At 38.6% G+C, this 118,934-nt stretch overlaps 4 protein-coding genes and 1 long non-coding RNA gene across 8 annotated transcripts; 3 read left to right on the plus strand and 2 right to left on the minus strand.

Moving 5' to 3' along the window:
- Positions 1 to 12,876: 12,876 nt before the first annotated feature.
- parvaa (parvin, alpha a) lies at positions 12,877 to 32,451 on the minus strand. Its single transcript, XM_015009029.2, has 13 exons — positions 32,142 to 32,451; positions 25,923 to 26,012; positions 24,749 to 24,819; positions 24,112 to 24,214; positions 23,414 to 23,554; positions 21,440 to 21,555; positions 21,160 to 21,218; positions 19,425 to 19,444; positions 19,264 to 19,325; positions 18,506 to 18,574; positions 18,031 to 18,132; positions 14,777 to 14,849; positions 12,877 to 13,916 (listed from the first exon to the last, which is right to left on the minus strand). The coding sequence occupies exons 1-13, from the start codon at positions 32,275 to 32,277 to the stop codon at positions 13,840 to 13,842; spliced, it is 1,119 nt and encodes a 372-aa protein (XP_014864515.1). The 5' UTR covers positions 32,278 to 32,451; the 3' UTR covers positions 12,877 to 13,839.
- LOC148158702 (uncharacterized) lies at positions 31,214 to 35,850 on the plus strand. Of its 2 annotated transcripts, none has more exons than XR_015763067.1 (3): positions 31,214 to 31,986; positions 35,425 to 35,505; positions 35,604 to 35,850. It is a non-coding gene; the product is annotated as an uncharacterized LOC148158702 (long non-coding RNA). The 2 variants fall into 2 exon arrangements; XR_015763068.1 differs by lacking the exon at positions 31,214 to 31,986 and adding an exon at positions 35,208 to 35,304.
- Positions 33,271 to 77,711, minus strand: mical2b (microtubule associated monooxygenase, calponin and LIM domain containing 2b). Of its 2 annotated transcripts, XM_088006399.1 has the most exons (37): positions 77,590 to 77,711; positions 63,906 to 64,308; positions 61,902 to 62,109; positions 60,571 to 60,687; positions 59,689 to 59,790; positions 58,054 to 58,209; positions 57,869 to 57,969; positions 55,767 to 56,024; positions 55,537 to 55,652; positions 55,081 to 55,207; positions 54,573 to 54,657; positions 52,673 to 52,820; positions 52,101 to 52,300; positions 50,575 to 50,669; positions 50,193 to 50,261; positions 49,956 to 50,084; positions 49,174 to 49,335; positions 48,807 to 49,076; positions 48,596 to 48,718; positions 47,766 to 48,158; positions 47,366 to 47,467; positions 47,152 to 47,244; positions 46,120 to 46,306; positions 45,938 to 46,011; positions 45,563 to 45,638; positions 40,198 to 40,353; positions 39,587 to 39,637; positions 38,642 to 38,742; positions 37,655 to 37,882; positions 37,327 to 37,496; positions 36,850 to 37,229; positions 36,314 to 36,387; positions 36,141 to 36,230; positions 35,379 to 35,469; positions 34,830 to 34,938; positions 34,662 to 34,735; positions 33,271 to 34,576 (listed from the first exon to the last, which is right to left on the minus strand). In XM_088006399.1, the coding sequence occupies exons 2-37, from the start codon at positions 64,167 to 64,169 to the stop codon at positions 34,356 to 34,358; spliced, it is 5,400 nt and encodes a 1,799-aa protein (XP_087862525.1). In that variant the 5' UTR covers positions 64,170 to 64,308; positions 77,590 to 77,711; the 3' UTR covers positions 33,271 to 34,355. The 2 variants fall into 2 exon arrangements, with proteins under 2 accessions (XP_087862525.1, XP_087862526.1); XM_088006400.1 differs by lacking the exon at positions 39,587 to 39,637.
- A 2,623-nt stretch (positions 77,712 to 80,334) lies between these two features.
- On the plus strand, positions 80,335 to 85,070 carry dkk3b (dickkopf WNT signaling pathway inhibitor 3b). The gene is made up of 7 exons (XM_015000700.2): positions 80,335 to 80,557; positions 81,031 to 81,156; positions 81,289 to 81,369; positions 83,459 to 83,551; positions 84,088 to 84,232; positions 84,672 to 84,822; positions 84,911 to 85,070. The coding sequence occupies exons 1-7, from the start codon at positions 80,399 to 80,401 to the stop codon at positions 84,933 to 84,935; spliced, it is 780 nt and encodes a 259-aa protein (XP_014856186.1). The 5' UTR covers positions 80,335 to 80,398; the 3' UTR covers positions 84,936 to 85,070.
- A 2,930-nt stretch (positions 85,071 to 88,000) lies between these two features.
- far1 (fatty acyl CoA reductase 1) lies at positions 88,001 to 114,533 on the plus strand. Of its 2 annotated transcripts, none has more exons than XM_015000698.2 (13): positions 88,001 to 88,131; positions 97,359 to 97,475; positions 98,294 to 98,410; positions 99,986 to 100,161; positions 101,342 to 101,521; positions 102,506 to 102,683; positions 103,320 to 103,364; positions 103,896 to 104,023; positions 104,110 to 104,177; positions 105,509 to 105,680; positions 109,147 to 109,276; positions 111,137 to 111,264; positions 112,333 to 114,533. In XM_015000698.2, exons 2-13 carry the CDS (start codon positions 97,404 to 97,406, stop codon positions 112,490 to 112,492), a joined length of 1,554 nt encoding a protein of 517 aa, XP_014856184.1. In that variant the 5' UTR covers positions 88,001 to 88,131; positions 97,359 to 97,403; the 3' UTR covers positions 112,493 to 114,533. The 2 variants fall into 2 exon arrangements, with proteins under 2 accessions (XP_014856184.1, XP_014856183.1); XM_015000697.2 differs by lacking the exon at positions 105,509 to 105,680 and adding an exon at positions 106,181 to 106,352 and having other exon boundaries at positions 88,007 to 88,131.
- The last annotated feature ends 4,401 nt before the right edge of the window (positions 114,534 to 118,934 follow it).

Below are 118,934 nucleotides of genomic sequence, written 5' to 3' on the forward strand. Positions count from 1 at the left end.
TCCCTTCTAGTACCAAGCCAGTTTCAGAAACAAATGTTCTAATTATTCTACTTGTTTGCTAACTCACAATTTGAAGTTGTTTAGACTTAAAACTGGTCTTACTTCTAAGCAAGTATTGAACACTTTCATTTGTTTAATTCTGGGAAAGAAAATCAAATTTTGACAAATTCCTTTTCAGTTTTCTATGCAACGGGGAAATTGGCATCCCAATACTGTCACCATTATGCTATGCTACGCTTGAGGTAAAGAGTTTGAATTTATATACTTCAGACAAAACCTTCTACTAATTAAGTCTTCTCTAAGCACAGTATTTCATAAGTTGTTTGTTTTTAAGCATTTTTTTTTTTTTTTTGAGTTCCGGCCCTGTGTCCGACCAAAACAACATGTTTTAAAGTATAAAAAGTCAAATGAACAAATGGAGGACAAAAGAAGAAGTGTCTGGCCTACAAATCTGTCTCTAGCAGACAAACAGTGTCTGAAATCTTTGCCTTCAAGAAATTAGGGAAGGAAAAGGAAAAACAACACAGAGCCAACCCAGGACCTGAGACAGTTGATCATTTACAGCAAGTTACCAGTTAATAGTTTCTGCCTGTGAAACTGTGTTACCTTTGGCGTTTCTCATAAGTTCAATTACAGAAAAAGGAACAAAGATTGGAAATTGAGTGAGATAACAAACAAAACTCAACAAAACTTTCCTCTAAAACAGCGAAAGACCTACAGTAGGCCTAAAAAAAAAACCTGTCGATGATCGTAACAAACTCTGACTCGTTGCAAGTAAAACGGAAAAAGACGATGGGTGACTGACTGCGTTGGCGCTGTACTTTAGGCAAAACTCGGCGAGGTGCGTCAGATCTATGATCGAACCCAAAACTAACAAATAAAAGCCTAACACAGTGTTGATATTCCTTCGAGTTGGTTTGTCTTCAGTTCAGACAGAATGAGCCCAGGGTTTAAGTCTGTTCGGAGGAGTCAGACTTTAATTTAACAAACAGTGAGATTAAACTAACAGCGTCAGCTCCCCCACACCCACAGACTGCCCTGAATGCACCCCCCAGGGCTGATGTGCGTGTGTGTGTGTGTGTGTTTTGGTGGGTGGTGGGGTCTTTGTGTCCCTCTCCCTCCCTCAGATCTTTGAATGCAGCAGGCGGCCGCCTCTGCCTCATAAAGGAGTTGTTGTTTACTACTAAGCTCTGCCTATCTCAGGTTTCACCCCCCTCTGGCTGTTCTGGACTGTCATCTCCTCAGAGGGAGGGGCTGTGACTTAAAACAAACACAGATATGCCGGAGTCGCAACCCCGGGAACACCTACCGCAACCCGACACCGCCGCCGAGCCGGGCCTGACGGCAGGAAAAGGCATTCCACACGGCAGCGTGTCAGTGTTTGCATGAGTAAGATGAAATTCTTCCAGACGAACACAAACAGCTGATTCACATGTGGACCGTGCGGTTCTTGGCCGAGGGAGGCGACTCTCAATCTCAGACTTGGAGCAATGCAAACACGGCGCCTGCCAGTAAAGCATTCAGCTCGGCGACCTTGAGGTCAACAGCCTGACCTCAGCTCTGACCTCACCTGGTTTCCTGATGTTTTATTGACGCCAGGGATGCCAGGAATCTGACACTCTCTTCCTGGGAGATCCTTTGCATGCCGAAGCAAAAAGAAAATCCGTCTGACTTTCACAGTTGTGGACGTTTGTCATTGTGAGATTTAAGCGTCGGTGGTTAGTTTGTGTGCTCTGATCTGAACACGTTTAGAGAAACCAGTTAGAAAGTTAACCTTTTAACCTTAGTCTATCATTTTACGTGTTGTTTTCTTTTCTGCTTGCAATTAGAGGGTGAGAATAAAGATTCAGTCTAAATATCTGCAGGAGCCACCTTGTGGTCTGGGTGGGTACAGTGGTGGCTCTTGCATTTATTTTGTCGATAATACCTATTCCACAAAAAATAATAATAATAATTCTGTAACTTATTCCAAGCATTAAGAAGGAGAAAAAATGTACTTGGTATTAATTGATGTAGATGCAGTTGAAAACAAAATACTAACAAACGATAAACAAGTTGACAAGACTCAGATGATGATAAGCTTCTGATACAATATAATATAATAGAACAAGTATCAGAAGCTGAGTTTCCATTTTTTCTGTGATAAAAATGGAGGCACAGCTATAGGTGCATTTAAGGCAGAATCTCAAACAGACTGCTTTTTTAATTTGACATTACTGGAAGTGCGAAGGAAATCAGTCAGAATCCCCATAGGTGCGGTCCTCCACAAGTCTGCTTTGTCCTTCAGAGGGCTTTCCAACTTCAGCATTAGTCACGCTTGGCCTGTGTTTACGTTGTGCAAAACTAGAGGGGGATGCCCAGTCACAATAACTCAGCGGTGTTCAAACTTTTTACAAAACAGAAGGTACCTGTCGGCCACTAAACCTATATAAAACCATTTGTCTATTTATGAAAGCAAAACTAAAAACACCAGTGGTTGGTCAACACAGTATTTGCCAGTAGATGTGTCGGAAACTTTATTGGTAGCACTCTGTGTTTTTCAAACAATACAGACTACATAAAATAAAAGCCGTACAGTGTATGTAGTTAATCGGGAAATTGAATACTTACAACGCAAAATGATTTTAGACACTATATATAAGTATATTATTGGAATGTTTTAACTTTTCGCATGAGCTGAGAGAGTCACAATCCCCATTTTAATGACTGACTTTGCTTGGTGCAGTCTGAAGAAGTCGAGCGTCACTGTGGTTTAAGGCACTTAGAGAAGAATTTTACTACCAGGATGACAAATCCTGAGCAAGCCTCGTCGCTTCCTAACAGGAAGCCCGTTGTGTTTGTTTCTGTTTGTGGGATCTGGAAGACTTATGTGAAATGACGTGCAACTAAAATGTCCCAGCAGTTTTACTTCTGTGTATTTAAGGGATAATATTCTCGGGAAGGAAAAAGTAGATGTTCACCTTGCTTAGTCCGCGTGAGAGTGTCTTTTTAAAAGTTCTGATTTTGTATTTAACGACAGTTTGACCACAGTTTTGGTCATTGCATATCTGACGACTCTGGGTAAGAAAAGGAGCTGTTAGAAAAAAGAATGCTTCATGCAGATTATGTATTAGTTTGCGCTCACTTTGAAGATCTTTACAACCCTTTGATATAAATTAATTGTCCTTAGATTCATTGTCTATGATGATATGTGACTCCAAACAGTCTTAGCTAATTTTTTTTATTTATTTATTTATTAATAGTATTCCAACCAGACTCAAGAAAATTGGATAATAAATAAAGACAGAGCACATGGGTCGGGGAGGGTAACAATGGAAATACTAGAAATGAGAGGAGAAAAAACAGAGCAGGAAATACGCTTTTAAAAACAAAAAAGAATTTATGTAAAGAGAAGCATAAAACGCACAAGATCAAAGAGATTTTTTTTTTTTAAATTGACATAACAGTCACTGTTATTGGACTGTGGCAGGAAGCCAGAGTACCTAGAGAAATCCCACACATGGGCAGATCCTGCAAACTCCATGCAGAAAGACCCCAGGTCAGGATTTGAACCCAGGATATTCTTGTTGCAAAGCAACAGTGCCAACAACTGTGTGACTTTGCAGACCCAGCGCCAACCTGCTGGACCAAAAAAGAAAACAGATTTACACAGATCAAGGTTAGATAAGCAGTACATTTTCCCTTAAAGATTATCATGACGACATCTCTGTGTTTTTCAACCTGTCAGTGATGCACATGAATCAGTTCAGAACAAATAGGGTATACATATATATAAATATATATATATATTAAGTTGTCTTCTACTTAACAGAAGTAGAAGACAACTTCTCCCAGAGTCCCCTCCATCTTCCTCTGTCACACCAACCCTCTGTTTCAATCCTCTTTCTCTACCTTCTCCTTTCCTTCCTGCCTGGCAACTTCATTTTCAGCATCATTTGGTCAGTATAGCCATCACCCCTCCTCTGCATGTGTCCAAACTATCTCAGTCTTGTCTGTCTAGTATCCTCTTTGAACTCTTTGAGCATTCTCAAAGAATATCTGAACCTCTGCCGCTCTACTTCCTGCCTGCTTTCCGCCACCTTTAACCCGTAGCACATCTTCCTACCATGCTGAAACCTTCACTCCAGTCCTGTAGCGATCTTTTACAGATCACCCCTGAGACCCATTTCCATTCTCTCCACCCCTGTGGGCATTTTTTGTCTTCACCCCCTTGCAGCTGCATTGTTCCACCTGTTCCCTTTTCATTGACGCACATGGATTCTGTGTTGCTCCATGGAGCTCGCCTCCACTTCTTCAGACTTCTGCACTGCACAAAGAGGCTGGAATAGAGGAGGACTTCCTCATAGCAAATCTACAGCTACATAATACAATTTGTTGGGTATTGGGCCCAAAAGCAGTGCAAGATTATGCTTAGCTGGATGTTTACTGATCACCTTGAAGAGCACACTTACAGAATAAAGATGACATGGGGGTGAACAACAATGAGGAGCAAAATAAGTCGTCAAAACCTGGACATACTTAGCAATTCCTACAGAGTGGATGAAGCCAACATTCAGCTTTTGGATGACTGTACCCTAAACTCTTTTGAAAAGTTTTGGACTAAGCAAAAACAACAACAAAACTACATATGTCTGAGTCAGGAAATATATGAATTTAAAAGAATTTGGCCAAGTCTGACAAGTCTATTCAGATGGTTTGCCTTCATGGTGAATGTTTGTGGATCTTGGTGCTCATTTGTGCTTTAGTTTTGATCACAATGTGGTCTGGCTTGCTGAATGGATTCATTCCTTTATGTTGATTCATTTCTTGATTATTTCTTATATTCTGTTCTCTGTGTATTTTGAACTTGACTCTTATTTTAGCGTGAAGACCATCACATTCTCTGCAAGATTGGTTCTCAAAATTAGTGTCAGTCTGAGCAGACCTTTTCTCTTGTGCGGCGACTGAGAAACATGAAGTTGGTTGCTGCAGTAAGAAAGACCTTGTGAAGTACGAAGCCTTTGCCAGCAAGAACTTTCTTTCTGCAGCCTCACGTAAACATGAACAGGCTTTCAGTTTTTTTCCCCTCCTTGGTTTGTAAATATTTGTGTTTTGGTTCTGCTCCCTCTGTGCTTCCTGTCTTGATTTTCACTCTTCCTCAGCTGTTCCGCGTTCCCCTAATTTTACTCACCTGTTTTCCATGTTACTAATCATACTTCCTTGGTTCATGCATGAATTTTGATTGTTAGAATCTTCTGCTGCTCTCACTTTCGCTCTTTGATCTCCACTTGTTTCTTAATTCAATCATCCACCACACCACGAGCCTTGCGGTAAACCTTTCGGTGTTTGCGTCCTTCGCAGCTTCAAAAACAGATTTTTGTTTTATTTTTTTTTTTACTAAACAAAAAGGTTTCCCCAACTCTGTTTGACAGCAATGGGAAGAAACTGGCAGTCATTTCCTTTGTGGTTTTCATGGAGACAAAAATCCAGGTGAAAGCAAGTGGAAAATTGTTGTACTTTAACAACATAAGTGTGCCATTAACACAAGCAGGAAAACCAATTAAGAAGGAAAAAAGAAACAAAGTCAAACCTTGACACTTTGCTGCTGGAACTGGATGCCACTGTGAATGGATAATTCACCAGAAATAAAAGTAATACTTGAGCGCAAAAATTAATTAAGTTTTCACCTGATGGAATTCGTTCCCTTGAATGAAACGAGTCTCGGGCATAAAAGTCCTGAAGCACGGCCGCATTCAGCCCCATAGTGACGCGTTTGGCCTTGAGCTGAGTGGCTGGAACTCAGCCGCCCACCTTCACATGTTGGTAATCGCAGACTAGAGAGTGTGTGTAAGTTTCATTTAACCTTCAGTAGAGTGCGCCTTTATGTAAGTTCTGTTTTATGTGGCCTTTTTTTTGTAAAGACCTGGGTGAATACATCCGCAGCACACACAAGGCCTCCGTGTACCTTATAATTACGCAAAGTTATCCAAACACTCTGATCCTTCACTTATGTATCATTTTCTTTAAAATGCTTCCTTCGTCATCCTTGAAGCTGCCTGATTATTCAGAGATACAGGATGATTTCATGTCTTTGTATGAATATCGTTTTACTTAACAGATTCGACCAGCGAATAAAGCTCCTCTTCCTTGAAAACGTCTATATTTCTGAACATTTTGTGTTGCTTTCTCCACGTCTTGGTTTGACATTTCAGGCACACCAATGAGAAGCTGGTTACTTACACAGGGATTCAGATACGCACATAATAAAGACAACGGAGTGCGGAATGCAATATCGGCGTAAACACAAGCTTGCGGGAAGACCAAGTCTCCTGCTTCCTTTGTGTCTTTTTGAAAGACTTCGCTTCAGTCGAACAGGTAGGAAGAACCGGCTCCTATTGAATGTTTGACATTTATCTGACTCGTCTGCACAGACAGACAAGAAGACATGAAAGAAAGCAGCAACGGGACTGAGCGGAAGGGACTCCGTCTCCGTGATTGGCATTGATCCCGCCGCCCGGAGAAGGAGACAGGAAGAATGAACTACTGAAGAGCTTCCGAGCACCTTTACTCCTCTGGAGCCTCCAGAGTAAAAAAAAAAAGAAAAAAAAAATGCTGATCGAATCAGTTTTACCTTTGTGTCATTATGTTGTGTTATCATTATGATTAGTGGTCAGGGACAGCATTTGAATCAGGAACCTGACAGGAGGGTACAGAGCTGGAGAAATGCTCCACAGAGAAAGACCCGAGAGCTGATAAAATGTTTGTTTTTAACATAATCTGTTCTAAATGTGTAAAATGTTGTTTTCCCATAGGAATGGCAGGCGTGGTCAGTACATGACCACTTGTCATTTATAATTATGACAAGTGAAAATGTTTGGACTGTAGGCAGTTTTCTGACAGCTACTTACAGGGTAATTTCAGGAATTCTAAGAAATATTTTTTACACATATATGAAAGTCTACCTAAAGAGTAACCTGGTAATTTTTTGGGCATACATGAAGGACCAACATTTGGATGATTCTGCTTTCTAAATGCAGAGAAGACTTTTCTTGGGCTTCTTTCAAAATGTTGCATCTTTCCCACAGAGCGATATGTGGCGTGCACCACACACAGCTGTCCTGTTGATGGACATGTTACACTTTTCAAGTTTCTAGACATGGAACATTTTCAAAACCATCTATGCTGCTAATTACACTTTAAAATTATGGACTAAATTTGTGCTGGTCCATCACACAAGATGCCAAAACGATAAATGAATTAAAGTTGACAGTTGTATTGTGACATGCACAGCTTGTCAAACAAATCTTTGCATATTCTCAACGCAAACTGAGATTTTGTTTATTTGTGAGTGGGAAGATAGATCTGAAGACATACAGACTCATCCAATACATTCAAATATTGTTGAAAAATTCATTATATTTTAGCAGATCAATTCACTAAGTGAATAACATTATGTACACTGACACCTATTGTTGCTGTTAATTATGATGAATATCCTGTTTATGCCTTACAAAAACACATTTCAGATTAGATTATTACATCGGATCAGTAAAAACATTTCTCAATTCACAAATACATGCTTTAAATGTATTTTATATTTTATTTAACTTTTATTTCAGCAGGATAAAAACCCATTGCATTGCATTTAAAAACAATTTCCACAACGCAGAGAGGGCCAAAAATCCCTCAGTGGCGATAAAGACCAATTACTGATGGCAGCTTCTACCTGCAAGGGCAACACAAGCAGGTAATTAGGTTGAGAGACAATTACTTTGTCACATAGGGCCAGGCTGGTTTAGATATTATTTTTTCCTATTATATGAATGAAACCATCATTTAAAATGGCTTTTGTATTTACTCAGGTTATTATTATCCACTCTTATAATATATTTCATGATCTGAAACAAGAAATCTGTAAGGGGAAAAAAAAAAACTTTATCACAGCAGCACTGTATTTGTCCCATTCTGAAAAACAAGCCTTTGAATTAAATTGTTTCTAAATAGTTAAAGGGACAAAAACACATTTGAGTGGGGAAAAGTGCTGAATCCAGTATTATTGGAAAATGTTTTGGACTCGTGTTAAAGAAAATCCTAAATGTGTTCAGAGTAAGCCAAAGCTACATCAAGACAAAAAAGCTACATTTTGTAAAATCTTCATGAACAAAATATCCTGTTTATTATTATAAAGTATAAAAAGATCCCACCTTCCTCGGCATATCATCCCCCTTTAGACAATATCATTTAGTGTGACCCTCTTGCGTTGTATAATTGTTCATATAATTTTTTTGGTGAACAAAAGCAGCTATTCAATCTGCTGACCTTTATCATGATTTCCAAGAGCTCTCTCGGTAAGAGTCCTTCACTCTAAGAGAAGAGTGAGGATGTGCTGACACACACAGACAGACATAATGGGAGCTACGGAGCTGTAGGAGTCTCATTTGATAATGCCTCTGCCTTCTCCAATCCTGAAGAACATCTCCAGGATTAGAGGACTAATGTCTCAGCAGGATCTAGAGAAACTCATCCATGCGTTTATCTTTAGCCGCATTGATTACTGCAACAGCGTCTTCACAGGTCTGACTAATAAATCAATCAAACAGCTGCAGCTGATCCAGAACGCTGCTGCTCGCGTTCTCACTAAAACCAGGAAGATGGAGCACATAACACCAGTTTTAAAGTCCCTACACTGGCTCCCTGTAGCTCAGAGAATAAACTTTAAAATACTGTTGTTAGTTTATAAATCACTGAACGGTTTAGCACCACAATACCTTAAAGATCTGTTATTGCTGTACCAACCATCTAGACCCCTCAGATCTTCTGGTTCTGCTCTGCATCCCCAGAACCAGAACCAAACGAGGAGAAGCAGCATTCAGCTTCTATGCACCACAGATTTGGAACAAACTTCCAGAAAACTGTAAAACAGCTGAAACACTGGGTGCCTTTAAATCTCAACTTAAAACCCACCTGTTTAGAGTTGCTTACGGCTAAATTAGGGTTAGAGTGCGGGTTTTGATGTCTTCGATGTTTTTAATGTTTTTATCTTTAGTTTTTATCTATTTATTAATTTCTTTTTATTTCTCTTTCTCACTGTTTACGTTTTAATGATGTAAAGCCCCCCAGAAAACGTCCCAGTTAAACGACGTTTAACTAAAGTCCTACTTGGTTTAGAGTCCCAGTTGACGGCGTTCCATCTAAAAACCTAGAGGTTGGAGTCCTTGTCAAACGGCGTTTTTGACTAAAGTCCCAGAGGGTCACAGCCCCAGTTAAACGACAGTTAAATGACATTTAACTGAAGTCCTAAAAGAGGTGCGGGTTTTAATGTTTTTATCTTTTTTTAATCTTTTTCAAAATCTCTTTCTGTTTCTCACTGTTTATTCAATGTCACATGCTGTTTTTATTTTAATTATGTGAAGCACTTTGAAATGCCTTGCTGCTGAAATGTGGTATACAAATAAAATTTGATTGTTTGATTGATTCTTGATTCTCTGTCTCTTCTTGAAACAATGTGATATTGTCAAGCAGCTGTAGACATTCATCCAGAGTGAGCTTTGAACAAGTAAGAGAGAACAAGACAAGTCGGTGCATAAACACACGTCGATGCAACCCATGAAAGCAGTACTTGGCACCAGCAAAACATCCGCAGGTTTTATAGTTGGAGCTTTGATTTAATTTCTACTAAAATATTAACACGATGATTTATCGATCGCATTAATGGCAACGGACTATTTAATTGGGCTCATAAAGAAGTCCGAGGTCAATCTCTGCTTCTGCAGTTTGTTGCTCAGGCATGTTAGTACAGGTTTGATTATCTTCTGCTTTCTACGTTTCTTTTTTTTTTTAAACTAAAGTTTATTTTTGGTTTTATATTTTTTAAAGCAGGGCTCTGTGACTTGGTCATTTGTAGTCTGCATCCTGATCACAGTAGACAAAATATATAGCAAAAGTGTGAAGAAACAGGAGGTAATTCTTATGTAAGATTAAGGAGCTAGTTAGAGTGAACTTCAGACAAATGAAACATGAAACAACATATATCAAACCAGGGCAAATGAATACATAAGCTATTTTATTAATGGGTTTTAAAGCTTTAATTTCAGATGGGTTTTTTTGCTATGGAACCCCTAAAAGAAAAAGGAAAAAACGTATTGGATCCTGAGGATCTGGACCTGTACACTGCGTATTTTGTGACCTAGTTGCGAAATGTGTGCTCTTAGTTTTGGTTTCAATTTTTTTTTCTTTCTTTTACATCAGAACGGTTCAAGTAACTTTTTTTCTTATTTTTTAGGGAAATAGGTTGCGACTCCAGTAAATATTGAGTAAACAGGACTTTTTGGGGGTTTGATCAGGATTGAATTCAATAAAAATATATGGTGTCGTATAAAAACTTAAGAAAACCCCCCCACAATTAATTCAAAATATACGTGTGATTTGAGCCTTATGACTGCTTGTCTTCATGATTTATCAAAAATACTTAATTACCAAGAGAAGTAAAGCCGCAGCAACCAATATTGTACATGTGTTATATTTGTTCAGAACTTTAAAGCATCAATTTTATACTGCATTTCCAAAGTTTCCCTGGTGGTTGATTGAATCAATAGACTTCAGCCAAGATGGATGAAGCAACTTCAGTGCCTCCAACCTTTATTAGAATTTCATATAAATGTGTAAAATGACCAAAAGGTAAAAAAAAAAAAAAAAAGAAAATTGGTTTCGTAAATCCTTTGACTAACAGTTCATTTTATGGTCTTACTTCTCTGTCTCTTCTCTCGAGCTTGGAATGACCGGCAGCAGCTGCCGTGCAATAACACGGAGCAATCAGGCGCAGACAACCAAAAGTGCTTTTATTTGAGACCAAGATTGTCATTGTTGTTCCCTGACAACACTGCAGAGCAGATCTCTATTTAAATCTTACTCTGAGCTCTCATGGGAGCAGAATTTGAATTTAAATAGGCGATTTGAACCAGGCAGAATGAATAAAAAGTAAAAAGAAAAGAAAAAAGAAATGCAACAAAGCAAAGCTTCCCACTGTGAGACTAGCACGGGGAAAAATAAAATAAAAAATGTAACAGCCTTGGATTGGAGCTATCTGAAACTACCTTTGCTGACAGTAGTTACACACATTATTTGTTGTTGCACCAAGAACTTTACAGCTGCATTACAGGAGAAGTCCGTCTTCGTTTCTTGCCATCTTCAATCAGGGGAATGTGGTCGTGTGTCCATGTGACTCCATTGCATAGAGCAACAATGTTAACAATAATGCAATAACAATAATGTAACGGGTAATAACAAGAGGAGCTCAATTGTTCCCTGGGCGAGCCGGAGTGGAGAGGAAGCGATCATAACATGCTTTCAGGGCCTCCAGCAGTAGTTGTGAAATGAAAGCATTCGGAGATGGGACTCACCGCAGGATAATGTTACTTTTAGTATATTCTTCAACGTGCTCAAAGGCTGCACTTGATACACACTCACTCTGACAAATGCTTTCTTTTGTACAAAAACGTATAGAGGTTTGAGGGTGTAATATTGCATTGTCAGAGGTGTGCTGCCAGAAATGTCAATAAAAATAGTGTGCTCCGTTTTTTTTTTTTTTTTTATTCAATTTCAGATTATTTACAATTCTAAAAGTAAAAAATTCGGTTGCCTGTTAGGGCGCCGATTCATTCAGGTCGAAAGGATTTAAAGTGGGATTCTGCGGAGTAGAGATGAGCAGTCAGTATCCTACCATCACTACACAGTTGTCTAGAGAACTCAGTGAGAACATTATAAATTGGAGAATAAACAAGTTTCACTTCTACAAACTTTTATGGGAGGATATCTTTGATCTGTAAGAAATACAAAGAGCTGAATGAATGTTGGGCAATGAAGACAAAGACCAGGACTTCTGGAATGCTACCAAACACGTGGGTGGAAGTGTCATGGGTTTTGGTTGGTCGTTGCGGAACACCGTCACAGAATCTATAATGAACGCTACCTGAGATCAGGGGGTGGTTGAGGAAAATGTGAAACAAGCTGAGAAGTGGATCAAACCTTCCTTAAGTTGATATCAAAGACTGGTAGACGATGTTGGGTATCCCAATATTTTTCTTGGCTATTAAAGTTGTGGGATTAACTTGACCTGCAATGAACATTTCTAAAACTAAAGGGGTGTTCATATTTTTGTCATGACATGTATATGACACTAGCCTGACACATTTACACATCCATCTATATTTTAAAATTTTATTCTGTTCATATTGCCAATTTCATTCAACTTCTCTTAGAACAAAAGTTGAATTTTTGCAGCACAGCGATGCTGAGAAGACACTTCAGCCCTACCTTTAAAAATGAGTTGAAAATGTAATTACTAAAATTACTAACTGCACAATGCAACAGTCCAAAAGCAGTTCTCGCTTTTGTTTTGTTTATTTTTGACTTTTTTTTTTTTTAATGGCTATACAGCGGACACACAATGGACACCAAATTAATTGAAAAGCAACAAAGAATCCAAAAAATCTCAATTCGAATGCCTGTGCAGCTCGCGTGGGCCCGTGCAATGCCACGGCGGCATCATCAATAATACATCAACACACGAGCGTACACACCCAATCCCCCACCGCCCCCTACCTTTTCAAAGGCCATTGTGGAATGTGTGAGGAGAAATGAACCTTTTCATCCATTCAGTGACTCCTCTATCTATTTCGGTCTGCGATGGGGTCAGCTCCAATTCAGAAAGCTTTTACACTGCTTCTCTAACAGTCTGTCTCAATTTAGTGAAAAGAAAATTGTTGTGGAGGTTCACTTGTCGTTCTGTGCTCAGAAAATTTGAAGCATTTTGACCCCAATTTTTTTTTTTTTTTGCTTTGTTTTCGTTGGAGACGCATTCCTCTATTTCTGTTGAGGGCAGAAAAAAATTTAAGCACGTTCAGACACTGAAATGTTTATTGAATGTAGAACATTAGAGCATAAACAGAAACATTACAGAGAGTGTGTTCAAACCATGACATACGGTTGTCTTTAGCTGCTTTAGCAGAAAGCTGTCTTTAACATCTGATGCGTATATATATATATATATATATATATATATATATATATATATATATATATATATACTTATATATATATAATTACATATATAATGTATAAAAGTTTTGTAGATGCTTATGCACCTCAGTTAAAAAAGAAAACAAATTTTATGGGAGTAAAATACAAAAAGGTAAGTAGCTGCTTAGTAAGATCTTTATATTTAATATTTAATCATGCAAGTACAGCAAAGCTTTGGTCAAAAATCTCTAGGGTTCTGCTTTGTCTGCAAAGGAAATCTGGAGCATTAAGACAGCTGGAGCACATTCCTCCCAGCATCAAGCTGATAGTATTCACAGGTTTAAACAAAGGCACTTATGAGGACATAAACAAACCTGGAGGACATTTTCTTACAGCTGGAAAAGGGGTGACAAAATGCACAATAAATATGCATAAACGTTCTTGTCTTTCTTTTGCTTTTATAGATAAAATATAAAGATAATCGGAAACGTGGTCATGATATTTGTTTGGGGGTAACACACCAATGGACTTACCTAAGCTTTGATAATATGTCTGAATGTTTTCCAGCTCTAAATCTGCAAAACTTTCCTGCAATTTTCCACAAAAAGTTTTATTTTATTTTTATTTTATTGTATTATTTATTTATTTATTTTTTTAAAAAGCTGCATGTCTCTGCAGGAGTTGAAGTAGACACAGATTTATGTGATTTCTTATCTAGCAGACTGAATGTGATTCATGCATTTGTTAAAAAATGACACATTAAAAACACACAGAGGATACAAAACACTGATAAGAACGTCGTGGTGGTTGCTGTAACGTGTTCCCACTTGTGAAGTGTGACGCTCACTCCACGTTTCTGTACCTGGAGAAAAGGTTATACAGGACACGCAGAGTTGATTTAAGGTCGCAGTTCACAATGTCTGAGGAAAACGACAAGAGAATTCAAGATTAGGCAAATATGAGCATTTTTTGTTATCTGAAAACCAACCAGGCAAATATTTCCTTTTGCATAAAGAAAAAAAAGAAAAACTTAATGCGAAGCCTGGATGGTTATAACAAATATCATTAACAGAGAAATAATCAAATTAATGCCAGAAACCTATTGAATCATTCATATTCCATCCAGTCCATGTTTTTTGTAATGTGAAAAAATGAATAGAATTTTAAAATATTTCAAAACGTTTTCCATTTTTAATGTGGCAAATGCATAGCTTGCACAAGACAACTGAAAAGCAAGGAACTGTTAGTGAAGAAAAATTAAATAACTAAATGGAAAAATCAGCAAAAACACGGTTTCAGAAGCATGCACAACCTTAAAGCAATACTTTTGATTTCATTTTAAAATGTTTTAAAACATAAGGGTCTGACCACATCTTGACCTGATTTCTGTTTCTGCCCACTTCCCTTTCCATGAGTTCACATTGCAAGAACATCTCTTGTCCACAGAACTCTTCAAGTAGCTGAACAGATTTCCATTCTAATTTAGTTCTGAACTTTGGCTCGGCTGTTCCAAAAATTTTATTTCTTTCTTTTCTAGATTTCCAGAAAAAAAAAAAAAAAATTGCCAGAATGGATGCATGAAAAAGGGAATACATCACTTAAAGAAAGTCTTTTAACATCAAATGTTTTGACCCAATTTAGGCATAAAATATTACTTACAGTTAAGACAAGTACTGTTTCAGTCATTGTTTCCTTTTCAGGACATGGTACAGTTAAAAAAAAAAAAAAAAAAAAAAAAAGCAAATGTGGAAAGCATAAAAGTGACAAACAGGCATCTCACCCTCAGGTCGGGGCTTTGGTCGCTCCAGGCCACCGTCCTGCATCAGCTCAAAGGAGAACGACACGTTGTGAACCTGTGGGGAGAAAGATAATGCCGTCACACTTTCTAGCAAGGGAACACACACACCTCAGGTGGGTTTATTCATGCACAGCTGTTGCTCTGCAAGTACTTTAGCCTTTAAGAGCAGCACGAAAAAAAGCCAGCAGCTTAAATTATTAATGTTCACATGTCCCCATCACCAGCATCAAAAAAGGTCCAAGGTCCAGACACTGATTCCATCTACATAGATCGCTAGGGGAGTCAGTAGCCAGTTATGATGTCACTGGTGAAGAAGCCTATATAATAATCCCTCAACATGAATACTTTCAACACCTTATTTTAGTGGATTTAGCTTAGGGGTCATAATTATTTACTTATTTAAAATAAAAGCATTCAAAATATCATCCTAAAAAAAATACAAAATGTGTCAATCTGCATCAGTTAGATTTGCTGAATTGCCAGTTTTTTGTTACCATTCTTTATTGAGGCCACTCAAAATTATTCACAGCTACTATATGCTAAATGCTGGAGCTCAGCATTTAGCCGGTCTGATACATTTTCCCTCTGAATAAATGTTTGATGATAAGTTGTATAGCTCACTGATTAATGTTGTGCTCGCATGTGTTTAGGTGCAAACTTTGTGCAGCCCACCAAATCTATTTCACTTACTTCCCACTTAGTCATATTTGTGTAGAAAAAGTTATGAAATCTAATGAATTAGATTTAACTGAACTCAAAAATATTAAGCACAGTTTAAAATGCAGTAGTTTGTAAGTAATTGCCTTAATTTCAATACTTATTTACAGGGAGAAATAGAAATTGATTCCTTTGCCTTTAGAGTTGTACTTGCAGCTAAACAGCTGGACCACTCACACTTATTTGCACGTATGTATAAATATATAGATTTCATTTATTGCTGTCAGCGGCTACATCTAATTTACATTTTAAAAGGGAAAATCTTTGTTTACATCGCATTTTTAGAGAAATGCAAAGTTTAACTGTAAAAAAAATATAAAACTTCTGCAGGAAAACTTGTAATTTAGATTAAATGATCAATAGAAAACTTTGTCGTATTTAGCTTCGTTTAATAGTTATTAATCTGCACATAACTAGAGGAAGGTAGGAAGGAAGCAAGGTCACAACAGAGGAAGGAAAGGAGTAAGAAACTGAGGGCACAAAGAAGAAAAGAAGGAAGTACCCAAGGAGGAAAAAGGTCATAACATAAAGCAGAAAACTGAGATAAGAAGACATGACAGAAGTGAATTAGGAAACAAAGATGGAGGGAGAGAACCAGGCCAATAAAGAAACAAGGAGGGAAAGACGTACAAACAGGAGAGAGGGAAGACAAAGGAGAACAGCAAAAAGAGGACAAGAGGAAAGAACATTTACAAAATAGATAAGGAAAACAAATGTGGAAAAACAAATATTTTCAACTTTATTTTTGTCTTTTTCCATTTGCTTCTGGACATGAAAAAACGTTGAAATTAAATTAGCTCCTTTTCCAGATTGACTGGGAAACCCTGTGTGACGTGCAGACAAATTATGTCATAATTATGATGTCTGAAGCATGAGAATGATACTTTCTTTAGTCTGTCATTTTCTAAGGTTTGCTGACAGACCTACAGTGTCGGATGAGCAGAGATCCAGTTGTGTTCAGGAAACCAAGACAAGGACTGCTACAGCAATCTCTAGAGAGTGAAAAAAAACTGTAGGGGAAGAGGAAGACTAATCAGGGAGAAGAGGCTAACAGTTGAAAGATGTTTTCTATTCCCTGCCCATCGTTTGTGTGTGTGTGAGTGTGTGTGTGTGCTCTTAGTATGTGTGTGTGTATATATCCTTCCTGCTGTGAAGTACTAAAAGCTTTGCCCAACAAAGGCTTATTGTGTGAAAAGCGTGACCTAAGCCCATCTAATACAAAAAAGCAGAAAGGAAGAGCCTGAAGAAGAGATCCACTGAGCAGGAGCAGGAGTGATTTCTTGATGCCTTGTGCTACTTTTCAGCCCACCCCTGGTGTATCGTTGATAGGCCTCGAACACACACACACACACGGAAACAGAGCCGAGCCCCTGAGCCACTCCACTGTTTCCCTGTGCAATAGGAGATTACAGATGCTGTGGGGCCGTTGCCTGTTCTTCTGGGCCAGGAAAGGCTGTGTGCATTGTAGCACCGATGCCCATTCTGCTCCGCAGCTTGGCAGGGGCTGCTGGCTAAAACCCAAACAAAAGGCTACTGTGGTGTCCGCAGATTGCCTGTTCAGAATACCATAGTACTACGAAGGCCAGCGGCTGAGCCGAATGGGCTCCGGGGAGAACGAGCGACATTTATCAAGCTATTGAGAGGAGAGTCTTGGCTCCGAGCACAGAAGGCTCCTCCGAAATGGAGTATTGATTTAAGAGTGTTGCTTAAACTGTGGGTCAGGATGAAGATGAGCTCAGAAAGAAAAAAAAACAAACAAACAAACTAGGAGTAACAATGCAGCAGAGTGGACAACAACACTTCACGAAATACAGATGGAGGAAGAAAGTGGTGTTAAGTGTTTTTGGGGGATTTCAAGTTTGTGTCTGGCAGGAGAGATTGGTTGAGAATAGACAGGTTAGCACTCTGCAGTGTAGTGAAAACTGACACTGCATCAGAGTTTAAAGAAACAGGATTTAATCATGTATGTAACTCTACATGTCAAACATATTTTCAGTCATTTAAATCAGATTATGATGGTAAACCAAAAAAAAAAAAAAAAGGAATGCAACAGATATACAGTTCAGCCAAAAAAAAAAAAATTGTAATTCCCTTGGCAGACTTCAGTCTAAAGTACTATAATCGTTTTTTTTTATTGTATTTGACAGTCGACAGCAAAGTGGGTTGTGAAAGAGGGGAAGACATACGGCAAAGTTCAACAGGCCAGGACTCTAACCTGTGACGGCCACATAGAGTACCGAGGCATTTTTACATCCTAACTTCTTAACCTGTTTTCTGGTTATTATCCTCTTATAACTTCTGTTTCCTCTAACTTCATTAAATGATACAACAAACAGCTGAGGTGAGATTCATTTTCCACACTTCCCTACCGAAGACGTGGTCTCCGTTTCAAACGGTTCTCATTCCAAATTGGACGACTCTTTAATTAATAAGATACTTAAAAAAGAAAGAAATCCATTAGATGCCTTCTACTTGCTCATTGGAGGTAATGAAGTAGAAAGACAATCAAGACTTTGCACCTTTTGGTCAAAATTCTCAGGTGTGAGGAAGAAGTTGTAGAGTGGTACGAAGTATCCTTCCAACAGACCCATCAGCAACACCAGATAAACCCCGTCTGCAAACTAAACAAAAACAGATGCACAAAATACATGAAGACAAATTTGATGCAACTGGAAAAAATATATTGTTTAAAGAAGCTGGTCAACAGTTTTGCCATCACAGTAATCAATTGGACAGGTTGAGTTTCATTGGAACAAAGGTTGTAAGAAACTAAAAAAAGCTTTTCATTTCCTGTATGGCATGAGAAAAAGAAAATCCTAATTTGTGTAGTAAAAACTTCCACATAGGTTCCATGTTGATGAGATAAAGAACCCTTTAAATAAAGATGGATGCAAAGCAGCTGGACTGAGCCCAGGTCAACAAGGACAAGGCAACTCCTGAATCTTAAATGACATTTTAGCTGTGAGGTTAAAACAGGTAGAATATGAGACTCACCTGTGTGTCCAGTTCAGACACTTCTAGATTGAGCTTGTTTAGGTGTTTGTTCACAAAAGTGATCAAAGTCTGGAACACAACAAAGAAACGATCATGAATAGAAAACCATCCTATTAAATTGGTTTTTGAAACTATAGAAAATGCATCATCTGGAGACAACAATCCCATGGCCAGTTTCTCTGACTGGCCGGCCTGCAGCTCATATTTCAGTGATAGATCACATGTAAACAACCGCAGACTGTTAAGTAGCTTAAATCTTATAAACAGCAAGAACGAAGAAATTTCTGTCAATGCCGTCCTCGGTTCCCAAACGAAGAAAATGAAAGTAAAATGATCGATAATGTAACAAAAAGTTAATCATGTCTCCTGTCAAACACTTTTGAGAGTTTTGATGGAAGTTAATCTTTAAAAGGTATTATATAGCCTACTCATTTCTCATGTCAATGTTAATACTTCCCTAAAATGACATCCTTAAAGTTATCAGCCATGTCAAATAGACATTAACTTTTTTACAGTGACCAGGATGGATAGATGCTCCAACCTTAAGACAACAGAAAAGTCTAGCAATACCGACGTTTTCAATATTCTAATTTACTATCCCACCTTTATTGAGATACTGAAAATATTAAAAGTTCCATAACGCTCAGGATTGTATGTGAGCACTGGGTTTCTTTGTTTCATTATAAAATGTCACACTTCTGCATGACTGTGTCAGAGATGACAGATAAATCTGCGATGCTGCTGTGAAGCCTCGCTACCTTTTTGACAACATTCAGCTTATCTGGAGCGTGGTCGAACAGGGTGTCAAAAGCATCGCGCTCTGAGGAGGACAAAGAAAATGTATTAATAAATACAAAATAACAAAAGGATGCAAGAAAGGGAAAATGTTAAAATATGTATATTTATATTAAATTCCTACCATGTCTGCCAGAAAAAGCCCTGGAAAAAAAAAAAAAAAAAAGAATCAGAAAGCAGAAGCTGTTTTTTTCATATTGAGAATTTCACACTTGAATGTTCATAATAAACAGGAATGTTTAAGATGCTTCAGGTTCAATCACCGAGGAATGCAACGAATGGAGGGATTATGTTAAACAAATGAGAATACAGTAATAATAAAGCCAGCTCGAAATAATATGATTAACAATGGACACAGATTGTTACCCTAGGTGTTTAAATAACTGGGGATTGTTACAACAGCCACATGTTACAGTACAATGCAATCACCTCAAATACTGCAGGGTATTAAAACAATAAATGAAGACATGTCTGTGCAGAACATCCTGCTTTTCTGTGGGAATGAAGGGCCTCTTGTCTGTTATTATACCGTCCGCACTTTGGAGGAGGCTTTTGTTGGAAAGGCTCAGGTGGTTCTGGAGGGTAGGGATCACTGCAGCATGAGTGTCCCCGAAGGCAAAGATATCGCAGCGGGCAGGCCAGCGAGAAATGGCAGCCGCACAGACAAACAAACACACAGAAATCACACGCACACATGTTCACGGTGTAATCTCTGATGGCAAACGCGGGCAGGTCCGGGCAACGGTCCTGGTGGTGTGGTAATAACCCATTTCCACTGTGACCACCATTGTGTGTGTGTTGTGTGTGTGTGTGTGTGTGTGTGCGTGTGCGTGCGTGTGTATGTTATTAGCAGTCTATCCATCCACCACAACCAAATGTGAGTGTGTGCGAGTGTTGGCCTGCTGTTATCTCCCTCGTCGGTGCTGTCAGGCTGCAGGACTCCCTCACAGGGGAGACAAAAAGTCCGAGAGAGGCTCTGCTTGGTTAAAATTGTCTAATTCTTCAGCTGAGGGTGCCATCACAGTGCTTGTTTAGATACAATGGTCGTCATTTCACCTGTGCACAACATTTGTTCCACTGGCTCAGGGAAAGAGGGGGGGTGCAAGCTTCAAATTCTCAGGAAATTAAATCTATATTTGAACGAGAGAAGAGAATTTTTTAGGTAGCATATTTTAGGTTATTAAGTCCTAAACATAGGTGTTATTTATTTTAAAGCAAGCTAAAACTTCTATAAAACTGATCTGCGTAGTTCCCATGTTCCAGTGTTTTCTTTTCATCAATGTGCACAAATGGAAAAAACATTTACATATGTCATAAATGCAACATATACTATAGCGATATATTTCTATGGTACTATTAAGGTTGTGTTTTTTTCTATTTTGTGTATTAAATCTTTTTTTAATCTCTAGCTGCACCCATCAGAGATTCTTCTGCTGATTTCCCAGGCACACATTAAACTACAAAAACATTCAATTCTGTTTTCAATATTAACAAACAACAAATTCTTAACAGGTACCTTTTTTTCAGACCTGGACGTTTCAGTGTCGGGACAAAACTTAGGCGACACCGCGCCCAAAAAAAATCAGACATTTTGTGTCCGTTAAACCGTTTTATCTCTGGTTGGTTGTTTTGTGTCGACACAACAGTGGTTGGCAGTTCAGAGTTACGTGACCTAATGCCACCCACACATTTGTCTGAAAAGGTACAAAGGCTGAGCTATTTGCGCTTCAAGAGTACAATGTGTTTTGCAAAAAGTTATTATCGGGAGGTTTCTTTGTAGCACCAACTCTAATATCTTTCAGCGGTGCAGAAGTGTGCGGTGAGGTGTAAGAATGGCCAACACAAAGACATGTACTCACTCTGTGTTACCAGTGATTTCTTCTTGGATCTGCCGGGACTGAAGGATGCCCTCTCTCTTCTGAAAGACACAAAGGGACTCATTGTATACATGTTATGTAAGCTGTGCTGCCAAATATGAGAGGAAAAAGTAAAAAGAAGAAGAAAAAAACAAGGTGTTGAAAATTAAGACTAAGTTAAAAAAAAATAATCAAAGAGTATTAACATAAAAAGGCACCAGCTTCAGTAAACATGGTAAAATAGTGCACAATTTAGCAAACACACACAAAAAAAGACACCAACCTGAACCACCACTACTTGAATAGAAACATGGTCTGGCAATCTGATTGGTGCTCTGAAGTGTTGTGACAGCGCCACCAGCAGGTGTAGGATGGCGACTATGCTCTTAGCATGGACCGCTGATATGGGAAGAAGAACCACAGGATTTAAACTTTACCTTTAATAATATAAAGTTAACTAATTTTTAAAGTGCAATCAGTAATACTTTTATAACAAATTTATATCAGTAATGATTTCTTGGTTAATGTCAAGTTGTCATAACAAAGACATTTTGAATAATGTCAACTTTGTATTAAAAGTGTCATAATTTACCGAATGACGCTTTATGACAACAGTCATAAATATTCATGAAGGCTCATTCATGTTCACTACAGGTGTTTATGACAGTGTCATGTCAGTCTTATTCACGCCCCTTCAAATAAAGTGTTACCTTTTTTTCCACATTGGGTCAGGTGAGTTTCCACTTATTAAATGAAATCAACCTTTGAAAAATGCACTTGGCTGACCTTTCCTCTGGTTATCTGTGTCTGCTATTTATTTTTTGGGAGATCTGACGCATAAACCCCCCTCCACCCCCCCACAAAAACAGTAGAAATCCATACGGGATCAAACTCTTTTTCATGGCGTTCTGTGTATAAAATTTAAAAACTGAGTGCACGATTTGCTCCATCACAAACAAACTGTTTAGTTTCATCTCGTGAGGCACAAACAAGCAAGCAAATAGGGTTTATAATCCAGAAAACAATCAAAGAATCAATTAAGAGTCTGAAGCTTCCGATCGAAGTCAGTGGCATTACTGCGTCACAAAGTGAGCGTTAAAAGGGCGTTCTTTACATCGTCCCCGCATGTAAGGGGTCTGAGCAGGCTAATTCAGGAATGAGGGTGTTTCTACAACATCAAATGAGAGATCAGAGGAAAACAAACAAAACAACATTGATTAGGAGAAAGCTCTTCAAATAAAAGGACAGCGAAATCAATTACATTCCATGTTATTGACTGTGCTCCTTTGCATTTCTGAGGACGTCTCACAACAATAGCTTTAAGGACACAGCCTCCAGCAGAAACACAAGTAAGAATGTCAAAGTATTTTTTTTTTATTATGAAAGAAATGCATTTAATACTGTCCTTCTGTGGTGCACTGCTCTCACTTTATCGATTTTTTTCCCTTTTCTTTGTGTTTGCAAGTTTCTTCCTGAAACAGAAAATCGGTTAATCAGTTTTCTTTTTCCCTTTACATTTTCTTTTTTGTGGAGTTAAAAGGCTGTTCTGACCATTGTGGAGTTCATGTGGTAGTATAGGAGCTTAAATCTAAGTCTTTGTACAGATTTTCCATTTGAAAATGAAATAATTTCCATACATTTTCTAGATTTTACCCAAAGATCTTTCAGATATTTGAATTTAAAGCCTTGCATAGTTTTATGTTTTTTGTTTTGTTTTTTTTTTACTAATTATAAAACAACGCGGAAGCTTGCCTACAATTCAGCAGTGTGTTAAAATGTTATTTTCCTGTTTTTCTGTTTCCTGGAAATGCTCAGATCTTTATTATACTCTAATAGATTTGGACAAGGTCATCTTTTTAAAGGTAAATTCATTACAACACCTTCCAAAAATCGAAACCAAAGCTCAATGCAGAACCTTGGGGACGGCTTAAAATACAGAAATAAAAGGATTTACAGGGCAAATAAAAACTGAAAACTCTTTTTGTGGATTTTTAGATAAGTGTGCATTATTTTGAAACTAAAAAAACCCCCCAAAAAAACCTAATTCTAGTGGTGATGTTGCAAGCCAAATATAAATTAAATCCAAATAAGATCAAAATAATTCTGATCTTTATATTTTTTGTGGCGTAATACTTCACACCAGGCAGTCCAAATAAAAACACACTGCTCAGAAATACGTAGAAATTGAGAGAAGACACTGAACAGGCTGAGTGTTAGGTCATGAAAGCACAAATAAAATGTCATGTTTCTTTCTTACAGTCGACATTCCAGCGGATGTTTCTGGTGGACAGCTTGAGCGATTCGTTGATGCGCTCCAAAACGGTCTGCAGCTTCTGCTTCTGGGCGATCTCAGACTGAGTCACCTCTGCGACGTTCAGTTTCTCGCCTTCCAACTTTTCTGTAACACAAATGAATGAGATAACACTCCGCAGGAGAGCTTAAAATGGGCTTAAATGAGTATTCGGTTAGCTTGATTTAGTCTTTTTAATGTCAATGATGTCGGGAGCACTTGAGAAACAAATTGACTCAATATCTTCATTTTTGGTTGTAGAAAGAAATCCACTCTAACACAATACTCCACAGCTTGCAAGAATTTTGTTTTAGTCCTGAAGGAGTCAGATGGCTGCAATCACTGCAATTTAATTTTACAAACAGCCACACTTCCTTCAACCAATTTTGGAGCTTGTCGATGGCAAAACTGAGGAATCTTGCGATTATTTTACAAAGTCCTTCACCAAACTCAACCTCCATTGCCTGCATTTCTTATGCTTTGGGATTGTTGTAGGGTTATTGTTCATCACCGAACAACTCCACAGATTTGTATTAATTTGATTAATCAGAATCTTTAGAGACAGAGAACAAATAAAAAAACAAACTTTAATATAACATGAAAAAATGTGTGATTTGGTATACTAAAGTAGTCCAGCCAGATTCTGTGAGGGTTCAAGCTCTCACCAAATAACTTCTGCAGAACCTGCCCATCATATAGATCTTCAGTCAGGTCCTTCACAATGATCCTCTCGCCCACCAGGACGTCGTTTATCCAGTCGATCAACACCTACATCACAGAGAAACGGGGAAATGTTTGAGCAAATGTCTAAGTGAAAGGTAAATATTTGAAATATATAATTTATGCAAGATATTTTGAAATAACGGGGTTAGTAGTTAGAAAAGCAAGCACAAAGAGAAGTGAAGCTTCCACAAAAGAAAACAGGTTTAGTGATGGTTTAGTTTTTTATGGTTTAGTTTTAATTTCTAAACCATAAAGAAAACACATTTGAGCATATCTGAAAATGACAGAATAGCGTGACATCTGTCTGCATTTGTTTTATTTCCCTGTGCATTAATGCCCAGACACCTGTGCTTGTTTCTTTATCTGTAAAATACATGTAATGCTGTTAAAAAATAAATAAAAATTTCCACAATTGTATCAGAAGAAAAAACAAAAGGTAAAGATGAAATGATCAAAGATAACAAAAAGCGATTGAATATTAATTAAAAATTGAAACATGTTTGGAGTTCCTCTGGGGAAAAAAAAAACTAAAACAAGTACTTTCACAAACAGCTTAATACAGAGCTTAAAAACTCAGACCTTTATGAGCTCCTGCAGTTTGCGATCGTTCTTGGAGTTGGGGTCCACCATGGTGCGCACTTCGTTCTCCTCTGATAAATAAATAAATGTCACAAGCGAAAAAAAGCTCATGAGTTGTTTATTTTCTATCAAGAGTTTCTCACTTTCTTATCAAGCCATTTTATTTGTCAAATCACAGAGCTCCAAGCATTTTATATTTGGAGATGCACCAATCAAACTTTCGAGGTCGATTTCTGATCTTTTGGTTCTTTGACTGTCCAATAACAAATTTTAATAGATTTCTATTTTCCTTTAAGTTCTAAAACAAGTCAAACAATGAGAATATTTGTTCAAGTATTTCTGCTGATAACCTTGGTCACTAACATTAGAGGCATCATGCACAGCTAAAACTTTAAAAGAATGACAAAATACTTACAGAGTTCACATTGGAGACTTAAGCAGCTCATATCAGAATTTAGAACAAGTGTGGACAGCTAATTAACTATAAACAATGCTTCTTTGTGTATTCCCTAGAATAACTCTGAGATAACCGCAAGATTGTCAACATTTCTAAATCTAGCACCATCCGTGAGAGAAAGAGGTTAAAATATTAAAAAGACAATAAAAACAAACTTCTCTGACTTATTGAAAGCGCTTTCACTTTCCTGCGGCATGAAGGAACAGCAGAAATGTCTCCACAGGCTGTAGAAAATACAGCCGCTTTTCAAACTGCTGCGTACGTCTCTTTCTGTTTCTGCAAATGGCTAACTTTGAGTGTTTTCCACTCAGTACCGTCTACCCTTGAAGCTCTAGGGATACTTTTACGCACTGCTGAGAATATCTTGAGCACCACGGGAATGTTGTGTAGTCTGTTGCAAAAATGAGCATTTTCAGGACAAGCTGAAACAAATAAAATACCCTCCCAACAGTGCATGGATGTGCTTAACTGGAGTCATACCATTTGTGAACTCCGAGACAGCAGGCATGCAAAAAATATCAAAATTTGGACATTTTGAAAGCCGGTCAACCGGAACCCTATTCAACTTATTTTAACCTATTAAAAAAACAGCACAGTAACATAAGTAATAAATAATCTACATGCTTAATCTGAATCTGCATCTTCATCTTATATGTGAACCCAAATTATCATCTGTCCACAGGTGTGGATGTGTGTGTGGGTGTGACAGTGGGTTACCCAGCATGGTGTCCTCAGGGTCCAGCTCATAGTGTGAAGGACTGAGAGGAAGATTGATGGCGTTTATCCCCTCCTCCTGAAGTTCGGATACTGTGAAAAAGAGGATATAAAATAAATCAGATTAATGAACCTTGAGCATAAAGTGGTTAATAAGCATGCTATTAAGAGGCTCAACTCACTTTTGTAAAGCTTTCCCTGTATGTGGTTAAATAATTTGGTAAGGTTTGTTTCCTGCTTGTTCGTAGCATTTCACAAGACATTACGTATTTAATTAGACAGTTTAAGAAGAGAAATTAATGAGCGATTTTCTAAGCTGAATCATGTAAAATCAGATGGTTAATGTCTCTTTTGATACTCTTTATTTTGAAAACAAAATGCATTTCAATGTGTTTGTGCCTTATTTGAAGGTTTCGTATTGTCCCAGTGCAACTGCAGTCGCAACGTGGTGAACAAAGCAGGCCCTCCAAATAACAGTGAGGGGACGAACAGAAAATGAAACGTTAAAGTTGATAAACAATGACGACCGATGCATTTATGGGTCATAATCTGATTACATAATGGAATAGCAAAGCGGTTCTGAAAGAATCAATCACATTTCCTAGAGTCATCCCTTCCCCTCTCTCCATTCTCCTTGGCATTAATTCAAGATTGAGCAAATCCCACCGGTTTTCTGAACATTAATGGTATATGTAGGGTTTCATGTTATTCCCAGATCCCAGTGCTGACTTCACAAAACATAGACTAAGAAGCCTCAAGCATTTATTCTCAACTCCATGTCGCCTGCTTTAGTTTCCACTGGGTTTTTGGTACTTACAGAAACAATCGATGCTCAAATCTCCTTTAAGTACCACCAGATATACTTTTTGTCACAGTTTGAGACTAATGAGGATAGGGAGTAAAATATGTTTCCAATCCTTGTTTTGAAAATTACATGTACATCTATGCTTTTCTATACTTTATAGGAATCATAAAATAATCCAGGAGAACTCTTCAAACACATCTTCATCAAAGAAAACCACTCCTTTAGGCGAAAAAAAAAAAAAAAAGAAATTAGTTTTTTTTATTATTATCTCTCAAGTGCTTCAGCAACAGTTTGGACAACTCCCTAAACGTTTCCTCGATTCCATAAACAGCCTTCAGCAGAAGCAGCGCTCCACCAATAGCCACTTGACATCAGACAAACACAGAGAGCCTGCTTCCTGCTTCTCAGCGGGCTCTACAGAAGCCCAGCACGCCTTTCTTCTCAGTGTGTCGGATACCTTAGGAGGTTTGATTGGGGGAGATCTATTTCTGCTGTGTGTGTGTGTGTGTGTGTGTGTGTGTGTGTGTGTGTGTGTGTGTGTGAGACAGAGAGAGAGAAAGAAAGAGAGGGAGAGAGAGAGAGAGCGTTATAGGAGCATGAAGTGAACATCCTGCGAATTTCTCTGCCCTCACTGGAACAACATCCTCCCAATCAACACCACCCACAAGTGGTTGCATGCACCCCGCATATCTGCATGAATACACACACACATCGCATCATACAGAGGAGCGTGTGAATATTCTTGCAGAGTGATATGTGCCTAATCTAGCACCCGACATCACCATGATGACGCTCAACCAGACTGACTACCTGGATATGTTAATATGCAACACACGATCCCATCTATTTCTTGATAACTTTCTGGTTTCTCAAAGCAAAGACAACAGCTGACTGGTCTCAGATACATTTCAGAAAATTTAGATGACGTGGATGTCATACTCTTCTGCGATGCCAAAGGCAAAAAAAATAAAAATAACACGATTTCAGTGTGTAAAAACTGAAATTTTTACACACGAAAGAATGGACGTAAGGACTGAAAAAAGGAAAGAGTCACCGTATGCCGAGTGTCAGTGATGTCACTTTTAAATTTTTAAAACGTGAGGTAGAAATACAGCAAATGCTGTTTCTATAATGTATTAATGTTATTTTAAATAATTCAGTTTCTCAGACTTTCGTTCTTGCTCAGTCACTCACTGTTTTCATACTGCAGCCTATTAGGTAAAGTGGTGATTTAAAAGCTTCTGCTGCTTCTGAAATGGGTCTTCCATTCGGCGTCAATTCATTGGATAACAATAAACTATTTAAAGGCAAGTTACTGAGGAGCAACTTGTGGCCCCTAAAAAGTAACACAGCAGCTCAACAATAATCAATTGGCTGCTTCAAAACCAGATTTCACAGATTCCTTTCAGCTGTGATTTTCTAGCTATTTACCCCCCAGGGTGTCCCGATATCTGCCATTGTTTCACAGTTAAACTTTCTCTTTTTTTTACTTCCTGTGTTCAGTCCCCCAGCAGCTAGCCAGAGAGTAGTAATGAAGAATGAACATAGAAATCAGTATGCCCTATTTTGCCCATCAAAATTTAAATCTTTGACACAGGCATATTAAATATTCTGTTAATGGACGCTCCATGGCCTCGTTGATATCGGAGGTCAGAGAAGAACAGACAGACCGGTTTTGAGATGACAGAAGGGGAGCAAGTAGCTTGAATAACCAGTTGTTATAACTAATGCACGTAGAATAATAACTTTGAATGTTCAATACATTGAACCTTGAAGAACATGAGCTACAGCAGCAGAGGACCACCTGGAGTTGCTCCTGTTGGCCGAGATCAGAAAACTAAGGCGACGTTTCATGCAGGCTCACCATAATAACACAATAACAGATTGGGGGAAAAAATGCCTGCAGCTTCTGGGAAATGGTAGTACAGAAAATATTTTCTTGACACATTTGGGCCCCTGTCAGTACCAGCCAAGTATGCTTTAATCTGGTTGCTGAGGGTCCGTACCTTTCTGACCACAATGCAGCCATGTCTGATGGTTACTTCCAGCAGGATAATGCACAATGTCAGAAAGTTGAAATCATCTTAAACTGGATTGTTTAACATTACTGAGTTCACTGTACCTAAACCCAACAGAGCACATTTTGGATAAAATGGGGAATTCCCATTATGTATGTGCACCCTGAACTCCAAATCAACCGTGTGATGCTATTACATGAATGTGAACCACAATAGATGTTTCCAAATTTTTAAGGAACATTTTAAAAATCTGAAGTATCTCCAGATGCCTCGTTGTTGACAACTTTTATTGCACAGGCCGCACTGGACGTCAGACAGAAATGATCCTCAATCCAACTTCTATTGGTCAGGTGAAAGACATATTTTTTTATAAATAGCTGTAGTTTTAAGAGCTGTATTGAATTGAAATAAAAAAAAGAAAAACTCTTCAACTCTCAGTACATGAAAAAAACAAACAAACAAACAAACAAACATGCTCACTTGGTGTTCTAGTTGCAGTATGACAACACTGTGCCAATTAGCACAATATTATTCACCAGCTGTTACATTAAGCTCGTCCACAACGATCTTTTTAAAATCAGCTCTAGTGCTGCAAAATAAATCTGTCACCTATTTTTAAAAAAAATAAAAAAAAACAACAGGCATATGCATTGTGTAAATTCAATTTCAATCCAGATTGAAAGGAATTGAAATGCACCCAGCGTGTGTTCGCGGCGCATCGCTCCTCCCTCCTTGCTCCAACATAAAACGAAAGGATCCATCAAACTGCTTGAATAAAGATTACAATAACATAAAGCTACCAGTGTCCCCTACAATAGAAAAGACTACAAAATAATGCATGCTGAGTGATGCCGTGTCCTACCTGGAGGGCAGAACGCTCCACAGCCCATGTCTCTGTTTCAAGCATCCTCTCCTGGCCACCAGGACCAGTTTTCTCCCCTGCAGCTCACTGTCCACAGACTGTGCTCTAAAATTGCCTCTGGTTTAACATCTAAACCCAGAAGTAAGTTTGACATTTGCTCAATATTCAATGAGGATTAAGAATTGTGTATTTCTTCTTCAGATTTATGAGCTGTCCTTTCGGTTTGCACCAACGTTCAATGCACAAGGCTGCACTCGTGCTCTGAAAGCCTCCTGACCTTCTCTTCTTTCATATCATCCAGTCCCAGTCGTATAGTTTCCCTCCTGTTTCTCATCCTCTACCTCCGCTCTAACATTTTCCTTTTTCTTTTTTTTTTTCCTGCTTTCATTCAGTCATTACTGCCCGCTGCAGCCGGCGGCCCCTCTCTCCGAGGCACACTCAACCACTGCCATAAACGTCGCATGGACTTAAATTTATTCAATCATCAGCACAAGAGAGACCGGCCCACATTTTCCATCAAATCATTGAAACACTTTGCAGACATCCCACATGCTGCTCTGTGCGTATATACAAGAGAGTATGTGCGTGTGTGTGCATGTGTGTGTGTGTGGAGTGAATATGAACGAGCTGGAATATAATGTGATTGCTTGAATGACCAATGGAAAAAAAAAAAAAGGCAAAATAAATACTGGGCTCAGCTGTGCAACAGAATCCTGACTGACACAAAGTAATCATCCAGCTGATGGAGACCTTTTTTCATAAAGTGATAAAACCTTCAGCCTTCAGCCTTCAGCAGTGACTGACATCTGAACCACAGGCTCTAGTTTCAAAGCAGCACTCCGCAAAAAATATAAATAGCAAAACTAAATGTCTAGAATAGGCTTTTTCAAATATTCTAGCCACATTTTCTATACTTGAAATCCAACACGTTTGGTAACTGTTGCAAATTCAGGTGAAGCAAAGGGAAACATCCACAACCACAAGAGGCTCATCTCCAAGTATATCTCACCACTGACTTACAATGATGCTGTGAAACCACCAAGTGTGCATGATGCACGACTTTAAGAGACTTAACACGTCTCACGTTATCTGCACTGAGTACAATAGTTAAGCAGAGGAAATCTCCTCAGTCTGCAATGCTTTCAACAACAGAAACTTGATGTAAAAATAATCCCCCCCCCCCAACCCAATCCTTATTATTTTTCTACCTCTTAACAGATTCAGTATTCAGCTGAGTCCTTCCTATCAACCCCGACTTGTTTCTCTCTGTCTCTGCTGGTGGTGGCAGCATAACTCCCACAGCATTATGCTGCTTCCACCGTGTTTCACAGTGGCAGCACTGCAGCATGTTTACAGTGATGTGCAAAAATTTCACCGCAGCAATATCAGTGTCTGCAATGCTAGAGTGCAAAAAGTTTTATTTTTGTGGAGTTATGAACTTGCATTCGCAGCTCATGTAATATTCAGCAAGTTGGACAACGTCTCCTGACAGCAGATATTCAGAAAATGCACAAAATGCTAAAGGTCAGAGAGTTATGGAAGCACAGAAAACTGGGAAAAGAAAGCAGCTACACACTACTTTGAGTTAGCTTGTCACATACCAATCCTAAAAAAAAGGGTGCTGTATTTTTTTCTATTTTCTGTGATGGAAATGTGTCTTCTTGCTTTAAAAAAACAAACAAACAAACAGGTCAGAGATATCCAAAAAGATTAGGGTCTCATTCAGGTAACTACATACACATCCTCATTATAAAAGGTAGTTGATAGCAATCTGATATAAGGTTAAACAAATAAAGTCTGTCTCTTAGCTACTTTTTGTCCTTCAAGATGTGAAACATGCCTTCTTTTTGGAAAGCTAAATTGTTTTCCTAAAAGGCAGAGTGTTCATAATAAATAAATAAAAAATCAAAACCCACGTGTGGTAACATGAAGTTTACCGGACATGAACAAATAAATTCAATATCGTGAGGATTTTGAACAGCACACCAAAAATATTTGTAAATATTTTATAGTATAAAAATGTTATGGGATGACTAATAAAGGCAGAGGTGATTATGTACATAAAATATGGATACTTCTGTAAATTGAGTATAAACACCCATTTTTAAAAGAATGCCAAGATGCAGATTTTGGATAACTAAACATATATTTATAAAACTACAAACGGCGTGGTGCTGCTGGCCTCAGCTTGCAGTAGTAAGGAGACGGGCCTGTGTTTACTCATGCCTCATTCCTCACATATTACAGTAATGGAGGATTTACTACCATACATGGGCACAGACATAGCCTGCGGCTATAAAGACAAGCACAAGGAGCTACGGGCTGTATTTTCAGGTGCTCATCGCAGTTGACTCCAAAATCGAGGCGAGTTAAAAGTCTTGGGTAAGCTTTGTAAACTTTGTTGCGTAGTATCCTTTAGTTTGTGAGGGTTTAAACTGCGAGACTCGCCATTTTTTTGTTGCAAAAACGTATACTTTTACAAACTGGGTTGTTAAAACAAGCCGGGTACGTTTTTTTTTTTTTAGCTAAATGTTTACCTTCTTTAGCTTTTTTCCTTCTCGCCAAAGTTCCACCAAGTTTTCCTAGAAACGAGTCATCTTTCTTTCTGGAGGAGGGAGACTTGGGCGTCGGGGACTTTGGAGAAGACGGAGACTTCTGAGGCGAAGAAGCCATCGTCGAGACAAGAGATTAATCCGACACAGTTGACAGAAATCTGTCCGAGTTGACGTGGAAATTAAAGTTGAGCAAAAAGTATGGTCATTAAAAAAAAAAAAAAAAAAAATCACCGTCTCCTCCCTAAAGCGGAAACGGAATCCCAGACTTTTACACCAGAGGTTGGCTGGAGTGGAAGGCCCCTCCTCTCCCGGGGAAGAGGGCTGGAAGCAGGGAGGGGGGAGAGAGGCTGCTCATTGCCGGAGGAGAGCGTCAACACTCCGGCTTCATAGCGGCGGTCTGAGGGGCGCTAGAGGGATATAGGAAGAAGAAATAAGGACATAACAAAAGGCCAGAAAGGGTTAAAAGGTAACTGGGATAAAAACAAAAACTACTGGAAGGCTTTGTTATAACAAATAAAAAAGAGCTAAAATGGTAGCAGCTACCTTATTTTGATTGCATCAATTATTTTACTCGTTTAAACATGCGAGTTGAAATTTTAGAAGAAATGTGAAAATACAATTACGTAGCCTGGTAAAAACCAGCGCCTTGTTCTATGCTAGGAAGGCAATGATTAGGCTTACTATCTGGATTTGTGAGTTACTCGTATAGTTGTTACACAGTTTAAACAATAAAAACTCAACTACCCACTTCTAGTAACTTCACCTTTTGACCAAAAATGCAAAAGATGCCGACACACAGGTCAGTGGTTCTCAATCTTGGTCCTGAGGACAGGCTACTGCACGTTTTAGATGTTATACTCTTGCCACATGAATATGACATGTTCAGGAAAAAACGAAGAGATTCCACACCTCAGACTTTCTAAAAGATCCTTCAAGAAGACCTAAGGTATTTAAGGCTAGACAAAACATACAGTCCGTACCTCGCCTGACACTTTTTGATGGAGAATCGCAGCAGCTCTGCTCTTTGCAAAGGGAATGGTCCAAAAGACAATCAAGAACATACCCCCACTTTACACACCCACAACAAAATTACTTGCACCAACAGACTGAGTCATTTCAACAGTATTCAAACTGTATTTTTATTGAAGAAATGTCACCCATTTGACCCACTCAAAGCAAAAGAACAAGACACACAACTTTAATTAGACATGACATATAGATTATTCTTTTAATTCACAGCGCATGAAAAATATTTCTAAAAAAAAAAAAAAGTGAAATAATGCCAGTGTCATAACTTGTTCCAGGACTAAAAGTGTAAACATATCACTCATATTCCTCTGCGTATATAGACCTGAAGCTCTTTAAGAGTGTGATAAGGCCATTGGCAAACAAGAAGGAGTATCAGTAGAACAAAACGGTAAATTTCACTGCAGATAGAGAAGGGGAAACGGCGAATAAATTTAAGACACAAGAGCGCCTACTGCAAAGTTGGCTGGTGGATTTTGATTTAGAGGATGGCAGGACAGTTTCATCCGGTAGTGCATCTCTTTCACACCCTGAGACTTTACCTCAGACGTTTAGGGAGAAGCCATACCTCTAGTGTCATTGTCAGCGTGCAAATACTATTCTGTTTTTGTTTTTTTTCACAATGTTCAAGCACAAAAGAAATGAACAGGATCATGTTTTCACAAGAAATTACAGTCGGATGCATAGCAGCACACAAAGTGTCCAAAAGTAAATTGTACACAAGGTATTTCTGAAATCAACATATCTATTTTAAACTATTTACACAGTGCAAAGTATGAAAACATCAGTGAAGTGTCAAGTCTTGTGGTCTCCAGTGAAGTTATGCATTTATAGTTGGCCTATTACAGCAAGGCCAACCTTAAGGCTGGAAGCAGCCTGAAGCAGTCATCCAGGCAGCCACTTTGTTAGGAGTTTATTCTGTATCTAGTTATAGATAAACATAAAACAACCTCATTGGTAGAGATGTTTTCAGCTGAATGTTATTCGTTATCAGTCTGATAAATTAAACACACCAACTAACAAATGAAATTAAGTTTTCTTAAGCTGAAAAAGTCCTCAGCTGTCAAAATATGTGCATCTACACCACATCCAGATTTAAACTGCAAAAATCAGGGAGATGCAGACTAGAAAAATTCACACGGTTGGCTCAACATCATCAACAACCAGTAATCATTCAAGCTTCTCCTTCCCCCAGGTGTCGCTCCCTTGAGCCCAGTGAAACTCGTAGCCCCTGGACAGCATCAGGCTTTCCAGGTCCTTGTCCTCCGCCATCTCCTTCAACCTCTGCTCCTCCAATATGGAGACTAGCATGTCCCGTTTCTCCACCGTCCTCATGATTTCAGCCAGGATCTCCATCTCCTTTTGCAGCTCTGAGGCGCTTTTATTTGTATCTAAAAGAACATCAATAAGTACAGAGGAAAAATTAAGTGCGTATTCCTTGTGCCTGACCATAAAACCGTCAGATGAAGGACTTACCTTCAACTGACATTCGGCGTCTTAGATCTTGTTGCAGCCGGCTTTGTGTGTCTTCCAGCGCGAGACTCTGGGCGCTAAGATACAAGAGTTGTGGCTCTTTAATGGCAAGCAATCTTAACTGTACGATATATTTTTTTACATGCAGGTGATCTGTGTGCCGCCACTCACAAGATCATGAGTTCCGACTCGTAGCGCGCCAATCGATTCTTTTCCAGAACGAGCTCGAACCAGGACTGATAGAGCTGGGCTTCGTCACGGTCGTCAGTCTGATGAGAATCTGTGAAGGGAGGAAATTAAGAGGAAAACACAGTACGAAAGGGGGACAACTTGGGAGTTGTGTGAGTGATTCTATGCCATCTCCACAAGGCCATTGCTGGGAGAAATACATCAGACTGACCACTCACAAAGGCAAGTCTTCACTGAAAACTCCACTGAAGCACAAAGCTCTCTACTGTGAAAACATGAATCAGTAATGAAGTCTTGGTGTCTGCTGTGAGTAAAACCATTAACTAACATTGAGGCTTTTAACCAGACAGACGTTACAAGAGAATGCTTCCTTCTAAACGGTCTGAGGACGACTGTGCAGGCGGTGCAATTACAGAGAAGAAAGGCAGAGCTTTGATTGGAATTCCTGTTTTTAAAGGTGGATGGCTTAAAGCTGCCAGGCTTTAAAGGAAGTTAGGAGGGACTGATCTGAATCTGTGCACAAGTAAGTACCTTCTCCTCTGATGATCTTCTCTATTCTCACTCCTTTTTCCTCCAGATCGCGCTGTTTCTCTTCCACCTCCTCCAGCTGCCTCTGGATTATCTGCACAAAAAGAAACGCGTGAGGGTTAGAAACAAGGTAGGTAAATAATGGAGATAGGGTTTTAGTTTTCAGAAAATAACATTTCTACCAGCACTTTTTTTTAAATAGCATTCCCTGTGTCTGTCTGTCTTCAGAATTCAAGAAAATACGAGCAAGAAAGAAAAAGAAACGGACACGACAACATAATGATTTGTTTACGAGCAAAACATAGAAGCAGGAAGAAATGAAATATGCGCACAAATTAGCAAAGAGGCGAGTTAACGGAGTCAATTCATAAGTTTAAAAAAAAACTTAATATGTAAATTTTTCTTTTAATTCTGTCAAGTAATGTCATCTACAAACCATTTTTTTTTATTACCAATACAAATAAAAAAGGTAAAAGTACATTGCCTTTCTTCTTCAAACATTGGTGCTACAAGTGTTCATATACGTGCAAATATGAGAAAATAACTGCAAGTACAACTAAAAATGAAAAGAAAAAAGGAAACATTTCACCTCACTGAAACTCAGTCATCAAAATAAACACTGTGTTAAAAAAATACTCATCCAACACAAAAAGCTCTACAGTCTGACAGATAACAGCCGTATTCACACTTGTATAAGGTCACACTTTAGATGGAGTGTTTTGAAGCAATGCCACAAATATCTCTATAGAGGAAATAAAGGAGCACCTGAGCTCGGTGAAGCCTCTTCAGTTGTTCTCGTTTAGCCTGCTGGGCCGCAGTCTTTTCTTGCTTTTTCTTTAATCTGTCTGAGGACAGCTGGAACATGACCAACAACACCTTTCAATCACAATCCACTGGATTCAGACGTCTGCCTGAATGTAGGAATCATTTGTACAAACCTTGTTGGTGGACGTCAGGCTTTCACTTTCATCACCACTTGAAGACAGTTCTTCCAAACTCTGCTCACTAGAGTCTAGACATATAGTAATAATAATAATAAACAAATTTTAAAAATCAGAAAATGTGTTTTTTTTCTGGAGAGATCTGAAAATGGCTGCACAGACGTCTCCATGTGACCTGATGGAGCTGGAGGAGCACCGCAAAAAAGAACGGGCAAAACTACCTAAAGATGAGCTAAGCTCGTACTATCAGATTCAAAAAGACTTGGGGCTGTAATTGCTGCCGAAGGTGGATTAACAAAATTTTAAGCAAAGGCTGTGAATACTTATGTAAACATGTTTCCTTGGTTTTCTATTTCCAATACATTTGGAAAAATCTCAAACTTTCTCCCATATTGTCACAACGGGGTAACCGTGTGTAGAATTTTGAGGAAAAATATTAAGTTAATACAATTTGGAACAAGGCCGTAATACAAAAAACCCCAAGAAATTGTGAAGCATCGTGAATACTTCCCAGATGCGCAATATAGACTCACCTTTGTTTTTCAGGTTGGACAGAAACGTCCTAATTTCCTTTTGAGTTTCCTGCTCCTTCCCTTCACTCTCCGATTGGCCCCTCTTCCTGAGCCTCAGAGATGAAAACAAATCTACCCTTTTACGGGGCATCGAACGAAGTTCGTCCGGCACGCCTTCAGAGTCTCTTCGACTTTTTAGGGACACCTGCTGTAACAAGGACGGCAGGTCTCGCCCCTCCCCCCACGGATCCGTCCCCACAGAAGCCCACTGGACACCACGCATGCTTGTTCTCCTCTCCGCTGTCGACGACCCCGAGCCTTCACGGCCGAACAGTGAGCTGAAATCAGACGCTCCTTCAGACATGGGCCTCTGTTTACGTGCAACGTTACGTCTGGGTCTCCTATTAAGACAGAAAGGACAGAAATTTCAAATGATGTTCCGGTTAAAAGTTTTTAGGTGTCAAAATAAAGCCAGAAAAAAAAAAATTAAATACAAACATTATAACGGCAGCCTTGGAGCTGCTGGGTTCACTGCTCCCACTAAAGGTCCTCCTGAAGGCATTAGCTATGACCTGGATGGCAGAGGAAGAAGATGCTGGCGTCTGGCACCGACTTGCTGTTCCGATCTGGCTCGAGTTTGACTGAGGCTTATCTGCTTCTGCTTGTACCTGATAAAACATCAGAGGAAAGGGAAAATGTGGGCAACATGATGTGAAATTAATTTCTCTCAAATTTTTAAGTCTGGATCTCTGAAGGATCATATGCGGGGGAAAATACATATTAAAAGCATGAAACAAGTTTAATCTTTATTTTGTGAAATCCTCACCTGATCTTTAAGCTGAGAAGTGTTTGTTGTGCTGCTGTTAATGGGAGTTTCTTCTGGATTCAGACCATCTTCCCAGTTCAGAAGCCTCTCTTTTTCAGGCTGGGATAGTAACAGCCGCCTCCTGTTAGGAGCCGATGTGCTGGAAGCTGATTTTATTGCAGCCAGTGGCTCATCGCTCTTCTTACTTTCCTCAGATGAAGTCTGTGCATCTGCTTTTGGTTTTGGCTCCTAGAAAAAAAAAAAAAAAAAACCCCAAAGGAAATTAGTTAAAAATAAAAGTATGCTCACTTTATGTCATGATCTTGAATGGCTTAAGTTTCTGTTTCCACTTTTGATTATTTCCTTATTTCATTATAAGCTGTTCCTTTAGCTCAGTGTTTTAAGAACTTTCAGGCTAACATTGTAAAGAAGAAAGTCTTCCTAATGTTTTGTCTGGTGAAATAAAAATTTTACTAACTTTCCTTGGTTATTCTTTATTTTTCTTTCAGCTCCTTTCTTGTTCCTTAACCGCCTTTCCTCAGCCTGCCTGCTTGGTCTCCCCTCACAACTGAACTCTCTTCATTTTCATCTTTAATTTTTCATTTAAAGATCAAATTAAAAATGTAAATACTATATGCAGTATAGCTCTAGTCACTGAATCTATACTTTGCGATAAATCCTTTAGATTTTATTACTTGAAAAATATTTCTGATTTGCAAACTTTTTATAGCCCTCAATAGAAATTGCTTCTCATTCTTCATGTGCAAATGCCACAAGCTCAGGGATGTTTGAGGGCTCTTATGTTGCAACAAGTCTTCCTCAAATCCCACCAAAGATTTTAAATCGGATTCAAAGGTGACATTTTTCTTAAGGGTAGGGTTAGGGTTACTAGTAGCTTTGATTGCAACCCTTACGTAGAAAACCAGTGCTTTGTTTCACACGCTGACACTACATTCAAGAACCTGGATGCAAAAAAAAAAAAAAAAGAGCTTTTTCAATGCTACCCACACTGCGTGTCTCAGCTGAGGCGATTTCCTCAATGTCAGAATCAACTTCAGGAACAGTTTCTGGTTTTGAGCGGAAGTGCTTGATGAAGATCAGAGGGAATGCTGTGCACAAAGACAACAGAAAACATAACACTGTCAAAAGTTCAGCAAATAATGAGATGTTTTTGGCTCTACTTCTACAGTGAGCCATTTTAAACAAATCATATAATGTAAAACATATGCACATACACATGCGTGCACAAGAACTCTCAAAGATTGGGAGCAGAGTGGTGCTGTGGTTCCCCCCCAGTGACCAGACACGTTGTGTACTTTATATCAAAGTGACATTTGTGAGAGAAGATGGTGAAGGGCACAAACAATGAAATCAAGTAATAAAGGAAGAAAAAAAAACTGAAATAGGAGCTAAAGTAAGGTTAACCAAATTAATGCTGAAAGGCTAAAAGAAAAGAAAAAAAGTTGAGCTATGGCGACATCTAGAGTTGAATATGTAGCACAACAGTTTTTTTTAGTACTATTGGTTTAATCTTCTTCAATCACTAAAGTGGTTTTTGAAATCATATGCTTACACATCAACATCATCATAATTTGGAATATCATTGAAAATAAGGTTTGAGTAATTCAAATCCAAAATGGTAAACTGGCATTATGTAGATCCATATGATAATTGATCTTTAGGATTTAATAATTTGGATAACTGGGGGGTATAATCTAAGACTAATAAATAAAATAAAATCTGCCAGGACTTGCTGCAGCTTTACAGGCCACATAATACGGCCAGATGTTAATAGAGAAACAAGGAAATACTTTCTATGAACCACAAAGACATCAAGCAAAACAAATACATAAAATAAGATAGAGGTTAGTAACAAACCAGAGGTATCAAAGGTTTAAGCTGCTTAACTTTGCAAGCAAAGAGAAGTAGGGCAGAGTCAATAGAAACACTCACTTGCTCGAATCTTTCGTTTCCATCGATTATTATGTTTTGTGTTAGAGTGACCTGCAGACCAAATGCAATCAAATGACCCGTGAGGAAATGTTAGGATTTCCACCCCCATCAAGAACAGATCAAAAATCCAATAAATAAATATATGAAAACCCAAATTAAAGTCTCACTGTGTGACTGTAGAGCCACTCTTTAATAATGTGTCATTTTCTGAACCACGGTTGATTGAGAAAATCCAAAAAAAGATATTTGCCATTTGCCTTCTACTCAAGCAGTTAGGGTTTTCTAAAGCCAAAGCATTTGTCTTCAATTGGAAACGTATAGATTTAAGGAAATGTGGGACTGTTTTGTCAGAACATTTTTAGCCCAGAGAAGTCAACAATAAACACTTGTTGAAACACCCGATTAGTTCAAAACCCACAGACAAAATGACAGAAAGACACAGGGTTAGGGACGTTGGCACTAAACAGATATGCTGAGAAACTCTCAACACGAACAACTTATAAATATTAAAACCAAGATTCTCCATCAGAGAGGCCAGAAAAATTGGATTTTAAACGGTTTCTTCAGTTTCACAAAGTTAAATGTTGGACCACATTAATGGCTGTACTGACCTTTAAGGCTGTCGTGGCTTCTGGCTGCAGCACCTTCTCCCTTCTTAGGTCCGACGATGCAGGAAGCCTCCAGAGCATCGACACCCATTTCTGTATCCTCGGGGAATCTTTTTAGATCTTTTTTCAGCTGATCTGACTGCATGCTGGTTGCCTCACCTGTAAATCATTACAGAGTGTGGGCACCAAGTTTTCCCGACTCCAAACAAACATTAGTTGTTGCTGGACTGGCAATTGGAGTGAAAGTAAGACAGTACACCCTGTTAATTCGAGAGTCGTATACATCAGGACTACATAAAAACAATCTGGGCCTGTGTTCTGAAAGAATCCCAACACCGACGGCTTATAATGCCATCATTTTAGTAAAATTCTGAGAATTTTAAGATTTTTCTTCGGTCTTAAGAGAGTTCATAACATGACACAATGTTAGAAGTAGTGAGGAGGATTTTTAGTGAACCTAAGAGTGTCATAAGTAGTGACGATTCTAGAGCTGTTCAAAACAGCAGGCGCCGCTTTATAATGTTCTCATGTAAAAACTTAGAATTAAAAGAGGGTGTACTTTCTTCTTGCCATGTATGGCATGCATTTCGACATATATTCACAGTTACTCTAATATATTTAACATTTTTCCACGATTTCACAACTTCTTTCAATCTATGTAATCCACACAACACATGAACATCTTCTCTACAAGTCACACAGGCTTATTAAGCAATTGTAGGTACAGAAAAACAATCTGCAGAGTCTAGTTTACAGAGTCACTTGTTTTGTGTACAAAAAGTTACACATATGTATATACGTATATATGCATATATATGTCATGTGTACTCACAGAGTAATGAAGTCAACAATGTACAGAATCTTTGCAGAGGTGATTCCACTCGGCCACAGCAAAAAAAATGAAAAACACGTTGGCATAAACATTTTCCCGATAGGGATACTAGACAACAAGGCCTTGTTTTGCTAACGAAGAGGTGTTTACCGAGTGTTCTCAATTTGATTAGATTTTGTTTTCCGTTTTATTTATGAAGGGGAAATAAAAAAAACTGAGGAAAGGACAGAAAAGACCCATAAGTAAAGCCCACAAGGAAACCGATAGAAGCATACTGGTGAGATTCACTTCAGTCCTGTTCAGATTGGCTGGGGTCAAACTCTATAGCTGAACACTTTTTTTATATATACTAATTAAGCTTTTGCATGACGGCCACCCTTTTTCTCAGGCTGTTGCATTTAGGAAATCTTCAATTTTGTAACATTTTGTCACAAGATGGACAGGATTATACCCACTTAAGTTGCTGCAAAGCTCAAGCATCTGTGTCCTCTTTAAAAAAATAAATAAATAAAGCACGCGTTAATTGTTAAAGGCTGTGATTGTGAGCATGATTTGTGTGGGTGATGTTAGGTCAACTCAAAGAGCTGAAAGAAGGATTTACATTAAACAGCTTCACAAAATGTGTTGATTTTGCTGGTATCGAGAACAAGTTGTGTGAATGAACCCCATTGTGAATATTTGGTCTTTTGGAAATAATGCAATTTAACTGATGGGTAACAAATAACACTGCAAATGAATATTGCGATCAAATACATTTATTTATCAATAGTTATATACACAGCTTCTAAATGTCATAAATTAAGCAATTTTACAAAATTTGTGTATAATAGGCAACACAAAAATTGATCAACAGGCTGCAACGATACAACTGTGAGAGAGAAATCGTACCGCCAACATGAGTTTTCAGGCAGGATTAGACAAAAAAGAAAAGGAAAAAAAAGCTGCTGTCTAATTATTTCCTGAGCAAAGACTAGGAGGTACATGAGAGAGATCTGGAGAGGGGAGCAGGAGTGGGAAGGTCTCCTTCTGAAACAGAGGGAACCACAGACATGTGGAGACATGTTACTGTCAAATGGGCCGAAGAGAAGGGGATGCTGCTGACACACGAGTGGCAGGGAATATATTCAAAAGCCGTTTGGACGGATGGTCGGAGTAAAGAGGACGTGGACAAGCATGGCACAATGTCAGCGTTAGAAAGGTTGTTCAGGATAACACAACACCAAACGAATTACTGAAAAAGTGCCGACATGTTCATCAACAACTTTGGAAAATGGCCTGATTTTTATAGTGCACTTCTTACATTTTCTGATTAAGCCACATGAGAAGGCCAAAACTGTGAAAGACCTGATGAGAAATCAATTCTGTGTTTCCAAAGCAGAGCTAACTTTTGGATACATAATTTCTCCCAGAGCTTAAATGCAAACTTAAATCATAATCATACCAGGATAGGTAGTTAATCAAAGGCGTAATGGTGCGCTCTCTTTGTCCCCTGAAGTTGGAAATGCAACTAAAACAGCTCCTTAAGTCAGAATCCCTATGAATGTTATAGGAGCTTGAGATGCACACGAGGTATTAAAATTGCCTTCTGTTTATTTTATGAACTAATTTAAATACTGATTTAAGGGACTGGTATTTAATCTAGAACAGATAAGTATCATGGACTATAACAAATCTAAGTTTGTCAAGATGCCAACAAAGAGGACAGAATGCTACTAGGAAATGTGGCATTGTCAAATATTTTTAATGTGTTAAAAACGACAAAAAATTAGGAAAACTGAGTTTGTAAAAGTATGACATTTTGAAATTTAGGAACGCCAACTCTGACTTCTGTAACAAGTCGAACAGCGCGTTACTGTCTATAAACTCATATCAAGAATAAGTATTCTTGTAAATATAACAGTTCCAGAAAGAAGGTTTTGTGGCATTACTACTGATCTTAAACTAAGTTATGTCCAAGCAACATAAGCAAACTGTTTTCAAGGAAATTTTTACACTTTTTTCATTTAAACTGTTCTAAATTACTTTAACTTCAGAAGGGGAATGGTAGTGTAGCAAGTTTATCTATGATAGCACAGCAGCATTTTATTTCGCTTTGGTTTATTAAAGCGATTTGGCAATATTTTAAAAATAATGGCAACTAAATACACTGCTGAAACATTTAGAAATACTGTAGGAAATGGCATCAAGTAGTTTATTCATCAGCTAAGTGATTGCGGCAAATCAACACAGGCACATTATTAGATTTGGTGTTCTATTCAACAGTGCACAATGCTACAAATACGATTTATAGTCTTTAACATGCCAGGCTTGAGGCTCATGATGGTTTGTGATTAGTTATCTTGGTTAGTTAGAAAAAAAAAAAAAAAAAAAGACAAAATCAGATGGAGCTACAAAAGGCAGCCGATGCAAAAGCAGTACAACAAGATCTTATGACCAAATCTGGCCAATCGTCACCTTCACAGCTGGCAGGAATCAGCCAATCAGAATGTGCAGCATTGGAAAGTTGAAACAGACTGAACAAAATGAAGTGAAACAGAAGCTGGAAGACAAATTTTGGATTGGAAAATAAATGAGATGTGGAAAAAGAAGGAAAAAGGCAAACAAAATGTGCAAAGGTTTTGAGAAAAACATTAATAATACTTTAAGATTTAGTACAATAAAACATATAGAACAATAAACCAAACATAAAAGTCGGCATCAGTTACAGTGCGTCACTTGAAAAAAAAGTTAATCACTTAACAAAATAATTACAAAATAGACTTTGCAAATAGGCTTTTTAGCTACATGAGAACATCTGTCTTAAAGATAAGGCTCATTGTTTTGGTTTGCATTAATTATTATTAGGCATTATATGAAATACACTTGAAATTAATATGTACCAATTAAAAAGAAACTTCAAAAAGAAAGCTTAAAAAAATCACAAATTAAATGTTCAATTAAAAATAAAAAGTACCATGTTGTTGCTAATAAATTTGTAAAATTCTAAAAAAACAATTGTTCTAAACAGCCTACCATAAATAATGAGCCTTTAATCTTAAAAAGTATCTTTATAACACATTGTGTAAATACTAGAGCTTTTGATGACTTAAAATGCTTTCACATTTGATAATGGAAAAAAAAATACTGTTTTGGCATTTCCATTGCACAACTCTGGTGGGCAGTGTTAGAAAGCAGACAATTGAAACAAGCAGCTCTCTCACATCATTGCCAGAAGTTTTGAAAATCAAAACAGAAACCACACTCTTTAAAGAATGTTCTTGGTAAGCATTAGGACATGCTCCAGGTTACAATTTCATAATTCAGGAAAACTAAAATTTTAGGCAACTACAAACCCCGACTAAACAAAATTAGGTGAATCTACATCCTGGATCTACATCACCCAAAACTTATGGAATCACACTGGAGTGAAAGTTTTCTGGAGCATGCCCACAAATCAGATATTAATTAAGCAGGGGAGAAAACCCAGGCCAAAGGAGTTATTGTTTGACATGCGGCTAGCAGGTTCTACAATAGCTAAGTTAAGCTAAGCTAGCTCTCAAAAGAGTCGAAGCACTAACTATGTCCAGAGTTTTTAATATAAGTTTTGAAGCACCTGGATAGGTCTCAAGTAGTTAGTATCTTAGCACAGAAGTCAACAGTCTAAACAACCTCAGTTTTTGGAGGTTGAGGAAAAATGTAAATTTGCTACCAAGCTAACATCAGTTAATAAGCTAGCCACTATTTTTTTTTTCTTTAGGAAGGATCAAATATCCCACATCCAAAATAAATACTCAATTTTCAAGCTCTATATTCAACATTGTTCACCTCTTCACTTTTCATATCTGTATATTTAGTCACAATACAATTCTAAATTATAAAAGTAAGTTAGAGAATTTGCTCAAACTAATAGGAAACTTTAGAGAATGGGTCATTTGAGACTTTTGCCATTGTCTCTAGCTCTTAGCAAGACTCCTAAATTTCCAGTTAATTCAAGCTGCAACTGTTGCCGTCTACTGCAGGTAAGATACTGACTGCTCAAAACTATTCAAGAAAGCCACATTTATTATCCACTAAACAGAAGCAGTGTGTCTCAGTAAGGTAGTTTTTTAAGATCACTGCAGTTTACAAAAAGTCTAAATAACTGAGGAGGCTTTAAATGTAGTAAGTGAAGGTAATAATTGGAGCTTTGACTTAAATGAACCTCAACTGATTAGGCTACAAAGAGGTAAATCTCCACCTTTTAGGCCTCTTGCCTCATACAAGTACATCATTAGTTCCTCTCCTAGGCAAGCCATTGGTTGAAGATTTGCTGCTGAGCCAGTTGGGGCTCCTGGTAGATCTGTCCCAACATCTCATGCATCATGCAGAGCAGAGGACAGCCAAGGCTCAGCAGCTCAAACAGGAATATATAGTCCTGTGAGTAGCTCCTGACGTGGGATCCCACAGCTGTGACAGACTCACACACACTTCCCAACAGCTGTTGAGGCAACACACACACAGCCCGACCAGCACGCCTCGGCCAGCTCAGACCGCGCTTAATCAAGGAAACCAGGGTACCTGCGGGTTGGATGGCGCCTGTGGCTGAACAGATCCCGCTGTCCACAGACGAGGGTTTCAGGTGGCTTAGGTTTTCCTGGAAAAATCCAGATAAAAATGCAAATGAGCACACATGCCCCTACTTAAAGTAGTAAAATATTAGTTTTTATTTTTTTCCTTCTCAATTTCCAGTTATGTTTGCAAAATAAGTTTAGTGGAAAGGTCTTTAGTAACTTTGTAAATCTATATAATAAGAATTTTACTTGTTTTGGTTGATCTTCTTAAGAATTTTGCACTTAATTGATAATGTTATATATTTATATTACCAACACCTTATTTTCTGCTCTTAAATCACCATAAAAAATGAAGTAAAAGTTACTTGAAAAGCTGTCTTACCGTTGTTCTTCTGAACCTGCCCCAGCTGGTGCTGTATTGACGCTGGGCATAGTGAATCTTGCAATAAAACTTTTCTGTAATGAAATAAAACCAAAAATTTTTATTAAAAAAAAAAGTCTAGGTTTTTTTTTTTGCAAATACTCCTTATTTTGATATAAGAATCAGCTGTGACTCAGACGTACTCTCCTGTGAATCAAACGTGTGTCCACCCAGACGGAGGGTGCAGTTACAGACGTCGCAGCGGAAACACTCGCGATGGAAGAAGTAGCCTTCAGCGCTGAGCCTCTCCATCACATATACCCGTTTGGAGCAGAAGTGGCAGATGTCGCTGCCACCGAGTCCAGGAGGGAAATCTTTACGCACCACACACTGAGGGGGGAAAAGACCAGGCAAAGGTGAAGAAGTAAGAAAAATGCTCTCCTGAGAAGTTGCTTGGTGTTTTTCTCCAGAAACCTTTAGAAAATGAAAATGAATATTTAAAAACACTGATTCATATGTCAAAAACAAGTGCTATATGGGGGTCAGGGGGAAGAACTTTGAAGGAATTCAATTAGTCAAAAAGGTTAAAATATACATCAGTACTAAGTTAGTAAAGAAGCACAGCACACACACAGCTGATAAAAAAAACAAACAAATACAAAGGCAGAAACAGGTCACTACAAATTCTAAAATTAGTGGCAATTTTAATCTTAACTTTTTAGGTCAGAAGGTATTTTGCAACACTTTGAATACATGGAGACATGTTGAAAGAAAGGTTTAGTGTCAGAAGACTGTATTTGACAAACACACACACAACCAGAGTGAAAGGGTATGAAAAGTCACAATGAAACAGAAAAAAAAAATGCATGAATGTTGAATATCTAGGTAGTAAAACCAGAGTCCAAGGCAGAATTGCACTGTTCTCAACTTCAGATATTTGTAGCTTCTTGAGCTCTCAGCAAAATGGAGATTAACTGCGTCTGTGGTTTATCTTGCAAAATGAAAGTTAAAATTTGGGCTTTGAGGTATGCAAGTAAACATTTGCAATAAATGCTTGCATTTGTTCAGACTGTTAAAACCATGTGTACACTCATGCAACTGGGATGTATTCCTAGCTTTTAAATTCCCTGGTCAGAAAACTAAGGTTGAGAAATATTTGTTAGCACGCCAACTTTTCACAAATCACATTAGTATCAAGTCTGGATTAGTCTTCTAACCATTTACATGCATCTTACCGGTGCGGCATTGGGCCTGTGGTCTGTCTCATAAAGGACGGCCAGTTTCTGAGCTTTAGCATCTATTGCTGATGATACCTTTCCAACTACTCGCTAATATTTACACAAAGAAGAAAGAAAAAAACAAATGGGAGTGGGGAAAAAAACAGTATTTATCGAAGGAAATAATGGTGTGTTGTTGAACTGTGTTTGGACTTAGGTTTAGGACTTGTACCTCTTTACTGTAACTAGGAGCTCCAGAGGGACAGCTCTCAGAGCGAACAATTGATTTTGGATTATTTCTTCTGGTGCGTTCACCATCACAGGCTGCAGTGCACTACATGAACACCACATGGTACAACTTCTGTAAGGCATCATATACTGCATGATCAGAAATGTTGGTAAACTACCAGGATACATATGCAAGTGTGGGGATTCAAAAAAAAAAAACGGGCATTAAAGTGGTTTAAAATTTTGAAGTAAACTGTGTTTTCAAATGTTTTTAAATAGAAATTATTGAATATAAAACTAAAAAGGAACAACACATGGCTGATTTAAGCCAAAACTATTATATTTATCTAATAAATGTTTAGGAAACCAAAGTATTTATGTGAAATAACCAAGAAACCTGGTACCTTAGTGGGATCCTTCTCAGCTAGTTTTAAACCCGATCCATGAACCCTCTGCTGCTCATTTTCCACATTTTTTATCCTCTCGAGATTAGTGAAGGCGTTCTGACTTTTACCGATGCAAGACGAAGAGACAGAAGAACACGTTTCGCTGCTGGATGGGAACGTATCAGGACGAGAAGAAGAGTTTTGCTCAGTTTTCTCAGATTCAGAGCAGGACAGAAGAGAGGAGGTCACTTTAGGTTCAGAGGTGAAACAGGTCTGAGCGACGGGATCAGGAACAGGGTGGACCGCAGGGAACATGGTGGAGCTTTTAGATAGAGACAGAGGAGGAGGGAGAGGAGGAGAAGGAGGAGGAGGAGATGGTGTGGAAGGACAGGAGGAGGTAGATGACTCCACCTACAGAGGCAAAGAAAGATGGATATTACAGACCAAGGAGAACATCAATAACTTGTTAATGTAATGCAACACTTTCAGTCCATCGCTACACTTAAAGGATTTTGGGAAAAAAAATATTTTTTTTTTTATTTGGAGAAAACTTCAAAATGTCTATAAGTTAGAGCACAATCCTGAACTCTATGGAGGAGTAAGCGTATTGAAATTAACTTGTTGTCTGGATTATGTTTTCCTTATTTCCCTGCTTTTGATGCATTTGTCTGCCAAAGCAGTTATTTATTTTGATATTTGTATTTTCCTGCATGTGTTGCTGATAACATTCTCCTCCACAGCCATGCACTTTAATTTTAGAGAGCCTAAAAAAAAAATGCAAAAACAGCCAAAGAAGTCATGCTTTTTTTTGGATTATTTTAATACAAGCATCTGATCTGATACAGAACCTGTGAAACAGATAGAGGAGCAGGTGGTTTGTTGGACCCATGAAACATGGTGGACAGGAGGACGGCTCTCTCTTTTATACTCCTGCGTGAAAATTCTCTAGTCGACAACCTCTGGTTTTTAGTCTACGGGGAAAGTAGGAGGTAATCAAAGCAGGAAGAAATAGAGTGAGAAAGTGCATAATGTGTATTTTAAAGGTGGGACTAAATTCACCTTCTGCTCAGAGGCATCGCATGATGGATCAGAGTCCAAAGCGGACAGATCAGACACACAGGTAGGACGGTTTGGGGAGTCTTCTGTGTTTGGGGTGTATTCTGTGTGACAAAGTTCAGAGCCAGGAACACTTACAGGGATCTGAAAGTGGGAGGGCGATGGGGAACGACTTTGGCTGCTCTGATCAAAATATGAATTATTAGAAGAGAGGAAACTGGTCTGCTGAGAAACAGAACTGGGATTCTCCAGCAACCGAAGGTAGATCGAAGGCTGGAAGCAGGAGGATGAGGAGGAGACAGACAGGAGGACAAAGGATGAGTTCACAGAAGTTAAATACAGGGAGATGGGAGACGTTTGGAGACAATACCTGCCATTTGGGACGAGATGGAGGAAGAGGAGAAAGAGGTTGAATATATTTGGGTTTAGCAAAACGGGGGTTTTCTTCTTCCTCCTCCTCATCATCTGAAGATGGAGAGGTGGTGGAAGGAGACAAAGGAGGAGAAAAAGAAGGACTAGATGGGTCCTTGGACTGTTTCAAGGATAGAAAAGCAATAAAAATGTTATAAAAGGTAGAATAAAGGAAATGAAAGCATTACTAGAGACCAAATCCAACACAAAAAAGAAAATATAGGTGCTAAAGTTAGATGTCATTAACTATACCTGATGAAAATTAGCACAAATTAAACACAGATAGTTAGGAAAATCGTGTTATGTAAAAGCAGAATTACGTGAAAGTGAAAGAAGCCAGTTACCCTTTGCGATTACTGGCTTTGCTCCAAAAGTTCAAATTTATTTTACCTTGTTTATCAATTAAGGCCCATCATTAATTGTTTTACAATTTAGAAAGACTTGGTCTGGTTGCCAACACAACATACAGCAACAAAGATAACACAAACACGCACACACACACACACACACACCCCCACACACACACACACACACACACACACACACAAAAAAAAAAAAAAAAAGACCAAAGCAAATGGTGCCAAAAATCCAGTCTGGAAGTTCACCTACGTATCATACATATTATCACCTTCTATATTTGAGCGTCAGCTAGTTATTTGGCTATAAATGTTTGCCTGGCACTTTTGTTCCAGTTTTGTTGTTTCAAAACTGAATAAACCTGACCTCTAATGTTATTCTCACCTTGGTGTGCAGCTTTGCCGTTGAGGAGTTCTCCTCAAACTTGGCCAGCAGCTGAGTTGCCATGGAGCGGACCTTGTTCTCCCGCAGCTCTCCGTCCTCACCAGCAGGTGGCGCACTATGGCAGGACAACTGAGGCCAGACAGGAGTCGGATTCAGAGCAGAGCTGGCTGATGAGTTGCTTTATTAACCTAAACCCTTCGAGTTTTATTAATGCAAAAGAGTTTTCCAGACGAATACCTCTGTGAGGTAGCCGCTTCCTTTCCGTCTCCGTTTGTTAACAGAATCATCCTCTGCTTTCTTCTCATCCTAGAGGAGCCCACATTACAGGTTAACTCACAGAGGGACTAATACACCTTGTATTTAAATAATCATAAAAAAAGCATGCCACCCATTGACTGGATTACTTCAAAAATAACTTTACTGTCTTTTAGGAAAATGGATGCTAAACTTTAAAAAGAGATTGCACTGAGACTGCATTGCACAACTTCTCTACCTATGGCTTCCCTAATCAAATGCTGAGATTTGAAGGAGTAACTATAGATCTAATGGCAAACTGCTACACTGTTGGGATAAAATATAATGCCTTGCATGCACTTCAAGGAAATGTAAACATTTTTACCCTGGGTATCCTCTTCCTGGGCTGAGGCAAGTTCAGCACTTTGTGGTTGGATTTAGGTGGATATTCGTCACCATTTTCATCTGGCTCCTTGGGGACTGTAGAACGAACAAACAGCAATTATTGGTTATCAGCTTCTGTCCTGACAAAACTGAATAAGCAGTTTGAAATCACAAGATAAAGGAAGCATTAATGTTGCAAGAAAAGATGCGACTAAAGTTAAAGTCCCACAATATATAAAACGTAATACTATGATACGCGTGCATTCAAAGCGTGCGAATGGGTGAATCTAGTGTGAGGTGCGATACCAACACAGGCCATTTACCAGTACTAGTTAATTGCCTGAATTGTTTGTAAAATTGCAAAATGTATTACTAAAATACATAAAGGTGAGACATTATACGTAAAGAAAAATGCAATTAATTGCGCTAAAATCTTTAGCAATTTAAAATCTATATTATTAATTAATCAAAATTAATGCAATACAGTCCCAGCCCCAGTTTTGACAGAATGTTTCCTTTTACTTGATTGACTGCGGTTCAAGTCTCTGGAGTAAAATACTGTCTGATTATGTGGAGAAGGGTGAGACTTTCACTCAGCAACTGCAGACAACTACTGCAAGACGGTTTAGTATAATTTGGTGACTTTATAATAGGTACTTGTATGAAGAAATGGGATAGCTGAAGTCAGCACAGGTATTTTCAAAAGAACAGATAGCAATATTGCTGAAGTAGCAGTTTTTAGAGGCGGCGTCTGAATTCTTACTGAACATTAGAGAGTAAACTAAACATTTACAGTGGAAATTATTTGAAAATAATCTTTTAAAAAAAAAGAAAACACGCAAACCTCATTCATGTCCTAATATACCCAACCAACCACCTCAATAATCTGGGAGTAACATCCTACCAAACGGACTGTGGGAATGCTCATTTACAGTCTGTAATTTTTCCTGGCTTTCACAGGTTTGAATTACAGGGGCGACTCAGAAGTCTGCTGAACATTTAGAGCTACATATGAAAACTGAAGCCGGGGCAGTCGCCAGCAGTGGTGGAGCGAGCAGAGAGGAAGGCTTCTGGAGTTACACGGATGTGACCGGATAGGCTTCCGCAGACATAGCGTGCATACCAGTATGGTTTCTGGCAGGGACCAACCTGACCACAGTTGTGTAACATGCAACTGAAGCCTGTGTGGCAGATAGAAAGGAAAACGTGCTCGCAGTCCTTCAGGCCCTAAAGTGTTTCCGATAAGGTGCTGAATTTGTCATTTTGCGCCGGCTAGATAGGAACGTCTACTGTTCAACAGGAAAAAAAGAGAACAAGCCGGAGCAAATTTGTCTCTGTTAAGTCAACAGGAGTTGATTTCCTCCTCAGACACAAGACTTAAAAATTAAACGAGTGTTGGAAAACAAGTTGAAATCTTTTGTAAATAGTTTGCCTTAGTAAAATTTGCCGCAAACATTTCAAGACGATTGTCCTAAAGTCTCTGGAAAAACTTCCATGAATCAGCACACAACTGTTACAAAGACAGACCATTGTTGTTCAGCGATGACTTCCTGAAGGCCTCAAAGAATTTGGAGAGGTAGAGGACCATCAGCAGCTTGTCTGGTTCAGCTCTGGCAGCCATCTCCTTTCCTGTAGTCACTGGCTGGATGCCGAACTCGCGCTCAGCCACGTCAAACGCCAGCTGGTTGTTCCTCGCCACATCCTCCTCGTTCAGGGAGTCAAAGTCGCTGAAACAGGCAGACGATGAGATCAAATGTGAGATTTGTTTATATCCAATTTGGATTTTGAATTTATCGAAGAGATCCAATTAGTTTTGAGCTTTCATTCACGTAAAGAAGCAATTTTCTTAGCCCTTAGTGAGGAACAGACCCAATCAAGATCAAGTCAGCCTGTTTATGGCTGAGATTTATTTCCAATATGATCTGAACAGAGAATTTGTTTCGTTTGAAATAAAGGTCCAGAACACTAAATACTGTTTGCATTACGTTTCGTAAAGGATGGGTATCATCCTGAACATTCAAGCAGACCTTGAACCACAGCTCATCATTTCCACGCGCGCTTCCTGAATGTGCCGAGTGTCCGTTTGTGAGCATCCTTACATGAGTTCAGGCCTCTGCCGGTGAATGAGGGCACACAGGGCCAGACCGTCCCTCCAGGATGACGTGAGATTGGTGACATCCACTCCCCTGTAACCCCGAGTTTGATTCTGACACCAGGTTAGGAGTCGACTAGGTCGCACCTCAGATTCTGCAAGAAAGAAATGACATGTTGGTGCATACAGTCAAGACTGCCGCACAGCGTCAAAGGAAGGAACAACATTTTCATGGCAGAAAACGTCCCTGTATCGCTTTCCCCAGTGTGTTTTATTTTTGTCCGGACTGGAAAGTTTTCTGAAATGGTGTCGACGCTGTAGTGTTCGAACTGTGTGTTCTTTTGGACTTGAGCCAAGCGAGCTGGTCCACTTTCTGAAGCTAAAGCAGGACTAACCTTGGCAGTAGAGCAGAAACTTATCCCGATATGTCCTACTTAGAAAACAACCAGAACTTGCACACTTTCATGCAATTAGACAAGCCAAACAAGCTTTCAATCCCATATCAGGATTTGTTTACAGAGGAGGTGGCTCCATTATTAATGTAGTGTGTGAAAATCTAAAGACTTTTGCTTATTCTAACAGTTTAAGCAGGAACAATGATGTGCTTACTGGTTGTTGCAGTACTGTACAGACAAAAGTAGAACAAAAAATAAATCAATCAATTTACCAATAATAAAATTATGAATAAAAGACATTCTGAAGCGCTAAGATATGCCATAACTATAAAATAAACGCCATTTCCAGTCACTGATACTGGATGATTTCTAGTGACAGCAGGGGATGAATAGGTCATTTAGGTCAGGTTGGTTTTCTGCTGGTTACTTTCCAATTGACCACATCAGTCTGCCATAAGTCCAGTTACTTTAGAATGACGTCAGATGATCCTGACGTTGGTTGCTCTTACAGGGAGTTTGCAGAAAGTGTAATTGCGGCTGTTATTTATTTTTTATTTTTTTATCAGACAGCTTGTGCTGTGAGGTCCGTGGATACGTTTGTGCTCAAGAACCTGAGGTTTACAACGTCTCCTGTTCTCAATTTATCACCAGGTAAGTGATCCAACTCACACTCCGCTCACAATGAGCCCACACTTGTCAGGACAGGCCCTTGAACAGCTTTCAAATCGGTACCAAAGCACATCACGCCAGCACACGTCTGTGAAAGGCATCAGTTCTGACCCTCATATGAGCGTAATGTTATCCGGCAGTATTGTCTGACGAGGTGCGCCAAGCCTGTGACTCAGACAAAGGTAAAGTTTCAGCAGAGAGAGGGCTGGGGAAACGTTCACTCTAATGTTCATTATTAGAGTAAAAAGTTGGTCAGATTTTTCACTCAGATATTAATTAAATATAAACACAAAGCAAAGCGGTGGCGATCGTAGACATTAGAGCGTGAAGTCAACATTTCAAAGGTTGCCAGTGACTAACTTCATAAATTAGCTTCCAGGACTGACGCAGACAGTCCATCCAATAATAAACCTTAGAGATGATGTCGTGAAGTCAAACATTTGTCCACAGGTATATCACTCTGGATGACAAACATTCCAGACTCATTCAAAGCTTAAATCACCCCGAGATGTTTATTGATATGCACAACGTTTTGGAGGAATTTGTTTCTAACTCTGAAATTCTGAGCCCCTTGTTCACATTTTTTTTTCTACAATATAAACACACTTTACATTTTTATTTTTTCCATTTCATCCTCAATTTTTCCTCTCAGAATGCTGAAATTTTCCAAGTTTCTGACAACAGAGAGTAGGGAGGAACCAAAAAAAAAAAAAAAAAGAGAAAAACTTTCCAATGTCTTAAGGAAACCCTAATTCCTTGAAATCAAACATTTAAAAAAGTAGCTTGGCTCTGAACTTTGGCTAATAAATACATTTTTTAAATATTATTTTTAGGAATGTTTACCTTTTCTAGGCAGGTTAACTGGTCTTCGTGACAGCCCTCCTTTTTCAACCAGAACCGATTGACCATCAATGAATAAGTGGCGAACCTGAAAGAAACATATAGGCATGGGTGAAAAAATATTTCTAGTTTAAAAACCCAATTTAAACACATATTTGAACCACTTCAGTGATTTAAGGCAGACCCAATAAGGTAATATTTTACAAAAGCTGAAAAAAAGCCTACTCTGTAAAGAATCTCTTTAAAAAAAGATGTGAAATCAAAGTTTCTTCTAACAGCTTTCATTTTTAACACAAGCATTTCCATGCTACAACATAGTCAGTCACTTCTTCGTGTTTTCATCTGGAAATACAGAGGAATGAGAGATTTGATCTCAGTTTGTGGCGATTGCTGCTGAACTCAGCTAAAACATGTCCAATCTTGCTAATAGATAAGGAGGCCATTACTTCCTGCTTCGGGGAAAAAAAAAAAAAAGTTCCTTTGAATACAACTTTGGAAAATAATCACCAACCTGGTGTGGACGTACACAGCTGGAGTTCAGGTTCGGGTAGCGGGTAGCAGGATCAATCGTATACTGCTCAAAGTTTTTACTGATGTTTTCCGGTGTGGTCTGAGGCAGCAGACGGTAAATGCTCTCCCTGATAGAGAAGGGTGACACATTTTAAACACAGCATGTTAGTCGTTTATTTGTAACTATCAAAATAAGATGGCTCAAATACTACTTCCTTTCTTACTTTGAAATAAGAGTCTCAGAGAGACAAGATTTCATATTCAAAGCTTTGTATTCTTATCCACCAGAAGAAGTCACATGCTGACTAAGCAACTCCACAAGTTCCGCAAGAACTAAACTAGATATACTGGACAGACTATACAAGTATCGTGTCATTTTAACGTCGCTATATGCCCTTACTCAACGGAGCGATAAAACTACACTAATTTCAATCTGCGGGAAGCAACACATCCTCACCTCTCTGCCAGTATCTCCAAGGAGCTCTTTCCCTGTGCCCAGCCCCTCACCATCCAAGCCGTGTCGAAGGCAGCCAGAAAGCCTCTAGCACAACCAGTGCCCATCGGCCAGAAAGGCTGCAATCAAAAAAAAAAAAAAAAAAACATGGTGTCAAAGAAGAAGAAAAAGGACAATGATTATTCCTGCCCTGACAAAACGCACAACCAAAAGCAAAAAACAGTGTCTCTTACCTCGAGAAGACTGTCTCCCACCAGCGCAACCAGCAGCTCATGTCCATGTTTCTCCCTAATCAGGGCGGCGTTCTCTGATGCGTACATGCAGGTAAAGTCAAACATGGCCACGTCTGGCTGCCCGTAGTGATTGATGGCGTAGTCCAGCGACGGCAGCTGGTAGTTGGTGCCAAAGTCCGCAGCCTCACGAGCGTACGACAACAACGCTTCCTGGTTAACGTTGTCAGAATTCAGCAGCCGCTCCGTTTCTATGTAGTCCTGGAACAAGGAGAGGAGCCCTAAAACTTCAGGCAAAATTTTTAAAATACTACACAAGTACATAAACCGTTTTCAAAAATAGCCTATTTATAATATTTAGCTGCTACAGGCTAATTCATGGAGCTTTTCTTTCAGCGGAAAACATTTCTCATCTGATTTGTTTGTGTAAAAAGAGTGTTAAATGCAATCCTTGCATGAGTGTCACAATGACAGAAAGCTATGGCGCCGTTATAGGTCAGCCATGTGGCCTCTGACGCCTGTGCTGTGTGCGTGGGTTTTGACCCAGCAGTCGGAGGGAGATTTCACTCGGCACCAACAGCCAATGTAAGATGAGAGGGAGACCACTGGGGGCTCAGCAGCGCAGCACTTCAGCACCTGCGTATGTGCTTGGATAATGCATATGGAAAAAGTTTGTATTATGGATTAGTTCCAAAACTGCATGGTAAGAATTTGTGTTGTTAACAAAAGGTTTTCAAACAACAACTGCAAGCTTACTCTGAAAACATTTGTCATTTGCAAATAACTATTTCTGCTGTCTGATCTCTTCCATGCAAGGAACGATTTTTTTTTTTTTATATGCTGTGAGAGAAATGGAATAAAGGTGAGAGGTGGAATGCTTTAATTAGAGCCCTGTTTATCATCATCGGCTGTGCAGTGCAATCACTCACTACACTGGTCAGCACACAAACCTTTCTGTGTTCCCAAAAGGCCATCTGACTCCCAGCTTTGGGACTTCACTTTAAATGTTGTGATTTTCTGGTCCGTAAAAGGATGTCTTTAGAAAACTATAAATCTTTATGAAAAAAAAATAAAAATAAAAATAGAACAAAGCAGAATAGACAAGCTTCATTCACTTTTATTAACACTAAAGGTTGCAAAACAAACTTTAAGGCATATTACACCAGTGATACTTTTGAAATAAAGCTGCATGACATAAAACAATGAGCTGCCTGTTTCCTTAAACGGTACGCTCCTACCAGTGCTCTCGGTGTGCCACCACTTAACAGGAAGAAATTAAGATATTTATAAACCACATTCTCCTCTAATCCCTTTGAAAATTATACAAGAAGATAAAGAAAACAAAACAAGCCAAAATAAAAAATTCTACCACAGCTGGGCAGAAACATGTCAGATTATTATCCACAAACAGTTAGTTAGGAGCCACTTCACAGGAGTTACACAACTAATGTACCCAATTAAAACATTAAAAAGAAATGCATGTTCCTCTGAAACATAAGTTTCAAAAGAGCTTATATTTCACAATAATATTATTTATTAATTTGGTGTTAAGAGTTGAATGGGTTTTTAACAAACTGCCATGAAATATAAATCAAATTTTTACTTTTGTGTTGAATGTCTGTACTATTTCCCTAAAAATAAACTATTAGCTATTTTTTATCCCACAAAAACTGGGAATTTAGGCTAATTTTAGCTTATGCACTAATTTTAACATACTGAACGGAGTAAGTCCATGTTACTCAACATGCTTGTGGCTCTCCACATGCTATTGAGTACACTGTAGCTTACTTTAGCATTGATGCTAATTTTTAGCGTCAGAATGCTGGGTTCCAACCAGCAGGCACACTTTGGCAGGCCCCGTTTAAATGTCTAAAGAAATTTTCTAGTTGTCACTTATTATGGATGGATGGATTTACTGTACAACTTAACAGAATTCCAATTATCCATTATTTTAAATATCATAGCCTTTTTAATCCATTTTCATAAAATTTGCAGAATATTTTGGAGTCAAACTGTTTTGTCATTGGCAGAAACAGCCGGTAAAGAAAGCTTAAATATTACTGGTGATGCATCAAACACAATAGATTACTGTTAGCTAAACTCACATTTATGATGACCCCTTTGTCCAACAGGCTCTGCTTCTTTGCAGTCATCACAAAGTAGTGGGTGTTGTCCTTGTAGTAAACAATGTTTTCCAAATCAATTCCTAGAAATTTGAGCATGTTGTTTAACACAGATCCCTTTAGAGCTGCAGGTCATCCATAAAATTTGACACATTTACACAATTTACCCGTCTCCTCTTTCAGTTCCAGAAAAAATTTCTGGTTAAAGATGAAGGCGACGCCGCTGATTTCCTCGACTTTAGCTTCTGCTGTGGTGTTCCTGTTGACAAAGTTGGCTGTTATAGCGATTGCCAACTTTCCTCTGAACTCTTTACGACTGAAACCTGCCAAGAAGAGATTAGGAATTAAAGGGGGAAGGATGCAAATTCATATTTGTTTTTACTTAACACATGCATAACCAGGCAGGAAGCTAAAAGCAATTAAAAAAGGTTTACTGTAGTCTGAAAAGGCACCTTTAGAAAGCAACTTATCATGAGCAAGAAGTGGTTATTACTTTGTAAGTATGGTACAGCCCCGTTCAATAAATTAGAATATTAATAGAAAGTTCATTTCAGTAACTCCATCCTCAAGTGAAAAGCATTCTATAAATCAATTTGATTAAGACTGATGTTTACCACCTTTATTTCAAAAGTTCATCGAAACATCGAGACATTTAATATTTGAATATTACATAGACCAACAAAAAACATACATTTTTAAAAACAGAATTATAGAAAAGTATGTTTAATGTCAGCTTAAAAGTCATTTTCGAAAGGTACTTTTAATCTGACAAGAAACTAATCAGGACATTCTCTTCTAATGTATTGAATACGACTATAAACGGCCAAAACTATTCACTTACCCCTCTAAATCAATTAATTTTATGTTTTCTAATAATTTCCAAGGCCAGGATAAGTCAATACCTAGATGTGCAGATTGATTCTACAAACATTGGGAAAAGAATGAGTTGCTTGCAGGAAGTCTAGTCAAATCAAATTAATGTGGTTTTGGCAGTTGCCAGGAGACTGGCATTTGCTTGACCACAACGTGCTTTGTTTTGGTGCGGAGCTGATCATGTAGGGGTGTTTTTTGGGACTTGATCTAAGCGCCATAGTTCAAGTGAAAGCAACTCATAATGCTTCTGTATATCAAGATATTTTGGACAATATTACTATCCAAGCTTTGAAGGACTGGTCTGGGGACTGCACCTTCCTGTTCCAAGTCATTACACACCAGTGTAAAATAATGTCCATAAACATCTCAAAAGGCTTGCACAAATCTCTGACCTCAACCCATTTAATCACTATTAGGGATGAATAAGAGCACAAATTGTGAGCCTTGTCCAAGACTGACCTCATAAATTTGCTTCAGACAAAAATGACCAAATACTCCCAAAGATAAAGTCGTACACTTTGAGGAAAGATTTCCTAGAAAAATTGAAGCTACTAAAACTGCAAAGGGTGATCAGACATCATATTGAGCCTCAGAACGGGTCAAGTCCATGAGTGAAGGAAGACATGCACATACTTTTGCCAATATGACTGTATATTTAGAATACAGATTCTTGAACAAACAAGCATGAGACTTATTTATTATTCTTGGACAGAAAGGTAACGGCTCTCATCCAGTTCATGAACCTTCACACACAACCACATAAAAACATATTCAGTTGAAACTATGTCAACAGGAAATGCCTCGGTGCCAGAACGAGCTTCCTCAATGTGGGTCAGTAGCAAAACTTTCTTTGTCTCTCATGTTGAACCGGTTGTCAGCACTTACTCCCCCACAATGCTTCACAGTTCTGAGTTAAGGTCAACCCTCACCATCTAATGTGCTTCTGCGACCGTCTGCACCGATCACCACATCAAAGTCAAAGTCAGAGACTGGATGATTGGAGGGCCGGAGTTCTGCTCGCCAACCAGGACCTAAGAAAAACAAACAAAAAATATGAGATTAATGGAATATTTAGAACAAAATCAAAGTTAAAATAAGTTGTTTTCCATTCCAGTCTTATTAGAATAGAAGCAACCTTTATTGTCCCGCAAAGGGGAAATTCAGGCGTAGCAACAGATGTAAAGGTTCACACACAATAAGTTCTTAGTGTTAAAAAAACAAAAAAACATTGTATATATAAAAAAAGTAAGATTAGCAAAAACGAGTGCTGCTGTTTTGAAGTAAATGACCTAAATTTGCTTGCTTGCGTTTTGCCTGATGTAGGGCGGCTTATTAAAAAAGTCTCTAAAATTCTTCTCTTGTGTTCTTTGGAGAGCTAAAACATGACTGCCTCTTAGGAATTGCTTTGGAAAACAGAGCAGAGTCTATCAATAGCTTTATTTTCCACTCTGCCAGAACTTATCTGTTCACTTCAACATATGTGACATCAAGGGAGCTTTCCTTATATAGCCGACATGTGCAAGCAAGTGCCATCATGTCACTGCTGGTCACGACCCTTTTAAACAAGGATAACCCTGTTTATACATTCACTGGTCTGTTCCTGTACTTGTTGAGAACTTGTATTAGAGACCAATCTGACATTCTTAACTTAATTTGGAGGTGTGAAACTACTCTCTTAAGAGTGGATTCTCAAAAGATTTGTACCCAAGACCTTCATGGAATAAACTGGCTTTCTTCTCCCAAAAACAAACAAAAAAGTGTCATCTCATAGAACTGCACAGAGAAGGTAACATCCAACTGAGATGACTCACCGTCTTCCGTCTGCTGCTCCGGAGGCTCCAGAAGTTTTACAAACTCCACATTGACGTGAATCTCCACTCCCAGGATCAGACTCACTTTCAGCAGCATCAGCTGCAGCTGGCGGATACCTGAAGAGGGAGCAAACGGTGCTTTGAAAACGGGTCACGTTACAGCCACAAGCGCCAATGTACTTTAGTGGGATCGTATGTCTTTTGCCAACACATAACAGTATGAAATTGTTAAGGGGAGTGAAACATTGTTTCTTTTTTTTTTAAATAAATACAATATGAAAAGTGTAGCCTGCATTTGTATTTGGCCATTTTTACATTGTAACCATTAATAAGACCCTGTGCTACCTGCTGCTCTCAGACGTTTGGCCATGTATAATTTAATCTCAATATTAATACAGCTGCTCTGAGCAGCATGAGAGGTTTGCTAAAGAACACAAATAAGGATGCATTGTCTTGAAAACACAAGAATGTAGCAGATGGGTTGAAGAGGGAGAAGGGCTTTAACTCTATCTGAAGCCCTACCAAGATATGGCCATTCAAATAAACATGCAAGGAGAGCATTTATCATAAAAGCACATTATATGGACATGGTAACTTTGATGGAGCTGCAGGAATTAACATGACGAAGATATCCATTGTTGAAATTAATCCAGAAAATCCTCTAGTTGCAGTTTGCCATGAATTCTGTAGGGGAGACGGAAAAATATGTAGAAAAAGATGCTCCACAATTTTTTTTTTGTATTTCATGCAAGCACTATGTGGCAGAAAACAGACACAGCAAATGATCCTGCACATGCCGTTCCCATAGTGAAACATGGTGGTGGCAGCATCATGGTGTGGGGAATCTTTTTTATCTCATCAGCGTAGACTGTTAGATTGGTGGAGCTAAATACAGGGCTGCGATGATGCGTTGTGGTTCAAAATCTGCTGTTTTCAGGAACAAACACAGTTTGTCCCTTAAAAGAAGTCAGAGGTAAACCTGCTGTCGTATTCTCAGCCAAGGGTAATAATATGTAAGAGTTGCTGCAGATAAGGGCAGCAATGGTGATAAAAAAAAAAATAAAAAAAAATCAGACCTGGAAGATAAGATGAGCTCTCCTCTCAGAGACACAAATACGCCATCTACTAGCTACAGGACAAACATACAGAAAGATAAACTTCTTATGAGGCTCAGCTAGAAGTCTACTTCCTTGATAGTGATTCTACACACAGTAAAAACAAATCCTTGTCCTGTTGTTGACATCCAGTCAGCTTTTTGTTCTTTACGACTTACTTAAAGACAGCTCTATTTTTGGAATTGAAATAACGCAGCAAAAAGAGAGAACACTCACTGATGTGGTCGATGGCGCCGGCGCAGAACTTTCCGTAGAACTTCTTGGCCCCGAGAGCCCTGAGGTCATGAATGGTGTAGGGCCAGAGGTGGAGCACGTTGTTCCTGGAGAAGGTGTCCCTCTTCTCGATCACCACCACTTTGCAGCCGAGCAGGGCCAACTCGATGGCCGTTCGCAGGCCGCAGGGGCCGCCACCGATGATCAGACACTGGGAGTAACAGAAGGTATGAAATGAGTGAGGATGAGATGCAGTCTGAGCAGGTAGGATGTTCTGTTTGATGATGGTGTGTAAATACTTAATGCAGTGCAGTCATATTTGTTTGAACATTTTTCTTTTGTTCCCCTAAAAACAGAGTGTAAGTAGGTCCTCACCATCAGTGTGGTTTAGAGGTTTTGCTCCTCATCGCATAGAACGAGGAACAGAGGCAATACTAAGGAAAAGTTTGGCATTTTGTGATGTTAAACTGTAGCACTTAGCAAGTGTTTTGAGGGGCATGATCTGATGCATTCTACTCCCCCCTTGCATGTAGCGCAACCAAATATGGAGACGATCGAGTTGCAGGGATTAAAGAATGCTGTCCTCTCATTTGGATTTTACATTTGGTTTCAGAGAACACGGTCCGCCCAGCTCCACGTCCACCGTCCTTCATCTCCAAATAGCTGTTTCTCCAGAAAAAAATGTCTGGAATAATAGCTGAGCTGTTATTTCTGGCTAGCCCTCTACCCAGCCCTTCTGTGTTAATCTCCCTTCTGCAAGTCTCTGGCCTGTTTCCCCCCTCCTTCACTTAGAGTCTTATCTCTTCCTTGAAGATATGAAGTCTTTCCAATACAACGTCAAAAGTGCTGCTTAAACATGCCTACATACATGGTCAAAGAACAACGCAGCACATGAAATGCCAAATTTGACAGCTTAGCTTCCAAACTGTGTTTTGAGCCTTGTTAAAAGTTATGCAGCACAGTTAAACCGGCAAATGTTTCACTGCTTTGTCTGTTTGTACCATAAACCAGTGTTTCCTGCTCCTATCGCTTGGGGCTAATTGCTCTGCACGCTCCAACCCTGCAAGACTTGATGCTAAGCTGTTGAGGTTATTCATTCCTTTGCGCCAGGTGTGTTGAATCAGGAAAACATCTAAAACATCCAAAACATTGTGGCCTGTGGATCAGGACCCAGAAGCTCTGCTGTAACCAACCTATTTGACGCAAAACACCAAGATGACCGAAGAGTTATTAAGTGTCTAAAGTAGTCAAAAGAACTTCAATACAATCTTTCAACTGCAAACAAGCCTACCTTTATTTTTTTCAAATGCAGAAAGGACAGGAGGTCGCTGACCAGTTTTCAGCTTTTATTTTGCAAACTTCATTGAGACTGATGTTTCAACAGCATCTGCATCTTCTGATGGACTCCATGAAGACTCCATAGAAGTTTGCACTATAAAGCTGAACACTGATCAACACCTGATTTCAGCCTGATTACATATTGATTGGGTATGACATTGACCCTTTCTGGGCAGGAATATGTTTGATCACAGGATCAGATTGCACATTACATATTAATAAGTTACTTCTTTGCAGGCCACAAGCTGCTATCAAAGACTGCCACCAAAATGGGGTATCTCTTAAAGAAAAAAATATGCAAGTCATCTCTGTTACATAAGCTTGCTCAAGTGTTTAATTTTATGTGGTTTGTATTACCCATTGCAAATATTTGTTGTTGTTTTTTTCATCATTTTTTGTCTGCAACAAAGGGGATAAATATAACAAAACTATGACATCTTCAGCAACTGGGAATACTGGTGGATCAGTTTGCTGTGATTAGTCACATCTCTGTTCACATGTTTGTTTAACCCTTCTGAAAGTTAAACAAAAGAAAGGTTTTTTTTTCTAATTTTACTTCATCTTCCAAAAACCAAAAGTGGATAGTAAAAGGGCCCAAACAAGTAATCTGAGAAAACCTTTTGAAATAAAATGTAAGTTTTTAAGGATTTCTCAGCAACATGCTCTTACCCTCGTTCCTTGGCAGGCTTTATTCTGGTTGTACACTTTCTGCTGTGCCCGTTTGTCTAATTTTGTCCACAAGGCCTTGACTTTCCAGGAGCTGACTGCTGCCTTCAAGGAGCTGAAAAAGTTGCCGTGGTCCAAAGGATCCAGCTTCATCTGTCTGCAGAGGATGCTGAAGGCCTGCAGGGTTCCTTTACATGTGGACGCCTGGACAAAGTTCTCAAAGAGCTGGCTGGCCTGAGCCGTCCGCTCATCCTCCGTCTCGCCCATCTGCTCTGATTGCAACAGAGTCCCAGCTTCTTAAAAACTTTGCCTCCGCCGTTCCTTTGTGACTCGTCCAGAGTTTCTCTCGTTTCCCACTGCTAGAACTGAAGTTTTAGCTGCTGTATCATTTCACGATTAAATGTCTCTGGAACAAGAAGAAGAAAACAAATCGTCAGAGAGAATATAAGGCAAGTAGCATTGTTGTGTATGGGACAAACGGGTTTTAACAGCAACTATTAAGATTGGCGAACTTGAGTCTGCTGCTTAGTACATTTATAACTTGGCGTGCTGATAAAAGTCAAAAGCAAAACTTACTGATAGCTGCATTTTATAAGTAAAATTAACCAATCCCTAAGATTTTGCGTTTACTGCTACAGTTTTGAACTCTTATCAATTAGTTGTAGAAAGAGCCAAACAAAAATAATAACTAATTGTGAAAAATATATTTTATTCTAAATATTTTTTTAAATCTTTTTTTACTAAAATCATTTTTCTGTTGGTAAAATCCTTCTTCTGAGCCAAGGTTCGTGGCTCACAATTACAAACCTTCACTATCCAATGTTTTGCTGCTTTGACCAACTTTATATCCCAACTTCTTCACCTGACATCAACAAACCTGCTGCTTTAAAACAGTAATTATTGTCAACATATCTTCCTCTGGAACTAAGAAATGTTTTTCTTCTGCAGCTCCGCTGAATGCCTGACAGGATTAGGACAGATTTATGCTCTCGGTGGAGATCAGCTGAGCGGTCATGGGAGAAACTCAAACACTCCAATAGCACAGAAAGAAATAATTATTTTCACAGTCACACAGATACAATTTTACACCAGAGGCAAATTATCGAGGCACTAACTACAGAGATACAGATAATACTAACTGTTCCCTTAGAAGACTAGGTGCTTTGTTTCTTCAAGGAAAAACTGTTTAATTCTCACAAACACATGAGAGATTTTTATTTCCCCAGTCTACCATAAATATTTTCCTGATTCTTATCCTTTGTGCCTAACTAAGTCAAGTATTTTAAAGAACAGAGTCTGAAAATTCAAGCATTACTTAATGTCCAGTTTCCATTTCCCCAAACTTATCCAGACATGGAAACTGATAAAAGCAAACTTAATATTTTCCTCAGGCCTGACTCGGAACCTGTAATAAGGGACTGTTTTCTGCTCCCAAACTCCACCCAACAACAGGCATGAATTATCCACAACCAGAGTCAAACATTTCCTGAATGACGTCTCACTCGGAGGTGAGCACCAGGTCACATTTGCTGGAAGCCTCTCGGTATTATTCTTTTACGCTCGTGGAAGCTCCTTCGCAGCACGAGCGTAGAGAAGCCAAGTTTCTCTCAGATAACACTGCTGGTAATCTCGACAGACTTGTGATCATGAAGAATGTCCAAGGTCCCTTTGTGGTAGATTGTGCGTGCAGAAGGAAAACAACACCTGGTTGGTTCTTTTATTCTGCGGTGATCAGAGAGCGACCTACACTTTCTCAGAGTCCCTGACTGGCCCAGGGGGGCTCTCAGGTCTCAGCTTCCTAACAGTTTGGCAGCACACAGCAGCGTCTCAGTTACTATTACTCTCTTTACAAAGTGACACGCCTCAGACCTTTTATGCAAGTCCAAGCCCTGCCAAGACAAAAACCTTCCACATCTTTCCTCTTTGTATTCCCAAACGCTGACTGAAATTTGTTTCCTAGCATTTAATTCTGGTGTGAGAGCTCAGGGACATGCCACCCTATCTGGCCATCTCTGATCATCAGGCTTAATATAAGTAGCATAATCAACTGGTCTATGTAGAAAAAAAAAAGAAATGTGTGCATTTAGAGGCTAGAAGGGTATGGGAAAGAGCACAATCTTGGGAGCTTTTTTTTTTGTTTATGTTTCAACAACTGGGAGGGTGTGCACTGGGAGTTTTCAACAGGAAGTGGTTAAATGTATTATCTTCTTCCACATTTGTTGGTGCATCACGTTCTCTTCACTTTAGTTTGAGTCAGCCAACTAAATATAATTATGCCTGGGTCCATTGTGCATTTTCTGCATGAAAATAAGAGCCTTTGGAGTCATTAGGAGGAACTGACCTACTTTTGGAGGAACGCGTTACCTTGGAAAGCCGATAATACTTTGAGGGAATTGTTTAGTGTATCAGTTAAAAATAATTTCAGCTGATTTAATGAGACTAAATGCCAACATACCGAAATATCCATTTAGCTTATATAACAAATGACTTTCTAATTTGAAAGCAAAAAAATAAACAAATAAATCAATGGTAATCAGTGTAATCTGTCCTAACAGGTGATCAACAGTTCAAGTACAGGATGTATTGCCAGTGTAAAATATTTAAGTGCATTGAAACTGAAAACTTCCACGATTTCCAGTCCAACAAACAGTGGATTATTTGATTTACCATTTGGCTTTGAATTTGGTTAAATAAAAATAAAAACACACAAAAAACAGTCTTATGCATCATACTCCTTGAAAATGTTTTTAGAAAAACAAGTTTCTCCATCACATAACTTTTACTTTATATTTCAGATATTCAGATCAAACTAATATTAGTATTAGAGAACATAATTTAAGAAAATACAAAAGGCACTTTTTCCATTATGATTTCAGTTATTATGGCCCTAAGTGTCCTTTATATTTATTTATATTTACATAGAGCATACAGATAGCTTTTTTCCTCAAATTAAATCATAAAAACAATGTTCTATTTGATTTTAAAATATATTTTGATGACCTGAACGGAATGGAAAAAGACACAAACAAGAAGGTCTAAGGGGGAGGAGGTATTTTGAAGTAGGCCACTTTGTGTCACTAATGCAGGCCAATTACTAAATGTTCTTTCAATGCAGATCTTTCACAAGTGACTGAAATTATTTAATAAAATGAAGACCAACTCATTTTCCCAGCACAAAATGACTTCAGCCAATAGATAGCAGCTGCTATGCAATATCAGGAAAGAAAATATTGACATCATTTGAGGATATACATTTATACATAGCATGTCAGGAATACCAAAAGGTATCGGGTGTCAGTGCGTGCATACAGGGAGGTTTGCATATTGCAGCTTTCACATTAAGCCTCTTTTAAATAGGGCAAAACAGCCACCAATTCCCACAAGCATCAAATGCTTTTCAGCATTTAAGGGTATTTAAGGGCTCCAGGTCCCCATGTTAGCCAAGAAGAAACAGTTTTTCAAATAAATGTCCCTACAAGGTCTTTAGGATACTTTCTTTGCATTAGCACTTTTACCAATTACCAGTCGTACATCTACTTGTCTACAATCCAGAAAAGGAAAAAAAAAGGATTCTCAAAGTGATGTTTTTGGAGATATTATCGAAAGGGAGTTAATTTTTTTCTATTATGTAGTTCATAATAGCTTCTTAAAAACAATCGCTTCTTGTTTAATATTCTTTTTTATGCAATGTAAGTTAGTTTAGCTCATTTTTCTGAATATCTTTAAGAGAAAAGTGCAATATGTTGCCATATAGTTTTGGCATCAAATTTAAAACCCATCTTTGCACAATGCTGTACTAATTAATCATCATCATCATCTTAGAAAGTCTATATTTGAGCCTATTTTTTTTTATTATATATATATATTCAACTTGTAAATACTCCACAATGAAAAATGAGTATCAGGATTCATATTTACTAAACCAGGTCTTAAAAGGCAACAAAGGAAAGCTTAAATCACTTAAATCACCTGAAGCAGCTTCCAGTCTCACTCATGTTTAAAGAAAGTCTGGCGGCACACCACATCAACGGCAGAAAAGAAAGAAAAATGTCCCGGTGCACAAGAAAACCTTAAAGAAGCTTTGAGGACATCAGAAATCAGGTTGTTAAAGATTCAGTCTGTCAGGTTTTATAGATCAGAGACCAGCTTCGGAAAGCCCAAGGCACAAACAACTGAAGCGTAGAAGTGACAAATAGAGCAGGAACATTGTGTCCTTGGATCACAAACAAAGAGACAGTTCACTCGTAATGATTCCACAATTTAATCAAATTTTTTACAACAAGGGAAGCTGCCAGAAACAAGGTGTGAACTGTAACACTTCTCTCATTTAATGCTACAAGTAACATTCAACACGACGCCGGCGAACATGTTGACAATCTGCCAAAGCAGAGATAATGTACAGGTAGGGCCCTGTAATTTCTGAATGATGGAAAACAGTCTAAATGTTTAAATGGGAGTTTAACCGTTAAAAACAAAATCCACTATAAAAGCAGAGTCTTTGTTTTCCACGCTTTACATTGATATCCACATTGGAAGATCAAACATTGGATGAGAAAAGACAGGATTGCTGGCATAACAACTACAATGATGTAATAGCACTTTGTTTATGAGCCAAATAATCAACATGTTACATCAAAAAAGGGAAGAAGCAAGCTAGCATTAGCATACATTTTGAGTAAACTCTGCAAAATGCAAAGATTGTCAACAGAGAAAGATGCACATGAACCAAAGACTAGCTGTATGTAACAAGTTAGCAAATTCTTTAGAACTTAATAATAAAGATATGTTGTTAGAAAAACATTAAGCTAAATACTAATCCCTTTAAATTTATTTATTTTCTCTATTGTGCTTTTAAAAATGTGACAATAGAAAAGGGTAATTTTGGAGAAAAAAAAATCAATTTCATAGAGCTCTTGCAAAGACTGAATCAGACTTATTTTTCTTCTTTTCCTGTTCCATCAAGAGGACAACCTGCATGAATTTAGGAAACTCTTTCCAAAAGTGTTTTTTTTTTTATCTTTCTATGAGAAAACTACAAAAAGAAACCTTCATCATATTTACAATCTCTATTTAAGGACAGAATCTAATTTCTTCCCCCAATCATTTTAGATTATTTTTTTTAATTTATATTTTGGCTCTTATTACTATATTATGAATGAGCTGCTGTTGTTCTACTTATTGGTCACAAATTCAGAATTGATTGCACAAACAGAAAAATATATTCAGCTTAACCAACAACATTTAGTAGACATTACAGATTTCACACAGTATGGCACTCGGTTGAAATGATTAATGATTTTCATTATAGGTTAATCACTCACAGCAACTCAGAGCTGTCGACAGCCTGTGGATGTTTTTTTAGAGCACTGTGAGAGGAAGACCAAAGCTGAGTCAACAAGTTCCTCCCCAGACTGACGGGATTTCCCAGAGAGAGGAAAAATACAGACACAACTGCAAGAAGGAATGACAATGGGAAAACTGAAACGAATGGGAAATATTACATTCACATAGCGGAGGTTATGAAATTCTTGGAACTTAAGAAAATGTCTGCAGAGAGTTCAGGTCTTGGCCCAAACATGCTTCTGTTCTAGTCCCGATTTATTCTGGACTGAATTCGGTAAGTAAGAAAACGTGAAAGTTTGAAGTACGAGCCTTTCACGAGAAATGCAGCACACAACCAACTTTATCTGATGAATGGACAGTTTAATATTTAATTTCAGCCACTGTCAAGGTCAAAACACATCCGAACAAAAATGAGGCATAATGATCATTATGATCAGGGAACAAAAACAACAACATGCTTTTAGGGTAATCTCAGATAACTGAAGCTGCATATTAGGCAATTCATGGCAGACTTTTGGGAAATTTATTTGAAAAAAGAAAAGGAAAACTATCCATTTCCGTACACTTCCCAATGTCGCATTACTTTGTGTTGGTCTATCACATAAAATCTGAACACATAGATTGTTGTAGTTGTAATGTGACAAAAGTTCATTGTATAAACACTTTTGTAAAGTACTTTATAAAGCATTTTGTCATTTTTTTAATGGTCCAGAAAAGGAATGAATCTGCAATACTGGTAATTTTTTTTCAATATTTTAAGATTGCGATTTCCAATTTGAAGTAAAAACACTTAACAGTTTAATATTTTACCTGTGAAATACCTGTGTATCTTGTAAATCCTCCCAAGTCATAAAAAAAATAAATAAAAAATCTAGTTTTTGGCAGCACTGAAAAGCATTTCTGGAAAAGAAGCAAAATGAGTGTTTTTTTCTGAATATCTTTAAGCCAAATCGCCTGGTCCACAGCTGAAAGAGACACACCCATACTTAACCTTCAGATAAGGGGCTGTAGGAGGGCCCCTTATCTGGGACCACACTCCCATCTTCTACATATTTGTTTTTCCTCAGGGGACAAACCACAGCACAGAAAAGTGGGTCATTAATGTGAGAGAATATAAAAACATGAACTTAGCCCTCTGTGACTGCAAGTAAACTGAAAAGTTTGATCTGAAATTCCCATGCAACAGTGTTTAAGATATATATATATATATATATATATATATATATATATATATATATATATATATATATATATATATTCCTTGATGCATTTAATATCTGAATTTTAGCATTTGTATTTTAAACAATAATTTTATGCTTGTCATTTCCTTTTTGTCTCTCGTTTGATGCCCTCTAAAGCTCTGTGGATGGTATGAATGGTGGCATGTAAAAAATGTTGCCTAGCCTTGCCATCAGACTAGGCAAGCATCTGTTGTTACACATTATCAGCCAACTCAAGCAGGAGATGGTACAAGTCATAAGACAAAAAAAACTTTAGCAGGACCCTTGAAACATTATGTGCCTAGAATCAAGATAAAACTTTTGGGTTAAAACTTCACATACCATGTGTATAGTGTCTTGGCCAGCCAGCCAGCAATCGGTGATCAAGTAGGATCCATTTCAAAGCCATCAGAAAGACACAACTACTATGCTCATTCTTATGTCTCAGGACAAATTGAAGAGCTCAACTAACTAATCTTATTAATCTAATTAATTTAAAGAGTACAGGATGAAGCTTGAGCACTCACAGAAACTCTAGATGTGGCAATCTATGCATACATAGGTCCTCCAAAGATTTTCACCTTGGATCTTCTTACTGGGCAGCATCACCAGTAACCACCACGCCACCAAGCAGTCTGCGCAAATAGGTTTATGGTATAAAGTGCATAGGCAGGATCTTGATTACAATCTGTCCTTCTCACTTTTAAAATCAGGAAAGCAAGAAAAGGACAGGAATATTTCCATAGAGTTCAATTCATCAGATGCAAAAAGGTAGACGACTCTTGCAGACCACAACAATTCAAATGCACAGGTAAGAGTAGAGTTACACACAGGTAGACAAGAACCAATTCACACGACAAGGGACTCAAATTCAGATGCTGGAAAGAATCATGGCATAGCCAACCACAAACAAGAGCAAATCAGAGTTGCCTTAGCATGTATTCCAATCACCAATCCAAACTTGTACTCTTTTAGTTTTAAATCTTTATATCGCACAATTTGATATTTACCTGACAACTCTGAGCAGTCACTTCTTGTCTGAACAAGCAGCTTACATGAACATCCTGGCCACCAAAACACTAGGTAAGAAAATAAGCAATACTCAAAAGCTTAAAAGGAGTTGTTAGCTCTCAAACAACCTGTGCAAGTCACTGAGATCTCTGAATGAAGTATGCAACTAAAACGCCTTTTAAATACCAAAGAGGCAAGATAACGTTTGTATTCAACAGCTAATAAACTCAGGAGACCGAGTTCGGTCAATCCTTTTATGGATTTTGTCATATCTCAGCGACTGTTTCTTTAAAAACAGTTTTACAATTAAGGCCATGGAGTGGATTGTCATCATTGGTACAAAGGTTGCATCTTGCACGAGGAAATCCAAACACAGAAGGCTGTAAATGATTGCAAAAGGAAAGTCTTTTTCTCTTAATTGGTGCTGACCATATAAGGCATCATCCAAGGCTGGTCCAAACCCTTTATGGACATATACAAGACTGCGCAAAAATCCTGCATCATTCTTCTTTGCATATTGTTTTCAATTGACCAGAATTTCTTGCAATGCCTAAAAATGGTCTTGATTCTTTACTTTGCCGACAGCTTTATTCGGCAAGTTTGTGCACAAATTTCAGTTCCACTTTGCCCTCAATTGCGACATTTTAAACATGAATATATTAAAATGTTATTTGCAAGTATTTTTTTCATACCTGTGGTGTTCTTACCAAAGATAAAGTCAAGATTCAGTTAGTGCAAACTAACAAATACAGTTTTTAATTTTTAAAAAATTAACAAAAACAATTGACTAAAAATTAGTCAAGTACTGGACTGAATACGAGTGAAAAAGTAGCCAATATTTAAAGAAAATCTTTGAAAGGCTCTTCAAAAACCTGACAAAGTGCTGATCAAGTGCTGACCACTGGATGCTTAGATACAAAATTTGAAAGAAACTAAATCCTAAAATGTTTGCATCCTTCAAAAGTCCTTATAAGTTGACATGAGGCAGAACCTCTCTGGGGCAAGCTTTGTCTTTTAGTTGACCCAAGACTCTGCACCTCTGATGGCACAGATCACCTAAGCCCATATGTCTGGTTGTGTTGAAAGAGGCTTTAATTGGTTCATGTGAGCCCTGAAATCAGACCCTTAATCCTCACAGCATTAACGTCGCACAGTGCAGAAGTTTGAGGTTGGATTACATCTTCATCCTGCCAACAGTTGTGACACTAAATGCCACAGAGCTCACAGAACCATTGCACGGAAATTAGTCCACAAAAATACAGTGGGGCTAAGGAGGTCTTGACCTTAAGCGACCAGTTTGATCAGCAGTACAAAAGATTAGCTGCTTGTAACATTTAACCACTTCAAATGACCTAAGTAAATGCTTTAAGAGTTTCAAGACTGTGTAGAGTCTATACTTCCATGTTGGTTCAGATTCAATTTCAAACCAATTTGAGGAGCAGATTTGGACCTTCATGTGCCCTAATGAGTATTAGACTCCGTGTCTCTTGTTTACTTCGCTATGTTTGTCACAAGAATCAGGATTTCCAGAGGAAAACCAAAACAGACCAAACATAAACATCTGAAGGCAGATGAGAATTTAACTTCGACGTAAATGAATTCTAAAAATCTATAAATTTGTAGGATGAATAAACTTTGACAGCAGCTAAAGGTTAGCTGAAAGGCTACAAATTTATTGTTCAAAATGTTTTGTTCCAATTTTGAGGCTGCGTTACTCCATCCTCAATAAGTTAGAGGTATATGGATTAAACAAGACAAATCTGCTTTGATTAGAGTTCAGTGAAAGATTCGTCCCTTTCAGAGGACGGTTCCAGATAAACCCAACAACAACCATACCACTAGTTTTCCTGGACGATTATTAAATTACTTTATTTAATTTGGCCAGCATTTGTTTTTCAACCTGGATCTGAATGGGTATAAAACCTCTTTTGTGCTAATAGGCTGTTTATTTAATCTCTTTGTCACAATTAACCTAAAATATTTAAAGCTTGTTCCTTGAACTAACGTATCCATTTCAGTGTCACTAAGCACCTTCCAAAGTTGGTCAATCCAATGCAAAATACTCAGCTTTAGCTTTACAATATCTTTAATGGTATCGTCATAAAATAATTAAATTGAGTCTCGCATTAAAAGTTAAAGGTGTTAATCCACAGATTCCATGCAGAAATCGCCATTCGGCTGTTGGATCTAAACCTTTACAAAATCCTCTGACACCCTGAAACTCAACTTGGCCTTTCTCGTTTGACAGCAGCCCATCTGGTCAGCCAGTGACGGTGAAGTTTGGCTCCCTGGTGTATTTTTGTCTTGCTGCTGACACCCCTGAGCTCATATATGCAGCGACACCCCCTTATAAGTCAAAAGCTTATTCCAGGAAGTGACAGCTTGTGCAACTAGTCATTTTCCCCCCTCTCTGGCCCAGAGGCATCAAGCCACCGATAAGAAGTAAACACCAGCATGAAACAGTTCGAGATTAAAATCGAGAGGGTCGGCAGCAGAGAGCCGATGAAAGTAGAGAAGCATTCCATGAATGAGTGGAGAAAGATTTGGTGCCAATTGGATTTCAAATGTCAAGGCAACTGGAAAAAAAAGGAGCAACACTAAGACAACATGCACATTGAGACTAATCAGAACTGATTAGGATGTACTGGGCTTATGCCCGTCTCCTGTAGTCAATGAGCAAGAGGCGGAGCCCACCCTGGACAGGTCAGCAGTCCATTACTTTCGGGCGGCTCAGAAGACTAATTAAACCTAATCGTCATGTTTTTGGACTGTAGGAGGAAGGAGTACCTGGACAAAAACCATTCACACACAGGGAGAACATGCAAGCTCTATGGAGAAAGACCGCAGGCCAGAATTCAAACCCGGGACCTTATTGGTGGATGGCAGCAGTGCTACCATCTGTTTAACCATGCAGCCCATCAAAATTACATTTATTGTAAAATAAATCATTTACAAAAACTTCTAAAATTAAATGAAAAGAAGAAAAATATAACTTTTCAAACATTTTAACAAAATCACTGATCCAAGCCAATCCAGGGTAAAATGGGAGATACTAGTCTCTGTCTGATTAATTAGTGCATCCTTATTATTGTTTTTTTTTGTGCGAGTCTTGAACAAGTGAAGTAAGATGTGCAAATTATTCTGATGACCTGGTTACTCAGGGATTTCCCATTCCAAATTGTTTTTAATTCTTGATGGTCAAAGGGACTGCTGCTTCCGGTCTGTGTCGGGTGAATGGCTCTGTACGCCGCGGTCAGATCATATGGCTCAGACATCCTCAGCTGTCCCAGAAAACCTGTCCGCAGCACTACTGACACACTTCAGTTTACAACCTCCACAGCAAAGCGCCAAGTTTCTCATGCAGAGGAGGCCGAACGCTTTCTGAAAACTGTCTGGAGATGATGAGCAAGGACACGTCATGATCAACAAGTCAGACAAAATCTTGCTAGCAATAAATAGAAGGTTTTTTTTCTGCATGAAAACTTCAACCGAGATAAGAAGTAAATATTATGTAGACTGCAGCTGATTCCAACACCAATCATTTTTGGCTTAAAAGAATGTCTTTAATATCCGATCTGATAAATTAAGAATTTTTTTTAAAAATTGTTCAGGGTGTTGCAATTTTCCAAGTCAAATTTCAAATTTGGTTCAGAAGCTCCAGCGATGTGAATGCCATCTTAAAAATAATAAAAGCTCAACTTTTCCTGAGTGAAATTTGAAAGTTCTTAGTCTTCAATATTTATTTTTGTGCTAAAACTCAAACTTTATTTTGCCTTTACGCCAAAATACTTCAAATATTTTTGTCAGTTTTCTGTTTTAGGAAAGGAAAGCAACCCAAATTGTCTAAGGGTCACAAACATGACCAACTGTGGCATTAAGCTTCAATTTAACAATAAACAATTTGAGATCAAGTAGCGGTTTGTAATTTAAAGTGGGCGTTGTCTTTTCTCCCTCAATGTCAAAGTCATGAGGAAAGGCCATTACACAAAGAGCCCTCAAAATATTTCTGCAAAATGATCCACTTTGATATACTTTTCCTCTTTTGCTACAGTGGTATACTGTAAACAAGAAGCAGTGCTGGGCCAGTGGACACTGCATATCAGCTGATGTTCAAATAGAGGAAAATGTAAAAATGTCTTAAAGCTAGAACCTATTAATATATCTAGGTGTTGCTTCTGAAAAGAAAATAATTTCTGATGATGGAGGACACGCAAAATCCAACAAATTCTCTGGATTTTTACAATCAGCTTCCAGCTGAAACATCTTGCATGTATGCAAGGTCAGTTCTGACCTAAATAAAGTGGATTTGCAGGGCTTACCAACAACTAATGTTATTTCTGTTGAATGTTGTTGCAATCATACAGCAACAGTGTTATAACTCAGAGGTTTCTTTAAGTTTGTTGCAAGATTGACTGCTACCATAAATCCTTCCTGCCCACAGCCTCGTGATCCACAACAACTCTTTGAAGATACTTACATAATATGCGTTATGACAACACTTAGTTTCTTTTTGGGAGAAAATTTTCTGTGTTAAATTGAATTGAAGTTTGTGTCAGATGTGCAGACACAAGCCACTGTTAAACTTTGCAACACAGCAAACAAACGTAATTTTAAAATGAAATTTTGCGTCCCGACTTCCTGAAAAACAGGAAAAAGTTATCTGCTAAAACTGAAGTTCTCTGATTGCAGCACTGATCAGTTCCTGCTTGGTAGTAAACAAGGCTACAGTAGTTACAACTAATGGTATCAAATCAACAGCAAACCAGTAAGGATTTAACCAATCCGACCTATGACCTGTAAGCCGTTTGCGCTGACCAAGCTGCTTCTGACCGACACATTCATTCAGCACTATAATCTCCTTGTGACAGCTGCTGCTCATTTACATCTCATCAATAATCTTATCAATTACAGACATAATTTTTAGAGCATAAACCTTATCTCGACGATAGACGGACAGAAGCAGCAAATGGGGAACAGCTAGGGCTGTGTAATAATATCGATTTTGCGATATATGTCGATATTTTCTTTCCTAGAAAAAAATCGATATTCATCCGCAAGTATCGTAACATCCAACTGTCACCTTGCTCACTCACTGCTTGCTTCGCCTGGAGAGTGATTAGGTCATCAGGCTTAGAGTGATTCCTTCAGATGTTAAGTGTCAAGGTTAAAAAGGTAAACTATTCAGAGAAGGGTACTTGGTGCACTTTATTTACTTTGCAAATGCATGCAAGCTACAGTGTGTACTGTTTCAATTAAAAGGAACATGTTTTCTCACCACTTCTTTTATTCATTTTGTCCAGCTGTCGACTTTAAGTCTGTGTCCATGTCCAACCAGAGCCAGGTATTGTGTAGTTGGTGCTTTTAATCAGTTTTCAGTTAAATTAATTCAATCCAGTCACAAAATGTCACCAAAATCACTATGTCCCTCTAAAATCTTTCAGAAAATCGCAAAAGTGTATTGTATTGAATTGTATCATTTGCTGAATATCGCAATATATAACAATTGTCAGGAATCAGACAAAAAAACTGTGGAATGAAATAAAAATAAAAATAATAAAATAAAAAATAAGCATGTCTGAGAGAGACCATTTCTTGAAACAGTACTCACATTCCACGTTCACATATAAAGTCAAAACATAATGTGGTTTAGATGTATTCAAATTTTTCTGTTTTTTGTTTGTTTGTTTGTTTTTGCTTGTTTGATTTTTATCAACGTTTTATAAAACTGAAAAAAGAAATTAAGAAATGTGTTAAATTTGGGAAGAATAGGTTTCGTGTTTTTAGACTAAGTTCCAATCACATCATCCTGGCCGACTATGATTGGAGCAGCTTTCTACAGCCTCCTCACTCAATTCCCTGAGCAAACAGTTGCGTCTAAATACAAACAAATTAATAACATTCATGTGAATAAAGGTCATAGTCAGCGTGGCATTAACTGCCAAGCAGGAAGGCAGTCTGTGAGTTAGGAGGCATTTCAAAGAAGCATTCCTGATAAGCGTTCAGTCGTGCACTGACGCTCAGTCAAAGTGCGGCTTTTCGTCTTCTTCCATTGAAACAAAGCAGCACCAACCCGCAGTTCTACGCCAAACTCGGCAGAAAACCCAGACACTAACCTCCAGGAGCGATGAAACACAGCCTCCCCACCAGCGGCAGCAAGGGTTTCTTTTAAGCGACCTGCTCTTCTGACAGCCGCACAATTCCTGCACACACACCGAGAGACCAACTCTGACTTCAACTCTTCTGTCAAGACCAGAAAATCAACTTCCGCTTACTGGTTTCCACAATAAAAGTCCCTCAAGAACTACAATAACACATCCAATTCCAATGAAAAGCTTTTAATAAGTAATTAAATAACATCATAGAGCACAAAATACTGAAATGCTAAATAAAACCGCTTTTCTATACGAGGGGGATTGTTTGTAACCATTAAATACATATATTATTTTCAAAAAAATGAAGTTATTGGAACTCCATATAAATTGTAAAAAGCCATAAAACAAATCAGCGTTTTATTCCAGTAGCATTAACTCACAATACAAACCTTCAGATAAATCCAACCTTTAATTTTAATTAAATCTCTCTATCATCTACTTGGGTCTTTGGAGGAGATACAGATCCACAGCATCACAGACCCTTAACTGTACTTAACAGCATGAGGTATTGTCTATTTATTCTTATTTTGTTGAATTCCAAACCTGACAGCTGTAATTTTGTGCCTAAAATTTAAATTTTAGTCTTATCTGACTGTTTACTAAACTCCACATGTGTGCATGTGATGGTAATAGCTTTTATTAAGTGACTGATTGTTGTTAGAGGAAATTGATGCCACTCTTTGCTGCCACTCTATAATGGTGAGCTTTGGATATTTTTCCGCTCTTACTGTTCATTGTGTGCGTGTGTCTGTGTGTAGGCAAGATAGTGGCAATGGCATGCCATTTATATCCCCTGATGAACAGACGGTGATTGATTGTGGTTCTGCTGTACCTTCTAATGAATTTGAAAAAGTGACGTATAATTTAAAAAACAATACTCCAGTTGCATTTATTTGATATGAATTGTTAGAAGCAGCCTACCAATGCTCATTCTAAAGTTAAATCTATTGCAATAAGATCATTTATAAAACGTTATAAATAAATGACAAGATGATGTTGATGGACTAGATTTTGTTTTTCTTTAAAGTGAAATAAGTGTTTTGTCTTCAATGTGATGCTCTGATTATTCACTGAAAGGTTAAAGCGATTTATAGCTGCACCACTTAAACAATGTTTGAGAGTTTTATGTTGAAATGCAACAAACCACCTGTTCGGAACTGGTTTGTGTTTATTTCTATGCAACTTTACACAACCAGTGAGAACTTGAAAAGGGTGTCTGACTACTCCATCCGATCAACAGATATTTAAATAGAGCCACAAAGTTCACAAGAAGAGTTTGCTCTGCTTTCTTCATCACAGATTAAAAAGACACACAAAGTGGCTCCTTTAGTATTTGCAACAGTTAAATTAATAAAAAATATATATTTTTTATTTTTTTAACATATCAAAAATGTTAATTCTAAATACTAAAAGGAAATATAGCGGTGTATATGCACCAAGTCTAAATTATTTAAATTTCAAATTGAACACTCGGTTCTAATTTGATTTTGCTGAATTTATTGGTCGTACGCTGCCCCCTAGTGGTGGTGTAACGTTGCTACAACTTCTTGAAAGACATTTCCTCATTGGGTCTCGGATTTAACCATGTCCTACTATGTCCTTGAGGTTCATTGAAGTAATCCGAATTACATCATTCTATTTTAATCATATTCTTCATCTTTTCAAATGAAGAACATGCTGAGTATCATGTTTGATATGTGTCAAGGAGGGCTCAAATTGTAACAATGCAACAGCAGACACATGGTGCAGATCTTATAATGGAAATTGGAGAAATAAGAAAAAGAAGCATAGGACACAGGTTGGAGTAGACTCCAACAGCGGCAGAGAAACCAAGGAGTGTAAACAGTGTAGAGATGTGGTTGTGCTACCAGATGAGGACAATCAAACGAATGCAAAACAGCTGGCGGAGAACCTAAAAAGGAAATTGAGAGAAGGTGGAGATAGGATAAAGAGAAAGGAAACAAAGAGTCCAACTAATCAAAAGCTATAGTTTAATAGACTAAATCAGCTGGTCATGAACCTCAGTCCTTGAAGGCTGGTGTCCCTGCTTCAACACCCCAGAATCAATTACTAAGGTTAGCAGGACTCTGGAGAACTTGACTGCATACTGAGGAGGCAATTTTCAGCCATATGATTTGGGTGTGTTGGACAAAGTACACATGAAAAAGTTTCAGGACATCAACCAGTGGACTACACGGAAATACACAGAACAGAGCAAAGAATGGAGCTATGAAACTCGGTACAAAGAAAAGAAACATGTGGAGAGGCACTAATGGAGGGAGATAATTAGCACAAAGGGAGCTAAGATACTCAAAAGAATTACAAACCAAGGATGAAGACTAACACTCATCTAGGAAAACTAAACGCAAATGCACAAATAAAAGAACAAGAATAAACAAACGAAACACAAAGACAAAGTTTCACAGCTACCAAAAATGAGCTCAGAATTGAACTGAATGAGGAAAGACCTACAGGACATAAAAACCCCACAAGGTAATGATCAAAAACAGTGTCATTAACTTCAGTTTATTATAGATTGTCGTGTTGTCTTTTTAAATCCCACAAAGTAACTAGTAGGTGGATTTTGGCATTTCACCCTTTCCAAGTGCAATCTGATGCTTTTCCACCCCATTAAACCCTCCCACCTGCCCACCACTCTTCCTCCTCCTCCTCCTCCTCCTCCTCATACTTTCCAAATAAAACGGAGCCAGCTGTGCGTCGTCTGCTGCTCAGACGCTGAGCTCAGTCTGTGTAGTGGAAGGAAGCAGAGATGTCCGGTACCATGCTGCTGTTGGGGTTCTGGGGTCTGTGTTTACTGTGGACGGCCGGCGCCATGGAGCGGGGTCCGGTTAGTCTAAACGAGATGTTCAGGGAGGTGGAGGAGCTGATGGAGGACACTCAGCATATGCTGGACGAGGCGGTGCACAAGGTCTGCGTCACGTTTTATCTATTCATATCAGAGAAAAATGTTATCATTGAAATCCGTTCTAGTCCTTTTTATTATTACTATTTTAAAATGTAAAAAGTTAAGTGACAAAAGGGTAAAAATCTATGTGGGTGGTATTTAGTTTGTCAAGTTTCTGCCAGGTTGAGAATGCTTTTGGCAGATTACACAGAGTTTCCACGGCTGGATGTTTGGGGAAAGTCTGTCTGACCCAGCCTGTTGAAGTCTGTTTTAGCCTCAATAGACACTGACAAATTTACTTGGATGAAGAATCGTCTCTGAGGTTGAGACCCACGTAGTTTTATTCTTTAAAGTCTTCTTAAAATTATTTTTAGGGCCTTCCTTTGGATTTCTTGTTTTTTTTTTTGTCTTAAATTTCATTCGTCCATTAAACCCACTGAGTTGAGTCATCTTCTGGTCCGGACAATGGCATAATATCATTGCACTGTCTCCAACAGATAACTAATGAAAGTGCAAAATTCTCCTCATCCCCTATGGATCTGCCTCCCAGCTATCACAATGAAACCAGGAAGACGGTAAAGGGCAACAACGGGGAGACTCGGATCCTGGATCGAACTGACAAGGTGGGTTCTTTTCAGACAAACCCATTTGAAAGCTTGAGTCTGTAAAACACCAAATCAGAAGCAAAAGCTGTTTTGTTGTTCAACTTTAGCAAAGCTGCACAAAGTCTCTCGTATATTGCTCTTTATTTGCAGGAAACTGACAACAGAACAGGAGAGATGTATACTTCACATGTGCAGGTGGAAGTCTCTGGCCAGTGGAACAGCGTGGCTCATGTGAGTTTTTTTTTTGTTGTTGTTGTCTTTTGTTTTGGTTTTAGTGTTTGTTTTGTGAGTATTTAATGAAAATGATTATGATAAAACCTCTCGCAGATGAGACTGATGGTCAGTAATGACAAAAAAATAAGATGTGTGAAAGAACAGCAGATGGCCAGTTAAGAGGACTGCAATAATGGGTGGAAATTTAGCTAATGTGAACAGCTTCTGCTGTGCTAAGAACCGGGGGAAGCGGATGGAAACCAGGGCAAAAAACAGAACAGACCTGTGATTTTTTTTTTTTGTTTGTTTTTTTTTTTTGTTTCTGTTTTATTCTAAAAATTTACTTTTTCCTAATGTTGGCATGAAATTTCTGTTTTTAAAAGATGGTTTATACACAGGCATTCAAAAATAAACATGTTGTCTAAATGTATCCCATTTCAGACCATTCACTTGTAGCACCAAGGTGTAGTACAGAAACAAACTGAAATGGATGAAAGTTTTTAAGAAACTATTGGTATGGCTAACTAACATCTAAAACAGTTTCTAAAATCCTACCACTTTTCTTTCTCCTAAAAGATGGATCACTCACCGACACTGTAGCAGTATAATCTGTCTTTATTTTTTCCATGCTGTGTAAAATGAGGTCATCCAGGAAATAAACTCACTGTATATATTTTTTAAAGTTTTTCACCAGTAGGCGGCTGGCTTGTTGAAACTGAGATCATTACTGCAGTTTGTTGCATTACAAAAGTGGTTTTGATCTCCTGCTTTCCTGGCAGCCATACAGATGGTGGTTATGTTAATAGTCCCTGCTGCTCAATGCCAGGAAACCTTGGAAGAGAGGGGGTGGGGGGATAGCCAGCAGAAGCATAATGGAGTAAGCTCAGTTTTCCTAAAGTTGGTTAAATTGTTCTAAATCACTGTGCAGTTATTGTAAAGTAGAAACTTGTAAATCAACAAGAATATTGGTGAATGTGTTTTGTCAAAGGGGGTTGGGGTTAACATCTGGCTGTTTAAGAGTTTAATCTGGTTGTAAAAATCTGTTAGTTTATGAAAGACAAACACAAAATGACCTGAGGGGCGGGGAAAAAAAAACCAAAACATTTTTTAAATGTTGGTACCAGTCAAAGTTCATGGTGCTCATTGTAAAGATGATGCTGCCTTAAAACTGATCTCTTTGCTGGCCCCTGTTCCTTTTTAATACGCTGGAACATACAGTACATCTATTGGACCTAAAAACTGTTATGAGAATAGAGGAAAGTAGATTTTATGCCTGGTTAACATCTGTGATGATTTTGTCCATATGCTTGTATGGAAAAAGGTCCTTTGTTTAGGTTTATGGGTGTGTTTGTATTTGTTTTTTGTTTTTTTGTTTCTTAGACAGTTCAGACATCATGATCTTACTACAAGGCTGCTTAAGTATAAGAAGGAGAAACAAACCCCCTGCTTAATGCGCCCACCCACCACCAGTGGCGCAGCAGTCGGTTGCCAAATATCTTGAGTCGAGACTGCAAGTGCAGGTCACCAGACACTGAGACTATTGTAAACATAACAAACTAAGCTTAAGTGGCCTCATCTGATTAAAGCACGTTTCCCCTAAAATTCCCAGTAGAGCTAAGCTAACTACAACATGTACATTGTTTCATTCTATTGTGGAAGCTTCTTTTTTATTATTATTTTAAAGATTGTTTCTTTTGCAGTAACTCAAACCAAAATGGGCAATGAATCTGGACAAAAATGCAACTTGTGTTGTAGCAAATAAATGACTTGCAAATATGCTTGAACAGCCAGGTGCATTCAAAAGGACATTTTAATCTTGCATACTCTGTCCAGATAGGATTAAGAAAAAATTAACAGTCTAGTTTGTTGGATGCAAACTGAGCTGCTTTACAACTTTGCACAATGGCTGTAAACTGTGCTTGTCGCTGTATTCTGTGAAACTACAAATTACATCTTTAAATCCATCTGGACATCGACAAATGACTAACATGAAAATATTAGCGGTGTCGAATGTTAAAATCAAATGAGGTAACATGAATGAGCAATCTATCCACGGGGTATTTGATCTTGCTTAAATCTGTTGACTTTCTGTCATTTGAACCTTCAGGAGTGCATAGTGGATGAGGACTGTGGGGACCTAAAATACTGTTTGTATGAGATTGAGAACTCCAGGTGCCTTCCCTGCATAGCAACAGATATGGTGAGAGCTTGGTCATCATTTTGTTCTATATTTGCTTCAGCTCCATGTGCAATCACAAAGCCACTACAACAAGATGCAGCGAGTCATAACGGGTGCTAAAACACTAACAGTGTTTTAACTTAATACAAAGTACAAATACAGATTTCCATCTGAACATAGGACTAGACTCTGACTGGACCATTCTTTCCCATGATATGCTACCTAAATCATTCCAGTCAAGCGCTGGCACTTTGTCTAGCGGTAAGCTGGTGCTGTCTGGCTGGAAGATGAATATCCATCAGTCTTCTGTAGCCAGGTTTTCTTCTGAACTATTCCTGTATTTATCTCCCTCAACCTTCCTATTCCAAGTTCCTTTGGAAAAGCGTCACTCTGCCACCTCCAGCATTATGCTTCCTCCACCATATTTTGGTGCAGCTCATTATATTTCTGAAATGATGTGGGGGAGAATTGTGTGAATGATCTAATAAAAGCTGTAATAATGTCTGCCTTTTTTTTAAGTGGTGAAATGGTTTCTGGAAAGTGTGCTTCCCTTACAGCCATGCTCAAAGGATGAGGAGTGCTGCTCAGATCAGATGTGTGTTTGGGGTCAGTGTACATTGAACGCCACCCAGGGGACGGCGGGGACTATCTGTCAGGGTCAGAGCGACTGCAGGCCAGGTCTCTGCTGTGCATTTCAACGAGGTGATATGGAATATATATGTACAAGTCTAATTTTGCATCAGATACCATGTAGAGTGTACACTTTGAATGCAAAAATCTGTTTGTTTTAAATCTTTTTATATTTTGTTTTTTCATTAGATAAATCTATTTATTGCATTATAGCAGTACAATTTGTAATGTTGAGGTTAAGAAAACAGTTTTCCTATACAGTGGTATTTTAGTCGGCACACATTCAAAAGTATATCAAACAAATGTGGATAAACACACAAAATTCAAGTCGAGTGTGCATTATTCAGTCAGTAGTCTACTCAGTCGCATGTTTTCTGCTATTGACTCTATGAATAATTATCAACAGTCTTTATCTTGTGCATAATTAAAAGAACTAAAGTGAGGATTTAAGATGCTCTGTGATAAAAGTGGGCGATTAAAACGAATCCAGACTGATTTTCTTCCCCCTCAGAGTTTTTGTTTCCAGTATGCAGTCCCAAACCTACAAAGGGAGAGTCCTGCCTGAACCACCCCAACCTTCTTATGGACATGCTGGAATGGGACCAGGAGGGCCCCAGAGATCACTGTCCATGTGTGGCCAACCTACATTGTCAACCCCATGGGTGAGAACAAACACTGAACCGCAAATATGTTGGGTGCCGCCAACAACAAAAGTGACAAAGTTTTACTCCGAACTCTTTCTTTTTGCAGTCGTGGATCTGTGTGTGGGGAGTAGGACTGAAGGTGTAGAGGTTTCCAAAGAGTTCAGTTCAGTGTCACCATCTGGACATCACCTGCATTCTTTGTACTATTTATGCTGAACTGCAAGTCTGTATTGAAAGACAAAAAGTAAATAAATGACTTTAATTTAGTTTTGACAGTTTTATGGTTTTTATTTGCTGGATCCCTTAAAGGTAGGAAATCTTTGCTTGGATGTTTTGATGAATTTCCAACATAAATGTTCAATCAGTTTTTATGTTTTGCCAGGTCAGCAAGCTGCTGCATCTTGGCTTTATGGCTAGATGCATTGTCTTCCTGGAAAAAACAAAAACAACCTTAGTGCTTGACCTGCTTCCAGTTTATTTTTCTTCTTTGGCCTGGCATGTTCTCTAGACTGTTTAACCTGAGCTATCCCTCTTGAATACTTTTTTTTTTTTTTTCTCTAGCTGGTGTCTCCAAACCATACATCACATCAGGTCTCACTAATTTGAGCCAATTATTGTAGTTATCTCATGTCTCTTACCTGGTAGGAAATACCACATGGATAGTTTAAAGATTAAATAACTTTTTAGTTTTATGCCTCTGGACAAAATGCAACCTAATTTTTACCAGAATAAATCAAATCACTTAAATCCAACCTCACATGTTGAAGATGATGACAAAATCACACAATAGATTCCAGATGGACATGTATTTAAAAAAGAAAAAAGAAGCTAAATTTAAGGTGCTTGGTAAAACTAGGCGCACTGTTTTCTGTTTTATTGAAATTTAAGAAGGGGAAAGAATTGGCCAGCGGTTGCTAATTGAAACACTTAGCTGATCTTGTGCTGCAAAACCTCAAAAGCAGGAGGTCTGGCAGTTTAACTCTCTGGAGTGTGTGGGAGTATTTTAGCATTACTCACCCCCATCACCCCCTTTTTTTTTTTTGTACAACTACTACATTGTGAGAACCCATTGCACCTCATGGGGCCCAAAAATGCTGCTTTTGCATAGGGGATTAGGTTTATAACTAAGGCAAAGTTATTGTGAATAAAGATGTTTACACAGTAAAAAGACATCAGAAATGACATTGCTGTAAAAGCCGTCATTGCTCCTCAGTCTGGAAAGTGTTATGAGCCATTTCCAACAATGTGAAGTACCATCATTGAACAGTGGGGGAGGGAAATATGAGATGGCCACCAATCTGCTCAGGAGTGCATATGCCAGCAAATTCACTCACATTAAAATGCTCAGATGTTTGTGGGGCAGGGGTTCATATACCAATACTCGGTATTCGGGACAGGATAACACCTGAATGTTCCACAAGAATTTACAGGTGAGACAAAGTAAAGGTTGCCCATAATGCACAGCCCCATGTCTGGAGAAATCCAAATGAGACATTTCAGCATGGACATCTTGTACCAACTGTCCAGCATAGTGGTGGAGGGAGGGGATGGGGTGGGGGGGGGGGCGACAGCAATGACTTGGTTTTGTTCGACAGCCACAGATGAACTTCTCTGAACAGGAATGCCTTCTTGGATCAAAAGTTAGGCAGTCTGCAGAACAGCTAAAGACTGCCCCAGAATGATTCAGGTGAAATGTATACAAATGTATAATTGGACTTGCAATTGCAAAACAAAGAATAACGTTTACTTTTTTTCTTGATAAAGTTTCCCAGTAATTTAACTCCTTGCATCCCCACCAAAAAAACATGGTGGCTTTTGAAAGGAAAAAAATAATTATACAGCGATATACTGTTATGTCATTAAGTATTGTTCAAAGATTTCTTGCTGAAAGTCCTCGAGATATACTGATGAAATGATCAGTGAAATGAAATCCATAGCAATTTAAAATCTCTGAACACGAGGGGGCACTAAACGGCAGAAAGGGAAAGATGACTGGCTGATAACCGCATGATCATTACGTGGTCAGATGCCGATCTCTGTCTTGCAGTAAGCTCTCATGCAGAAAACAAAAGGCCTTTGTCAGAAGTTTGGATTTGATCTGTTTTAATTCACACTTTCATTGTTTGACTATGTTAGAAAAGTCTAAAGATTTTTCTTTGAATTTGCGCAATGGAGCCTTTCTGTGATTAATAAAATATATTTTGAAAAGTAATTGTGTTCAATGCTGCATGGACAGTTTCTTTTTTTCTTCTTCAATAACAGTGTTATTGGATACAATCTGCATATTTTCCCCAAAGAGGATACAGGCCAGTATCCTCTTTGTTTTAATCAAGAATTAAAACAAAGATAACAGTGAGAATCTGCACTATGCAAGATCCATCAACAACGTTTAACTAAAAAAAAAAATGCACTAGCACCTACAGGAGAATGTAAAAAGTGGTAGTGTCTGAGCTTTATAATGACTTCAAAAATGCCATCCTTTTTATTCACTTTGAAGACTGGCCTTCATTGCACATTGACATTTATAGTACAGACAAAAAGTCAAAGATTTGTTGCATAAAATGTCAACCAATACATACAACCTATGTATTATTTTATTCTGTTAAAAAAAAAAGGGCAGGGGGGGGGGGGGGCAAATTCAAACATGTAATTTAATTTCGTTTATAAGTAATCAGCCCTCAGTCGAAGTTATTTTACTAACTATATGTATTTTTTTGTGAATACTTGTGGCACCCCTCTTTCCTTCACTTTGGCAACCTGGTCTCAGTTCTTTACTGCGTTTCTGAACGAGTGGACTTTATCACATCACGTTGTCCCTATGTCTCTTGGCGCTTAATTCAGACAGTGTTATCATTTGTAGGATTAAGGGATACGAATGGTCTGGGGGACTTGTTAGAATTTCGTCTTAAATCCTTATATTTCCTACTTTCCAGTGCAACCACCTGTTTAGTTATTTTTGAGGTATTTCAAATAAAGGTTTTAGCTTTTAAAAAGAGCCAACGTGGTTATGTAATTAACTTTTTGTTCACCGCATTTCTGTCTAAGATAGTAAATCAAACTTCAGTTGAAGATGCTGAGGTCTCTGTAGTTTTATTTCGGGGAAACAGATTGTGAATAAAATAAACAGGAGTGAGACATCGTCTTTTTCACATCTATGTCGGACACCGCTGCCGGGTGACGTCACGGCGGTTTATTTATGCTGCAAGCTTCCTGCCGAGTCTGGTTACTCTATCTGCCTCTTAGCGGTGCTCGTTGTTACTCCGCCTCTTCGCGGATCACACCACGTTTCCAACCGGAGGAAAAAAGTCGACCTCCCGTATTTTCTGGGTACGTACATGCTTTAAATGTCGCCGCCATCAGCCGTACGGGGCTTTTCATCGGGGGCTGAAACACTTGTTACCGGTTTTCAGAGGGCTTAATGCCTCGCGCCGCTACCACCAGAGCGTGCTTTAGGAAGAAGATGCGACAGGAGGAAGAGGAGGGAGGGGTGGCTAAAATACTACGCTGTGGGAAATACGCAAATATGTGTAGCAATTTGGAGTTCCTTTGATTAAGGTCGACCTCACATTAGCAGAAGTCACAGCTCCGCTGGTTTTAAGAAATATTCTCAATTTTCATTTTTTTTTTTTTTTAACTCCTACTATTTTTTTTCACCGAAATGAGGAAGATATAATTGGTTTCAGTGTTTCGGTGCTCATGTAATTAGCTTCAGCTCATCGAGTTTTCTTCGCCACTCCTCACTTTGGAGTAATGTGATTACAGGCTGTTAAAGCGGTAGAAATGGACAACGAGTTTTGGTCGTGATAAGGATGTTGCGTAGCTGTATGTAATGAGAATCACGGGATCCGTTGTTTTCTGTTTGCAGTTTTTACTTTTTGTCCCTAATTCATAATTCCACCCCACAATTTTAGTAAATTTCTATGACGTAAGTAAAGTTCTCCTTTTATACATCGAGAATGACTCCATCATTTACCAACGTGTTGAAAAGCTGTAAGATTTCTGACGCAACAACTCTAAAATGCTGTGAGCAACCAAATTGGCACACATTCGAATACAGCCACTTTCAAGTCAAGAATCTGTATAATCAACTTTTGGTTGCAATTTGCAGGTCCTTTTGGGGTACGACTCTACCACATTGTCACATCTAGAGAACATTTTTTGTGCAAAATATCTTTCTTTTTGTCAAACTTGTTGAGGTATAGCCATCCTCTCAGACTGGCTTTTCTGTCTCAGCTGAGAAGTTTCCCTACAGCAAGAGGCCTCTACCACTGTTTCACAAACACGATGGTGTGTTTTGCATGCATGCCAGATAATTAGATTTAGGGCTCGCCTGACTGTGGCACACTACTCAGTTATTAAGTATAGCTGCTCCCCAGCACTTGAATTAATTTGCGCAGTCTCAACGGGTGATTTCAAGGTTTTCTTTATTTTTCTTTGATGTGGATCATCACAATCACCACAGTCACTGTGAAAACTAAAAACATATATGTGTTTTATATGTTTTATTTCTGTTTTGTACTCTAATATTTGTATATACAAATATTAGAGTACAAAACAGAAATTTACAATACAAACAACAAAACAAAACATACCTCGCTGCTTTCAGTGGGGAACAGAGTGTTGATTTCGTTATGTCAAGCGCATCTTGACAGTTAAAATCATTCATTACAATGATTCTGCCAGCTTTTGTAGTCCTGCCCTCATTAGCTACAGCAGCCCGTGAGGTACATGCAAACAAACACACAAAAAAAAAAACATTACAAAGTGCAAATACCATTAAACAAAACAAAATACAAACCAACAGTGCTAATCAAAACAAACATCATTAAACAATCTGCAACATCCTTAATTTAGAAAATTCACTTTAAATAATTTACAATACATAGTCTACAAATTTAAATAATTTAGACAATTTATTTTAAATAGCTCACTATCCATTACAATTAGTTAAAACGCATAGAAAAGCCTTGCGCCCTTCAGTTGAGAGCTGCTTTGTGTTGGTCAGTCACATTAGGTTAAACTCATTGAAATCAATGGCAGTATGTTGAAAAGGAAACGGATGAGCACTGTGGGACAAGATAAGACAAAGTGCTTGAGAAATACAGATTTCCTGATTGCCATCATGAGAATGATTTGACCTGTAGTACAAGTCTACTCCAGTCATCTGGAAAGATGTGCTGTTGAAGCAGGAACCATGGGGAGTAGGTCGACATTCGTGACTAAGATGAAGAATGCTGTTGCACAGGGAACATGCCATTCTCTGTGGTGCTCAATCAATGATCAATTGGCTGTCACTGGGCAGCTTTTTGTTTTTTTTGTGTGTGACATCACAAATAATTGAAGTAGATGGCTGTGTTATCAGTTGGGAGATTTTCACCTTATGACACCCCCCCCCCCCCCGAGTAAAAATAAATGTTTCATTTTCATACATGAGCCCAGACAAATTTGTTTTTCTAAGTTTAGTAGTTTTGAAATGCTCACACGACAAAATTTTGAATCTTTTTTACTATTCTAAAAATATAAAAAGTTGTACATTGGAAGGTTAAACGGAGACGGCTGAGTTAAAGGCAATGCAAATCTGCAGCATAAAATACATTTTAGAGTTAAACACTCCTCACCAGCTGGACCTGCAACCAGATGGAGGTGGGACTCTGACTCGTGGTTTCTGACGAACCTTGTCAAACTGGTTCTGTTTAAATGCGGAGGCTATTTTAATACAACTATTCCCAACAAAGATCCTGCACTGCACACATCAGCACAATGCGTCGTGTGACAGTTTTGCTAGAAATCGGCTTTGTTTTATTCCATAGCGCTGGAGAAAAGTCTTGTTTGTATGTCAGTTTCTTTGGCGTCTCATTAAAAAGCACCGTGAACTTTAGGTTCAGTATTAAGAATAATTTTAAGCACTTTTGGCACGTTTTAAAACTTTGGTCCATCTTTGTTGTACCTGTAACTGGCCTAGCTGTCACTTCTCTGTTTTTCAAAGCAGAACATTCCCCGTTTTAAAATGGCACATTGAGTTTTCCTGCATTTATTTGTCCAATTAAAACAATCATTTGGTATCTTTATTTCTTTGTAGTAGTGGAATCGCTCTCCTGAGACCACTTATGGAACCTCTCATCTATTTACAAACTCTTTATTCCACAAGTGCCCAATTTAGGCATTATACCACATCGCATCAATTATTTATCCTGAAAGCATCAGGGATCAACTTGCTGCCTGACTGTAAGCTACTGTAGCTCTTTCACAGACACTTGATCAAAGGCCGCAGAAGCTTCTGGCTGGGTCCCGGGCTGGCCTAAGATTACCGCTTTGTTTGCTAAAATCAGTCATGCATTAAAGCATACATATACGTTTGTCAATATAATCTTACAAATTCTATTATGCACAACTGGTGTTTGCAGAGAGGCATGCAGATATTCTGTGACGATGAGATCTCTGTTTAAACATGTTGACAGTTTCTTCTGTCAGTGTTGTTGTAGTTAAAATTCATGAAGATTACAAGGAACTATTTGCAGAAGGGTTTGGTTAGGAACTTGGCCCCCATCCCATCTTTCTTCCTCAATGTTTTAGAGATAATTGTACATGTACCAAGTATCCTTAACCTTAAAGAGAAACAGCAGTTTTTAGCCCGAGTGTTTGAAATCCTACCTAATTTATGACTTTTAAACTGGGATCAATTACCATTTCCTGTAAAGTAAAAATTTTTGAGCGTTGGGGTGGGGTATAGGGGGGAAGCTTTAGCTGTAACCGTTATGCTTTGCATTGAGAGTGAGCGTTACAACTGCACGGTATGTCAAGTACCAATAGTCTCTGCCAAAGACGCATTACACCTTGTTAGTTTATTACAGATGAGTACACACCCACAGTGGAATGTTTGACAAAAAAAAAAAAGAAACTACATATAGTATACTAATAATGCAAAAATGCTGTATTTCTACAGCTCAGATTTGCAAAGATCTTGTGACATCTGAGGGAATGTTTTCCAGAAGTAGCTGAAAAGGGGCTATCATAGTGGAGAAAAGTCTGAAAATCTTATCTGCTACAAATGATCTTTAACAGACTTAAACTGGATTTTAGTTAATAGTTTGGAAAAATGACGGTGTCCTCCTCTGTTCTCTGACTTACTACACTAGGAAATGAAAACCTTTATGTCCTCTCACATTCGCTCCAGTGTTTTTTGAAGCCATTATTGACAAATGTCAAAGATCTCTCTCTTCTTGTCTCGCTGAAGAATGTCGCCGATTTCAGATGGTCATAAAGATCCCGATTGTTTGATGAAAGCTGTTTGTTCCATTATCTTTAAATAATCCATAAATGAATGTTTGTAATCATCCAACAAATGGTGCAGGCAGAACACTCCTAACTTTTGTCGATCAGACTATACAGTTAACATTTAACCTGAATTCTGCTGCAGCGACGGCTCCCACGAGAACTTTTCTAGCGTCGCGTACAACTCGCTTTGTTAAAATATGCCATCTTTTGTTAATGGAGAACTGGGTTGCATGGTGGGGCAGAAGTTCTTCTCTCCAGTTCCCTCGTGTTCACTAGTGTAAAAATATTGTCAGCTAAGGTGAATACGATGGAGAAGCGTCGAAGTCGGGAAAACTAAAGTGTTACTTTCTTCCACTGCCTATTAATAGATAATGCCATAGTGTGTCACCTCCTCTCTTATAGCTGCATATTTATATCTTTGTTCTAAAACTTTGAATCTTTTTTTTCCCCCCAATTTTACCTGTTATCCCAGGTCTTGTCTATGTTTTAGACGACAGTGTGGATTATGCAAACTATCAAAATAACTATCACAGTAATGAGTGTAGCAGAAAAAAAAGAAATGCAGAGCAAAAACTGAAAAGCATGTCTTAAAGCATATAAAATGAAGGATATCATTAAAATGATCCAAGCATTTAAAAATTTGAGCTTCAAGGTTAAAAAGATGTTTTCTAATGAACTTTATTTCTAAAATTTCAATAAAAACCTCATTGCGTGAATGGTAGCATAGTCTTAAAGAATCTGCTATAAAATGCTGAAATGCATATCAGTGGTAGTATCATGCTGTTCCAAAATCATCCTAAAAACAGCGAGGATTACAATAAAAACTCTTCTTATACAGTTGAATTATGTACCTAATTGGATCAAACTACTCACCTTTTAGTAGTTTGATCCAAACTACTAATTCTTGCCTGTTTAGCAGCCAAACTGTAGCTTTTCACAAACCATAAAGGTGAGCCGAACTCTCGCACAGGCTGACTCCCCACGACAAGTCGAGTTTGTGTTTGCATCAAGTAGAACCAACAAAGAATGTCAGACTTATTTTACTTTACAAACATGTTGCCCAACTATTAACCCATCAGTTGATGCTGAAAACACTGAATTTTTTGCTTGTCTGTTTTGCATTGCTGTGCTTCCAAAACTCAATCAACAATCGCTACGCTCTGGAATTTTCCTCATTTTATGAGAAGGGGACAAGTGATGCGTTCAGGAGCACTAAGGGCGACTGAGCTATCAGGAAACTGGATGCAGACGGGCAGAGGTTGCTATGGAAATTTAAACTGACATGTCACAGGAAATGTATTCAGTGTGTCGCTCCACCTCAGGAGGGCCAGCTGTGTACTTTTTGAGCCTTTCTACACACTTTTTAAAAAAATGACTATTTACTTTATGCTGTAAGGATCATTTGTGGCAACATGGTGGTGTTTGCTGATAGGTTTGCTGCACCATGAATGAAACCAAGGAAACATTTAATGCAAACCTCCTAAAAGTAGGGTTCTAAGGTCAAACTGTTAAGTGAAAACATTTCTAATATTGGCCCAACATCTGCTGTTTTTTTTTTTTTTGTTTGTTTTTTGTTTTTTTGTTTTTTCCTTTTATCATTTTTGTTCTTTGCCAAACAAAAAAATATCTGTTGTGATACGGGCCTGCTGTCTAGCTTGTTTCGACTGAGTGTTGTGTATTCAGCTTGGCTGCGGTCGCAGCGGCGCTCCGACAGGCGCTCAGCTGGAGCGAGCCGCTTGGCACTCGATGCGATGCAGCAAACGATTCATCCGCAGCTTTCAACTGTGCTGGGATCCACAGAGCTGTTCCTCGTTTCGTTCCGTAAGAGTCGCCAAGCCTACGCAGCCCGTAGTAGAGCTGTTGTCATAGCAGCATGAAATGCTGCATTAATGTCCCCTCTTTCACTAATAATTAGTGTTTGTTGGGTAATTATAATCCACTGTTCTTCAGGAGCAGAAGCGGTGCATACAGAGCGATGGAGGAATCTTGCACAAAATTTATTTAGTTTCAAAACTGTTTCCTATGCAATTGATGCTTTAAATCTCGGATGTTACGAGAAGGTTGCATCAGTTGCCTTAGCTTTTTGAAGATACCGTAGGAGAGGGGCCGGGGGGGAATTGCTCAAATGTAACGATCAAAAAAGGTGGGATGGGATTTTTGGCATGCCTTGTAGTGATGTTTTACATAGTCTAGTGGATTTTTATGGTTGGTTGGCAGACAAAATGTCTTATTCAAAATGCACTGTAAGGAAATTGTCTAACTTTAGTTAGACAGTTAAAAATTTGAGCTTCAAGGTTAAAAAGATGTTTTCTAATGAGCCTTTACTCAACTCTAGTTGAGTAAAGGTTGGTATTTTATTTAGGAGGTTGTAGTATAGACAACGTTTACAACTGTTGCAGTAAAAGAAAAATTAGACAAGATGAGAACTTGGACACCTTTTCAACTATGATTATGATGCATTAACGTTGCATTACAGACTTGTAATGCAACGTTACAACGTTACAGAAAAGGTGGCTCTAAGACCTTTTCTTAGAGCCACCAGTAAAGTCTTTATTATGTTAAACTGTAGATAAAAACAAAAGGTGTTTTCATGTGGTGTGGTGGAAAAAAAGAGTATTCTCTTGCTTTATGAATAAAGTGCTGTAAATTAATATAATTCTTAAAAACGAATGTAATACCATCGTGCTAACCGTTTAACTATAACCACTGGAGCTGAAAAACCAGTCTCATGTCACAGCCACTTATCAGACACGATTTGCCTGGTTTTATCTCCCACTGCTCTGCAGGCTGTCATGCTTGATGTATACAGGACAAACCCCCATAGTGCTTTAAAACTGATGGGTAGTAGATAAAAGTGAAAAGCTTTGGTATTCAAAAGGGAATTAAATGCGGAAATTCAGTCATGTGTCAAATGGAGAAGTCGACGCACTCATTTTAGGGCAGAGTAGCATACTTATGTTGGCGAGAACTGTGACGAGAGCTTGGAACTGTGAAGAGGAAGCTATTATAACCCAGCCTCCTTCAAATGAGTGTGATGGTGGGAGGATGTTCTCCTTTTTTATTAAGTTATTTTATTAAGTTTTAATGTGTTGCATTTAGGACTCCAGATGTCCCGTAAAAGTGCATTTAAAGTTCAAATTTTCCCAGAATTCTTGAAGAGACTTTGCTTTTCAATCATCTCAAGACTGCAGTTTTAGCCTTTATTTCAGTAGCTTTTTTTTTACCACCTCTTTTTTTTTTGTCCCCATCCACATAACTACTTAAATTAAATGACTAAGTCAATGCTTTGATGATCTTCCATTTTAAAATGCATGTGCATTGTTGAATTTAAACAGATTAGTAAATCATTTTCAAGCACTTTATTTATTTTAGATTTTTTTTTACATATAAATATTTTTACATTTTTACAGTTTAAGAGTTCAAATGGAGTCATTTTTTTCTGTATTTGTTACTTTTGGTCATACTTTGATATTGGATTTGGTGAATTTGTGCAGATTAACCCTTTATTTTTATTTTTATTTTATTTCTCTGTAAAGTAGTTGGCAAATTCATTCCAGGCTGTGTCAGATTGGAGTTCAGGAGATGCAGTCACAGGAGGGTTTGTGAGCCCGTCAGCTGTTGCAAATAAACCTTGAGCATTAATGTTTTTGTTATGGTTTCCTCAAAGAACTTTTCCCTTGCATGTTTTAGTGTGGCATGACAGCTTTGAAGTCTTTCTTTGTAAATTTCTTAATAGACATGAAGTTGATTTTCGACAAAGATTATCTAATAAAAAGGCCAATAGAACATAAAAACAATAAACAAAGTTTTTAGATAGAGCCAGAGTGGAGACATGTTTCTTTATGGAAGCAACGACTACATGGAACCGTGTGGTCGTACTTTGGTTTCGAAGGTTTGCCTTACCTTTTGTTTGAACGCATGCTGTGGCACACTTCAGCCCCACCAATTTGCACAAGGCAGTCTCCTCAGTAAATGATTAGATGTCTTATCTACAGAATGGCCTGTGATTGTACATACGAAGTGGTTGTGTTTTAAATCCAATGTAATCCCACTGATAAGCCTTTTCATATTTACAGTTAATGTCAGAGCGGGCTCCAAGCTCGACTGCCAGAGGTCAGCTGCTGTGATGAGCTTTATGATGAGCTTTTTCTCTTTTCTTTTTTTTTTTTTTTTTTTTTTTTAACTTTGGAAAAAAAATTATTTGCTGCTGTGTTTGTCTTTTGATAAACATGTTAGATAAAAATGTGGTGAGCACACGATTTGTTTTCAGACTTTGAAAGAAATTATTTTGAGTAGAATTTCTGGTTTAGTCATGAAGAAAATCGGTACACTCTAAAGTTTTTTTTTTTTCCCCCAAAAGAAATTTTCTTTTATTGATGTCTAATCTGTACTTTTGTAAAAATATTTAATGGTAATTACAATGTCTCTTGTTGTCACACAGAATCTCAATGAGTTCAAGTCCTGATCTTTGATTCTGGTTCAATCTGACTGCTGAACCATAGCAAGAGCCTGACATGAGGCCAGTGACGGTGTTTTAGAGTTTCTGAAAACTTCTTTTATCATTTTGTGGTCTACTATCTGGAAGAACTTGCTTGGGCAGGTTTCCAGTTGTTTGAAGTTCCTCCAACTGTTGACTAGTTTCTGTGCATTGGAATTGCTAATGCCAAATTATTTTGGTACCCATTTAATTCCCTCTCTAAACTCATTGCCTTAGACATTTGACATCACCAAGGTGTTTTATACCCACTTTAACGGGGCAAACCACCTTCAAAAAGCTGAGCAACGACGTTCCGAACATGTGCAATTTTAGTTTTATTGTAAGAATAAATTTCAGTGCAGGCTAAATTATTCCACACCAGGAACTGTATATTTTAACAGTCTTAAAATGTCTTTTTCTTGAATTTTATACTAAATGTCCATATACAGATATGTTTGAAAACACGACTGTGCATGAATACAATGTCAGTCATATGTTTTGTTTTGCAATATTCTTGATTTAGGAAAGGATTGAGGGGGGTAAATTCAGGCTTTTTTTTTTTTTTTTTTTCACACATATGAAGCCTGACTGAAAAATTTGTCCCTAATCCAGCTATGTGTTCCTGACAGAGTGCAGCAGGTTCATATAAAAATAACTCCACTCTCTGCAACCTTTGACAACCTTCAGCAATCCCTCGAAGCCTTATGTTTGACATTGGGTCCACAAAGCAGTCGGTTACCTCTCTGCTCTCTGCTAAGTGCTTCGTTTAAGTGTTTATTTAACTGTTCAATTCACTGTGTAGGTGGAGTGTCATTGAGGAAGTCGCCAAGGCAGCTCTCCCGTCATCATGGTGAACATCCCAGAATACTATGCAGGGAAAAATGTGCTGATATCCGGAGCTACAGGCTTCATGGGAAAGGTACAGTAGAGGTTTAGCTGGCTTGTGAAATGTGGCTGAACTTTGAACTACTGCTTGGAAGTCTTTTTTTTTTTTTTTTTTTTTGTCTCTCCAGCATCAGTAATAAAATAAGACAAGATAGATGTTTTATGTTTTTGTTTTTTTTTCCTTTCTGCTTTTTGCAAGGTGAACAGTTCATGTGTGCGTAGTTGCAAGAACATAATGTTAATGATGTCAGGAAGGTTTTTTTTTTTCTTTTTTAGTCCTTTGACAAATGGTTAAGTGGTTTGGTCTATTTTTAGCTGAATAATGTCAACTAAACTAAAAAAAAAAAAAATGGGGTCAGTACTGACTTACACAATGCTCCAATAAGCCAGAAACAACTTCAGTCAGTTTATGCACGTTATCTCGTAAAGCATGAAAATGACTCTTATGTTATAGAAATGGAGATGGAAAAGGTTTTTTGTTTCATAACACAAACGTTTTAAGACCTTAGTGTCACTTGGTATACTAAATGGTGTGCTAAATATCCCATGTCTGCTGCTAGAAAAGGGCACTAGCTGCCTGAACAAGACTAAGCTAATAGAAAATAGAGTATTAAAAAAAGGCACAGGAAATAAAAATGATCTATACGTCACATGGTGAACTTTTATCCAGGATTGTCGCTGTGGTCTAGCCAGAGTTTAGCGCTTAAAGTCTAGCCAATCACTGTTGATTGCTGTAATTCTTTTTCATTTAAATTCCAACCGTTGCATGAATGTTACTGGATAAAATCTGAATAACTTGTTCCAAATTCAGTTTGAGCATAAATGAATCAATTTTCTTGTTTGTTGTCCCAGGTTCTGCTGGAGAAGCTGCTGAGGTCCTGCCCCGGGGTCAAAACCGTTTACGTAATGGTGAGGTCAAAAGCTGGGCAGAGCCCTCAAGCCCGCGTAGCCGACATGATTAACTGCAAGGTGAGTGCTGGGCGCTCAGAAACCATAATGAATGGCTGTCACTGAGGGAGATGAGGAGCTTCTGAAAAGCCTGTTACACTTGTTTGTGTCCAAATACATGAACACGGTCTAATTGTGTTTGTAGCAGAAACTCCTCCTTAAACTGCGTCATAGTTTATATTATCTATTACTCATCTACTCTGTTTACTTACTTTAAATAATCAGAATGTAAAACCTTATAACAGAGCTGTTGCATTGCACGTCTCATAAGTCGGGAAAGAAATTTAGAGGTCAACTTTGAATGCGCTTTTGTAAGTTGCTTAAAGTGAAGTTTGAGGGTAATTCTGCTGAGTCTTCCTCTTTCTTAAGAAGATGGCTGACACTGATGAGATTGGCCTCATCGCAGAAAGATGACTTTAGATGTTTTCATCAAAAGTTTCACAATATCTAACAAGTCTTGCTTAAGGAGAAAGGTACATGCACCTAAAATTAGCATTCAGAAAAGCTGAGAAATTCAGAAGAACAGTAAATTATTTGAAACTGAGTTAACACCAGTGGCAAGATGCATTTTTATTTTATTTTTTTTTAATGAATATTGTTGGAAACTTTTTTATTTCAGAAATTTAAATTAAAGAAATGTCTACATTATGTGGTTTCATTAAGGAAAAAGTGATTTCAAGTATATACTTTTCTGTTAATTGATTATTGTGGGTTACAACTAATAAAATTCTCAGAATGCATCTCAATTTAAAATGTTACACAAGACTAAGAAAGGAAATTACAGAAACTTACAAGCCCCAGACTGCTGGTTGACTGATGCCCTGCACATAGTGGGTAACTCACTGGAGGATACGATATTCACAAAGCACAATAAAGGAAAGTTGAGTGGAAGGAAAAAGTGTGGTAGGACAGAAGTGACCAAGCAGTGGGGGGAAACTGTAGTCTTGAGAAGATTATAATGCAAAGTCCTTGTGTGAATATTATTTCATTTTAAAGCAGGATTTGGCATGTGGCAACACTGCATAAAAGATTAATTGCACCATTAGTAAGAAACGTCCATACTTAAACTTTATAGAGTATTATCAAGTGAAATGCTAAAGCCAACAACAAAATGTGCTAAAAACCATTTGAAGCAAGCTGACTCATGCAAAAGGAGCAGCAACCAAATACTGTATGCATATACTTCAGACTGTATTTAGAATGTATTTCTTTTTAACTAACATTGCCATTTTCTTAGAAACCAACTTTTGGGTTTGAGTCAATGCCATAAAAATGAAAAGATATGTACATAAAATATACATATCTTATATTTAAGTGTGTCACATTTCTGAGTTTGAACTGGGTACATCTAGGGAAAATATTGTCCTTTCATTCAATATAAATATTTGTTTGCAATGTCTCTTTAAGGACATTTGCGCTACTTTTTTTAAATCACAGTATACATTTAAAATGCAGTTTCATCATTATAATCTGTATTTCCTTAAGCTTTTTTTTTGTTGTTGTTTTTTTTTTTTTTTGTTGTTTTTTTTGTTTTTTTGAAGACATAATAAACTTCTTTATTCATTGTAACACATTTCATTTCGTTGTTTGTCTCAGTTGTTTGAAAAATTGCAAGCCGAGCAGCCAGACTTTGCAGAGAAAATCACAGCAGTGAACAGTGACCTCACAGTACTGGAGCTTGATCTCAGCAAAGAGGATCAGAGCATCCTGGTTGAAAACATCAACATCGTCTTCCACTGTGCCGCAACAATCCGCTTCAATGAGCCGCTCAAGTGAGTGATGTTTTTTTTTTTTTTTTTCTCTCTCTCCCTTTTTTTTTTTTTTACCTTTACATGAGGCAAATACTCTGTGTAATTTTTGACTGTTTTATAGGCTTGACTCTTTTCAGCCCAGTGTTGATAGAGCGTACCTTCTGTTTGCAGTACACAGAAACAGAACACCTGGCACGCCTTCCTTTTTCTGCTGAATTTAAGACAGCTGCTTATTGAGCTCTACTTCCCACACAATCTTTACAAGAAACTGAGTGTATACCTATTTAAAGACATTTCCTCCAATTAGGGGTCTTAAAAAGCTGATCTTTACAAACGGTTGTTTGATTTTTGCAAACCAAACACAATGACACATTGGTTTCTGACTTCACATAGATTTTTTTTTCTTTTTTTCGTTTAGCTATAATAGTTATAAGATTTCTAATTCTGTTTCCATCAGACAACAATGCTCCATTTTTCTGAAGAATCTTTTTGCGTGTAGCTTAGTGCATGTTATGGCGTTTTTGCTATAATCATAATTTTGTATTATCTGGCCTCAAGCCCCCCAGCTGGTCCTCAGTAAGGTGAGATTCAAATATATTAATGACGCACAGATGTGAATATTGTTACAGATTTTAGATTGACAGTTTAAAAGCGGATGCATATTTTGTCAATTTCAGATTTCTTTCTTAAAAGCTAAAAACGCTACAATATTTAGGAAGATGTCAGCATTCAGAATATAAAATTTTTTTAGCCTTTGTGTCATAAGGGGTGATTTATTTATAATTTTGGGAACAGAGGCAACATCACATTGTTTGTGTAAAATAATTTCACATGTATTTTGGACATAAACAAACCTTAAAGAGGAGTGGTGTTCCATATTCAGACTCTAAATATGTTTGGTTGACATGAATGGACAATGTCATCGAAAGAAAGCATCAATAAAAACCTGGCCGATATAAATTTAGCATCTTTTTACTTTCTCTGACTTTATTTTTAAAGCCTACACAGATCTTGAGTGATGTTGTTGGTACAGCTGGACTGTTCCTTGGTATGTTGTAGTCGCGATTCGGAAAACTGACTTAATTTCATAATTTTGAATGTACATTTTTTTTTTGTAATTTTTTTCAGTCTTTCTGGTCTTTAAACTAAAACTCAGTGAAAATGCTTGAATCTCTGCCTACGCTTGTTTTCTGTGTCTTAGAGATGCAGTCCAGCTGAATGTCCTGGCCACACAGAAGATGCTGGCGCTGGCCCACAGGATGAAGCACCTGGAGGTCTTTATTCACGTCTCCACAGCTTACGCCCACTGTGACAGGGAGGTCATCGAGGAAGTCGTGTACCCGCCTCCTGTAAACTACCGCAAACTCCTTGACACTCTTGAGTAAGTTTCTGCACAATTATGCAGATTTAAGCAAAATGGAATGTACCGTGTGACCGTCAAAAGTCCATGATGCTGTGAACTGGCCAGCTTTATCTTTGTTTTACTTTGTAGCACCGATGTTGACGGCATCACTCGCTGCTTTTCAGATATATTAGTGCAACTTTAAGATTAAATTTGATGAATGGAGACAGAATGGCGTCATTAGTAAACCTATACTATGTAGATAAGCAGAGTTACTTTATGATGGCTGGATATGCCAAAACTGAACAGAATAATATCAAATGCCCTTTTCTCCATTTTTGTCCCATCTCTTGTTCCGGCTTAGAGCTGGTGTTTATTTTTAGAGTGGTGCAAAGTGGCTTTGTTTGCATGTTCAAAGTACGTCATAGCTCAAAACCGTTTTATTTTCTCCAAGCTAAACTGTGGTATAAGCTCTCAGCACATTTCTGTCCTATGCAGATGTTTTAAAAGCAACTTTGCTCATTGTATTGAAGCATTTAATTATTTTAAGAACCTGTTTGGCAGGTCAAGTTAGTTTAAGTCAGTAGTTTTTATTGTGCTCAAAAGATAAATTAGCTTTTTATAAAGTTTGACTGTTAAGTCAAAGGTAACATTGCTGTTATTAGCTGGGGTACAAGGACGTGGGATATTAGATCATTATTCATAATGAATCTTGTATGTAAACTGGATTCATGTTGTATGGTGTGTTTGCATCTATTGTAGAGCAACAGTTTACACAATGTCCTCTGTAGACCAAGGCATTGAAGTATAGAATTAACTTGTAAAACGTGTAAAGTTAATAATGAAACCAAAGAAGCATTTTTGATTGTGCTTTGGTTCAAGAAAAATATAACTCTGCGTCAGACTCGTCATAATTCTGGTAGTTGAGCTTAACCCCCCATTACTATTCTTAGTGCGTTTAGCATTCCTAGATGTTAGAAATCGAAACTCAATCCCAGGTATGTCTTATTTCTCTGCCTTCAGCTGGATGGACGACGATTTGGTAGCAACACTGACCCCCAAGCTTATTGGAGAGCGCCCCAACACTTACACCTACACCAAAGCCTTGGCTGAGTATCTGGTGCAGCAGGAGGCTGGAGACCTCAACGTCGCCATCGTCAGACCCTCGATTGTTGGCGCCAGCTGGAAAGAGCCGTTCCCCGTGAGTCATTCGAAACGCTTAAATTTGAATGCATTCTGAAAACCTTCCAACCTACTAGAGTAATGTATAAATTGAGCCTAAAATGGAGCCATGTGTAAGTTATAAAAGGAGATGACCAGCACCAATCAGCAGCGACTCTGAAATTGTGCCAAAGAACAAGTAAATACTAAAAAATTCTTGTCAGAAAAGCTAATATGCAGTTAAAAAAGGGTGTTTTGGTAGCTTAAACATAATGTTGTTTCATCATTATGCGACTTGTGCATAAAGAAGGCATCGGTGTCTGTTCTGGCCTGGCTGTTCCTCAGAGCTTCGTCAAGATGTTGGTGATCAAGCTTTTGTTGTCTGTACATGCATGCAGTGTATAGACTGATGGCCGCGGCTGGTAGACCTCCAGTAAAAAAAAGGGCATAATTTAACGACTCAAGAGAATTAAGAATTTGTCACTGAAGCTGTTCCCAGATCTTTATTGTTTTAAATGGGATGTATTCAGCTTCCTCCTATATTATATTTTATTTCCCCTACATGAAATGGTTTTCATATAGAAAGACGATATCCATAGTTCCTCTTGTAAATTAGTTGGATGTAAAGAAATTTGGTTATTTAATTATCTCAGTTCTAATACTATCCATTTCTCAGGGCTGGATTGACAACTTCAATGGACCCAGTGGGATATTTATCGCAGTAAGTAATAAAATCAATGCTCTTATTAAACAATGAGGCATCAATAAAGCAAAAACCCTTGCTGGATTAAAACATGACATAATGTTAAAATTAATTTGTGTAATTGGTTACATCAGACTTGTATAGGGCTTTATTAGGACACTAAAAGACACTTTGCAATGAAATCAGCCATTACCGTTCATGTAAACATCGATACTCTGACGATATCAAGCTACTGGATTGTAGACACAGCCTCCATGGGACAGTCTGACGGAACCAAGACAAATACGACGTAGCGGATATTGTAGTACTTCAAACAACTTTTGTGGTCAGACTTCATCCTGGTGGTGTCACACCAGGAAGAATCCTGGTGTGACACACCAGAATGAATCCTGGGAATCCTTCCTCCTGGGAAGCGTCTCAGCCTGTTGGGAGGAACGTAAGAGCCGACCGCATCAACGTTCTTCATTAATCCGCAAAGCAATAATTTATCATATTTTTCAACTAAACCTTTTTCTCTTGCATTAAGATCATTTCATCTCATTGTTTCAGGCTGGAAAGGGGATTCTGCGTACGATGAGGGCATCTAATGATGCCGTGGCTGACCTGGTCCCAGTGGATGTGGTCATTAACGCGACTCTAGCGGCAGCTTGGTTCTCTGGATCGCAGCGAGTCAACAGGTTTAAAATCATCCACTTCTGTTGTGTAATCTGGTCAGGTTGTTGTTCACATGAATTGCAATAAAGTAGTTGCTTCCTTTTTGCAGGCCTAAAAGCATGCTGGTGTATAACTGCACAACTGGCGGGATCAACCCGTTTCGCTGGGGCGAAGTCGGTATGATGTGTTTATATACCATTTTACTTTTGATGCAGCCTGTGTGAAGCCTTAAGCAATGAAGGTGTCTTTAAATATGGCCTCTAATGGCATAACCTTATTATAATTTGTAATCCACTGCCTGCCACACCTAAACCAGAAGCTTTTGCTAATCCATGACTAGATTGGTGAGTTGCACAGAAAGTGCATGTTAGCACTGCATGTCCACAACCTTTTCCCATGTGTTTGAGAATATCCTGACATAGATTTGGTTCCAAATGTTTAAACACTGGACTGTTTGGTGAGGAATATAAACTAAACTACTAAATTCAAAATCATGTTGAGTTTCACACAGGGAAAAACTAAATGGGGGAGGAGGGGGATTTTTTACTCATCATTAAAAACGAATAAAAGTTTCAGAACAGATTAATATAAACTTGTGGGTCTGGATGAAATATGGTGTTTTCTAGATGTGTAATAATTACAGTCTTGCATCATCAATCACAATGAGAAGAAAATGTAAAACTTTTTCTTTTTTATTTATATATAATCAATCTCTTATAGAAGGCCCAGAAATTAGGGGTCATAAAAGAGCTTGGTTTTATCTAGAGGTCAGTTTCTGATTCTCGGCTTATCAAATTGATGGACTCATTTTCTATCCATAATATAGGAGGTTACATTGTGCTAGACATAGTAAGGCATAGGAAAAAGAAAGCTAACGGTCTCCTTTTACCAAGAAGGCTGCTGGGTTATGGGATCCAAATTATTCAAAGTTTTTAAGAGTCGCACATTAATTTTCTGTGAAATATTGTAAAATCCAAAGTGCATCCAAATTCTTGCTCTTATTGAAAATGCTCCGTGTTCCACTGAGGATTTTCAAATATTCTATAAAGAACAATAAAACAAAAGGACAAAAGTTATCATTTAAATGTTTTTTTGACAGTTGTCTATAGTGGCAAAAACAGTCGTCGACCCAGCAAATTATTGCCGATTATTTCAAGATCCTTGAAGATCCTTTTGTTCCCCGTCACACAGAGGTTGGCAAAAGAGTTACATTTTGTATGTAATGTTAAATTAAACATTGGTTCACTAACAAGGCTGACTTTTGAATGCAATGGTTGCACTGAATTTTATTTAGGGGTATTGGACATGGTAAATTTGTAAAATATTAGTGTCTTTTAGAAATAAACTCATATTTTAGCAGCTTAATATTGTTTTCGCTCAGGTCAGAATGAACTTAAAACAAGTCCTGTTCATTTAGCGTATATCTTTTTCAGGTCTGAAGCCAGAATGCGTGAAACACATTAACACTGGTCCTTGTTCCCTTATGTTGAACAACCTTCTCTTCTTAGAGTACCATGTAATATCCACATTCAAGAGGAACCCCCTCGAACAGGCCTTCCGTCGGCCCAATGTTAATCTCACATCCAATCACCTAATCAATCAGTACTGGATTGCCGTGAGCCACAAGGCTCCGGCCTTCCTGTACGACATGTACCTCAGGCTGATTGGACGAGAGCCCAGGTAACCTCGTCACAGTCGCCTGCTCGGATGCGCCGTAGCTGTTGCTTTTCTAACGGTCATAGTAATTTCACGTACACACACCTTTTGCTGCTTTATTCTGTCACTTTCTTCCTAGCGTAGATGCCTAACGTCGTAGCTGCAGTGTTGATGTATGTGTGTTTATTGCTTCTGTGAAGTTCAATTGCCGTCAAGGAATGTATAACCCATGGCTCTCGGGGGACAGAAGAGGGTGCTTGTGGGTTCTGCACTCTTTGCATTTTGCTGCTAAAGTTGTGTTTTCATCAGCATCTAAAATATTAGCTCAGAGATGCTGTAAGGTTTGCAGATTCACGTTGGAACTAGATCAAGTCTCGTGCGATGGTGCAAAAAAGCGGCAGGCTGGCAGAGACCGACCTGACAATCGGGACCGGCTTTTATTTCTAAAAGGAGGAAATGCGTCTTCTTCATCTCATCCCTCTGTGTCCTCCATGTCCCGTCATGTGTGTATCTCTCTCCTACAGAGAACTGTATAAACATGACCTTCAAGAACAATCCCCTAGAGCAGGCCTTCAGAAGGCCCAATGTCAATCTGCGCTCCAACCCCTTTACTAATCAGTACTGGACAACAGTCAGCCACACCCTGCCGGCCCTGCTGTATGACGGCTATCTCACACTGATGGGCCACAAGCCCCGGTAAGATCGCATCTGCCACAAACCCCTCCCACACTTTATAGTCCTCTTCCTGCTGCCAATCAACTCCCCCCTTCACCTCAGGTTCTCCTCACGTTCCTTCCTGATTTGTCTAACTTGGGTTATAGAGAACAAAAGACTTCTAAAGCGTCTTCTTCACCTGAGCTCAGGGTGCCGTCTGAACTTTGTCATGACATGATTTGGATTGTATGCAAGCCTACCCTTCATTCAAAGATGTTTTCATTTATTGCGGCCCTCAATTCGCACTTCTTTTGCCCAATCTGTCTCCCAACATGAAATTGTTTTTGACTAATCCAAAAGGCGGACGCCTCCACAGTGCCACTGAGCGAGCGGCAACGTCGGCAATTGACTTCTTGCAATCTAAAGTGTGCGTTGGTGTCTGAAATGAGTTTAGCTTGCACCACCAATGGGCTCCATTTCTGGAAGTGCGTTTTGAATCTGATTTGCTTTGTCATTGGTGGCAAATAAAGCTCTCCTTTCCACTGTTTGCTGGTCATTCATGCATGTTTAAAGCTTCCTTTCAATCGGTCGCATGCACTGGCAGAATCTGAGTCATTTCAGTCAGCCTCCATTAGTTAAATTGATTGGACTGTCAGCACTTCTGTGAAAATTATACAAGCCTAGCTTTGGATCTACTTCAACACTGGCTGAATTGAAATGAATCAGATTCAATTAAGGCTCTTTTCTACACCTTTCCTATTTAAATGATCATTGCTTGGATTGTGATCGCTTAAATAACACCAAATGAAGTTGGAGTAGGTCAACTGGATTTACTACACTTACCAGGAGGATAATGATGCATAAAGTGTTAATCGCTTATTGGGGTTTGGTGCATATTCATCTCTGTTTATTCAGAGGAATTAATCAGCATAATCTAATTATTGCTATTTAAGGAGATGCAAGCTGTCTTCCTGTTCTGTGCAGAATAAATCCAGTAGACCGTTTGATTGTTGATGTCAATGGGGAAGGGATTCTGTCAACCACATTACTATTACCATCATTATTAGTATTTTTCTATTATTATTAAGCTCTCCTATATTTTTTATTAAAGGAAGAATAAGCAACTTGTATGTTACAACTGATGGTTTAACAAAGATCCAGCTGAAATGGCTGTATGTTGAGTAACCATTTGATCAGTAATGATCAAATGAAAAATGTAAAGTCTTTTTTAAAGCACTTATCTACCTTTAATTTGCCAATTTTTATCGTTTAAAAATCTGATTTCCAAAAGCTTTCACATTGTTGCTGTTTTAAAATGGTTTTATTTTAAACAAGCCACCCAGGTTGAGTTAATTTTTATTCCATTTCTTCCAAAACTCGAGATTATTAAATCCGAGCTCATGTTTGAAGGGGCTGAGAATTTTTCTTCAATGCTTCTAATTCTGGAGGATTTTGCAGAACAGCAACAACGTTGAAATCTTACAGCTCGCGTATGTTGATGGGCTCATGGCTCTTTATATCTTACAGTGGCCTCCACTCTTTGTTGCACTCCTAGATGCTTTTTTTTAACTTCTTAAATGTAGTATCTGATATGGAACAAAAAAAAACAGAAGAAGTAAATCAAACTTTTTAATTTGAGGAGATTTACCCAGTTGGAGGAAACATGCTATGGAATAGTTTTTCCTCTCTGCGCTAATTTAAAGACAAAGGAACATTGTGAATTATTTTTTCATAATGTATTTTTAAATGTTTGGTGTTTTTTTAGAATGTCTTGGAAAATTATTCTGGTGTATTTGACTTGTTTTGGAGGCCTGATTCTGCCTCCCACTCCCCAAAACAGGAAAGAGGAGAAAACATTGTCTTAATTTAAGACTGATGCATATTAATTTATTTTAGAAGTCTTTCATCAAGTAAAAGTTTTTTATCTGAATGTCCTCATGTCTGCTGTTGGAGGATCACTTTTGTCTGAAGCTTCTGGAACTGTGACAATCAAGACTCTGAGAATTAAGTGCATCACATCCCCATACAATGACCAGGATGTTATGGAAAGTTGAAAAAAAATAAAAAATCTCCACAGCTTATGATTGGAGAACTCTGTGTCCGTAGCAGCCAGCAGCTTCTTTCTTCACACGTTGTTCGACTTGGTAGTGAAAACATTTTCTGTCATACAGTCAGAAATATGTGAGCATATGACGTTAAACCTAAATGACCTTTTTCCTGAAAGTGTTTGAGACAAAGAAGGAAATGCGTGGAGAAGCACCTCATGCCCGCTGTTAAGCATGGGGACGTAACATTATGCTGTGGGCCTGCGTCTGTTCCAAGGCGCCTGAAAACATTGTTGGAATGCATGGTTGCATTTTTGAGAAGTCCAGAAAACTGAACTGGCAGAAATGCTTGCATTGTTCACCAGATGAAAAGCCTTCCCTTCCCCCAACCCCCAGACCAAACCGCTGCAGAAAACCTTTGAGGTGAGCTGAAGAGTGAGGACTCCAGATGAGCCATTTCTAGGAGTGCAGTAAAGCATGGAGGGCACTGTATATTCTCTCCTAACAGCTTATCTGATGAAGGGCTGCCCTTGGTATATTCTGACTAAATATTTCATTTATTTGGAAGCACTTGTCAAATTACTCAGTCAAATCAAAGCAGTAAACTGCTCTCTACATATTTGAAGTTGAGACTTTTGCCTCTGCTCCTCAACAGCCAGACGTGTGATCTGTCCCGTCTCTTTAAGTTTCCTTAGCTGTCCTTTTTGTTCATTTATCGGTCTCATTCTTTATCTTATTTTTTTTTTTTTTTTTTTTTTTTCCCTGTTTCAATGACACGTTGTGTATCACAGGATGATGAAGACAATCACTCGGCTGCACAAAGCCATGATGGTCCTGGAGTATTTCACCAGCCATTCCTGGGTCTGGAACACGGACAACGTGGCCATGCTGCTGTCCCACATGAGCCCTGAGGATAAGAAGGTGATCTTAGCTAAACCCAAACATGAGCAGTACATGAATTTATGGCACACTCAGTCAAACTACCTGATTAAGTCTTTATTTAGCTAAAACCAAATGGAGGAGTTGACTTTTCTGAAAAGTTTTCTTGCATGTGTAACTTGCTTCAGTTCAACCCAGAGCATCTCAAAGGGGTAGAGATCTGACTAGATCCAGCTCTCTACATGCATTGATCTTGTCCTTTTTTTTTTTTTTTGTGGATTTATTTGTATTTTCTCAATCATTGTGATTGTTGCAGGGTTCACTCATGCTCCCTCACACCCTCTGATAGCTGAATTCATGAAGGACTCTTCGATTATGAGTTGGCCAGGTCATGTTATTGCAAAACATTCCCAAACCATGATGCTTCCAGCTCAGTTTCACAGTTGGTCTGAGGTTCTGTCCTGGAATGCCGTTTCTGGTTTGACAAACCTGTCCTCTCAGTACCTCAGTTTTTGACACATTATGTGCAAAACACATGGTGCAAAGAAAAGGATTCCCGAAGTCCCAGTTGTCGTACTCCGCGGTAAAACTCAGCCTGGTTTCATCCTTCATCACCTCAGATTGTGGCATGACCAAGGGCGTAGGTTCGGTCTAAGTTTTGGTGGGGACCTTGGTAGGGACCTTGACACCCCCCCCCCCCCCGGCAGCACAGTGAAATGCCCAAGAGCACCGAACATTTTTGAGAAGGGGGGGGAAACCACATTGGCTTAATAACCCCCTCCCCCCAACCATAACCATATCATACATCTTGTGTATACAACCAGATACAGTCATACTCAGCAGATCAGTTCAAGAACACTTTACTTTTTCCTTTACAAAATTCAGCAAACGTTACAAGTAAGATCAAAAGAAATATCCTCTGGATACAGCAAACACAATTGCAGATAAGAAGAAATCAATAATAAAAGAAAAAAGAAAAAATATTACATAATTAACAGACCTATTCTACCTCACATTCAGTGCTGACCTTACTAAACACCGGACTTTACAACAAATGCGTTGCGTGATAGATATCTAACTTATGGGTCCACTCACTGTACTTACAGCCGACGTAGCGAAATAACTTCTAATGTCTGTCCTTTTCTTTTTTGGTGGCGACATGGTCTCGGAGACTCAGGAGACGCGTGTGCCCAGCTAGCCGCCGCCTTTTGCAGCTAATCAAAGAACGTCCGACGATTCAACTGACTCCCCCTCCCCCCACCCCCCGACAGCACCGTTCCGACACGGTCTCGGAGGCTCATAATTAATGTCAAACTAAGGAGCTTCCGTTCCGCGCACCGCCTGTTGCTGCTAATCAAAGATCGTAGATCCACGTTCTTTGAGCCAATATGGCAAAAATTGGTCGGGACTTTTTCATATCCCGTGAATATTGGTCGGGACATGTCCCTACCGTCCCTACCCAAACCTACGCCCATGGGCATGACGACAGTTGTCTTGAATTTCTTGTTGCAGATTTAAGTGTGAGAGCTTTTAGAATGACGTGCCTTACTCGTGCGTTGCTCCAGTCGTCTTTCTGAAGGCCTGAGGCACGTCTGTAGATTTTATCATGGTGTTCACTCTCATTCGACTGTCAGGAGCGCCAAACTGAATGTCTCGCGGTTTTAACAAAGTCACCAACCTTTAAAATACTGGGTAATAATGTTGCAAGCATTTAGCATGTTGTTACAAGCCTTTGTGGTTTTCAGACATGTACAAGTTGGAACCAGTGTGGATATGTTTTATTTATTCCCACCAGTCTGCATTGTTGCATCTTTTTTTTTTCGTTTTGTTTATTTATATTACCTAAATTTCTCTATTATGAATAATAAGAAATGTTATTTTTGTTCCTACGTTCCTGAACAGGTGTTCAACTTTGATGTGCGCCAGCTGCACTGGGCAGAGTACATGGAAAATTACTGCATGGGCACAAAAAAATATGTCCTCAATGAGGAGCTGTCGGGGCTGCCTGCAGCACGCAAACACCTCAACAAGTAAGGTGGCTCCGGATCTGCCTGCATGTGCAGACATATACCTTCTTCTGTACACAGCTTAATTTAGTTCCTGGAAAGTGTTGTGTGGTTTCAAGACTGTCATGTGTAACTTCCCAAGAAATTTGAGACGGATCAGGGGAGAGTTTTTCCTGGTAGATTAGCTCATGGTTTGTAAATCTGCACAAGTAGCTGTAGTATACAACGTCGAAATGTGTGTCATGTTGAAACCCTAAAGTTCAATGTATGAGACTTGTGAGATAAAAGGAATACAGATCCCTTTTATCTCACCTGAAAAATCACAGTGGTCATTTTTGTCAAGACCCCTGTACTGATGGCCATAAATAAAAATAAGTAGAACCAACAAGCGGGACAACCTGGTCAGATTCACATCTGAAAATAGAAACAGGATTAAGGATTATACATGCTGTTGACACAACACTTCTAGTTTTGTTTGCCCCAGATGTGACCTTTTTAGTGCACAAGCATCATTGTTGAAAGAAAGCTTTTTAAAAGCCTGTAGGCAATTTGCTGCAGGGTGCATTGATGACACAGCTCAGACTGTCGTCAAAAGGAGGTGCTCAGATCAGAAGAGACCAAAAGGGCAAGTTTGGTTTTTGACTAAAATGGAAATGCAGCCTATTAAGAGCTGGGGTGGAGGAGCTTAAGGACATCAGTGTAAGTGGGGTTGGAAAAAAAATGCATGCTACACTTATTGAATTTTGATTTTAAAAAAAAAAAAAAAACTTTTTGCCTCAACTTCACAATACTATGCTACTTTGTCGGTCTGTTGCATTAAAATGTATTATAGTTAATTTTTTAAAAGTGTTATCTTTTTGCTTCTGCTACAAATTATTCTGCTGCTGTTTTTCTCACGTGTTGCTAAAACGGTGATTGTCGCAACCTCTTTTAAAAATGCAAACTATGTGGGGAGAAAAACAAATGACAAGTTTTTAAGGAAAAGTAAATAATACATTGAGAAAAATGAGGGGAGAAAAAAAGATGTTGTGGACAATGAGGGTTATGTGGTTAGCAGAATGAAGTCTTATGTTTCTGTACCCGTTCCCCCAGGCTGAGGAACATCCGCTACACCTTCAACACCATCCTGATGGTTCTCATCTGGCGCATCTTCATCGCCCGGTCCCAAATGGCCCGCAACATTTGGTACTTTGTGGTGAGCCTCTGCTTCAAATTCCTCTCGTACTTCAGAGCTTCCTCCACTATGAGATAATGAACCGCGGACTCTGAGCAAGGCGGCGGCGAGTTGGAGGGGCGAAGAACACGGCGCCTGTGGATGATGAGCGCTCTGAGCGAGGAGTGAAATGAGCTGGAGTCTGCAGTGACTTAAGATCTTTAATTATCCAACTCCTCTCCAACATGTCCTCGCTACATGAAACACAGGACTTTGTCTCAGATCAGCAGAGATTGGGCTAATCGTTAAGAAGACCTCGTCCTGTTTCCCTTTGGTTCTGCTGCACATTCTGCAAAGCTGTGCATTGAACAGTGCTCTGCTCCAAAGCCCTATGACTTTGTTCTGAGTCCTGCCCGGCCAAAGCTTGCTCTGCAAGAACAGAGAAACTAGCTCTCTCACCCAGAGCTGCAAGAACAAAACCACATCATTCTATTCCTGCAATTTGTGCTTGATCCATGTTCTGGGGAACTCCTTTTTTTTTTTTCCCCCTTGTATGTTGTCTGAAATAAGAAGCGAGTGTGACACGGCGCTGGGGATCTATGAAGACTTCCAAAGAGTTTTGTACTGGAGGAAGGTTTGAAATATTCTGGCTAAATAGAGATGTATTCTTGTTCTTGCAGTCTCGAGTAAAACTAATTTCTCTGTTCTTGTGTCGCATGAACAGGCCTTTGTTATTAATCATAGACGAATCAACCCACATTTCTTTCAGCTTTGTTCGCCTGAGCTTTCACCTGACGGCATCATTTCAACTTGGAGCGTCAAATATTTTTGTGGCTTCTCGCAGACCGTTTGAAGGAATGTTTAAGACTGTAAGGCCACCGTTTGTGTTGAATCATGCCTCACTCGACTTTCTTGCTCGACTTTTCCCGGCATGTTCCTGCAGGACGGAAAATGAACTGTCAACAAGAATAAACTGCCGCATGTCGTCAGACTGCAACGGCTCGCCTCTAAATCACAACCAAGCACAATGCAGATTCTGATGGCTTTACCGAGTGCCTATACTGACTTTTTTTTTTTTTTCTCTTGCATCTGCAAATTTTTACAAAAACCTCGTTTTTTCTTCCTCTTCTGGTTCCCTTTTCTGTCAAATTCGTGTCCAAGTTGCAGCTTTTGCCAAATTCCTTGTGTTCCAGCAGCTTAGGTTGAGGTGGGAGGAGAAACTGTCCTCTTGTCAGATCTTCTTTTTCCAGTTTGTCTGGAAAAGAAATACCTTCAGGTTCAGATTATACCCTGGGTGATGCCCTATAGCTTGCTTTTTGTTGTTCTATTCCTCTAGAATTAACTTGATCTCAAATTTTTGTCAAATATTTAGTTGCTGCCATTTTGTGGAGTCTGTTACATTTTGGGGCCATTTGTTCAGCTTCTATAAAAATCTAAATGTGTGTTTTTTTTGTTGTTTTTTTGTTTGTTTTTCCCCTCATTCTCAAGTCTCGCATTTCTCTGGGCTTTAACTGCTAGCGCCATAGAAAGTCTCAATACTGAAAAGCACTTTCTCATATTTATCCTCTGTTACCTTTCTTATTTATTTAACCCACCACGAGTCGGTAATTGCATGTGTCTTCTAACAGCGTCTTAATGCCTTCATGTCTGTCACGTCGTCGTACCAGCGTCTTTAAGGAATGTGATTCTCTCAGCATAAGCAAATGTATGTAAACCCCAAAATCCTGTGCCTGAACTCTTGTTAATAACCGAATGTGAGAAAAAAAAAAAAAGAGAAACCAGATGTGTTTTCTAACTCTATTGTGTGCAGCTCTATTTAGGTAGATTTGAAGAGATGAGCAGATGTATTTTTCTGCTCGTCATCACACGCCTACTTTACGAAAGCTTACTGAAGTGGCCTCAGCTTATGTAAATAAAAACAGCTGAAATCCACAGTTTAGCACCATTTTAGCTTAAATTTGTAATCCGTTTCTGTAAATGCACTTGTGTCCTTCTGTCTGTCTGAGGAAAAAAAAAACACTTTGTAAGGTCAGATTTTTCTTCAGGCTTTAACAACTGGTGATGGCTGTAAGAGGATGAGATTTGAGTTATTGTCTGGTTGAGTGAATAAATTGTGGCTGTTGTGCCTAATTTCCTTCAATGGGTGTAAGTGACTTGGTGTGCTTCGGGATTGTGGGTTCTCACAATCCCAAAACAATTGTGGACTTTGGACTTTTCTCCACTGTCCAAAAACACATTTGTCGTTTTATTTACCCTCTAAATTGTCCTTGGAAGCGAGTGTGTGCATGGTTAGTTGTGGCATATTGACCTGTGATGGATTGATGTCCACCACAGGTCATCAGTCCTGTGGTGGACAGCGTTTTTAACATCGGGTATCATTTCTTTTTAGCATTAACAAATGTTCCATTGAAATTAACTCATTCCCCCCCCATCATTTTAAAACTATATAGGCTTTTCTTGTGGCTATTTTAGCCTTCACTATTCTAATGAGGTTTTTGTTCAACAAGGTTGAGAGTGAAAATGTCTTTGGATTGTAAAAGTTGCTCATCTTCTCTTTGCAAGAGAATTTAGTTTGCCACAGGCCCAGCAAATGTAGGAAATCTGGTTAGAAACCTTTTGACCTACATGTGAAATGCTACTTGGTGCAGAGAGCTGACTGCACGTCTCCTGAACACACCATCTTTGCTGTAAAATATAGTGCTAGTGTCCATTGTTGGAAAGATGCTCCTAAAATAGAAAGAAATCCTGGGAGAAATCCTGTTGGAGAAACTGCAGAAAACTTTGTGGAGGTTTCCCATCCAGCACGACTAAAGCTAAAGTTATGATTGATTCCTTGCGTCAAGGGCCGGTGTCCTGCAACTTTACTTCTGTCTGCAAAAGCAGACAGAAATAATGAGGTCATCAGCTGGACTGACTGCATACTGAGGAGGTAAATCAACCATTTGATTCAGGAGTGTTGAAGCATAGACCCATCTACGAATTGCAGGACACCTGTCCTCGATTTAAGAGCCCCTGGTTTAAATCAAACCTTTTGTCATAATGGCCCCAGACACTTGCATTAAGTGATGTTGCTTACGTTTGTTTTATTCAGTGTAAAATTCTTCTCAGCCATCCCCTTTGGTCAATAAAATGTGTTTAATTGACTTTTTGTTCCACAGGTTTGTGCTTCTGTAGATGAGACCAGCATGATTGACAGTGGGATAGATGAACCATTAGTCTCAATCTGTCCAGCTGACCTGTTTCCTGTGGCGCATAACAGATCTGTCCTCCTCTTCCAGCACTGTATCTGGAAGGCAGATTAAAGTGGCATATTGAACAGCTCCATTAAGACTTAATGCTGCCTTTCAGGATTAAACCCGACGCCATGAATGGACGGAGGGTTGGCCTGCCCTCATTTTGGATGACTAAAGTCATGATTGACTATAAATATCTATTTGATTAAATGCCCTCTCTTGATTTATTTGCCTTTACACATTTATTTTTTTACTCTTCTTCACTAATTGTTTTAATGGACTAGCCATCTATAAGGATGGGTGACATGATGCGAGTGGAGCCTGGCTATTGGTTATGGAGTACTTCTACATTTTAGAGATTCTCTTAAAATGCCTGAGTTGTTTCGTACTTATCTGAACGTGTTATGAATTGGTTTTCTATCAGGTTGTGGCTTTCCACATATAGATAAGTATGGATCAAGAAAACTGTATGGAAAATGGTGCATTTTCAGATTACACTCATCTTAAATGTTACTTTTCCTTCTTTGTCCTTTCTTTGCTGGCTACTTGTAGCCTTCATTCATTCCGTGTATTCTTCTTCCCTTCAGGCTCTGGATTTGTTCTTTACAAAAAGTAACTGCATATATTGACACAACAATAATTTGAGTATTTTGGATTTTAAACCAGGGATGACATATTCTAAAAAGAACAATAAAACGGGGCACAACCATCATGCAAGGCACAAGAAGTTGCTGCTTCCCTTTGAATGGACGCCCCAAATGGAAAGGTTTTTTTTGGGGGTGGGGGGGTTATGTTTTATTACCACTGACAACCCCTTGGGTGATGGCACCCTGGACAAAGAGCCACATAGGTCTTATCAAAAACTTTTATCTGCTAAAATGTTTTCAAGCCAGATGTACTTTTCCAGTCTTTCTGTTCTCTGATCAACATGCTAAAGCATCTGAGGGACTTGTGAGTATTGTACAATACTGGGGTAATTCTCATGAGATGCCCCCCTACTGTGAAGGTAGGTACTCAAATTCATCCATCCATCCATTTTCTGCCGCTTATCCGGGGTCGGGTCGCGGGGGCAGCAGCTTCAGAAGGGAGGCCCAAACTTCCCTCTCCCCAGCCACTTCTTCCAGCTCCTCCGGGGGAATCCCAAGGCGTTCCCAGGCCAGCCGAGAGACATAGTCCCTCCAGCGTGTCTAATTAACTATTAAATTTAACTTGCATTAACTTTTGTTGACTTAATAAAATCAGATGACTTTTATCGTATTCTGATATTTAAAACCCTGGATTTGAGAAGATCCATATTTATTCTTACCACTTGTTAAAAGGCCTGTAAAGGGGCTTTGCAACCTTGAATATCTGTGAAATGTGAATATCTCAGATTTTGATACGTTTTTAACACAGAAGAGCAATAAAACAAAACAAAAAATCTGATACTTAAGAATAAAACTGAACACAAATGATTAATAATAAATAAAAAAAAAGTAGCCAGACTTGTTATATGGAAGACGCGTATTGTCCCTCCAGGATGGAAAAAAGAAACTTCATACGAACACCGTAAAAATATGACGAGCAGTGCTTCTGTGGAGCAAAAGATCTCGTGTGGCAAATAATCAGCAGTTGTTTCTCCTTCCAGCAAAGCTTGGCAACAAATCCCTGACAACTGTGGCCCAGCAACCATGCCAAGCAGCGAGTCACATCTAACCATGCACACCTAGTGAGGTCTGCGCCACTGGGCAGCATAAACAGGAACCAGGGGGCTTAGAGGGCTTAAAGTGAAATCATGGAGGCAAAGAAAGCAACAGAATAATCTCTGACTAGATCTTTGTGCTGTTTTTTTTATGCATCCACTGAATTTAAATGTGTAGGCTTTTCAGTGATAAAGGAGCCAATTACGTAAATTTTCTTGCAAAACAATGAGCTAGTCGGCTGCTTGTTCTTTGCTTAGTTGAACCCTCCATAATGGTATTATTAGAGCAGAAACTAAATTGACTAAAAGTAATAAATCTACTCTTTTAAAGATGCTACAACCTTGAGAACTATTTTGAAACGTTCGTATTTTCTTGTTGCAATCAAAACCGTTGATTTTAACGGGATTTTATGTGACATAGTGTAGACATAGTTGTGCATAGGACGTGGAAGGAACATGATGCACCACAGGATTGTGTTCTTTTTTTGTATTTATCCCTTTAATTTTAGCACCTTTAAATGAAATCAAGTGTCAAGTATCGCACCATAAAGACAAGAATCCACCAGAGAGGTCAGGGATAATGCTGTGGAGAATCGTTTGGAACAATATCTCAAACTCGACATCAATTAAGTAGTACTGTGATTGTTAACAGAAAGGTGCAACTGCTCGTCAGTGTGCAGGTTGTATTGTAAAGTTAACACTACAACTTTATAAGCAGTTCTTGTAAAGCTTTTTTTTTATTTATTTGTTTTTGTTTTTTTTTAAAGAAAAAGTTACGTCTTCGAGTGCCTAATGTAGTTTCAAAATGCAACAACACTTTGTTTACTTTTATGTAAAGAACTTTGGAATGAAGGTGGAAAGCCAGAGAGCTGTAACAGAATATGAAGTACAGTCATTTTTGTTGCAGTAAAAAAAAAAAAAAAAAAAAAACAGAAACAGAATAGCGGGTATTTATCTTATTTCTCCTCCCAACTTCTCCCACATTTTTTTTTCTGTTTAACTGGACAAGAAGACAAGAGGCTTGCTCTTTTCGACAGTTACTGCGAAGATATTTCTCAAAGGATTTGATGCTTCCTTTTGGGCTGCAGGTAAGATTTCAGCTTTTTGTGATGAGTTTGTAATATGTCTCTTGTTTTTTTTTTTTTTCAACCTAGCAGTAGGGGAAGTGTGGTGTGGTCTCAGTTTTCAGTACTCACTCGTAAATCCTTGCCTCAAAGGTCAGGCTTAATAAGCTAGACAGGAACTGCTGTAAACCAGAGACAACCAAAGGTACCAGGAAAAAACAACCTGTTTTATGACCTTTGATAGCAGTGTCCAGTTCCAGTCAGTCCTTGAGTGTCAGTGTCCTGCCTGTTTGACGTGTCCCTGTTCCAACATGCCCTGTACAATAATATAGCGATTCTCTCCTTCAGATATTTTTGAATGCCGATCAGAACATCTAACTTTAAATATTTGCCTTAAACATTTATTTTTTTTATTTTTATTTTTTCATGTACAGATCTACATTGTTATTAAGCTATTGAATGATATAGTTAACAAGCTGTGGAAAATCTTACCTACAAGTTCCTGAAGTTTGATAAGTAGGTCAAGAACATTAGGTGGTGATGTTTATAAACGATAACTGTTG

This window comes from Poecilia mexicana, unplaced genomic scaffold (assembly GCF_051168715.1).
Source record: "Poecilia mexicana isolate PSO_F unplaced genomic scaffold, ASM5116871v1 scaffold_6, whole genome shotgun sequence".
Taxonomy (NCBI): Eukaryota; Metazoa; Chordata; class Actinopteri; order Cyprinodontiformes; family Poeciliidae; genus Poecilia; species Poecilia mexicana.

Bases quoted from the DNA above. Each gene is read 5' to 3' on its own strand.
- parvaa (XM_015009029.2), bottom strand. From the start codon at position 32,277: ATGGCTTCTTCGCCTCAGAAGTCTCCGTCTTCTCCAAAGTCCCCGACG. The intron at 21,556-23,413 runs GTAAGAAAGAAA...TTCCCATATCAG, and splicing joins CATCCGCTGGAATGTCGACT to CGGTCCATGCTAAGAGCATA. The intron at 13,917-14,776 runs GTGAGATGCCTG...CGTTTTCCTCAG, and splicing joins ACCAAAGCCCCGACCTGAGG to ACATTGTGAACTGCGACCTT.
- mical2b (XM_088006399.1), bottom strand. From the start codon at position 64,169: ATGGGCGAGACGGAGGATGAGCGGACGGCTCAGGCCAGCCAGCTCTTT. The intron at 55,208-55,536 runs GTGAGGATGTGT...CTTCTCTATCAG, and splicing joins TTGGAGATACTGGCAGAGAG to GGAGAGCATTTACCGTCTGC. The intron at 50,262-50,574 runs GTAAAAATGTTT...GGGCTCCTCTAG, and splicing joins CCAGGAAGAGGATACCCAGG to GATGAGAAGAAAGCAGAGGA.
- dkk3b (XM_015000700.2), top strand. From the start codon at position 80,399: ATGTCCGGTACCATGCTGCTGTTGGGGTTCTGGGGTCTGTGTTTACTG. The intron at 83,552-84,087 runs GTGAGAGCTTGG...CTTCCCTTACAG, and splicing joins CCTGCATAGCAACAGATATG to CCATGCTCAAAGGATGAGGA. The intron at 84,823-84,910 runs GTGAGAACAAAC...TTCTTTTTGCAG, and splicing joins CTACATTGTCAACCCCATGG to TCGTGGATCTGTGTGTGGGG.
- far1 (XM_015000698.2), top strand. From the start codon at position 97,404: ATGGTGAACATCCCAGAATACTATGCAGGGAAAAATGTGCTGATATCC. The intron at 103,365-103,895 runs GTAAGTAATAAA...TCATTGTTTCAG, and splicing joins CCAGTGGGATATTTATCGCA to GCTGGAAAGGGGATTCTGCG. The intron at 104,178-105,508 runs GTATGATGTGTT...TTCTCTTCTTAG, and splicing joins GTTTCGCTGGGGCGAAGTCG to AGTACCATGTAATATCCACA.